This window comes from Triturus cristatus, chromosome 7 (genome assembly GCF_964204655.1).
Source record: "Triturus cristatus chromosome 7, aTriCri1.1, whole genome shotgun sequence".
NCBI lineage: Eukaryota > Metazoa > Chordata > Amphibia > Caudata > Salamandridae > Triturus > Triturus cristatus.
Genome location: NC_140590.1, coordinates 217,107,747 through 217,224,968, shown reverse-complemented (window position 1 = coordinate 217,224,968; position 117,222 = coordinate 217,107,747). Strand labels below are relative to the sequence as shown.

At 44.7% G+C, this 117,222-nt stretch overlaps 1 protein-coding gene across 1 annotated transcript; it reads right to left on the bottom strand.

Moving 5' to 3' along the window:
* Positions 1 to 15,934: 15,934 nt before the first annotated feature.
* On the bottom strand, positions 15,935 to 83,847 carry LOC146809253 (otogelin-like protein). The gene is made up of 4 exons (XM_085616077.1): positions 83,718 to 83,847; positions 58,615 to 58,693; positions 48,032 to 48,067; positions 15,935 to 17,414 (listed from the first exon to the last, which is right to left on the bottom strand). The coding sequence occupies exons 2-4, from the start codon at positions 58,652 to 58,654 to the stop codon at positions 17,038 to 17,040; spliced, it is 453 nt and encodes a 150-aa protein (XP_085472203.1). The 5' UTR covers positions 58,655 to 58,693; positions 83,718 to 83,847; the 3' UTR covers positions 15,935 to 17,037.
* Positions 83,848 to 117,222: the final 33,375 nt, after the last annotated feature.

Here is a 117,222-nt window from a genome sequence, read left to right as displayed (position 1 = left end):
TTGTGTTAATATTCTTAGAGAAAAAACAATGTTGAGAGCAACAGAAATTACCCAAATTCACGTATGCGCACTGGGATTACCTGACAGCAATTTCATTTTTGGTAAATCCAATCAACAAGTACTGTATTTCCCAATAAATGCAAATATGAAACATATGAAAAAATGGAGTTTAAAAAAGGTGGAGGACAAAAAGCAATGAGGGTTGACAGTTCAAGGGTGCTAGTGGCGAGTCGAGGAGGTCATGAGATATATGAAGACAAAAACATGGAAGGAAAATAGTTGAATAGAAGATGGAGGGGATAGTTAACAAATAAATTGGATGCTGGATGGCAAGGAGGAGGGATTCAGAGTGGGCAAAAAAGCAGATGTGTGGATGCAGGATCAAAGACCAAACATTTTGAAAATATTCAAGGAAGACTGGTTTTTAGAGCAAACAAAAAGGCATGCATGTAGTCAAAGGTTGAGGGTGGTTGGAGAAGAAAGTAGATAGAATTCGAAGATGAAAGAGTGTGGGGTGGTTGGGGTGGAGAGCATGAACAATGGTCAAGAACTGACCTGGTTGTTAATTTATTCTTAACAAAGGCAGCATAATAAAAATGCCCACAATGTGCCTTGCCTTTAAAATGGGATTTTCCAGTTTTGGTCATGTTTGGATGAGACTGCACAGTAGAGGTTTGCGTCCTCTTCACCTCATCCACATATTTAACTAAGCTATACGAAACAGTGTAGTGCTGTTGCCTGCCATGTACACAGGTCTTGTCTAGTGTCCTGGTCCTGGCTTTGCCACATGTAGTGGTTGGTTTCATAGCTCTAAAGAAAGCAAACAGCATGAAGCTTTGGATGCAAACCCCGCATTTGCTGCACATGGAGCACCATGGAGTTGGACTCCACTCTGATAGACCATTGTGTGACATGTAGCTCTTTATGCCAAATGCTATTGGACTACAGCGTTTGTTACCTTTACACACACAGTACACTCATTTTATCACTCTTGGGAGGGTGATGGTCTAAGTCTGTCCTGAAGGTATTCAGACCATAGCCTGTAGGTTTAATGCAGTGTTCTACTGATACTTTAACCCACTAAGTTACCCTACAAGAAAAGCAAGGGGCACCTGGCGTTCTGGTTCTGGTGACACCTAATTCCCAATGGAGCCAATGTGTCTGTAGCGTTACAGAAGCAGGCCCCTGGAAGGAAATCACTAAGTGTTACATGACACCACCTAAAACACATGCACAAGTATCGGAACTAGAAAAAATGCATAATTGCAGGGATTTTCAGCTTTAGTGTGAAATGTTTTTCAGAGCACTGCCTCCCAAATTGCTTCAGTCCAGGAGCGATGTTTAACCCAGCGAGTGGTTTGGCAGATGGGAGGAGGAGGTTTGCCATGGTAGAGATTGTATGTGTAATGTAACTGGTGCTCAAAAAGCACTCTATCACTTCGGGTCGAGTTTGCAATATATAAAAACTGCAAAAAGAGGTTGAAAACAAAGCCTTAACATAATGAATGACAAATAGATACTCATTTAGTGGCCGATTTGTACAAAGCGAAACCAGAAAATATTGATAAATCACGGCTACCCCTCTTAAATGGTGTGATCTTAGCCAAATATTTTAGTTTACCAAAACTCAATTTCCTTCTCACGTATGCATGCACTTTTAAATACGTGCGTTCAGAATATCAGTTGTACAAAAGGTGTGGCTAAAAAAGCCAAAATATTATGAAAGTTTTAGCCTCAGGTAGCTACACATAAAATAAATTGCAAATTAAATTATTTAATTTTTTTAAATGAAAGTGGCAAATGCACTGTAGTACATTATGAAAGTCTATTAGTTAATACATTGCAGAGGTCTGTGTGTAACCAGAGAGCCACAGAATTAAATCTTAGTGCAGTGGAGAATAGTTACTTGTGTATTTCTAGTGCCACATGGTCAGTATGTGACAGAAAGCACGAGCTTATGTAATTCACTTTTTTAAACTTGCAGTCCACACAGTAGAAGATATACTGCTACAAAATGCTTAAAATATTAAGATAAAATGGTGTTTCCAAAATATATATTTTAATAATACTGAGATTGTGCGTAGTTATTTTTCCATTTCTATCCCTTCAACACCATGCCAATTAAAAACACTCACTGCACAGCTTACTTGTTAACTCTTTGCACTACCACTCAAAAAGAATGTCTTTGCCATCACAAACCTTTGATCAATTAAAGCCAGTACACCTACTAACTCCCAAGCATCCTTTACTTTTGCAGATGTTTCCCTTTACATTTGCTGATTAACTAGTAGGCCCCATTTGCATTTCTTTCAGGCAGAAGGCACACTGTCTGCCAGGCTTTGGGGTTACAGCACAGGAGACGTGCTCAATAACACTTCAGTTAAAGCACTTAATTTAAACTAGTTGAATGAATCACCCCACTGCTGCTACTCGAGAGGAAAGAGATGGTTAAGAGAGAGAGCGACAGGCCAAGGGCAGTGGGGAAAGGAAGAGAGGAAGGGGTTTAGGGAGGAAAAGTGAAGCAGACACTCGGATAACCCAAGGAGGACTAAAAGCACTCATCCGTCACTAGTAATTATGTTGCCAGGTGTGGGTGTCTCATCAGAACAGTCCGCGGTGCTTCCTTTCATTGAGGCACAGCTGCAAATCCTGAAATCACCCCCCAATTACAGCTCTAAACAGAATACACGAGGCACAGAAGCATGCGCCGTGTAAATGTTTAGAGCACACGACCGATCTGACGTCAGGCCATTTTCCAAATGCTGCAACCCCTCCCTTTCAAAGACGTCACACTGTGACAACTTAGCCTGACGTCTATCGACGCTTTTGATATAATTTAAAATAGGATGGCAATTGCTTTAATAATTACCATCCATATCCATATAGTGCATCATGGCTGCCAAGGTTTCAGATTGCTATGTGTGACATTTTCATAATTTCAGCGGAATTATGAGTGACATTTCAGCAACTATGAGTGACACTTTCCCATGTGAAAAGTCAAGCAATTAGGACAAGTGAAACATATTAATTAAACCAATTTGAGCAATGAGAAACTTTAAGAAGATTTTAAAACTGCTGCAAAGCGCCATAAATAGAGGGGCACTTAGGAAGCAAAGAGTTGGCAAGGGGCATGATGAGTGGGAAAGAAGCACTCATCCTCCCTGGTGGAAAGATTGAGCAGCATGGATAATGCACAACATAGAGTGCCTGCTTCTAAGCACTAACATGATCATCGAACACAAAAAAACAGACCAGATCCTGGGAAGTGTAAGGCGACCGGAAATAGCTGTTTTTAGAGGTATATTTAAAAAATATATATTTATCCAATTGGTGGGACTCGGCTGAGAAGTGCGCAAATGGTAAATTGGTGGTAAATCTGCTGCGCTCGTGTATGAGAATAACACGCATAATTCTAAAATACATTTTGTAAAATTTGTCTCCGGTGTGAATACCCAATTAGGACACACGTTTGCAGTAACAAATTAGGGTTGGCAAATATGTTGCGCTCCGTATTGAAAATCACAAGGAAATACAGCTCTGCCAAGTAGCACGCTTCAGGCTTGATAGTAGTAACGCATTTCAGTGCGGTGGTCCGCCTAACCGCACTGAAATGCGAAGTCACGCATAACAGGCACAGCTCCTGCCTTGCTTCAAGCTGCAGTAGTGCTGGTAATGCTCACTAAAATATAAGATTGGCAGCGCGATGCTACAGACGCTTGGAGGCTGGGTAGTTGCTGCTAATTCACTGGTTGCCACATTGTATTGATAAAAGGAGAAGATTTCCGGAGCGTCGGCGCAGCATTAATTCTGACGTCAGGGGGCAGTGTCTAATAGGCACATACTGCAGGACGCCACTTTTGTGGGAAGCCTGCTTCACTAACAGTGCGGCAAATCATGGCAGCGCCGCACGTGCAATAAATTAATAATGACCCCGTGACCGCCAGGCTCAATCCAACGGGCCCCGCCGGCCACTGGAGCCCACACTGTGCAGCTTAGCTGTTCCTGCTGCTGAGGCACCTAAGTGAGGGAGTCTAAGCCCGGGTGGCAACGCACGTTTGTCGAGGGAGTGACAGGCCAGGACCTTAAGGAGGCAGGCGGCTGGCCTATAAACCCAATTTGCCATGGCTCACAAGTGTCAGTTAGACAGTGTGTGCCAGAGTTTTTGAATGTTAATCTGCAAAAAATGTACTATTTTAAGTGCGTAGGCTAGCGTGAGATCATCAGCGCCTGCCAGTCGGTGTAGTTCTACCCTGGTAACTGATGCTTTTAGCAGGAGGCCGGGCCGGGACTTTTAAATGTGTGCCTCAGCTGTCTGTCAGGTTGTCTTGGCCAAATTCAGTGCTGGGTACGTGCTGTCTGCAGCCTTTAAGTTGCATCGTGGACAATCAGGAGTTGGCACTGAGCTTATTGCTGCCCTTTCACCTCAAGGTAAACTCATGTCCACCTATAATATTTCACATTGTATTTCTACTAGCGGGAGTTACCATTTAAAAATACAAATATTAATAGTATGCGAATTGCGACCTAAAATTACATTTTAACAAAAAAAGTGCAAAATATCGAATTGTGAAAGATCTAACACAGATCTATCCTGTCACTGGAAACGGCCACAAAAACTCCGTAGTTTGCCAGCCAGCAGAATTTGCTGATTCCCCCCACCCCATGCTATCAGGGATTACATCTTGTAATTTACAAGAATCCAAGCTTTCCCACCACACCCACACTCTTTACTTCCCTCTCCACGCCATGGATGTTCTGCAGTGAGCTCCGGGTTCTGCTAAATCGGAACAATGACAGCACTCTCATAATTCCTTTAACTCTGCTCTCCCCTTCTTAGACTCTGGTCTTTCTTTTATGTCTGGTGCTTAATTTCTCGTTGGGTGTAATTTCTTATACATATGTTTCCTCTTATTCATTGCATGATTTTGCTCACAAGAAAGTGTCAGTCATAGTCATTCAAATGTCACTCATAATTACACTGAAAATATGAAAATGTCACACGTTGTAATTTGAAACCTTGGCAGCTATGGAAATAAATAGCACTCTGTAAAATGCAGAGTGCCCTAACTTGCTTCAATGCGGGCCCGGGCAGAGAAGGGCAAAGCATTAACACAACAGCTGCCTAAATCATCTCACCGTCCTGGATGATAGATGCAATGTGAAGGACCTTAGTTTTTTTTAACCGGCAGGTCAATTATCATAATTGTTTAATTGTTTTCCAGTAGGCGCTGAAGTATTTTCAATCCAGCGAGTTGACTTTAGAAAAATACCTAAATGTTCCCCCTTGAGTAACAACGATGTGGATAATTCTAAGCCTCTCAATGACGCCCACATTAAATAATCAGGAGCTCTCGGCCCGATGCCTGAGCACTGTGCTGAGAGGGCCCCCTGGAGCTTGGGGTCCCCCCGTACTGCAGAGGCTGCGGGGGCCTGTGTTACGCCCCTGGTTTGTGTGCGCGCTAAGTGGAACTTGCATCTGTGCATTTGCACATATGTGAGTGTATTTTTGTGTTCGGCTTTATAAGTTATACAAAGCTGGGCCTGCTGCAGCTCAAACTGGATTCGTTGACACTGTTCCCTTACAATTCTACATGCATCAATCGAGTAGCAACTTGTCGCTGTGTAAGAGATGTTGGTATTCGAGATGCATTTTTGAGGATCTCACAGGCGTGTAGGAGAGCGGTAGTAGACCAGCAGTCAGCAGCTGGTGCCTTAGATGCATTTTAATATATCTTGTAAAACAATGTGCAGATGGAAGTCGCTTGGAAAATGTTCGAATGGTGGCACCATATTTACACAGCTTTCCTGACCGTTTCAGTAGTGGAGAACCGCCCAAAAGGCCAGAGCTGAAAAATAAAATGGCAATAAAGTTTATTTATTACCATTTTATTAATCAGCAACTGACCCATCCTGAACTAAGTAGTTGGGGCCTGTCCTGCTTAGTGGCAAAAGGGAGCTGAACCACTGGGTGCGGAGTCTTGGGATGGCCAGCTAGACATGCACATTTTAAAGTTCTCTAACCTAGCTGTCTTAGAGAGAGCTCTATCCAATCCTGGCACTTCTCTCAGGCTTTGAGAGCAGCTCCAGGATTGGTTATTGCAGTTTCCTTGTTCTGTGCTGGAGCTTGCAGGAAGGGAGACAACTGGAGGAGGAGGACGTCGCGTTGTGACTCAAGGTAAGTGTTTTTTTTTTGCGTTGCCCTACCTCCCTCGGTACATGGCAGCCGCCACTGGGTGTCAAAAGAAGAGCATTGAGGACCGCGGGAGGGTGAACAGGCGTTGGATGGCTGTGAGGTGATTGACCACAGTAACAGGTGGAACTACGAGAGATGACTGGAGGCGCTAACGCTCTGAGGAGAAATAATTCATGGCAGTAAGGGGAGGGGAGGGGAGGTTATGTCAGTGCACTCTGAGACTTTATTGTGCAGTATCAATACAATATCACCTGGGTACAGTAATGCTTTCAGTAACCATTGTCACACATTTAGCAATTACTCAATATAACACCCCTAATCAGTGCAGCTATATATCTATCTTGCATCTGAAGAAATCAAGGCTCTGACATACGTAAGAATGACCAATACACCTAGGTCACAGGAGTTACGGGACCTTCACAATTAACAATTTTGTTTTTCATTCCAGATTGTCTGATGCTGAAAGTAGCTTTTACACCATGTGAAAGTTTTGCAGAAAACAAGTAGGAATCAGCCATGGAAACAGACTCCCGCATGTTTTTCCTTTAACCCCTTCAGTGCCCGCCCCTTTCCCCGCCCAGTGCCGGCCGTTGCATTAGCGGGCGGGGTCTATGACGAGCTGGACTCGTCATGGGCACAGCGCCACCGCGGCCCATGACGAGTCCAGCTCGTCATGGGCACTGAAGGGGTTAATACTTACTCATCATTGTTTCTGTTCCCCCAACATCAAAACAGCAATGAAATTGGGCACTTCAGCGCTGTGGTGTCATCGTGTTGGAATCTTAGATCCTGGCCCCTCCATGCAGAGCGGCCGTTTTTGCACATCGCTCCCTGCAGGGAGGTGGAGGTTATCACGGGTCACAACATCATCCACTCCAGAGCTCCAGTGCCTTTCTCAAGCCCCTAGCTCCCAACAGGAACCAGTCCTTGCAGATGTCGCACTCAAAGCGGCTGACATCGTAGGGCTGCCGGTGCATGGCGCACGCGCGCCTGCAACAAATCCCTGCGAGACCGAACTTTATGGACACACTACGGAAATACGGCAAAATGTTGTGGGCATAGAAAAGGGACATTCATTACAGGACTACCAGACAGGCAGCTGTCCTGCATAACAAAATTTACTGAATTGCATTTAGGAGACAGGGGAAGCACCAGAAAACAGACGGTGGCAACATGGAAATAATACTACACCAGCATTGATTAGCAGTACTGGTACCCAAGGAGGCGCAATGCCTGTTATGCGTGATTTTGCATTTCTGTGCGGTGATGCCGATCACCACACTGAAATGCGTTAGTCTTGGCAGGGATGAACTAGTTGGCGTGGATTTGGAAAAGCTGTGCACGCTAAGGCTTTAATGTCATGGGGTATAAAGTGTACGTTTGTATATTCTTCTTTGTAAAAATAATATGGGCTGTATCTTTACCTTCCGGTACATTTCTGAACGGTTTGTTAAGCTAAATTGTATTGTTGCATTGTGTGCACATGCAGGGAAGAACGAGTGTCTGGCAGACATGCAAAAAATCATCCTAGATCTCAGTATTAACTTTCACACTTCTAAACCATAATTCCAACCCTAGAAGGAGTTACCTGTTTGCTTTAAAACGACAGCTAGTAAAACAAGTAAGTGCTTTGCGAGCCAGTATAACTAGCAAAGATTTTAAAGGGACTTGTTTTTGTGCAAGGAATTGCTTTTCCCAGTCCATGGAAGGGATAAAAAAACATCTCCAAATAATAGTAGGGTTGACAGGACGTTGTGATAGCAGAATATTGATACGTGTGGATCTTCACAAGGGTATATCTTTTGCAGAAATTGCAAGTGTAAATAGTGCAGTGATTACTGTACAGCATGTGCAGTTTTAACAGTGTAATTTGGGTCACTATTAGGTATCAAATTCAGAGAATGAAAACTAGGGTTGTCCAATTGCTGCTTGATGACAGAACTCAATGTCCTGGGCTTTACTTTAGTTTAATAAAATAATGCAATAGGGACTTAACTTACAATATACCAATTATACTGATGTCCTATGACTATAAACTTCCAACGCAGAGTGGCACTTGTCCCTTTATAATGACCTGTGTGTGCAACTGTCATAAGGGGACAGATGTAAACTTTGGAACATGGGTAATCTTGGGTCCTTATTTAGATTTCAATTGACAAAATATGCACCATTGACATGGCAGAGTACTTTACTCCCCCCATGGCGAGGGTACTTTTCGGTGTAATAAATTGGGTTATTGGATGAGAAGGGTGAATACTCCACTCAGGCAGCAATCATAATCCTTGTCAGGGTGAAACACAAAACTGATGTTTAGCCAAGCTACCAGAGGTGTAGGCACAGGTTAATTTAGTGAGTTATGTGGTTCTGCCTGGCAAGTATTGTGGCTGTTGCTTGAGAAGGGCTCACCCTCTGCCTCCATTCAACCAACAGCCCACTTTCTCACAGTATATAATAAGGTAACCCAGTGTTAGTCAATGGTAGATATAGACCTTTCAACAGTGAGAAATTACTTTAGGCTTTCCAACAGTGAAAAATGACTTTAGGAATAACTACACGTCCTATGTTTTAAATTCCAGACACACTGCCCTATGAGGCATTACGGCCTACATTAAGGGTGAATTATAAGCATTAAAAAGGAATGTTTAGGCCTGGAAAAAGATTTATTTTCCCAGAAGGAAATAGCAGTTAAAAATTGCACTACAAGCTTCAGTGGTAGGCCTAAGCCATGTTTTAAAAGGATGCATTAGTGGTTAGCACATTGAGTACTGCAGGCCTACTAGTAGAATTTAATTTACATGCTCTAGGTATGGGTAGAATATTTACTAGGAACTTAAAAGTAAATTACATTTTCCAATCAGGGAAAGTCCAATTTTACCATGTTTGAAAGAGCGAGCACATACACTTTAGCACTCGTTAGCAGTGGTAAAATGCACGGAGTCCTCATGACAACAAAAACAAGTTCAGCAAAACAGGAGGGATGAAGGCAATATTTTTGAGGGAGCACCGCGCCAAGGATGTAAGGTTTAACATTAAGTATTCTGAATTGAGGAAGACAAGGACGGGCATTTCAAACTTTCCTTTGTCAGACCATGTTCTTCCACAGAACAGACAAGAGATACTGGTCCACAACTATGGTGGATGAGGTCATACACCGCTGGTATTGTCAAGTCTTTCCTACTGTGGTTATGCAAACATTTTTGCTCTTGACTTTAAGGGTTGTATGGCTGAGCAGACGTAGACTTCTCAAGGAGGTAGTGTGAAGGCATCAAGTCAGAACTCAACAGTCAGTTAGCAAACACATCAAAGTATTACTCAGTCCAGTACTTTAAGCACACGGAAAGACTAAGTTCTACGCATCCCAAAAGTGGTTAACCCTATAGTGCCCACTTCACCCCCCTTTCTCCCTTTCTATGGTAACTCACTCAAATATATCAGCATAGACTAGACACAGGTTCACATCTCTAATATTTGCCCTAATTCTGAGCTGGGAAGGTTTATTGTTAGCAACTATAAAGAGCAGTTTCTCTCTTTTGTTTAGGCCCTTCAGCATTTGAGTTCATTCTGACTCAGTGTCACATTACATTCTCAGTGATATTTGTGAGTCATTGATGTGGACCTGTAAGATCAGCATTTTCACACTCTTGAATGTATGCACTGTGGCAGGAGACCATGGACTGTGGTCTAGCCCCCATAAGATACATTGGTACACAGCAATATTGTCTGTAGGCTAGTCAGGGGTTGCAGCCTTTAATCCAATACAAGCTTCTTTTCACCTTCGGAAGTTATGGGCGGCTGATGCAGGAGGGTGTTTATAATCAGTAATTGTTGACCTGGAGCTCAATGAAGGTGGATGCTTGTCTTCATCGGTTTCAGTCCTGGAGGTTGATGTAGGTATATGTTGGTTTCCAGCAGCTGCAGCGCTGGAGGCAACAGCAGCATCTCATCTCAGGTGGGCATCACGAGTGGCAGGAGCAGCACTAGGCTCTTGGGGGTGAAGAGAAGAACACAAGGCTGCAAGGTGACCACTTGGCCAATATGTTTTTACACAGCCCACAGCTGGAAGTCCAACAGGACCCCAAAGGACTCTACAGACTTCAGGTCAGTAGCAGCTTTGCTTTGTCTCAGCAGTCAGCCACACTCCAGCACCACGCTGAGCTCCTTCTCTTTGATAAAATCTCCTTCTACAAGGTCAGGCACTGTCCTTCACATTCCGAGCATGCAAGACAGCTTCTAGGCACTTATTTAAATCTTCAGCTTCTCCTACAAGTTTCACACTTCAGTTGACGTCTTATCATCCCTGCAAAGCTGGCTGTCGTGCAGGCATTTGCCCTGGTTACACAGCAGTCTCCCCAGTACTCTATTGATTGCTCAGTTCTCCGATATTTAAGGCATAGACAGTGGAGGTTCCTCCATGGGAGTCCTGCCTCCACTGCTGTGCAGAGCGCTGGAAAAATAAAATGTTAATAGAACAATTTTATTACCATTTTATTTTTCTGGCTTTTGATTGGCAGCAATGACGAGTGGACCTTTCAGTGTGAATTGTGCATGTCGTTTTGGCCGCATACCTTGCTCCAGCCAAACCAACATGCGCATTTCACACTGGGTGTGAGAGCAGGCGTAGTCCCCCAGTGCTCTTCAGAGGGCTGAGGCAACCTGCCCTAGTCAATCCAGACACTTCTCTCATGCAGCATGAGCACAGCATCTGGATTGGATAAAGACCTGTGGGAGCTGTGAGACCTCATACTTGAAGGGTTCTGGAGCCAGGGTCTTGAGAACAGCAAGGAGGTGCGCGAGTTCAGGTGAAACTTTTTGTTTCTATATTGAACCCCTTCTTTGCTGTGGATGCAATGGTTACGTCCTCGGCTGTGGTGCTGCTCTGCAAAGGATATAACCATTACGTCCTCAGCACAGCAGTAAGAAATCCCACTGATTTAAAAATCAGAGGCGGGAGCTTCCCACAACGGGCTTGCCAATGTCCCCACTCCAACACAAAAAGGACAGTCTTTCTGCCCCCCAATCTGCCCCCAGGGGGGCAGAAAGCCAACTAGCCACCTGGGATGATTAGTTGTTTTTTACAAAAGAGGAATGGGTGCTGCCCACAATGGGAACGGCAATGCCCCCACCCCAACATAAAAGGGACAGCCTTTTTGCCCCCCTGGGGTGCAGATGGGGGAAGTTGTAAAAATGTAGGGGTGGGGTCTGGCCAAAATAGGCATTATAATGCCACCAACTCTCCCAAAAATTAACACAGTCTTTCTGCCCCCCTGGAGGCAGATGGGGGCAGAAAGCCCACTAGGCACCAGAGAAATGTTGATGGGCATGTTAGTGAGCTGCCCCTTAGGCAAGGGTTTCTCCCTTTTTTGTGAATACATTTGGTTGTGTCTGTCCCCCTTGGGGCAGATCAGCACTATTTTTAGGCACACCTGCTCAGAAGTGGGCAGAAAACCCCTAGCTTCTGTGTGTGTGTGTGAACTAGAGTTCGGCTGACGGTATGTGTTTACTGGTGTTTGGCTGGCTGTGTGTGAACCTGCTTTTAGCTGGAGAAGTGTGTGGACTTGTGCTTAGCTGGCAGTGTTTGTGGACCAGCACTTGGCTCGCAGTGTGTGTGGACTGTCGCTTGGCTAGCATTCTGCGTGGATGGCACATGTCTGGCAGTGTGCATGGACTGGTGCTTGGCTGGTGATGTGCTTGGATGGTGCTTGGCTGTCATGTGCATGGATGACACTTGGCTGGTGGTATGCATGAATAATGCTTGGCTGATGGTATGCATGGATAGTGCTTCTGCTTATGGTGTGGCTTGTGTGGATCCTCCAGTGTTTTATTACCCCAAATCCCCTGCAAACCTCAAATTTAGCTAACAATTCACACTTTTCACACATTGCGGTGTGAAAAAGGTATCGGATCACTGCACCGGCACAAATTTCCCATAACCCATCATTTCCCTCAGTCTCCTGAAAAAAAAAGATACCTGACTTGTATGGGTGGCAAGATTCCCTACAGCACAGAGCTAGTGCTGAGAAGGACTCTCACCTTATTACTCCCAGAGTCTCCTAATCAGAGATTTACCTGCAAATAACATTAGAAGCATCATTTAGGCTGGTGGAGATCCTTCAGTGGTAAAGTGAGGTGCTCGAAACCTATTGCCGTCCAGCCCACTCACCCTTCCTATCCCCAAAGCCAATTGTGATACACATATCTTAATAGGATAATGCAACTACAAGCCACTTGTTATTTTTTCATTCTTAATACAATTTGAAAAATGTGGTCACTTAAAATGTTTTGTTTGACAGAGTTACATGTTAAATTGTACACTTTAAACAAACAATTGTTTCATTTAACCTCAATAAAATTAGAATGAAGACACTTCATTGTTTTATGGATTATAGCACCCAACAATTCTACAATATTAGGGCACATTTGTTAAACACCTTATTATAATAAACAAACTTAGGCAATGGAATCACAGAGGTAAATGGGCAAGGAACAAATCGTTAACCAGCAGTTCATCACCATATAGCAGTACAGAGAGGGACAGTCAAAAAGATATTAGATGTAACATAAAATAATACCATGAAACAACATGGAGAGTCAAAGATCAGGAACTTTGGGCTCTACCTCCGTATTTGACTTTGTCAATGAAAAGTGTGAAATGACGTGCAGTACTGCAGTCAGTGTGTCCTTTTGCATACTGTGTTGTCATATTGACTACTGGTAATTTTCTGCTGAGAATAAAGAACTTCTTTCTCTGACGTGGTTTTAACCGTGTGCACTTATCTAAAGTATTGAACTAAATCACAGCAGTCGAACTAGCAACATGGTGGCTGTTCTTTGATGTTCTCAAAACGAATTTTAAGATCACAGTTCCCCGACTTCTATCTTTAAACAAATTACAGAGTTTATGCATTTACGAGAATCCTTACTTTATGGACTGACGGTTCGTTTCACTTCTATTGAGTGCTTGGGTATCTTTGTCTCAAATATAATCTTTCTGACATGGTTTGTTTTGATACTAATATCTTTTTTTCGTCATAGTTCGAAGTTAGGAGAGAAACTCTTCTTTGGCAGTTATTTTGATATACTTGCACATTTTATATTGCAAAGAGTGACAATATGTTCATATAAATTTGTGTTGTTTAAACTGTAACATACTTTATTTAGCCTTCTTTAACACTCTCCTGCACCAGACAAAGAGTGCAGCCCAAAAATACAAAATCAAATAAATATTAAAGTAAACAATAGTTGGTCTGAAAACGTTGTCTGGCATTTGCCACTCTTTACAAATAGGGTAAGAGTTTTTGCTACTAATTTACTATCTGAACTCTATCAATGTTATCTGTGGTGAACCAGCCTGTGCACCACTTCTCCCAGTGCCCTTGAATTCTATTGTGCCAGGCAAATTAGGCTCATAGGAAAAAGTATTCCAGGACGCTTGCATTCACTGCAATTTGCATTTATCTTGCTTTATTTTAAACTATATGCCCATTGCCTGATGATACAAAGGTCACAGACTTATGTTTAGGGCTGGACTGGCCATAGCTGGCATCGGGCGTTTCCCTGGGAGGCTGTAAGGGTGGGGGCCAGTTTTGATATTAGGGGAAGGTTTTGTAGTAGTGTTGCAAATTTAGCCCCCAGTAACAAAGGCAACAGTGCTTTACACTTGCATGCCCCCCTGTCCGCTCAGGGACTGGTCCGACAAAATTGCCAGGGCAGCTTTGGGTTCCCAGTCCGACCCAGCTTATGCTGGAGCATGTATGTGCCTTTTGATAAACATGTCATCTCCTTAAATAACGTGCAGTCATTATTAGGTTGCAAAACACCACCACACTGGTATTATTATTATTATTATTAGTTCGATTTGTAGCGCGCATGGCTGCCCCAGCAACGGGGCGTCCCAGCCACGAACGCCTACTTCATTGTTGCGATGTCGTGCGTAGCCAATACATAAAGTGGAAAAATATATTTAAGCAAGCAACACAAGTGCAGGGGATAGATGGGCCTAGATTGGGGAGCCAGAGTACCCCTTTGTTCTAACTTGACATGCTGGAACGAAACCCCAGAGGGCTGGCCCACCTGTGGAATGTAATCTTGCAAGGCAGATTAAAGGGTCAAATAAAAGAACATTAAGGAACGGTGAATGTAGGTAAACGCAATTTGTTTGATTTAGATAAATGCCCAGTTTTCAGAGGGTGAGGGTAAATATTTCTTTGAACAGAAAGACCAACATCTCAAAAATACACCACTCTTCTTATCATGGATTGCAAGGTCCTTCCTGCCACAGTCTATTTATTATGTTGATGGTGATTTCAGAGGGGGAATAGAATATGTAAAGCAGTAAGAGGCTGCAAAATTATCCTATAGTAAAAGTGCAACCATAATTTCCACATAAACCATTACTGCTACACTATACCCTTTACAAGAGGTACAGAAAATGTTATATAATAATAACAATAGTACACTAGGCGTTTGATGGCGTTTGATGGCTACCGACTTCCTGCAGCATGTATGAAGGGTGTGTCTGCATGCAAAACCCCCCTTATGATTGGCAGAGTTAACCCTCAGGTCTGAACAGGAATCAAGATAAAGGGGCAGATTTATGTTGCACTTGCGCCACTTTTGCGCCGCCGTTGCATCACTTTTGTGACGCAGCAGCGTCGCAAATCCTGCGCCATGGTGCGGGGTATTTACAACGTGACGCATCTGGGAGATGCGTCACGTTGTAAAGCCCTGCGCCACATGTAGGCGTTCCAGGGCAGGTGGGGGCGTTCTGGCGCAGGAACGCCTCCTAAAAGTGGCTGAGTGAAATCTACAAGATTTCACTCAGTCACTTTTAGGCCCATGCTGCGTCAAAACCCTGCGCCTGCTTGAAGCAGGCGTAAGGATTGACGCAGCATTGTACAGATAGGGCCCCCCAGAACATTGCTGGAGCTGCGTCGTCCTTGCGACGCAACTCCAGCAATGCGGCACTTTTACGGCACAGATGCGTCACGCATCTGTGCCGTTTTTGCCCCATGGTGCGCCGCATTATAAATGCAGCACATCCATGGTGGCGCAGCTGTGGCGCATAATAACTGGCGCATCCCTGCTGATATGCAGGGATGCGCCAGTTATCATAAATCTGCCCCAAAGTACTTAGGGCATGTGATGAGTGGAAAATTAAAATACATACTTCTGAGTGATAATCTCCAGACAAAACGACACAAATTGTCAAACTGCAGCGGTACAAGTGGTGTTGATGTGCTTAGCATTGAAAGGCCAGGAGTCCATGTAGCAGGAAGTTGAACAAGCAGGAGGTGCCTGTGGTTTGGCTGTTGGCTGAGTTATTAATGCACCTTGCATTTTATTTTCACTTACAGGCACTTGTAAAATCTTTGACTGCTTACAGAACCCCCATGGTTCCCCCTCTAGGTTTTAATGCTCACAGCATGGATTTGTCATGTTGACTGTCTGAAACATGTTTGTCAACGTGAACTTTAGAAGCTTCTTGGTGGAAGTAAATGTGATTAAGGTTTAAGATGCAAGTAAAGTTTAGTGAGGGAGAAACGCAGTGCACACCTTCAGTCAGCGATTCAAGGTGCAATCATGCATAGGGCGAATAAAGGTGAGTACAGAAAAATCATTAACCATCAAGTGCAGGAAAGCCCTTTGCAGATAGTAAATGAGGTGATTGCGCAGAGCACTGTGCAGACTGTAAGTCAGCAGAATGAGAGACCTGTGCACCATGTGAGAATGTCAGTGAGGAGAGTTGAGAATAATCACTTCCTTTCGAGGGGTTGTATATAACGCTCTTGATCTAACTAACTCTACAGAAGCTTGCTAAGAAATATTCCTGAGGCTTTTTGGAGCATTTAGCCAGCCAGGAATATGCTAGAGGGTTCTCGAGAATTTAGCCAGAGGGTTTTATGGATGTTTCAGCCAGCTAAGACAATACTGGAGGCGTACATGGTGCATTCAGCCTGGTAGGACAATGCAAGATGCTTATAGGATTAATGTATTTAGCCAGGACAATGGCAGATGCTTATAGGTGAATTCTACCAGTCATGACAATTCGAGGAGTTTTGATGGACCAATCAACCAGCCAAAACCAGGCTGAAGGCTTTTATGGTGAATTCAGCCTGCCAGGTTAATGGCATACACTTGTAAGGAGAATTCAGCCAGCCAGAGGCTTTTATGGAGAATTCAATCAGCCATGCCAATGTCTCAGATGGCAAATCCATCCAGCCAGGCTAATGCAAGGTGAGGTTATGATGAATTACGCAGCCAGGCTAAAGCCTGAGGATTTTCAGAGGATTCAGTCAGCCAGGACATGGTCAAAGGCTTTAATGCAAAAATCAGCCATCCCAGGACAATGCCAGAGACTTTTGTCGTGAGCTCAGACATATATGGTGAATTCAGGCAGTCAGGACAATGCCAGAGGCGTTTATGTTTAGTCGAGGACCCAGGGCAGGGGCTCATTACTAACTGGAACAGCGATTCCATACTGCGGCTCTTAACCAACCAAGCATCTGCAAACTGAATAAATGTACTGCAGAATAATAAAGAACCAGAGAGGTTTTTGTACCAGTTCCTATGGCATTTTGCTGCAAGCCCTCATATCTTCCAATATGCTCACCCTAGCTTTGACTAGAAAAATCATGAAGGTTGTCCTAGAAAAAGGCCTAAAGGTAATGTGTGACCTTGTTACCAATCCCCCGTAGTCTCCATAATCTGTCACACAAATTAGATTTGATCTCAACAGTAATGATCGAAGAGCCAGGTGTGGGAAGAGGAAATGCCTGAGGAAGTGTGAAGGGAATGTGATTTTGTTTGTCATCATGTTGCAGCTCGTCAGCGGTGGGATCATATCTTTAGACAAGATGAGTTTTGTTTCCAACAGGGCACATTTCTCTAGTATAACACTCCCCAGAATGTAAGAAGAAGCCCTGCCTACAAATGCAGCCGGGGAAGCACCGCAGACTCCACCAGCAGGTGTTATAGCCATCACACCTCGGCTGGCAGTTCACCCCACAGCTTCTGTAATCACTGTTCTCAGGGCAGGAATCACATTTGTCTTGTGGGACACAGTATTCTGAGTCTTCATATTCCAGCACCAGGCCCTCGTTGCAGAAACATCCTGCAATGCAAGCATCATCGTGGCACCTCACTTCTTTATTCCAGTTCTTGCAGTTTTTTGGGCATGCGGTGCCACATTCCTCATAGTGTTTGAGCAATCCACAGGAGACTTCTGTTGAAAAGAAAACCAGATACTTTATCAGCAGAGAGACACGTTTTTTTAACCATCCTCAATAAAGAAAATCCCAATAAAGACTGTGTAACTGTGTTGGGTCTGAGAAAAGCAAATTCAAAGTTTGTGGGTCGGCTTTTTAAGTATTAAAGTCTTAAATAAGGACTTAAAAGTGCTATTGGAAAGGGATTTAGAGTTGGATTGACAAGGTAGTCTACCAGTAACCTTGCGGAGTACCCTTTCTGCCAAACTGAGGGTCTGCCCTCTCTATTTAGAGTTGGACAGAAGCATCATGTTTCTACCTGTGGGCTTTCCACTGATTCTGCCAGACAGGGGTCGTCAGTGTAGGTATAAATTATTATCATATATATTTAAATTGGATTATTCTAATGCTCTATATCTGGGAGTAGGGGCAGCCCAGCTTTCCAAACTCCAATTGTTACAAAACACAGCCGTAAGAGTATTACTTAATCTTCCAAAGCATCACTCCACATCTGCCGGGGTAAAGCAACTACACTGGCTTCCAGTCAAACGACGGGTGGATTTTAAGGCTCTGTGTATAGTTCATAAAGCCTTTTACGGAGGAGGGGCGGCTGATCTACAAGCTCTGTTCCATTGCTATAACCCATCGCGCCATCTTAGATCCTCTAATACGGGATTGTTGTTATTTCCTAAGATAAATAGAGTGAGGTAGGGAGGAAAGTGATTTTCATATTTAGCCGCAAAATTGTGGAACTCACTTCCGACACCACTCCGACTTCAACCAAGTTGAATACTTTTTAGGAAGCAAATTTAAACCTGGCTTTACTCTCAATGCTAATCGATCTAGTCGCACTCGCAGGTACCTTATCTTAGCGCCAAGACGCCTCGGAATTAGTGCGCTTTATAAATGTCTCAGTCAGTATATCAGATCGACTGTCTGTAGAGCAGACAGTCAAAAGTACTTTCTTTTCTCTTCTCGACTGGCAGAAAAAGTCTGGTCAAAAATATAAAAAAAAACATTATCTCCACACTTTGGGAGAAAACGTCTATGGTCTCAAGATTATTCACTTTTTTATGGTTTTACCAAAACAAAGACTTTTTTTTTTAGAAAATTTGATTTTGTAAAACTGGCAGTCATCTTCAGCACACAATAGGAAATACGGAGCAGTTGTTTTCTCTTCATGTTCTTGAGCTGTACTACAGCCAGCTTTTGCACTAATTCATAGGTATTCTGACATATTTGGTTATATATGTACTAAAAGCAACCCAGATATCCATGAATATTTTCACATTTGCATAGCACCTGTGCAATAAACATGTTCATGATGTGACCATAGATCTTCCTGTATGATAAGATACTGCAGACTGTCCTTATCTAAACCTAGGGGCAGGAGTGCTGGGTGCATTGTTTTCATTGGAGATGCCACAATGAGCTAAAAAGCTGTGGTTCATAAAGTGGAATATAGAGACGTTAGCCCTTAAAAAAATTAAAAAGACTCAATTCCACTGTGTCATTGACACATGACCCAGGTGAAAGTGTTGTGTGTATGTGTGAATAAATTGGTGACTGAGGAGAGAGACACTCCCCAACCCATGTAAGGTACTGTGGATTTAAATGTATGACATTTGCGGTTCTTTAAACTATACCAACAAAAACTGTTCCAGGTTATTTGATCTGAACAGGTGCATATTAAATAAATTGGGATCTATGTTTTTAATTGTTCCAGCCTGAAACTCATAAACAACGGTATGTCAGAATATTGAGCTAAAATATCATGCGACAAAGGTTTCATGAACAAAATATTAACTACAACAATATTGTATAGGAAAGTATAGTTTTACTATTTACTCCACATCTGCCCAACTTGAAAATATGTTTGTAACATCAAACTGTACATATAGGGAGTTAAGTATAGTAAATATATACTAACCGATATATGCTTCCCATCACTAATTTTGTGGTTGTCAATATTTTGGATACAATACTTTTCAAAAGATATTTTAGATTCGGGATGTATATCATAATAAAAGTCCCCAAAATAATATCATAACAAAAATTGTGGCTGCACCACTGTTACTATGATAAGAATGGATGGATTTACAACTTTTAACTCCATATCTGTTCCATCTGGGGGTCCATTGGTCGTCCGCCTGTTCGTCTGACTGTCTGTCTATCTTTCAATCTAGCTTACACTGCCCTTTTCACCTTCTTTGTTCCTTATTACTATGCATATCACAGCATTAACATACACTTGTACCATCATGGATGACAACCAGGGCCTAGGCGTTGGTGATGATGTAGTCAACAACATTCTGAAGACACAATTCTTATTTGGGGCAGACGGCTGCATACCAACGTGCAGTATTCAAGATGATTGGAATTCCATTACTGCCGTGAAGAAACAACAGGTCAAAAGAGCCATGCTGCCCCGCCATGACCAAGTATCTCAGAGGAAGCACGGCACTAAATGTGTTTACAGGAACTATGACTCTGTGCTTGTTTATGGAGGATATAGTGTTCAGATGGGAATGGAACCAGATAGGGTGGAAGTGCACAAACATTTGGTACATTCTTCATATTAAAATTGCCAAACGCTTGTCTGATGCACTGATCATTAAGATCAATAATGCAGAAAGTGCATTGAAGGCCGGGATCAGTATCTCAGCATTCAAGTCACAGCTATCTGGGCTATCTGAGATCAATGCTTAGATGAACGAACATAAAGCCTATCTTATGCAGCAGAAAATATCCAAGATTCAGAAGGATATCAAAAGGTGCAACAGAGTGAAGGTGTCCCCTTACACAAGGGAAGATTACCAACCACCTTGTGGTGAATTTTCACCAGATGGTAGCTCAATTTCATATCGTAGGACACATTATTCCTCAAGCACCAATTCAATCAATGACAGCTGGGGCAGTAACTACAGCCGTCAGAGACTGGTTCCCCCACCACCCTATAACAGGTATCATATGCCCCATTTTCCAGGACATACGCAGATGTGGCACCTCGGGTTTCAGATGCCCATCAAACACCACAGCCCTTCTTCCAACAACCCCTTCCCACCTTTTTTTAGGTAGAGGCTGGGGCAGGGGCAGAGGAAGAAGAAGAGACGCAACAAACAGGTTCATTGGCAACAACAAGACACCCAGGGACAGAACTGACATAACAGGACTGTAACAGCGTCCTGTTATTTTGATAGTCACCATCCAAAATCTCTATGGGAGAATCTGCCATCTGGACAGTTTCTCTGCCTTCGACGGAGCTGTAGCCATCTAAAGTATTGTGACACACAAATCAAGACACTTATGAGGAACTTATCAACCAGGAACTATCAAACTAGAGTCATCAAACAAGCTGAGAAGAGAGCACAGAACAACAACCGGGGAGCCCTCCTGGATACCAATACAAGACCTACAGAGGATGTCATGAGATGTGTAACTACCTTCAACCCAAACTCTAATACAATCAAACATATCATTATGAAACATTGAGGCATTCTGAACACTGACCCATGCGGGTTCCACGGCTTCAATTTGCCTTTAGGTGAACCAAAAATCTGAAGGATCTCCTGGTGCATAGCAGACTATGCACAAAACAGGCAAACACAGAGAATCGATCAATCAATCAGGGAATTTTTAAGGGCACTACTCACCCATGAGGGTCTCAAGGCACTGGAGGAGGGAGGGAAGCAGCTCCGGTCAGTCGAAGAGCCAGGTCTTGGTCTTTCTGAAGATGTGCAGGGTGGGGGTGCATCTGATGTCTATTGGCAGCTCGTTCCAGGTCTTGGCCCTGATGTGGGAGTAGGTTCTTGGCTTATTCGTGCACTGGGGTTCGGCGAGGTCGGCGGATCCTAGGTTCCTCTATTGTACGTGGAAGGAGATTCTGTCATTGAGATATTGAGGTCCGGTGTTGTGGAGGCATTTGTAGATGTGGGTGAGTATCTTGAAGGTCACTCGCTTCTCAATGGGGAGCCAGTGGAGGTTATGCAGGTGTTGGATAAAGTGTTTGTGTCGAGGGATGCCGAGGACGAGTCTGGCTGCAGTGCTTTGCATGGTCGGGAGTTTGCAGAGCAAGGACTTGTTGATCCCGGCGTAGAGGGCTTTTCCGTAGTCCAGTCTGCTGGTTATGAGTGTGCAAGTGACGGTCTTCTTTGGTTTGGGAGGGATCCATTTGAAGGTCTTGCGCAGGATGCGGAGGGTGTTGAAGCAGGTGGAGGCGATGGCCTTGACCTGTTGGGGCATGGAGTGGGAGGAGTGAAGTACGATGCTCAGGCTTCGGTTGTGGTCCGTGGGAAAGTGGGGCTGCTGAGGGCGGTGGGCCACCAGGTGCTGTCCCATGCAGAGGGGGAGGGTCCAAGGACAAGGACCTTTGTGTTCTCCAAGTTGAGCTTCAAGCAGCTGCTGCTCATCCAGGATACAACGTCTTTCATTCCTTGTTGGAAGTTGAGTCTGGTGGTGATAGGGTCCTTGGTAAGGGAGAGGATGAGCTAGGTGTTGTCAGCGTAGAATATTATCCTGAGTCCATGCTGTCTGACGATGACGTGAGGGGGGCTATGTAGATGTTGAAGAGAGTGGGGCTGAGCGACACTCCTTGGTGTACTCCGCATTTGATTTCCGTGGGTTCAGAGAGGAAGGCCGGCAGTCTGATTCTTTGGGTTCTGCCAGTGAGGAAGGAGCGGATCCAGTTGAAGGTACTTCCCTGAATGCCATTGTCTTGGAGTACGGTGGGAGATGGTGTCGAATGCTGAAGATAGGTCAAGTAGGATCAAGGCCACGGTGTGCCCTTGGACGAGGAGGGTGCGGATGTCATCTGTGGCGGCGAGTAGAGAGGTCTTAGTGCTGTGGTTGCTGCAGAATCCGGATTGGGAGGGATCAAGGATGGAGTTTTCTTCGATGAATTTTGTTAGTTGTGCGTTGACGGGGAGGAGGGAAATGGGCCGGCAGTTCTTGATGTCCGTGGGATCTGCTGATAGCTTATTGAGTAGAGGTCTGACATCTGCGCGTTTCCACTCATCGGGAAAGAGGCCGGTTTTGAAGGTGGCATTGATGGTGCATTGTAGTTCTGGAGCTATGGCGGCTGGGGCTCTGTGGAAGATGTGCATGGGCAGGGGTCCATGGGGGCTCCTGAGTGCATGCCTTTCATAGTTGATGCGATGTCTTTGTGGTGACTGGGGTCAAGTAGGAGATAGTGGAAGTAGATGGAAGCATATGGAAATAGGAGCCAAGCTTGTTGTAGAGGTCCTGGGAGGGTATGTTGTCCGTGGATTCACTGAGGGGTTTGGTGAATTCCTGGATGAAGCTGAAGAGCTCCTTGGAGTTGCTGGAGTTTGTGAGGATCTTGTTTTGGATGAAGGTCCTTTTGGTGGATCTGATGCATTGGTGGTATTCCATCATGGCGATCTTGTAGGCGGTGCAATCTTCTGAGGATTTTCTGTTTCTCCAGTTCTTCTCGAGATGTCTGCAGGTGCGTCTGGATTCTTGGAGGTCGGCGGTGAACCAGGCAGCCTTTCTGGGGCTCTGTCTGTCGGGGTTACGTAGGGGTGCGAGCTCGGCTGCTCAGTTGGTGATCCATCTGTGGAGTCCTTTGGCTGCGTGGTTGGTGTTAGTTGGGGTGGCGGGGGCATCGTGGTTGAGGGTGGAGTTGAGTTGCTCCTCAGTGACTTTGCTCTAGTTTCTTTGTGGAGTGTGGGGTGCAGGTCTGGGCGGCATGGGTTTGCTGACAAGGAAGTGTACGCAGTGGTGGTCTGTCCATGGTGGTTGCGTAGTGTGGCTGAAGCGGATGTTGTTCTCACCTGCGTAGATGGGGTCAAGGGTGTGTCCTGCCTTGTGGGTAGAAGCGGTGATGAGCTGTTTTAAGCCGATGTTGGTGAGGTTGTCCAGGAGAGTAGTGCAGTTGGGGGTTGCTGGGGTTGTCGAGGTTGAAGTTCAGGTCTCCGATGAGCATGTAGTCCATAAAGGCGATAGCGTGGGGTGCGAAGAGGTCAGCGATGGTCGTGGTGAATGAAGCCCTAGGTCCTGGGGGTCTGTATGCAAGGGTGCCACGAAGCGTGGTTCTAGGGCGTGTCTGGATCTGGAAGTGAAGGTGTTCTGTGATGGAGAAGGGGTCGCTCGTGGTGGAGGTAGAGAGTCGGAGGGAGCCCTTGTGTGCGATAGCGAGTCCTCCTCCTGGGCGGTTGGGGCGGTCCTTCCTCTGGATCTTGTATCCATCCGTGGCGATGTCTGGGGCGGAGGAGGCGTTGGTCCAGGTTTCTGTAAAGAAGGCAACGTCTGGGACAGGGTGTCGAGGAGGTCCCAGATTTCTATGGCATGTCTGTACAGGGAGCGCACATTGAGGAGGATGCACTTCAGGGCTTCGGTGGTGTTGGCGTCCAGTGTGGGGGCAGCGGTTGTGATGGTGCAGAGGTTGGTAAAGGTTCAGCAGCAGTGGCGGCAGGAGAACTGGCCATGGGTGTTGGTCGGTGTGGACAGCTGGCAGTTGTTGTTCCTTCTGGGGTTGAGTGCGAGGAGGGCTGCCGAGTCATAGCGGTGGGTGGCCAGAGGACCAGGGTCCCTGGTGCTGGTCACTGTCAGGTAGCGGACAAGCGCAGACAGGGAAGTGCAGCTGGGAGGTGGGATCGGGGACCGTTGAAGGGGATGCCACGGGGGCCACAGCAGTAGGAAAGGGAAAACGGGCAGGATGAAAACTAAGGAAAACTAACAGAGAGACACAAGGCAACAAAAATGAGAAAACAGAGGCACAATCCTGGAAGACAAGAAACAACAGGTACAATGACACAATAGCAAATACAGGGAAAAGCGAATGGAAAACAGGCACAATAGCAAGACAGGAACATGACAGGAAGATAGTCACAATAGATCACAGGCAGTGCTCAAACCCCCACCTGCTCAGAGTACTGCACAGAAAAGCGGCACTAACAGCAGAGCTGCAGGGAGAGAGCAGGTCTGTGACCGGGGGTCAGAGGTCTTGCTTACACTCCCTCGCAGCATCTGCCATTAAAAAGGGAAGGAGAGGGTAGCGCAGCTGGGAGGCGGGAGCGGGGACGGGTAGCGGGGAGGGGCCGCAGGGGCAGCAGTGACGGGAAAGGGTAAACGAGGCGGATGGAAACTAAAGAAAACTAACAGAGAGTGACAAGGCAACAAAACTAAGAAAACAGAGGCACAATCCCAGAAGACAAGAAAAAACAGGTACATGACGCAATAGTAAATACAGAGAAAACTGGATGGAAAATGGGTACACTAGCAAGACAGGAAAATTACAGGAGCATTGGCACAATAGAGCAAAGTCAGCGCTGGAACCCCTACCTGCTCAGTGTACTGCACAGAGCAGCGGCACTAACAGCTGAGCTGCAGGCGAGAGAGCAGGACTCTGTGGGCTCTTCCACCCTTCAAAGGACCCTATCCATGTGGGTCCTGTGGCATGTGTCCATTCATCTAACATTCTAAAGAACTCAGATTGAGCCCTCTTTTCACCTGGGCACAGAAACATCACACTAACTGCAATACAAAAAAACTGCATATAGCTGATCACATGTCCATGCAGCCTCCAGTGACCATGAGGGCAGTGAACACAAGGATCATCCATGTGAACACTGTAGAACAGTCCGCTGTGGACGCAGTGCCACTAAAATGTGCGATAATTTTAACGATCTCAGACAATCTCCTAATGACCTAAGGTGGGCCATGTTGGAAGCTAGCCACATGTGGAGCACTGCGAGTCTCTTTAGGAAAGAGCAACACTGCATTTTCCATCTTTGCACAAACAGCATGGGCCTAAACAATGAGATCCCATGGTGTGAGGCATGACCCCATTACTCAGAATTTCTTGACACAGAGTTGAGTCAACCAGTTGTGTATTCAGAATCTCCGCCCACATGTGAGATCATTTTATACCTTGGCTGCAGTACCCCTTCGGATGACCAACATGTCTTTATTTCTCCCCTAAACACTTAAGGTTTCTCTATATTATTGACAAATGAGACTGCCTACACTTTCTATCTGTACAAGAATCCATTCTCGATCTATGTGTCACCTTTGACTATAACCATAGATAATCCCCTGATTTCACCTCAGGAGCATGTGTTTCTAGTGTATTTACTAGGGAGACTCCTTGCATCTTGTTGAGACCTTACTTCAATATTTGAGGCCTTACTTCAACCTTCGTCTCCCAAGATTTTCAAGTTCTAATATGGTCGGCTCCCTAATGCAATAACTGTACCATACTAACATGCAGTACTGTATTACCATGTGGTACTCTCCTCGAACAACTTTGGAATGTTCTGTTTGAAGTCTCCCACATTGAGCCAGGTCCAAGAATTTTAGAATACTCTCACAGTCTGAAGACATAACACAAAATTACTTCACCAGCTATCAGTAACACTATACATGCCACTTGTTGACAAGCAATATTGATAAATTATCTCCCTGACAAAAATCTGTCTTGGTGCACCACAGATTTTTTCAATTCTATCAGTGGCTTGTAAAACATGACTACTCACCCATAAGGGTCGCAAGTCACAGGGGGCTCCTTTTTCATGCACCACTATGTGTGACTTCTTCACACATTGTATATACGAGGGCCTGTGTAGCATACATGCTCACTCAATGACTACAAAATCAGATGGCTGCTAATTGACGGATTGATTTGAAGTGGATACTGCAGATCATGCTAACCAAGATCTACCTCTGCTCCCATTACCGCATGAGCTTCCCAACCATGATCCGCTCTTAAGGCTGCACCCTCCATGCCTTAGGACAATTTCACTATCAGCCGTCCTTTAAACGCAGCACGCCTCCTCTGCTCTGTCTCAATCCAAGTGAGGAGAGTATGGTAGGTCTCTCATACTTCATGCATAGAAGCCACGTAAGTACGACTACTTCGTATGTGTCTGCAAGGTCAGTTTGATGCCTCTTTTTTACTCCGTTTATCTATTGTTTGAGCCTGACTGCCATTACATTTCCCTTACAGTTAGCAGCTGTGCGGTAAGTAAGTAAGTAAGGAAGCATTTGTAAAGCGCAATGAGTACCGAGACTTATTGGCGCTGGAAGTATCATGTGCATCATCTGTGAAGACAGGGGAAATATTGCAGTTTACTTAGGCGGAAAGAGCCAGGTCTTCATAATTTCCTGAAAGATGCTCTATTTGATTGTAGTCTTATTGCCACCAGCAGCGTATTCCAAAGTTTCGCTGCCCGATCGAAGAGACTTCTCCCACCCCACGTGGCCCTTTTAATCATAGGATGTGCATGTCACGATTCCCTCCCCCAAACAGTGCTTTGTGTACCAAACAGAGTGCCTTAAACATAATCCTTTGCTGCACCAGGACCCAGTGGAGGTCCCTGATACTAATGGAAATGTTAATTACCACCCGAGCTGCGGCATTCTGCAGCAACTGGAGTTTCAATAAGACATTTATCAATGCCCAAAAAAAGGGCATTGCAGTAGTCTATTCTGGAAAAGGATCAAGGTAACAATCACTTTTAAAAAAAAAATTCTTGTGAGATGAAAGGAAGGATCTTTACCAAGATTTTTAGAAGTAAGAAACAAGAAGATGTAACAGAATTAATCTGTTCCGGAAAGCAGACCTGATTATCAAACACTACAACTAGGTTTCTAACTGTGTTGATTGGGTCGGGACAAAGCCCTGCCTCTGCTGGCCAGCATAGGTTATTTCAGAGTGAGGGTCCCTCTCCGAACTCTACCACCTCTATTTTATCTATATTTGGTTTGAGGAAGTTTTGGTGCATCCATCTGATGATGTGTTTAAGACAGTTGTGAAACAGACCTGCCACCACGCCTGTGCATGAGGATATAGATATTACTATCTGTGTGTCATCTGTATAAGACACTATCGTGAAACCATGTGCTTGTATCAGCTTGGCCAAAGGGGTAACATAGATGTTAAACAAAGTAGGAGACAGTGCTGAGCCCTGGGGGATGCCACAGGGAATAGAGAAGACTTCCCCAGCACAGTTTTTGTTCCCTCGACGTTAGGAAGGAGGTAAGCAGGGGTAGTGCTGTCTCCTTTATTCCAACTGACTCCAGCCTCTGGGTTAACACCAGATGCTAAACGGTGTCAAAAGCGTCTGAGAGATCAATCAGGATGAGAACGGCCTTCCCCCTGCTATCTAGCTGTTTGCAAATTTCCTCAGCGGCCATAACTAAGGCTGATTCAGTTGAATGATTTGGTCTGAATCCATGTTGGGTGGTGCTAAGAAGATCATTAGACTTCAGGTAGTTCACCAGATCTTCTTTCATGAATCTTTCCAAGATTTAGCAGGGAGTGGTAGGCAAGATATGGGCCGGTAGTTTTTCACTTCTAACGGATTAAAAGAGTTTAAAAAAAAAAAAGAAATCGGACTGATGCAGGCTTTCTTCCAGGGATTAGGAAATACCCCAGTCCAAAGAACATTATTTAAAAGTGGGGCCAGGTGTAAACTGATCAAATCAGATGCTACTTGTTATATAGACGGAGTACATGGTTCAGTCGGGGAACCAGACTTAATGGATAGTAAAAGATCATTAACTCTCTTTGGGGATAGAGCAGCAAATCTGGACAATTCACTTAGTTGCGTTCCCGGAGTCAGTGAACTCGTTTGACACATCTACGGCCGGGACTGTTACGTGCCCTGCGAGCTCCTTGTAGACTGTTTGGACTTTGGCCTGGAAGAAATTAGCAACTTTGTCATGAAAGGTTTGATCAGGTGAAAATCGATTCCCATGTTGGAACTTGGATAGAGTTGTAACAGTTTTAAAAAGCTCTCTAGTGGAGTATTTACCTGATCCTATTTTCTTTGAGAAGTAGCTGGTCTTCGCTGTTTTGGGAGCCGCTTTGTAATCCTCTAGAGCTAAACTGTAATTATGTTTGACCTGTCCACAGTAATCATGGCGCCAGCCATGTTCTGTACATCTACATTTAGATTGTATGCCTCTAAGTTCCGCAAAGTACTAAGGGGCTGTAGGTTGATTCCTACAATGATTTATCATTTTCTCTGGGGCAAGAGAATTAATGGCCAAACTGACCCACCAATCAAAGTTGTCTGCGGCAATGTTATTATCTAGATCTAGTAATGGTGATTTCTGTGTAGGGCCTCTTTTAAATCAGCTTTGTTAATTTTGTGCCAAATTCGGGTCTTAGTGGCAAGCGATCTGTTATAGGAGGGCATAACTGTCCCTGGAAGTAGGAGTTGAAAGAAAACGGCACAAGAAAATGTAGTCGATCCAGGTAAGTGGAAGTACTTTCTCCAAGATAATATTAGGGTTGTTAGTAAAAATACCATCTATCGTGTGGCCAGCCTTGTGTGAGAGCTCTGTGATAATCTGTTTCAGGACAAAGCATGCCATGCTGGCAACTAAATGGGTAGTGTCCATATTATTATTGCAGTATAGATGGAAATTTATAATCTCCAAGTAAGGTAACAGTGGGGGAATCAACACAATATTCCAGAGTTGGAGCAAATTGTGTAAATGGAGCCCTAGGACCTTGCGGGCAGTATATTAGTAAACCTGGGAAGATGTTCATGCTACTCAATTTAAAATAGAACATCAATGCTTCTATACCTAAGTGCAAAATAGGACGGAAGGGTGCTGTAAAGTTGGTGCGATAGATAGTCGCAATACCAATTTTCCTTCCCTGTCTACGGACACTAATTCATATCCTGCTGGAATAGCCGTGAGCCAGTCAGGGTAGGAAGGTTTAATAGCCCAGATTTCTGTTAGGAAAGCCAGATCGGGCTTAAATGTTTGCATGAAGTTTTCAAACTCATATTTGTGTTTGATCAAAGATCTGGTATTTAGTAAGATAAAGGATAGAATCTTAATTAGGACTTTATGGGGGTTGTTTGCCTTTGGTGAGTATCTTAGAGAAGAAGCTTCTACAATGTTAACCGTTGGAGAGAATTGGACAATATTACAGCTATGAGGAAGATTATCCTTGTCATAACTCCATAAGGGTGTTTCACAGCACTTACCATTGTTAAGTGCTGTCAGATGGTCTCTGGAATATAAGTGTTCGGTAAAAAGACCAGGAGCCCATGAAACATTCCGGGTGTTAACGGGCACAGACAGGCTTGCCTTTGGTGCGCCTTTGGCGCCCCCGCTGAGCACTCGCGTCAGCATGTGATTTTATACCTCCTAGGAGGTGAAACAACTAGAGTGCTGACCCTACAGTGGCGGTCCCACTCTTACTTACGGGTACCGCCGTCAGCATACAGGAGATGCAAAAGCGAGCAGAAAGCTGACCCAAGTTAAAAAAACAGTGAGAAGTAAAGTATACTATATTAGAAAGTCTTAACAAACGAGAGCAGTTCAAACAAAGTTACCCCCAATAATAGACAAAGCACAACGCTGCATGGTCACGTCAGCCTGTAATTTTAAACCTCCTAGGAGGTGAAACAACTAGAGCACTGACGCTACAGTGGCGAACCCGCTCTTACTTACGGGCACCGTCATCAGTGAACAGGAGACGCAAAAACAAGCAGAAAGCTGGCCTCAGTTAAAAAAACAGTGAGCAGTAACGTTTATTGTATTAAAAAGTAATAGCAAACAAGAGCAGTTAAAGCAAACTTGCCCCTGGTGACAGACAAACAACAACACCGTTCCGACTGATGGGAACATTTTGATCACTCCAAAGTATAAGATCCCTTGTTCCCACTTAAGGTCACCAGTCACATGGTGACCCACTATGTGACTCTTGCACAAGTTTTTATTACATGTTATCTGTACCATATCTGTCTATTTAGCCACTGTGTTGTGTGTACTTGTTTGTTTTTCACTTTTTCACTATTTGGCAACAATTTAGTGCTAACCACAACATGCGCATGTCTACCATTGGAGACATAGTGATATTGTATACTGGGAGAGCGTTCCTGATGCCGCATTAAACCAAATATGCAGAGCCTATGCTCATTTTTTAATTGCTATTGTTTTCTTTCCCTTTCTAGGTTTGACAAAAAATGGTTAACATTGAACCAGGTATTTTTTTCAGGGGAACACCTACAGCACCTTTTATTATGTCCTAAAGTAGTGCCATGGATCATGTTTGGACCGTAGGAAGCAAAACATGTCGACTTGATTATAGATTTAAAGCTCCTATGGTACATCACGCCATTACAGTAGCCCGACTCCTTTATGGGTTTTTTAATCCTGCCAGGAGAACCATCACATTGAAACCAACTCCCCCTCCGGCCCAACATCGCCACTGTAATCCCCGACGGCTACAAGTTCCAGAGAAAGGACCGCCCTCACCACCGAGGAGGAGGACTCGCTATCGCCCTCCAACTCTCCACCTCCAGCACAAGTGACCCCCACTCCAACACAGAACACCTCCACTTCCAGATCCAGACCAACCCCAGGACCATGCTACGCAGCCTCCTCTACAAACTGCCGGGACCCCGCACCCAGTCCACTACCACCACCGCCGAGCTCGCCGCACCCCCCGCCATCACCACCACGGACTACATTCTAATCGGACACCTTAACTTCCACCTTGACAACCACAACGACCGCGACTCCATGACTCTCCTCGATAACCTCACCAACCTTGGACTGAAGCAGCTGGTCAACACGCCCACTCACAGAGCTGGACACACACTCGACTCCATCTTCGCCGGAGGAATGAACATCCGCTTCAGCCACATCACCTAGCTCCACTGGACGGACCACCACTGCGTTCTTTTCACCTTCAACACCAACAATGCACCTAAATCTGTCCCACGCCCACCACGAAGGAACTGGAGCCTCAACAGCACTCTCCTCCAAGATCCCCCAAGCGCCACAACCGACACCAACTCCGCAGCCAAAGAATTTCACTGCTGGGTCTCCTGCTGCGCTGACAAGCTTGCACCCCTCCGCCACCCCGCCAAACAACACCCTCTGAAGGACGCCTGGTTCACCCCAGAACTCCAAGAAGCCAGGCGCTCATTAAAATGCGTGGAGAAAACCTGGCGAAACCAGAAAACCACCGAAGCACAGAACAACCACAGGAGTGCCCTGACGGAATACCACCAGGGCATTAGAGACAACAAACGGACCTTCATGAGAGACAAAGTCCAGACCAACGCGGCTAACACCAAGGCACTGTTCAAAGTAATACACTCAGCTCACCAAACCCCCCAGCGAACTGGACTTCTGTGACAAGCTCAGCTCCTACTTCCATCAGAAGATCCAGACCCTCTACGACAACTTCAGCGAACTGACGCCGGACACCACCCCCCTCTCTACCACCGCAGACAAGCCAATCGTCACAACCTGGAAACCCACCACAATCAAACACATCACCGTGACCATGAAGAAAACCCACCCAATGGACCCCTGCCCACCGCACATATTCCACAGAGCCGCCACCGCCATCGCACCCGAACTGGGATGGACCATCAACACCTCCTTCAGATCCGGCATCTTCCCAGATGACTGGAAGCAGGTACGGGTTAAACCCCTTCTCAAGAAGCCAGCAGCCGACCCAACTGACCTGAAAAACTAACGACCCATCTCTCTCTTTCCATTCGCGGCCAAAGTCACTGAGAGACTCGTAAACGCCCAGCTGACCACCTTCATTGAAGAGAACTCCTTCCTTGACGCCTCACAATCTGGATTCCGCAGCAACCACAGCACCGAGACCACCCTCCTCGCTGCCACGTACAACATCCGCATACTACTCGACCATGGACACACCGCGGCCCTCATCCTCCTAGACCTCTCCGCAGCCTTTGACACCATCACTCATCGCACGCTGGCAGCCACACTTCATGACACAGGGATACAAGGAGCCGCCCTCGACTGGATCCATAACAAAGGGGATGATGGACGGAGCATTTGAGCAAATCAAACACTCACCCCCAGTCAACTGATCTGGGTTTAATCCATCCTCATTCTTTAGCTCACTCCACCACCCCAGTTCAGACATGGCCATATGCAAATCAGTCTGACCCTGGGCCTCATGGGAACAGTCCAGCCCGAACTGCCAAGCCATGTCATCCCTGGACCGGAAACAAGCATCCTGGGACCGGTTTCGGGTTCATAACCCTCATCAGCCAGGCTATCTTGAATCCAGTGGCAAAGTGAGCAAGGGACCCACGCCTGGGCATACCCTACCAACTTAGGGCGAACAAAGCGATACCAAAGGGGATGATGGACGGAGCATTTGAGCAAATCACTCACCCCCAGTCAACTGATCTGGGTTTAATCCATCCTCATTCTTTAGCTCACTCTACCACCCCTGTTCAGACATGGCCATATGCAAATCAGTCTGACCCTGTGCCTCATGGAAACAGTCCAGCCCGAACTGCCAAGCCATGTCTTCCCTGGACCGGAAACAAGCATCCTGGGACTGGTTTCGGGTTCATAACCCTCATCAGCCAGGCTATCTTGAATCCAGTAGTAAAGTGAGCAAGGGATCCACTTCTGGGCATGCCCTGCCAACTTAGGGCGAACAAAGCGATACCAAAGGGGATGATGGATGGGGCATTTGAGCAAATCAAACACTCACCCCAGTAAACTGACCTGGGTTTAATCCATCCTCATTCTTTAGCTCACTCCACCACCCCAGTTCAGACATGGCCATATGCAAATCAGTCTGACCCTGTGCCTCATGGGAACAGTCCAGCCCGAACTGCCAAGCCATGTCTTCTCTGGACCGGAAACAAGCATCCTGGGACCGGTTTCGGGTTCATAACCCTCATCAGCCAGGCTATCTTGAATCCAGTGGTAAAGTGAGCTAGGGACCCACGTCTGGGCATACCCTGCCAAATTAGGGCAAACAACCCGATACCAAAGGGGATGATGGACGGAGCATTTGAGCAAATCAAACATTCACCCCCAGTCAACTGACCTGGGTTTAATCCATCCTCATTCTTTAGCTCACTCCACCACCCCATTTCAGACATGGCCATATGCAAATCAGTCTGACCCTGTGCCTCATGGGAGCAGTCCAGGCCGAACTGCCAAGCCATGTCTTCCCTGGACCGGAAACAAGCATCCTGGGACCGGTTTCGAGTTCATAACCCTCATCAGTCAGGCTATCTTGAATCCAGTGGTAAAGTGAGCAAGCGACCCACTTCTGGGCACGTCCTGCCAACTTAGGGCGAACAAAGCGATACCAAAGGGGATGATGGACGGGGCATTTGAGCAAATCAAACACTCACCCCCAGTCAACTGACCTGGGTTTAATCCATCCTCATTCTTTAGCTCACTCCACCACCCCAGTTCAGACATGGCCACATGCAAATCAGTCTGACCCTGTGCCTCATGGGAACAGTCCAGCCTGAACTGCCAAGCCATGTCTTCCCTGGACTGGAAACAAGCATCCTGGGACCGGTTTCGGGTTTATAACCCTCATCAGCCAGGCTATCTTGAATCCAGTGGTAAAGTGAGCAAGGGACCCACTTCTGGGAACTCCCTGCCAACTTAGGGCGAACAAAGTGATACCAAAAGGGATGATGGACGGGGCATTAGAGCAAATCAAACACTCACCCCCAGTCAACCGACCTGGGTTTAATCCATCCTCATTCTTTGGCTCACTCCACCACCCCAGTTCAGACATGGCCATATGCAAAACAGTCTGACCCTGTGCCTCATGGGAACAGTCCAGCCCGAACTGCCAAGCCATGTCTTCCCTGGACCGGAAACAAGCATCCTGGGACCGGTTTCGGGTTCATAACCCTCTTCAGCCAGGCTATCTTGAATCCAGTGGCAAAGTGAGCAAGGGACCCACGTCTGGGCATACCTTGCCAATTTAGGGCAAACAAAGCGATACCAAAGGATCCAATCCTTCCTCTCTGGTACAACCCAGAGAAACAGACTCCCCCCTTCCACTTCGAACCCACCAACATCAACTGCGGAGTACCCCAAGGATCATCGCTGAGCCCGACACTCTTCAACATCTAAATGGCCCCCCTCACCGCCATCATCAGACAGCACGGGTTCAGCATAGTATCCTACGCCAACGACCCCAGCTTGACCTCTTGCTCATGAAGAACTCCGAAGACACCAGACTCTGCTTCCACGATGGAATGAAGGACGTAGCAGCTTGGATGAAAGACAGCTGCTTGAAGCTCAACTCAGAGAAAACCGAGGTCCTCATTCTCGGCCTTTGCACCTCCGCCTGAGACAACACCTGGTGGCCCTCCGCCCTCGGGAAGCCACCCACCCCTACAGACCACGCACGAAACCTCGGCATCATGCTCGACTCCTCCCTCTCCATGAACCGCCAGATCAACGCCGTCGCCTCCACCAGCTTCAACTGCCTGCGCATTCTCCGCAAGACCTTCAAATAGATCCCCCCCGATTGCAGAAGAACTGTCACCCATGCGCTCATAACCAGGAGACTAGACTATGGCAACACTCTATACGCCGGAATCAACAGAACCCTTCTACACAAACTCCAAACCATCCAGAAGGCCGCAGCCAGACTCGTCCTCGGAACACCATGCCATGAACACATGATCAAACACCTACAAGACCTCCACTGGCTCCCCGTCGAGAAGAGGGTCACCTACAAGCTCCTCAGCAACACCTACAAATCCCTCAACAACATCACACCCAAATACCTCAACAAGAGAGTCTCCTTCCACATACCCAAGAGGAACCTCCGCTTTGCCGACCTCGCCCTGACAGAGGTTCCGCACATCAGCAGGAACAGAGCAGGAGGGAGAGCCTTCTCCTACATTGCAGACAAGACCTGGAACGAAGGACCTCAAGACCTGGCTCTTCGACTGATCCGGAGCTGCCCCCCCAGCGCCTTGAGACACTCACGGGAGAGTAGCACGCTTTATAAACCCCCTAATTGATGGATTGATTGATTGATTGAAAAGTTTTCTGGTATCTCCTAGACAGTTTTATCCTATAGTTCCTAACTCCTAAATAAACAATCACTCCACCACACACATTTAGGACACCCTCATACTTGCACCTCATATCCAATGACAAATACAGTAAATCAACTGCTCCCACGTGACCCTCTGTGGGGCCTAAAGGGTATTTCCATGCCAGGCCTACGAGGCGCAGCACCCATTGATGAAACATGACATCCCCAGAGATGTGTGAGGGCACCAAGAAAGAATCCTTAGGGTTCCCCCTCCTTGTTTCGCACACCACCTTGTTTTTCTTTGTGTTTCTGATAGGAGCAGTATCTTACTGGTTGGTTTGATACAATAATCAGGCGTTATCTTTTTACCCATACATTTTCCCACCTCTGTGTTAGTTCACTTTAACTACATTCAGACTTTTGGAGAGCGAGTCGGTCTTGAGACTGGGGGCCTCATGTAGGTGGGCTGGCATTTACCACTTCATAAATACCGAATCATACCGATTCGGTATTTATGAAGTGGTAAATGCAATGTAGGTAATGAGTCGGTAAATATTACCGATTCGGAAAAATTCGGTAATTACCGAATCGGTATTTACCGATTCGGTAATGAGGCATACCTTCCCATTGATGGGAAGGTATGCCTCATTACCGAATCGGTAAATACCGATTCGGTAATGGGGGAGCACATGCAAGGGTGGCAGGGTGTCACATTGACACCCTGTTGCACCCCTGATTCGGCCATGTGTGCACATGTGGCGCACAATGCACATACATGCCCTAAGGGCATGTATGTCAGCCACATTGCACACTTCTAAGCGCTATAAAATGCCTTTACACATCCATTCTTTATTTACCACCAACTATTAGTTGGTTGTAAATACCGACTCCAGACAACACCCACACACGCCCCCTACATCTCATTTCTGTATTCGGAATTTACCGAATCGGTAAAATTACCGATTCGGTAATTTTACCGATTCGGTAAATTACCGAATACAGAAATGATCCCCCTACATGTCAAAAGCCTAAATACCGGTCGGTAACGGTATAATAACCGAAAATCGGCCGTTACCGACCGGTATTCGGCTACGTACATGAGGCCCTGGTTCTCACAGCAATAGCATGTAATTTAATTGCAGACGTGTACCCAGTGGCATGCATTAAAAATTGCCTGCCTCCTTCCCTGCAGACATCATATATTTAATAAACATATGCCTCCTAAATGAAGTAGTCCTCAACTCTTTGAAACAAGCCATTACCTTTCTCCTCCAGAAATACCACCACCAGAGCTAAACATGCTGGAAAATTACTGACCCTTTCTGAACACATTTCAAGCAATGACATGGAGCGGAGTCTCATGCACAATCATTACTTGGCAGCAAAACTTTCTAGAGACACTTTAGTGATAGACAGAGTATATGCCCTAAGCAGATGCTCCATCCTTCATTGTGCAGGCAGCATTCATGTGCACTTCAATGTGTGGACAGATATCCCCTGCAGACTAGTGAAATAAGTGACTACATCAATTTACAGAGGGATGTTGGGGGTCAATGGGGTCTCCTTTCCTACTTCAGGAGGGCTCCCCTCAGGGAAAACAGCTTTTTGGAGCACACAGCCAGTGTTCCCCCTGACAAACTATTTGCATCTATGCCCACATCCATAATACACTGCTTGCACAGAGGCAAAGTGTTTCCCTCAATTGCAAGGTTCCACTTCCCTTTGCAAGTGAGGGAACACCCCCCTAAGATAGTGCTGTATATGTGATGGTGCTATCTGTATTACAGACTGGAAGCACCGAAAGCAGGCCTCCTGGTGAAGTACAGCCCCTCGTGTGACTGGTGGTTGCGAAATAACAATTTCCTATATTTCTTATGTGCTGTACGGAAGATATTGCAGAACATGAGGGTGGTAGTGATGTAGGGTGAAGTTCTGGAGGGCACATTTTGACTGCAAATGAGGTGAGGTTGTATATTCGTAAAGACGTAACAAGATGTTTCCCCTGACTTGAAGATTAGTACTGGCGTAAGGATTTGAACAAGAAGCAGACTGACAAAAGACTTAAGAGGGGAAAATTGAATTCTATCAGAAAACCTTGAGGAGTGGAGTCAGGCAAGATAGTAGCAGACGCAATGCAGAAGGAACAGGAACATTGAAGATTCTAGCTTAGTTACCATGGACTGAATAACTCAGTTTGCCATCTTATAAAGAAAGAGCAGTGAATGACCTATAAGTGTTCATGCAGAATGAGGAAATAAACTTGTCATATTAGACTGGAAAACTCGAATCAAGCTTCACAATGTAACTGCAGCTTCCCATTCTGCAAAATCTGGAATGGAGAATAAGCATGAAAACCAATGCTCTAGAATTGTCCATGCATGCATGCCAGGAAAAATGGGTGAACGCCTGAAAGACGCACATATGCATCCTAAAACAACTTTCCATGAACCTGCTCCCTGCTTTACCGGAAGAGAGGAGACACACTGTCAGAGAAATCAGCTTGGCCCATCAAAGGTGCCTTTGGGCAAAAGAGAGAAAGGACTGAAACTGGCACATGGGAGCAGGCAACAAGCAAAGTGCCGAGCTGGTAAACAAATGCAAAAACAACTATTGATGGACAGAATGCAGAACGATGTCATACATTCACCCCAGTACAGAGATCTGGGCCTAAACCCATAGTTTTTTTGCTCACCATGCCATTCCAGTTTGAACCCAGCCATATGCAAATCAGTCTTGACCCTGTGTCTTATGGGAACAGTCCAGCCCGAACTGCCAAGCCAGGTCCTCCCTGGACTGGAAACAAGCATCCTAGGACCGGTTTCGGGGTTTCACCCCTCTTTAGCCAGGATAGCTTGATTCCAGTGGCATCGAGAGCACGGGACTCACGTCTGAGCATACCCGTCCCACTCGGGGTGACAAATGCAAAAATAACAATTGATGGACAGAATGCAGAACAATGTCATACATTCACCCCAGTACAGAGATCTGGGCCTAAATCCATCGTTTTTTTGCTCACCATGCCATTCCAGTTTGAACCCAGCCATATGCAAATCAGTCTTGACCCTGTGCCTTATGGGAACAGTCCAGCCCGAACTGCCAAGCCAGGTCCTCCCTGGACTGGAAACAAGCATCCTAGGACCGGTTTCGGGGTTTCACCCCTCTTCAGCCAGGATAGCTTGATTCCATTGGCATGGAGAGCACAGGACTCACGTCTGAGCATACCCGTCCCACTCGGGGTGACGAATGCAAAAAAACAATTGATGTACAGAATGCAAAACAATGTCATACATTCACCCCAGTACAGAGATCTGGGCCTAAATCCATCGTTTTTTTGCTCACTATGCCATTCCAGTTTGAACCCAGCCATATGTAAATCAATCTTGACCCTGTGCCTTATGGGAACAGTCCAGCCCGATCTGCCAAGCCAGGTCCTCCCTGGACTGGAAACAAGCATCCTAGGACCGGTTTCGGGGTTTCACCCCTCTTCAGCCATGATAGCTTGATTCCAGTGGCATGGAGAGCACGGGACTCACGTCTGAGCATACCCGTCCCACTCGGTTTGACAAATGCAAAAACAACAATTGATGGACAGAATGCAGAACAATGTCATACATTCACCCGAGTACAGAGATCAGGGCCTAAATCCATCGTTTTTTTGCTCACCATGCCATTCCAGTTTGAACCCAGCCATATGCAAATCAGTCTTGACCCTGTGCCTTTTGGAAACAGTCCATCCCGAAACTACCAAGCCAGGTCCTCCCTGGACTGGAAACAGGCATCCTAGGATCGGTTTCGGTGTTTCACCCCTCTTTAGCCAGGATAGCTTGATTCCAGTGGCATGGAGAGCACGGGACTCACGTCTGAGCATACTCATCCCACTCGGGGTGACAAATGCAAAAACAACAATTGATGGACAGAATGCAGAACAATGTCATACATTCACCCCAGTACAGAGATCAGGGCCTAAATCCATCGTTTTTTTGCTCACCATGCCATTCCAGTTTGAACACAGCCATATGCAAATCAGTCTTGACCCTGTGCCTTATGGGAACAGTCCAGCCCGAACTGCCAAGCCAGGTCCTCCCTGGACTGGAAACAAGCATCCTAGGACCGGTTTCGGGGTTTCACCTCTCTTCAGCCAGGAGCTGGTAAACAAAACGCTGTCAGAAAGGAACAGGAACAATGGTAAAAGCCATCACTAACAAAAATATACCCTCTGGCAAAACAGTAGTTTCTATCATTTGTTCCAAGGTATGCCCACTATAGGGTGTATGAAATTAGGGCAGTCTAGGACTCTAGGAGCTCTATGTTTGTGCAACTGCCAGGGAAACCCCTGTCTGTGATGCTCCTCCTTCTGTGATACCTAAATAAATGCACACATTTATATTCTACCTAAACAACAGAGTATGATTTGTTTGTCTTCCACAGCACCCAAGGTGCACCCAGAACCCATTTCTCTATAAGTCTAGAAGAATATAGTGACTGGAAACAGGTAAACATTCAGAATAATATATTACAGAATGCTGCTGATCAAATACAACATTCCATTGTATATTTCAACCACAACCACCAGAGAAGGCTGCGTGTCTCGATAGAGAAAGTGGCATTCCGACTTGTACCCTCACAACATTTAGTATGTGAGGTAATCCCCTGAGACTGAGAGATTGTGACAGTTTGGGTTCTGACTCTCCAAATAATGGTCCCATGAGAAGAAAAGGATTATATAAGGGTTCTCTGAGTAGAGTTCTCAAGCCGTGGGACCAGCTAACAAGTACATCATCTGGCTGACAAAACACCTGCTAAGCCTGGGTAATTTAGGGAACCTTCCTGTGTGGCAAAAGGGCACTAGAGACTGATGATAGGTCTTTACTTTTACTACTAAGAACTGCATTTTTGCGGAATTACCAATATTTAGCAATTTCATTATTATTTGCCCTGGAGTGGGAGCTCTAAATTTTCCAACTTATGGAGAGGTTAAAAATTGTTATTGTGTGGCAACAATCTCCATACAGAGTTAAGAAAGGAAGGTGTACTTTATAGGGTTATGAACCTGTAGGCCGCTACAATACGTGAGCACTCAGTAGGGTTAACACTAGAATTTGTAAAAGTTGTATTTTGCGGAGCTCGACATTCTTGTGTTGTGAGAATTACTACCGAGCATGCCCACGGTATTCTTTCTAGCGAGCATGCCCACGGTATTCTTACTAGAGAGCATGCCCACAGTGTTCTTTTTAGCGAGGATGCCCACAGTATTCTTTCTAGCGAGCATGCCCACGGTGTTCTTTCTAGCGAGCATGCCCACGGTATTCTTTCTAGCGAGCATGCCCACGGTGTTCTTTCTAGCGAGTATGCCCACAGTGTTCTTTGTAGCGAGGATGCCCACTGTGTTCTTTCTAGCGAGCATGCCCACGGTATTCTTACTAGCGAGCATGCCCACAGTGTTCTTTTTAGCGAGGATGCCCACAGTATTCTTTCTAGCGAGCATGCCCACGGTGTTCTTTCTAGCGAGTATGCCTACGGTGTTCTTTCTAGCGAGCATGCCCACGGTGTTCTTTCTAGGGAGGATGCCCACGGTGTTCTTTGTAGCGAGCATGCCCACAGTGTTCTTTGTAGCGAGGATGCCCACGGTGTTCTTTCTAGCGGGCATGCCCACGGTATTCTTTCTAGCGAGCATGCCCACAGTGTTCTTTCTAGCGAGGATGCCCACAGTGTTCTTTCTAGCGAGGATGCCCACATTGTTCTTTCTAGCGAGCATGCCCACAGTGTTCTTTCTAGCGAGCATGCCCACGGTATTCTTTCTAGGGAGGATTCCCACAGTGTTCTTTCTAGCGAGGATGCCCACAGTGTTCTTTCTAGCGAGGATGCCCACGGTATTCTTACTACCGAGCATGCTTGACCAGTACTGAGGACATAAAGGGTGGGCCGAACATGAAAAATAAGGATCAATGTGAGTGCCGACACTAAGACACTATGCCTTTACTTGTGTCAACCAACAGATTCCAGGTAAATATGATATGTGCATTGGGGAACGCTAATAATATGGAGTGCACATCCACTCATCAGATATTAGAGATGCAAGATTGCCCATTGCTAGATATAAAACTGCATCCAACAAGCATATTAAAGATATAATAACCAGATGAGAGACAAGTGCTATGCCTCAATGGAGGACTTTGGGGACATCAAATGCAATGTTCCCTTGAGCTATAGGGGGTGGGAATGTACACCACCAGTATACATAACCCCATAGCAAAAAGAGGAGGTACGGCTTGCAGGTGAAAGTTCAATGAAATGTTGGGTATTGCATTGCAAGAATGTTGCAGGCTAAACTTTAGATGTAGCTTATAGTCAAATATCATACAAGGGATGATGTCATACTCATTATATGTCCTGAGTGTCTAGTGTAATGCCATTAAATAATTACTACCACTCAGCTCTGCATCATCTGCCACTACATCTGAAACTCCCTGCAGCAACCACCCAAACGGTAGTTTGCCTACCTGCCTCTGTACCTGTATGCTCCAACATGCATCAGGTTCACAATGGTTGAAGACTCCCATGCCGACATATGACTACCACTTCAGTGCCCTAAAGTACGCCTATTACTACCAGGGACCAAAATATTGTCATCACCTCAACTGCTCCTATTCCACACTGCACCTGATGTCATTGTGGAGGAAGGGGAGGATTTGGAGGAAGCAGATGTGCCAATGACAGCTCAATGAGTAACCATAGAAACTAGAGGCCCACATTTTAGGATTAGCCTGGGCACTGTGTTTGCATGGTGCTCATGCATTAACTTTTTGAATAAGTGTAAAATGGAATGTTTGTGTGGCACATGAGTTTAAAGATTGACATTAATGTTTGCATTTTGTGATTAAGTGCTGTCACAATTGTTGGGCCAGGACTATTCTCTTGTAGTAGTTTGCAAAGGTTACCAGCTGCTCTGAGCATGGGGAAGTCATTGGGGGAATGTACTTGTGTCCTTCTTGTGTCAGTAGTTGCAGAGGTTTCTGGGGCTGTTCAGATTCCAGCCAAGAAACCCAGAAAGTAATCCTCATTCTCTAATTGTGTTCTTATATAGATAGGATTATGGTGACAGTTACAAATAAGCTAGCTAGAGTTATATATATGTACTTATTACGTTTCTGTCATTGATTTAGTTGGATGTAGGTGATGGTAGAGTGGTGCTGTATTGAAACAAGATACATAGGAGTAGATTGGGCAGTAGATTGTGTCTGAAAGGGGCATAGATAATTCATATACCAATTTTGGTTCTTAGGTTGTTGCCAATGTTTTAAAAAGAAATACAACTACATTTTGACACATTTCTTAAGAAGGCATTTAAAATATATAGGCTATGTTATGTGAGGTTTGGGTTTATGATTTTCTGACCCAGGAGTCATGTTATAAGGTGTTGATGTTTGTCATGCCAGTGTAGCTGTGTGTGTGATAATCTGAGTAAATTTGACTTGCAAATGTTATTTCTGATTACATTATTTTCATTTATTATTATATATCGCCAGCCCTAAAAATGTGCAATATTTCAGTTGTGTTTCCACCTTTCAGGCAGGGCAGCTTTATCAGTAATGTGTAATGAAACTTTTAAATCAGATCCAGTATCATTTGTAATCAGGCTGAATGGTTTCACCACCCAAACCCATGTGGTAATACTGTGGCAGCACTGTTCTACACAGCTTGCAGTGTGGACAATAGTTTGTCTCTGCCTTTGTGCCCCAAGCTCCTCATGCTGCCTGCCGTTGTTCAACAATCATCTCATGCTGCATGACCATGTGTTGCACTCTTTGTGTCTCCTTTTTTCCCAAGTTTTCTCTTTCCAGATCCAAGTTCAGTCTTCCCTTCATTGGTGGCTCCCTGATTCCTTACATCTGCTTGATGCCTTGCACCTGTCTCTCTCCCCACACTGGTGCTCTTCCCTTGAGCCTCCTGCTATTTATGCCTTGTGATTCCACAGTGCACCAGCTCACAACTGACCTTGCCGCTGAGTCTCCTTGCACTCTGGTGGAACCTGCTATTATATTACAAGCCTGCCTTTTGATTTCTGTTTCCTTTGGGGTTTGATTCCATGTTCCTGTTATGAATAGCTAACTGTATATGTTGCTTGTCTTATGTTCTTCCTGCCTCTGTGTTCCTGTGTTTGTCTTCTTTCTAGATCTGACTGTACATATCCTGACCAGTCTTGTATATTCAGATTCATTGTCTTGTGTTATATGTTTCTATTCTGCCTGCTTTTTCCTATTCTTTCCTAGTTAATGTACAGAATTCCAGTATTTACAGTTCAGTGTATCCCAGTCTTGTCCCTGACCCTCATTCATTGTTAAGAAAGGTCCCAGTCAGACTTAAAGGTTTGTGTCTTTGGCACAGAGAACCACCCGGCTCTCCTTGTCCATATGAGCTGCTGGGCATCTCCCTAAACGCTGTGAAATTAGTCTGCTCCATGTTAAAAAAAAAAAACAGCACTACTACAAATTGTACAAAATTCAATACACAAACTAAATGCAGCGTTTTATGACTCTGCCTTCTCCATATTTATGTTTTTGTGCCTCTCTGCACACTGCAGACTCGGGAAGCCTCACACATTGTTAGTGAATTCCAAGAATGTAATAAACCTACTACCAAGTGTAAGTTTACCTTTGTTGATCAGACCCTGACAGATCACTTCAGAGGAGCAGACAAACTATGATTTATGATAGTTTGTCTTAAACTTCCTGTTGTTTTTACTTGTGTTATTTTCATACTTTACCCATGTTACCTTGCCTTGTTCTGAACTCTACTGTTATCCATGACAGATTACCTTGTCCCGATTTTCGCGTGCGCCCTGACACTTCATTTTAAAGTGTGTCATATTCATTTCTACATGAGTCATATTCATTCCAAATGGATCATATTCATTTCAAAAATAGTCATATTTACTTGTTAATTGTGTCTTGTTCATTTCAAGGTGTATAATATTCTTTTTAACTTGTATTCGTTTCAAAATAAAATATATTTATCATAAGGTGTCATTTAATTTCACTGAAGGTTATATTCATTTAAGCACATTATATCCATTTGACATGTCATATTTGTCTTTACACGTCAATTTCAATGCTAATCATATTCATTTCACTGGTTGCTATATTCTTTTCAGTAAAGAACATGTTTAATTTCATTACAGTTGACATATATTTTAGTTTATGTTTATTCAATTTAGAACATGTGTTATCGATATCATTCACTAAGTAAAGTTATTGGCTTGGGTTTGGTACATAGTATATTGATTCTACCATGTATCACATTACTTTTGAATTATGCAATTTTCATTGTAGTTTGTGTTATATGCGTTCTGCTTTGTGCTGTGTATTTCAGGGGGAGTCTTGCTTGTAGAGCTGTAATTTTGACATGAACATGTAGAAAACTTTTAAGCGTTCAAAAAGGTAAAGTAAAATTATTTTGTATATTGCAAATGTTTGTAGATTAATACAGTCAGTTATTTTACTATTTAATGAGTCCAGCAAGTCAATAAAATAAGAAGAATAAATATAATAAAATGGTCATTTTGCCAGAAAGTGTATTTTTTGATGAGGGGTGATTGAATTTATATTCAACTATGATTAAAAGCAGGGAGAAATATTAAGAATTTTATGAGGAAAGGCAAGGTTATGTGGAACAAAAATCTTTGAAGGGATATTGAGAAAAATGAGCATGCTTTCACGACTTTATTGGTGGGAAATTAAGCTAAAAACATTAGATAAGTCAGACATGGTTCGCATAGAGATTAAGGGTGGGCGGAGCTCGCTGAATTCTACTCCGCCAAACTTCGTGGAGTTGTCTAAAAACTCTGGGAAATTCCACAGATTTTCGCCTGAGGTGAATTTGCAATGCTGAGCAATATAAATCCTTCATCTAGGCTCATTTCGAGGTTTAGCCCTAATTCTGGGCATGTGCATGCCCGGACCCTTTACAAGAAGCTGGTGCAACCCATCCGGCCACATAATAAGTCAATGCATCTACTGCTTGCAGCAGAAAACATATCAGCCATTTACAGTCCATAGCTCCAGGTTCCCAACACCCTCGCGGGTTCAGCCCTTCTCAAAGCCAGGGATCTGCATATTACTCCAATTCTACTCATGCTGCAAGCATTTTTTAACAGTTCTCTGGGGCAGTTGAGATTGGCAGATTGTGCTCTGCCTGTCAAAGCCTAGCATCTGATTACCACAACACCCATCCAACACACTTAGGTCAGTCTTGGGACACACGCAGGAGCTTGGGGATCCAGGGGGCAAAAAGGGACCAGGGTAACTCCATGTGCTTAGGAGACCGATCACAGGGCTAGAGATCACAGGTTGCCAGATGTCAGCACAGATACATATGACACCATATGCCTAGAAAGCAACTCTTACAAACACGATTCCACATGGATCTTGATTTCAATATCATCATTCATACTAGTAATCCATACAATGTACACATATCTGCTTGACACTAAATGAATACGTATTATACAGTGCATTACTCCAAATACTCTGTAATTTAGAGACACAATTCTAGATGAATCCAATCTAACAAAATAACCAAACAAGCATTTTTAAGTAAAAGGACCACTTCATGCTGTCACTTTAAAGTTACCTTAAGTATGATACAGCCACACCGTTTGCACAAAGATTAATCCTTTCTGAGCACAATCTGCGGATGCAGGTGGCTCCTATGATGCTGCAGCTGTTGCCTCTATTATGCTGCAGTGATCCCTCTGAAAGGCTAGCATGCAGCTGCAAACACCAGATACAAGTTTAAAGAAGTATGGATCTTTGAGAACTGAAAGCATAACTGTTCCTGGGTCACGACAAAACCAAAGAGCAAGAACTAGACCTTGTGTGTTCCAAATCAATGCATGAAACAGCAAGGAGCCATCTTGAATGAGATTCCTCAGAACATCTTAGAGGAATCAAACCTGCCTCGTACACATCCTTGAAGGGTGAATAACCAATAGCCATCATGAAGCCCAAGGCTGTGCATCCCCCATGGCGCAGCCTCCAGCACATTACTCAAGGCTGAGTGAGCTGGCCATGCACATTTAATCATTTCCCTGACCCAACCACTTGGGTGGAGGGAGGCTGCCATGAGCACAGAGGGTAAACTCCTGCAGGCTTATCCATGGTGCTTTCCTCATTTCATGAATTTTCTTGGGGTGGGTAGCAAACTCTGCCATATGGTAGATGGTGAAGTTCTTTACCGAACTCCACACTCCAAGCAGAGCATGAGGTGGAAATATTCCGCAAACTCCGCAGGAGGAGCAGAATTTACCTCCCACACTTAGTAGAGACATAAGAAAAATAAAACCTATTTGTGCCATATTCACAGTTTAATGGAAAACATTGCGCACTTAAAACAAAAAACATGTGTCTTACCATATGTGTGATAAAAACTGAGAGGAGTGTTACAATATATGCAGAGAAGTATTCTGTGAACTTTTCCCAATGTCCATGAAAAAACAGCATACAAGAAAAGCTTGCAGGAAGAATGTTTGCACAAACTCACAGTATTAAGTGGGTTTGATTGGAGCGAAATTAATCTTGAAATGCTAAGAAAATCTTTGCATAGGAGTAAGTGAATATAAACCAGAAACGTTTTCAAACTTTGCAAAATATGAACAATGAGAATTTTGCAAACCTTTGGCTGCATAAAAAAATTGCACTCACCTCATATGAAGTGATTTGGTATACCTCTAAATGCACTATATGTATCTTACACCACAAGAAGGCTCCAAATCATAGCTCTTTAAGTCAGAAACTTTACATATTCTTTAATTCAATCAGTGAAAACAGACTTGAAATCCCAACATTAGAAGTAAGACTTGCTGAACTGTAGGACCATCGAATGAGCTAATATTTCAGTTGAGGCTTTGTTCTCTTTCTTACTACAACATAATATTGAGAATGAAGTGGGGAATCACAATAGACACAATTTAACACCATGACCGCAGTGCAAATTCCGCTGTGGTGCTGGTGATTTATTGAGTGGGCGGGGTTCGGACGGCCCCCGGCCGTCCTCCGCACACGCCCACTGTGACGTCGGACAGCATGGAAGGGGTTAACAGAGCTGAATCACTTTGTACAAGAGACAACAGGGACTAGGTCACAAAATGCTTTTGACTGATGCCATTTCATATCTTTGGTGGTAAGATAGACAGTACTTGGTCAGGGCCAATGGAATTATGCATCAGGGGAGGGCCAAATTATGCAGCAGGGATGAGTAAATTATGCAGCAGGAAAAGGCAAGCTATGCAGCACAATGTGGGACATGTCATGACAGTATTATTTAATTGTTTTGTCATTTCTTACACTTGTTACCACTGTCTGGGCATTGGTTGCATGACACTAGGACCAAACTTAACACCCAAATATAGCAATAAGGAACAGAAAAGTGACAGGTTAAGCTTTGCAAAGGTCCTCCTGCCCGTGCACCAACACGTCACTGTGATTTTAGTAACTGTTGAACTGTTTAAGCTAGAAACAAAATTATTTTTGTGGGTGAAACCTGCAGTTTATGAAAAATGCCACACAGTTGCACAATCACATAATTCCAGTGGCCATGTACTTGGTAACAACACATTTTGCGACTATTATGAAAGCAGGTTTCTGACTGTAGCAATGTGTGATAAGAATGTTTGTGCATACTTGTTGCATGACATTTTGTTGTGATGCTGATTGTTCTGTTGTTTTTCTGTCAAAAGATTTTAACATAGTTCAGAACTTATTGCAAAATCAGTACGATAGCTTCTCTACCCACTGTCCTTTCAATCACCCTGTTAGATTTCATGCATAATAGTTTCCTTACCATGTTCTTTTCCGATGACAGACATTAAAGGCAGTACTGTGAAAAACAATCAATACATTTTAATTATGGCACACAGAGATTACAAACATAAACATTATGTCTTGCAATAACATTTATGAGGGAGGTCAAAATAGATATGTAGATATAAATTTACATTATGTGGCGACTTTATGTTCTGTAAAAATTGCCAGCCGAACCCTGTAATATACAGCCTACCAGACATTTCCATGTTGTATTGATTTATTAAGTGACATTATGACATACAAATTTAAGAAATTGAGAAATAATTTGTTTAAGAACAATAAATACAATGCCCCTCGGAACTTGAACTTTAGGAGAGTGATGCAAGCATGGTTGTATTCAGACCAATACTTTATCTGTGGTTCAGATAAAGGTGGCAATTTAGTTATCTGGCCTAAAGATATGTATTTGGCTGAAGCATACATGCAGTTGAGTGATGAGACTTGCTACCGCAAAATAACCAGAAATGATTATGAAAAGCTCAAAGAAAGTTTTTACAGGGCTTTGAATGGGTGGTGAGAGTACAGATGAATATCATTTTTTGAGAATCCTACACCTGAAATTACCAGTCCTGTACCTATTGCCCAAAGTACATAAGAACAAGACCCATCTCCCTGGCAAACCAATAATCTCTGCAATAGGAAGCTGACTGGAGAACGTACTGAAACTTATAGACTTTTTCTACAGTCATTGGTTCTGGAAGTACCCTCATATATCAGGGATTCCACTGAATTCCTGTAGAGCATATTCAACATTCATTGGGAAGAGGACTATCTCATGGCTTGTATGGGTGTGAACTCACTTTATACCAGCGTTAGGCATGAGGATTGGTTAAAGGTAGTAAAGGTAGTGAGACATTTTTTGATGTTGAGACTAATAAGATAACTTTAACACAATGAGATTCTGCTTGATATGATTGTATGCTGCCTTAAGAGTAACATTTTTTTATTGAACAATGTAATCTACCAGAAACTGCAGAGAACTGTGATGGGCACCTGCTTCGCCCTCAATTATGCTAATTTGCTTATGGGCTGGAGGGAGAAGTAGGCGCTCTGCAGTACAGATTTACAGGAATGGTCTCTGCACATTTTAATGTGGACTAGGTACATTGATGACGTTTTCCTCTTATGGAAAGGGGGCCAGAAATCTGATGATGATTCTGTATGGAAACTAAATGTCAATGAACTTAATCTTACATTTGCAAGCCATATTAGTAAAAGCTGCATTGAAGTCCTTGATGTAAGATTACAAGTAGTAGGCACCAGCTTCAACATCAACAGAATTCAGAAAGGAGACATCAGGCACTACTACACTCCATGCTATGAGTTGTCATCTGACAGCACTCAAAAATAGCTTACCCTATGGGGAATTTCTTAGGGTGAAGAGAATCTGTAGTTCACAATTACTCTTTGATTGAGTAGAGGGTGATGTGTCAGGAAGACTGAAGGAGAGGCGGTGCAGTAAAGATGCTCTAAGCAAATCAACGTCTATATTTAAAACACATTCAAGAGCTAAACTACTGTTCAAGAAATCACCGCAGTGGTTGACAGTAAAGTAAGAGTGTACGTTAATAACCACTTGCAGTGAGCATCATAATTCAGTTAGACAGGCTCTATTGAAGCACTTGCATAGTGGTCAACAAGATACAATAGTCGGACAAGATATTAGCTCTAAGCCCTCTTTCACTTACAGAAAGCCTCAAACTATCAGTGATACTTTAGTGAGAAATCAGATTGGCATGGATGGTTGTTGGCTGAAACCTGCGGAAGGCTTCAAGAAAGGCAGCAAATGCAAAGCCTGTTTACATGGAGTGAATATCAGTGAAATCAAAACTGAGAATTCAGAGAAAATAAGTATCCAGAAATCATTTGACTGCAAATCTGATAATGCAATCTATATGTCCTTGTCCTAAACGTTATACAGACAGCACTGAGCATAAGGTCCATAAGCGTATTTTGCTGCATATAAGGGCCTTTCCAGATCCAGACCAGCCCCAGAATGACCCTACATGGCACCCCCACCTATATACCCCCAGAACTTGAACCGGGTTCACCACCACCATCACCGACCTCATCGCACCCCATGCTATCATCTCCATGGACTACGTATTCATCGGAGACCTCAATTTTCACCTCGACAACCTCAGTGACCCCAAATCTGCCAACCTTGGAATGAAACAACTCATCACTGCCCTTACCCACATGGCAGGACGCACCCTCGACCCCATCTTCACAGGAGGTAACAACATCCACTTTAGCCACACCACGCAACCCCTCTGGGCATGTACACACTCTCCCCCAGCAATGGTAGCCAGTCTATTATCTTCTCCTGGACCTCAGTCACCACAGAAGAAACCACATTAACCATGAAAGGCATTCACTCAGGAGCCCCCACAGACCCCAGCCCTCTGTACATCTTCCACAGAGCTGTAACCGCCATTGCACATGAGCTATGACGTACCTTCAAAGCAACCTTCAAAGCTGGCACATTCCCTGACAACTGCAAATGCACAGAAATCAAACCCCTCCTCAAGAAGCCCTCAGCAGACCCTACAGATCTCAAGAACTACCGACCCATCTCTCTCTTGCCTTTCGCTGTCAAAGTAACAGAGAAGATAGTCAACGCACGACTAATGAAATTCATTCAAGTGAACTCCATTCTTGACCCCTCCCAATCCGGATTCTGCAGCAACCACAGCACCAAGACCACCCTACTCGCCACTACAGACAACATCCGCACCCTCCTCGAACAAGGCCAAACCGTGGCCCTGATCCTACTTAACCTATCTGCAGCCTTTGACACCTTCTCCCACCACACTCTCACCACCAGAGTCCACGTTTTCTGGCATTCAGGGAACTGCCCTCGACTGGGTCCGCTCCTTCGTTACCGGCAGAACTCAAAGAGTCAGACTTTACCCCTTCCTCTCTGAACCTACGGCGATGAATTGTGGAGTACTTCAAGGATCGTCGCTCAGCCCCATGCTCTTAACCATCGACATGGGCCTCCTCGCCACTAACATCAGACAGCATGGAATCAGCATAGTATCCTCCGCCGATGACACCCAGGTCATCATCTCACTCACTGAGGACCCCCTCACTTCCAGACTCAGCTTGCAGGAAGTTATAAAGGACGTCGCTTCCTGGATGAGCAGCAGCTGCCAGAGGCTTAACTCAGAGAAAAAAGAAGTCCTTGTCCTCAGACCCTCCCCCACTACATGGGACAACATTTGGTGGCCCACTGCCCTCTGTTGCCCCCTGACCCCACAGACCATGCCCGGAACCTCAGCATATATATATATATATATATATATATATATATATATACACACACACACACACACACACACACCCACGCACACATACACACACACAGTCACTGGATAATGTCATCAGTGATGTCATCATTGATATCATTTGAGATGTCATCAGTGATGTCATCATTGATATCATTTGAGATGTCATCAGTGATATCACTGACCATGTCATGAATGATGTAATATGATGTCATCAGCAGTGCATTGTGGGGGAGTGAGTTATATTTAGCTCAACAGCCACATTTCTTTGGTTTTGTACGAGTGAAATGTCCAACTAACTATAACATCCCTGAAACCTGTGTGTTTTTCAGTGAATTTCTAAGGCTTTCTAAATGCTAATTTCTAACTATAACGTCCTTGAAACCTATGTTTTTTTCAGTGAATTTCCAAGGTTTTTTAAATGCTAATTTCAAACTATAACAACCCTGAAACCTATAGTTTTTCTGTGAATTTCAAAGGTTTTTTAAATGCTAATTTCTAACTATAACGTCCCTGAAACCTAAGTTTTTTTCAGTGAATTTCTAAGGTTATTTTAAATGCTATTTTCTAACTATGCCTCCAGAGGTAGGACATGTGCAGAAAGAGGAAGAAAGGCTCAGAAAGAAGCAAGAGAAATGCAGAAAGAGGCAACAGAAGACCAGAAAGAGGAAGAAAGGTGCAGAAAGAAGCAAGAGATATGCGGAAAGAACCAAAAGAGGTGCAGAAAGAGGTCTTGTTGCAAAGTCGTCCTGTGTCCTGGGCACCCCCTAACATTTTGCTGACAGGCACTGCTGGTAACTGACTATGACTGACCCTGGGCTCTGCTTAATTAGGCCCCGAGCCAGTGCTATGCTGAAAGACACTTAGAATACAGTGAAAACACCTACATGCACTTGGGTACACTGTAGGTTGGGATACCCCTGTGATTGGGATGACCTCCCCTGTAAGGCCCTAGTACATAATAGGGCACAGGGATTGAAACTGCCTCTAAATCCCTAGCATATAATAGGGCATGGCAGTTTTGAGGCCAGCAGCCCTTTTCTGCACTTGCATGTGTGCACTGCTGAGCTTCAGGTGAGTTAAAAAGTAGCCCTGTTTGTGCAGAAAAAGGCAAGAGAGGTGAAGAAAGAGGCAAGAGAGGTACAGAAAGAGGCAAAAGAAGTACAGAAAGAAGCAACAGAGGTGCGGAAACCGACAAGAGGGGTGCAGAAAGAGGCAAGAGAAGTACAGAAAGAAGCAAGAGAGGTGCAGAAAGTGGCAAGAGAAGTTCAGAGAGAGGCAGCAAAGGTACAGAAACAGGCAGAAGAGGTGCAGAGAGAGGGAACAGGGGTGCAGAAAGAGAGAAGAGGGGTGCCAAAAGAGGCAAGAGGGGTGCAGAAATTTGCAAGAGAGGTGTAGAAAGAAGCAAGAGCAGTGCAGTAAGAAACAACAGAGGTGTAGAAGGAGGCAAGGGGGTACAGAAAGAGGCAGAAGAAAAGCAGAAACAAGCAAAAGAGATGCGGAAAGAGGCAAGAAGGGTTGCAGAAAGGAGGGACAGAGGTGCAGAAAGAAGCAAGAGAACTGCAGAAAGAAGCAACAGAGGTACAGAAAGAAGGATGAGGGCTGGAGAAAGAGGCAGGAGAAGTACAGAAAGAAGCAAGAGAAGTGTGAAAAGAAGCAAGAGAGGTGCAGAAAGAAGCAAGACTAGTGCAGCAAGAAACAACAGGTGCAGAAGGAGACAAGAGGGGAACAGAAAGAGGCGAAAGAAGAGCAGAAACAAGCAAAAGAGATGCGGAAAGGGGCAAGAAGGGTACAGAAAGAAGCAAGAGAGGTGCAGAAAGAAACAAAAGAAGTGCAAAAAGAAGGAACAGAGGTTCAAAAAGAGGGATTAGGGAAGGCAGGAAGAAGTACAAGTGGTGCAGAAAGAAGCAAGAAAGGTGCAGAAGGAGGCAAGAGGGTACAGAAAGAGGCAAAAGAAGAGCAGAAATACGCAAAAGAGATGAGGAAAGAGGCAAGACGGGTACAGAAAGAGGGAAGAGAGGTACAGAAAGAGGCAGAAGGGTCGCAGGAAGAAGGGACAGAGGTGCAGAAAGAAGCAAGCGAAGTGCAGAAAGAAGCAACAGAGGTGCAGAACGAGGGAGGTGGGATGGAGCATGAGGCAAGACAAGTACAGAAAGAAGCAACAGAGATGCAAAAGGGGGGAACAGGGGTGGAGAAAGTGGCAAGAGGGGTGCAGAAAGAAGCAAGAGAGGTGCAGAGAGAAACAAAAAAAGGGCAGAAAGAAAGAACAGAGGTGCAGAAAGAAGCAAGGGAGGTGTGAAAAGAAGCAAGAGGCATGCGGAAAGAAGCAACAGAGGTGTAGAAAGAGGCAAGAGGGGTGAAAAAAGAGGGAAAGGGTATGGGAAGTGGCACAAGGGGTACAGAAAGAAGAAACAGACATGCACAAAGAACCACATGAAGTGCAGAAAGAAGAAACAGAGGTGCAGAAAGGGGCAACAATCAGTTAGAATACAGTGAAAACACCTACATACACTAGGGTACACTGTGGGTTGGGATACCCCTGTGATAGGCATGACCTCCCCTGTAAGGCCCTAGAACATAATAGGGCAGAGGGATTAAAACTGCCTCTAAGTCCCTGGCATATAATAGGGCATGGCAGTTTAGAGGTCAGCAGCCCTTTTCTGCACTTGCATGTGTGCACTGCTGAGCCTCAGGTGAGTTTAAAAGTAGCCCTGTGTGTGCAGAAAAAGGCAAGAGAGGTGAAGAAACAGGCAAGAGAGGTGCAGAAAGAGGCAAGAGAGGTGCAGAAAGAGGGAAGAGGGATATGCAAAGAGGCAAGAGAGGTACAGAAAGAGGCAAGAGACGTACAGAAAGAAGCAACAGAGGTACAGAAACAGAAAAGAGGGGTACAGATGGAGGCAAGAGAAGTACAGAATGAAGCAACAGAGGTGCAGAAAGAGGCAAGAAAAGTTCAGAAAGAGGCAGCAGAGGTACAGAAACAGGCAGAAGAGGTGCAGAGAGAGGGAACAGGAATGCAGAAAGAGAGAAGAGGGGTGCTAAAAGAGGCAAGATGGGAACAGAAATTTGCAAGAGAGGTGTAGAAAGAAGCAAGAGCAGTGCAGTAAGAAACAACAGAGGTGTAGAAGGAGGCAAGGGGGTACAGAAAGAGGCAGAAGAAAAGCAGAAACAAGCAAAAGAGATGCGGAAAGAGGCAAGAAGGGTTGCAGAAAGGAGGGACAGAGGTGCAGAAAGAAGCAAGAGAACTGCAGAAAGAAGCAACAGAGGTACAGAAAGAAGGATGAGGGCTGGAGAAAGAGGCAGGAGAAGTACAGAAAGAAGCAAGAGAAGTGTGAAAAGAAGCAAGAGAGGTGCAGAAAGAAGCAAGACCAGTGCAGCAAGAAACAACAGGTGCAGAAGGAGACAAGAGGGGTACAGAAAGAGGCGAAAGAAGAGCAGAAACAAGCAAAAGAGATGCGGAAAGGGGCAAGAAGGGTACAGAAAGAAGCAAGAGAGGTGCAGAAAGAAACAAAAGAAGTGCAGAAAGAAGGAACAGAGGTTCAAAAAGAGGGATTAGGGAAGGCAGGAAGAAGTACAAGTGGTGCAGAAAGAAGCAAGAAAGGTGCAGAAGGAGGCAAGAGGGTACAGAAAGAGGCAAAAGAAGAGCAGAAACACGCAAAAGAGATGAGGAAAGAGGCAAGACGGGTACAGAAAGAGGGAAGAGAGGTACAGAAAGAGGCAGAAGGGTCACAGGAAGAAGGGACAGAGGTGCAGAAAGAAGCAAGCGAAGTGCAGAAAGAAGCAACAGAGGTGCAGAACGAGGGAGGTGGGATGGAGCATGAGGCAAGACAAGTACAGAAAGAAGCAACAGAGATGCAAAAAGGGGGAACAGGGGTGGAGAAAGTGGCAAGAGGGGTGCAGAAAGAAGCAAGAGAGGTGCAGAGAGAAACAAAAAAAGGGCAGAAAGAAAGAACAGAGGTGCAGAAAGAAGCAAGGGAGGTGTGAAAAGAAGCAATAGGCATGCGGAAAGAAGCAACAGAGGTGTAGAAAGAGGCAAGAGGGGTGAAAAAAGAGGGAAGGGGTACGGAAAGTGGCACAAGGGGTACAGAAAGAAGAAACAGACATGCAGAAAGAACCACATGAAGTGCAGAAAGAAGAAACAGAGGTGCAGAAAGGGGCAACAGAGCCAGAGCCAGTGCTATGCTGAAATCAATTAGAATACAGTGAAAACACCTACATACACTAGGGTACACTGTGGGTTGGGATACCCCTGTTATAGGCATGACCTCCCCTGTAAGGCCCTAGAACATAATAGGGCAGAGGGATTAAAACTGCCTCTAAGTCCCTAGCATATAATAGGGCATGGCAGTTTAGAGGTCAGCAGCCCTTTTCTGCACTTGCATGTGTGCACTGCTGAGCCTCAGGTGAGTTTAAAAGTAGCCCTGTGTGTGCAGAAAAAGGCAAGAGAGGTGAAGAAAGAGGCAAGAGAGGTGCAGAAAGAGGCAAGAGAGGTGCATAAAGAGGGAAAAGGGATATGCAAAGAGGCAAGAGAGGTACAGAAAGAGGCAAGAGAAGTACAGAAAGAAGCAACAGAGGTACAGAAACAGAAAAGAGGGGTACAGATGGAGGCAAGAGAAGTACAGAATGAAGCAACAGAGGTGCAGAAAGAGGCAAGAAAAGTTTAGAAAGAGGCAGCAGAGGTACAGAAACAGGCAGAAGAGGTGCAGAGAGAGGGAACAGGAATGCAGAAAGAGAGAAGAGGGGTGCCAAAAGAGGCAAGATGGGAACAGAAATTTCCAAGAGAGATGTAGAAAGAAGCAAGAGCAGTGCAGTAAGAAACAACAGAGGTGTAGCAGGAGGCAAGAGGGGTACAGAAATAGGCAAAAGAAAAGCAGAAACAAGCAAAAGAGATGCGGAAAGAGGCAAGAAGGGTGCAGAAAGAGGGAGGAGAGGTGCAGAAAGAGGCAAAAGTGTTACAGAAAGAAGGGACAGAGGTGCAGAAAGAAGCAAGAGAGGAGCCCTTCCTTGAGCCACTTTTGGCCCCGGGGACCCCATTCCCTGGGGCATGCCCAGCCTTTTTTTTCTATTTTATAGGGGACCCGCTTGGCCCCCCTCCTGAGGCCAATTTGGGCCAGAGGACCCCATCCCTCGGGGCCCGGCCTTCCTCTTTTTATTTTTTTTAAATTAAATTAAATTAAAAAAGGGAGGGGACAGCGTGCGCCTCCTCCAGGGCCATTTTCGACCCTTGGGACCCCTCCCCCGGGGCTTGGCCATTCATTTTGTTTTTTAAATAATAAATTGAGGTGGGGTGAGTGGACCCCTCCTGGGCTAATTTTGGCCTCGGGTAGCCCGGGGCCTGACCTCACGTTGGGGACTGCGAGGGAAGCCCCAATGCCCCCGCAGTCCCTGCCGGCTCCCTGCCTCCTGTGGGAGCCTGCATTGCTTTTGGACAAGGGCAGCTGCTGAATTTCTCACTAACTACTGAACGGATTTGCACCATTTAAAAAAAAACACACTTTATTAACCAAGATCTACCTTTTTGCCAAATTTGGTGCAATTCCATTCAGAGGTTCGGGCTGTAGCTTTGTCTAAAGTTTCTATGGAAATTAACATAGGGAAACGCATTTTGGGACCCCAGTTTTTTCTCGTCCTCCACTTGACGAATCACCCCAAAACTTTTCAAGACAGGAGTTGACCTGAGCAAACTATTAGTTTTGAAAATTTTGCAAAGATTCGTCAAACGGCGCAAAAGATATTGGCAAAAGATGAAAGCTTTTTTAATAGAAACAAGGTCCTAACTATAGCTACCTACTGGTGACTGCCAAAAGGTAATATAGATTTATATAGATATATATAGATATACATATTTAGATATATTTTATATTTTGTTTTTAGACCTGACAGTTAATTGACTGCTCTATATATTGTACATTTGACACTCTGTGGCGACTTTAAGTCCTGTAAGAATTGCCAGCCGAGCCCTGAAATATATATCTTAACAGGCATTTCCATGTTGGATACCAGCGAAATGCAAAAACAAGTGTTTCAACTACACCATGGTAGTAAAGGCCTTACACATGCCACATCTCTTATATGCTCAACCACTCAAGGTCTGATTAATGCATGGACCTCAATAGACTCTCACTCCTCAGACAGTCAGTGTGCAAAGCATTTTATGTTAAAATGATTCCTTGGTTTATTTAAGATGGGACAACCCATTGATAGCAAATGGTACTCAAGAAGGACTAATGATTTTGACAACACTCAAAATCAAGTGCCCCAGAAGAAAAGGGCAACTAGCCATCCTACCTTCTTTTATTTCATGCCTTGTATGAATGACATGTTCTCAACATACACATGTTGTGGGATATTTTCGATTATTATGTATTTTCTACATACTTGATCAGTCCGCATAAACCGCAAAATCTACCTACAACCTCCTATCGCAATACACTGATTTGCTCTCTCTCTCTCGTTGACCTTTTTATCATCTCTTTATTTCATTCTTGTCAGGTTTGTTCTATTCCCATAAGATTCTGCATCTTTTTTGAGATCCCATCAGGTGAATGGCAGCGGCAGTAAGAGTGGATTCATTTTTTTAAGGATATCTAACATGTGTTTAAAGTAATATGGGACTGAGGTGTAGCAATCTTGCCGTGCCCAAACTTCTGTTTGACAGGTCAGTGTGTTAGCAGTGTTTTGGGCTGTTTTTGGGCCTATTTTATGCTGTAGTAGGACATTGTTTTCCTCTGAATTAGAACAAGCATTGCCTGCGAGTAGCACAAATGTACGCAGATGCCCATATCTTGCTAAATGCAGGCATTACTTGTCTTTATAAGTTCAAAACTACACTGATTTACAAATGTTGGCCACCATTTATGCTATCCTGTTCAAAAATGCGGTCTAGAGTTTATTTTCAGTAATGCTTGGTCATGGGGTAGTAGTTATTATGATGCATTGTAGGTTTGGCAGCAGTTTTCTGTTCTTTTATTAGTGTTTGTGATATGCAGGACTAGGGGTGTCTCAGAAAATACTGATGAACGAAATCTAGTTTAGTGTTATTAGCTTTGCCATCTATAAGAAAGGAGCTTGAATCGATATCAAGGTAAATCTGAAAGTTGGGTATTTACTTAAGCTCATGTTACAACTCTGAACTCTCATTTCCTCACTTCTTGATGGGTCTTCGGTTAATTTTTTTCCTTGACTTTGTTTTCTCCCAGGTGGAAGGTTCACATTTTACGTGAACTTCGGGTGTGACAATTTCTCAATGGTTTTATATTTGTTCTGAACTCACCCAGTACTACCAGCAGAGCTGCTGGGCTGCAGAGAACCATGATGGAATCACTGTTGCTTGTAGAATGCAGGCACCAACCCTGAAAGAATATCAACATTTTGAAATGGCGGAAATTTCATAACAGTTTCTGAGTCAGAAAACTGACTCAATCAACTGTTTTATTACATAGGATATCAACATTTTGAAATGGCAGAAATTTCATAACAGTTTCTGAGTCAGAAAACTGACTCAATCAACTGTTTTATTACATAAACTGTTCAATATAATCTCTGGACCAACTCTGAGTTATGGTTAGTATAGATAGTAATTAACTGCTTCTGACCATGAACATTTTTGTGGATACATTGGCAAATCCTCTACAGAAAAGTTTCATATCAATAAGATAAATTCCCAAAATGTATATAACTGCAAATCAAAAATGTTGGCTGTGGTATATAGTCTATATGCGTACATTTTGTGAACACATAACAGAAAAAATCCTCTTAGTTACACACAGGCTCTAAAATAATGGTACGTACTCACAAAAGAGCAAGTCGATCAGTTGGCCTGTTTGTCCACAAAACAAACAAGAATTGCTTCTATTCTAACTGGTAGTAATATATCACCCATTTATAATATTTTCTATAAGTTACACAGAGGCAGAAAGAAAACAGTTGTAAAATACTGTAAGGTACTCATGGAGTGAGCTACTCAAAGTCACCTAGCTCTGTGAATATTCCCCTACGTTTCAGCTGGGCACATTAAAATAGTGTAAAAGACTTTCTGCTGACCATCTATGATTTACAAAATGCTGTTTTGGCAATATTTATTAATGCTTCCTGGGAACAGCAGAGAGTCCAGCAGTCTTGCAGGAAATATTAGAATGATACCTTTCAGCTTTTCACAGGAGTCCTGTTGTATGGGGAACTGATTAAACGAAATTCATGACTTTCAACCCTTATGGCCTCATTGACTTTCAACAGCTGCATTATGATTATGGCTGTCGGAAGTCATACTGGATGGTCATTCCGGCTGGCAACCAACAAGCTAAAGGAGCCTGTTGGGCAGCCAGAAACCACAACATAATCCTTTACGGATGGCGTTTTGGCCGTCCGGATTATGATGTTGGTTTCCAACAGGCTTTTCATGTCTCTTTTCCTCCTGTTGGGGGCCTGGGGAGGCACCTATGGTGACCCTTTGTAAAGCCCTGCACCGCGTGGCAGGCCCAAGAGGTGCCTGCCACTCGGTGCAGGGATTTACAGGAACTCCCATTTCTCTATGTCTGGCTGGCAGTTCATTAGCATTCTCAAGGTGGTGCCTATAAAATAAGTACCGCAATAGGAACATCAAAATGAGTACCTGCACAGCATGGACTGCTACAGTCTATATTGTGCAAGTACTGGGGTGCATGCACACAGGGGGACACAACATATACTCACCTGCATGCACCCCATGAGCCCCCTTTGATTCCTCATCGCCACACTGTTCATGGCTTTGCACTGCCATGAAAAGGGTAGTGTTATGAAATAATATGCCTGGCAGGGCCATAGGACCCACACCAAGCATATTGTGCCCTCAAGACTGATGCGTCACCAACAGGGATTTTGCCTCCCTGCCTGTTATGGTGGTCCTCGAGTGGCCCAGCCGCCTTGGTCATAATAGGGTGGTTGAAGACCGACACTGCTGCCCCCCCACGAGTCTGGTTGTTCATGGACCGCCAAACTCGTAATAAGCCCCTATGCAGCCTTAGTATGCGGATATCTGGTGCTGGCCAAAGGCTTCTGAGTAGAGCTTTGGGCAGTGGTACTTAACCTTCTACAAATTAAACACTGGATGCCTGTCTGTCTTTTCATCAGAATGGAGACAATACCATACTCAACACAGCCACTGAAAGGCATTGTGCCTGCAACTGCTTGGCTACAATGTAAACATTCAGACTGTGGAACACGATCTCTGAAAGGTGGAATAAGAGTATTTGGACAAATATTGAGGTCTTTTATATCATAATACATTAATATTGAATACAAAAATCATATATTGTTTATTTTGTATCTTTTACCTGAATATGGTTGTTAAATATAGTTTTTATTGTAATAATGTATATCTGTTAAAACATACATGTCAGGTGTTAGTATTGTTAGTATAATTGTTATTATTTTTTATACCATAGTTTGTAATATAAAATATTGTATATTTTTTTACTTAATTAGTAATTTATTATGTAGCAGTGGGATGCCGGGTAAGTAAGGAAATATGGGAAGTAAGTTAAATTGTGTGTAATTTAATATTATTGTATTCTATGATCAATAATTATTTAAATGATATTTTTTTTAATTTTATGTTTTCAAGATCAGTTTTTAAAAAATATATATATATCAGTATGAGTATATATATATATATGGCGTTGATATTGTGGTCCGTGCTCCATCTGTTTCAAAAGACGAAAGAAGGTTATGGAGTTCCAGTAAAATATATATATATATATTCCCTGAAAAAACCATAGGTTTCAGGGGCGTTATAGTTAGCTGGACTTTTCACTCGTACAAAACCATTGAAATTCCCCCGTTATAGTTAGTTCAGCTAACTATAACTCGCGCTCCCGCAATGCACTGCTGATGACGTCACATATTACATCACTCATGACATGGTCAGTGACATCACTCATGACATCACTCATGACATCTCAAATGACATCACTGATGACATCATCCAGTGAATGTGTGTATTTCTGAAAATTACATATGTTTTATATTTGTATATCTCAAGGTCGATGGAAGAATAAATGGGTATATAAGTGTCTAAATGGATGATTTGTTTTTTAAAAATGTATGGTATAACTGACTGATTAAGTGTATCTTAGTGAATACATGGCTTAGTGAGTAATGTTTAAAAATGTAAATATCTGTCTCAGTCTCTCACTTTGTGTATAAGTGGCTGCATGGGTTGGTGAGTAGCTACATGAGTGTCTATATAGGTTATTAGTTGGTTTTTTGAGTATCATTATGAGTGTCTGAGTGTCTGCATAGTTCGGTGGGGGGTATTACTTAGTGCATAGGTGCATGAATGAGTGACTCACTGTTTTGTATGTGTTGAAGACAGTATATGTGCAGGACTGTATGGGTGGATGAGTGTGTGCATGGGTGTGTTAGTGAGTGAATGACTGTCTCAATAGTGTCTTTTTGAGTAACTACATATGTTTTAAACTAGTATATGTGACTATTGGTGTATATAAGTGAGTATATGTGAGAGTGAGAGATTGGAAGAATTCCTGTATGAATAAGTATGTGTTTCTATAAGTGATTGTTTAAAAGACTAAGTATGTGTACGTTTCTGTAGAAGTAAGTGTGGTGGTGTGTGTATAACTGTATATGCATATAAATGGATGTTTGATCCTTTATTAGCATGAGTGACTATGTATGTGAGTAACTCTATGGATGAGTGGCATTGTGTAACAGGATGTAGAGGTGTATGAGTACATATGATGAGTGAGTACATGTATGAGTGACTGTATAGGACTGTTGGTGAATGGGTGGATGTTTATGTGGATCTTAGAATTACTGAATAGGTTGTTGTATCTGGTATTGGTATGTCCATTGTTTTGAAAATTTTAGTTTCTATTTTTGAATGTGTGTATCAAAAGTTATATTAGGGGGAGAGGAGGTCTGCCACTCTATCACAAGGATGATGTCATCAGTGATGTCATCAGTGATGTCATTTGAGATGTCATAAATGATGTCACTGACCATGTCATGAGTGATGTAATATGTGACGTCATCAGCAGTGCATTGCGGGTGCGCGAGTTATAGTTAGCTGAACTAACTATAACGGGGGAATTTCAATGGTTTTGTACGAGTGAAAAGTCCAGCTAATTTTAACGCCCCTGAAACCTATGGTTTTTTCAGTGAATTTCTAAGGTTTTTTAAATGCTAATTCCTAGCTATAACGTGCATGAAACCTATGGTTTTTTCAGTGAATTTCAAAGGTTTTTTAAATGCTAATTTCTAACTATGTCTACAGAGATCGGACATGTGAAGAAAGAAGAAAAAACGTACAGAAAGAAAAAAAAGAAATGCAGAAAGAAGCAACAGAAGTCCTCAAAGACGAAGAAAAGTGCAGGAAGAAGGATAACGTGCAGAAAGAACAAACAGAAGAGCAGAAAGAAGCCTTGTTGCAAAATCATCTTGTACCCTCAACTTTTTCAGACGGATACTGGTGGTAACTGAGTCTGACTAACCAGTCCTAGAGCCAGTGCTATGTTAAAAGACACTCAGGATACAGTGAAAACACCTACATACACTATGGAACACTATGCGTTGGGGTCCCCCTGTGATTAGCATGACCTCCTCTGTAAGCCCCTAGTATATAATAGGGCAGGGGCATAAACTTACCTCTTAAAACGCGCCACAGGGCGTGTTTGCACACATCACCTCAGGCCCCGTCCCCTCCCTTCCCCACTGTGTAAACACGCCCTGTGGCCATTTTAAGTTGGGAGATTAAGTCCCCTTGAATCCTGAGGGTCCATAGGGTCCAACTAGACCACTAGGTACCTCCAGTAAGCGCCACAGAGCTGCGTTGCAGAGAGATGTAAAAAGGGGCACGGCCTAGACCACCTCTCTGCAACGCAGCGCAGTGGCGCTTACTGGAAGCACCTGGTGGGCTTGTTGGCCCCCAGGGTCCCTCAGGATTCAAGGGGAATTATTTCCCCGACTTATAACGCGCCACAGGGCGTGTTTGCACATGTTAACTCATGTTAACTCAGGACCCGTCCCCTCCCTTCACCACTGTGTAAACACGCCCTGTGGCCGTTTTTAGTTGGGAGATTAAGTTCATTTGAATCCTGAGAGTCCCAAGGGTCCAACTAGCCCACTAGGTACCTCCAGTAAGCGCCATTGCAGAGAGGTGTAAAAAGGGGCACGGCCTGCACCACCTCTCTGCAACGCAGAGCAGTGGCGCTTACTGGAAGTACCTGGTGAGCTTGTTGGCCCCCAGGGTCCCTCAGGATTGAAAGGGAATTATTTCCCCAACTTAAAGCGCCACAGGGCGTGTTTGCACACGCCACCTCAGGCCCCGTCCCCTCCCTTCACCACTGTGTAAATGCGCCCTGTGGCTGCTCTAAGTTGAGAGATTAAGTCCCCTTGAATCCTAAGGGTCCCTAGGGTCAAACTAGCCCACTAGGTACCTCCAGTAAGCGCCACAGAGCTGTGTTGTATGGAGGTGTAAAAAGGGGCGTGGCCTCAGAACACCTGTGTGCAACGCAGCTCCCTGGCATATACTGGAGATACCTGTTGGGCTAGTTGGCCCTCAGGGACCCTCAGTATTGAAGGGGAATTAATTCCCCAACTTACAACTGGCCAGGGGGTACGTTTGCAGAGTGCTGCAAGGAGGGGATGTGGCCTCCGGCGCGATGCCGGTCTTTCATTTATTTTATTTTTTTAAGAAGGAGGGCTGTGTGGCCCCCCTTTTAATTTATTGGCCCTGGGGACCCCATCCCCCAGGGCCGGCACCCTAATTTTTGTTGTTGAAAGAAATGAATTTGGAAGGGGGCCATGTGGCCCCCCTCCTAAGGCCTTAATCGGCCCCGGGGACCCCAACCCCTGGGCCATGGCCTTTTTTTTTTTTTATTCTTTAGGAGGGGGGCTGCGTTGCCCCCCTCCTAAGGCCACTTATGGCCCCAGGGACCCCATCCCCCGGGGCCGGCCTTTGTTTTTTATTTAAAAAAATAAATATATATGTATAGAAACACCTAGGACATGCTGGACAAACCGTATGTACCTATCTCCATGACGATTTGCGTGATATTCATTAAATGGCGACTATGCATACAATGAATCCACGTGGAATGTATTTACACCGCTAGTGGAGCTCTGACATGTCTGACGCCCTACCGTGCCTAATCCCGGCGCCCCCGCTGGTGGGTACTCTCCAAGTAGACACCCTTGTCGTTTATTTATACAAACATGGATAGCTATTGACGGGCACATTTCATACACACGCACACCAAGCCATTCAAAGGGGATTCGACAAAAATTCGACCAAACTATGCAAGAAACCCCCCTCACAGTTAATAAAACACACATTCACCACCGGATGTGTAATACTTTTTATTTTACTCTCTGGAAAGGAGACAAACCTCACTTGAGAGTCACAGCGTGCTCCTGGCTGAGCCCAATGCTGTGTTACACCCACCAGTGCCCGCAGAGTGCCATACACCTCTGTGTTGTATTCCACCAGCTAGTGCGTATGCTATGACACTCTCTAGCCCATGTGCACTGTAACACCACCCCGTGAATATGTCATGCGACACTTGCCTTGGCATGGGTTATATTGCCCCCTCTAATGTACCTTCCTCGATGCCTATGTTATAACGCACAGCGCTATGCCATACATATTACAATCTGGGATCCATATCTTTGTCACAGTGCATATGCAACATTAAACTCCCCAGCACATATTTTATATTACAACTTTAGAGACTAGTTAGGATACACAACACTGCCCTGTGCATATTACACTCCAAGGCGCATATCGCATAGCACGTGCTAGTGTCTGTGCTATCTCGCGCTCTCCAATGAATCTGTCATTGTGCACAATGTATTGCATATTATATTTCACACCCGGTTCATCTTATATCACACTTTTTGGTGCATAGTTTATACCATATACTATATCTAGTTTTCTAGTTTTCATTTTCAATCTGCCAAGTGAACCCGGAGTCACAATCATAAACGTCCGCTTCTTTCTGAATAAAAGTGAGATTATGCTGCATAATTGTTCATATTTTAAATAGTTCACACAGACACACATTTTAAAAACAATAAAGTTCCTAATACCCACCTTCTCTGAACAGTTAGCTTGCTGCCCCATCCACCTCCTCCCTATCCTCTGTTGTCTGAATCCATGGACTAGCCTCCTCCCTCCTGCCATGCATGGTCTGATGTGCTGCCACTGCCCCTGCATTTAGCATGATGTACCAGTCCACTCCTCCTGCCCTCCATTGCCCAATTCTATGGCCCATCATTGACCTCCTGCTTAGCCTCTGTGCTTAGCTTGCTGCCCCTATTCTCCTTCCCCCTGCTCTCCGATGTCTTTGTGCATGCCCCTGCTCCATCCTTTTTGCCCACCATGTTCCATGGACCTGCCACTCCTATCTACTCTGAGTGTGGTGATGAGCTGCCACTCCCCTCCCACCTGCCTAGCATTGTCAGATGACTGTAACCTGTCCCTGCTACCTCCACCCTGCCTGTCCACATGCCATGCCCCTATCCCCTTCCTCCTTTCCTCCATGGTCCATTTTACTGCCACACTCTTCTGCCCTCCCTGGTCTGTTGTGCTGCAACGGCTCCTCCTGCCTGCCCCGCGCGGTCTGTTGTGAGGCCCCTTCACCTGAACTCTCTTGTCTGTGCCCAGGTCCTGACCCTACCTTCTATCCTCCATGGTCCTTTGTGCATGCCCCTGCACCCTCCTTCTTGCCCATCATAGCCATTGTGCTTCCACTAACCCTCCCACTTGCCATGTTTGGTCTTCTGTGCTGCCATGGCCACTCCCACCTTCCCTGTGTGGTCAGCTAGCAGCCCTGACCCCCTCCCACCTTCCCTCCATGATCTGTGTGCAGGACATCATAGTCTCACTGTTGCTCTCCATGGTGTGTCTTGTTTCTAGTGCCCTTCCTGCATGACCTCCATGGTCATCTTGCTGCTCCTGCCCTGCCCCCTTGCCCCCAGCCCTCTGTTTCCATGTGCAGACCCCTATTCCCTCCCTCCTGGCTTGTCTGTTCTATTGCAATGCCCCTGATCCATTCCTCCTGCCTTTTATGGTCTGTTATGCTGCAGCTTTCTCTCCTGTCTGTCCAATATGGTCAGCTAGCTACCATTTCCTCTTTCCCCTCTGTTCTCTGTTGTCCATGTGCATGGTCCTGTCCCCTCCCTATTGCTTTCTATGGATTGTTGTGCTGCACTCCCGTCCCGCATGCCCTGTGTGGTGTATTGTGCTGCTGCAAACCCTGATGCCTGCCCTGTAGGGTCAGTTTGGTGTACCTCTCCATGTCCCTCCTGTCCTCTGTTATCCGAGTCCATGTCCCTACCCCAATTCCTCCTGCCTACCATGATCCAATGTACCATACTTGCGAACATTTTGAACTTGGTAAGAGGGAGATTTTGAAAAAAAACTGGGGTATTGATTTTCCAATTTGAGTTACATTGAAAAAGAGGAGTTTGTAGACAGGAGACAGATCAAATAAAGCACATTTGAGCTTAAAAACATTGGACGTTTCCTGGCTAAAACGGGTCTGTTGGCATGTTTGGTTGTACTACCACTGCCTCTTCCTTCTGCCCACAATGGTCTATTATATTGCCACAGCCTCTCTTGCCAGTCCTGTATTGTTTGCTTGTTGCCCCTGCCCCCCTTTCCACTGCCCTCCATAGTCTGTTGTGCTGCCACTGCCCTTCCTGCCTGCCCAGTGTGGTCAAATTGTTGCCTCTGCACTCTCCTACCTGCCTTCAATTTTGAGAGTCCGTGCCCCTGGCCTCTGCCTCTCAACAGTATCCCAATGAACATCTAGATTGCTAACATTCTATATTTATTACAAAAGTGTGGAACGCCTGACGTCATCTTGATGTAATCAAAACTGTAATACCTAGAGCATTTCCTTTAGATATTACATATATGAGAGGGTCCTATTTGCATCAAAATGATGGTTAGTGCTCTTAAAAACTAAAATGAAGACATATCGTGGACCAGGGTCAAAACGGACTCGATAATTCTCGCCTCGGTACCTACTCTAACCAGGAACACACTAGGCAACTCTGGGCATTAGCTTGCCTCATCTCCACAACGGCCCCCCACATTCGCCGGGGATGCCTGGTTTCACCTTGGAGATACCCAGGAGGGACCATCTCACAGGGATAGCCAGGACGGGTTCCCCAGCGGTCTACAGCGCCACGACGCCTCAGGGCAGCAGTGCGCTTTACAAGACACATACATTTACATTTACATTTATTTTCTGATTTTTCAAATAGCGACAAAGAACTTTTAAATTATTTGTAATCTTTATGTTTTTTTATCCAGTTGACCACTTGATTGAATGTTGCACTTAGGGGAGAGGATGTGGTGTTACTTCTAGAGCTGCAGACTTTGCAACTGGGGAACCAGGTTGGAGTTTCTGCTTCAGCTCAACATTCTGTGATTCTGGTCAAATCACTTAATATCCCCATGTCTACAACCAAAATGAATTTGATCTTGTGTGATGTAACCAATGCTCATGTAAACCACTCCAATACCTGACAAGTCTGCACTATATAAAACTGCAAATACACAAAAATAAGAGTTTTGCACACTTCTGTCATTGGGCTACATGGGGGTTACATCTGGGTGATATTTGTGCTGCATTTGGGCTCTTTTGTCTCTGGTGGCCATCTTGGGAGATTTATTTGTTATGAAGTTTCCTAATTTCCTCATTTACTGCAGTCTCCTCAGTAGGAAATGCTTTCAGTTTTTTACTTTGATTCCATCAAGAAGGTATTCAGATATGTCACACATTTGCCATAAATTCTGAATGTTAGCACTCTAGTTGCTCATTAGATCAGTGTAGTAAAGCTACTGCTCACCACAGAAGTCTGCTGCTGGTATTAAAAGTGCATGTTTCAGTCTGCATTTCAGAATTTTTAAATGAAATAGAAGAGGATTTGAGAAGTCACTCAAAATGTGCCCTAATTTTTCTTTCTTCAGCACTAATCATAATTTCTATGGCAAAATGAACCCCCTCATTGTGTTCCTTTTTAAATAAAATGTTTTAAGTGTTACCCCTTTATTCCAATCAAGATGGCTTCAGGTGTGCCATACTTTTGTCATATGTAAGACTGTTAGCGCTCTAGTTGTTCGTTAGAACACTCTGGGACATTCTGTCATTGGCCTATACTTGGGCTACATTTGGGTGATATTTGTGCTACATTTGGGCTCTTTTGTCTCTGGTGGCCATTTTGGGAGACTTATTTGTTATGAAGTTTCCTAATTTCCTCATTTACTACAGTCTCTTCAGTAGGAAATACTTTCAGTTTTTTACTTTGATTCCATCAAGAAGGCATTCAGATGTGTCACACATTTGCCATAAATTCAGAATGTTAGCACTCTAGTTGCTTATTAGATCAGTGTAGTAAAGCTACTGCTCAACAGGGAAGTCTGCTGCTGGTATTGAAAGTGCATGTTTCAGTCTACATGTCAGACTTTTTTAATGAAATAGAAGAGGATTTGAGAAGTCACTCAAAATGTGCCCTAATTTTTCTTTCTTCAGCACTAATCATACTTTCTATGGCAAAATGAACCCCCTCATTTTGTTCCATTTTAAATTAAATGTTTTAAGAGTTACCACTTTATTCCAATCAAGATGGCTTCAGGTGTGCAATACGTTTGTCATAAGTAAGACTGTTAGCGCTCTAGTTGTTCTTCAGAACACTCTGGGAAGCTGCAGGAGAACACAAAGGAATCAACTGACAGTCTCTGCCCTTGCTGGATGTACATGTTTTACTGAGAATGTCAGACTTCATTCTCATATGACTGAGAAAGATAATGTGAATTTACAGAAAATATGCTCTCAGTTTAGCTTATAGATCACCTTCCAAACCTCTGTGGGAAAAGCATGAGAAAATAGTTTTCTCTCAAACATGATTCATGATATCACAGCAGAAGACTTTTTCACATGGTAAAATCACCTTAGAACACACACAATTCCTAAAATGAGTATGGTACCATCAACAAATGATTTATAATGTAACTAAAGTCTTAAAACCTTCTATTAACTGCAATGCTTTTTAATGAGGTGCTATCATGTATATTGGTCCCCAGATGGCTGACAACACTTCTTGGATGATGTACTGACAGCCAATCAGATCTCACGATGAGATGTGTGGTTAGGCTCCACCCAGATATATCTATTTTCTTAACTCTAATTTTCTCAGGAACTACTGAACGGATTTACACCATTTAAGCAAAAGGCACGAGTCATAACTGAGGACTACCTCTTTGCCAAATTTGGGGTAATTCCGTTTAGCAGTTCGGGCTGTAGCTGCGTCAAACAGGTCCTATGGGAAAATGCATGGGTAAAATGCGTTTTGGGACCCCCTTTTTTTCTCGGCCCCTGCTTGACGAATCACCGTGAAATTTGCAGGATAGGAGCGGACCGGAGCTGGCCAAAAGTTTGGAAAATTTCACGAAGGTTCGTCAATCGGTGTCAACGTTATTCCAAATAGAATGTTGCGGATTTCCTATGGAAAATAGGTCCTAACTATAACTACCTACTGGCAACTGCCAGTAGGTAATATATATATATATATATATATATATATATATATATATATATATATATATATATATATATATATATATATATATATATATACACATATATATATATATATATATATATTTTTATATATATAGTTTAACTGCCGCTCAATCCATCCCAGGCCTCTTATTCACAGTGTTCTGTGGTCCTGCAGCGAACACCTACACCTCCATCCAAACGCGCACCAATTTCTTTCGAACAAACACATCGCGGCCCAAATTGCATTTCAAGCGTGTTTTTCAATATAGCAAAGGCAACTCCACGCGTTTTGGAGCCCTAAGTTCCTTGTTCACGAGTGGACAAGGAGCCTATTGCCAGATGTATGACCAACAGTTTTGCGATTCCCAATGGGGTCGTAAATTGCGAGGCTCATGAATATTAATGAGCCACTCGCAATTTGCGACCCTATTGGGAATGGCAGGCCCTCCCAGGTATGGTGGCCTGCTTGCCTCAGCAGACCACCATGTCTGCGACTGCTTTTAAATAAAGTGTTTCTTTTGCGGGGAATGCAGCCAATTTTCCTAAAAGGAAAACGTGAAGCATTTTTTAAAAAAATGAAACATTTTCGTTTCATTTTTTAAGGGCAGGTAATGGTCCCTGGGACTATTGCCTGCCCTTACAAAATATTTACAGAGCATGTCACAAAGGGGGAGGGGTCCCCTGGGGACCCCTTTCCATTTGCGACTACATTACGACCTTCTTGGGTGGTAATTTGCGAGTGTTTTGTGACTGCAGTGGCGGTCTAATTTTCCTTATGGCAGTTGCATGTGGAAAAAGCATTTTGGGGTCCTTTTTTTCTCTGTGTCTGCTTAATGATCGTCCCCCATGTAGGGGCTGAGGTAGATAAACTTTTCCCCCCCTAAACATTTTTCAAATGGCGCCAGTTATTAGTGAAACAAAAAACATTATTTTTAGCAAGATACCTTGAGAATGTGAAGCTTCCAGCAGGTGTTGGTCTACTGGGTGGGTGATACTAGTGTCTCCAAAGCCATGCCACTTGAGTCTGTGAATTTGCACCCAAGGGTAGTCTACCAGGCAGGCGGTACTAGTGTCTCCTTTGCATCTATGTAGCTTGTTCGCAGTAGTGGTGATTCTTGTGGTTAGTACTAGCGCATCTACAGCCCGACCCTTCTGTAAGTCTTTTACCTGGTGTTGGTGTACTGGCCAGGCAGTACTAGCATCTACGTAGCCCAACCTTTTGAGTGTTTGAAGCTTCCACCTGCAGCTGAACTCCTTAACTTCATAAACTCAGCTGGCAGTGTACCAGGCGGTTGATACAACTACTCCCAAATCAGGCTCCTTCAGGCTGTGAAGCTTGCATACAGTAATGGTGCACCTGATTCACAGTACTAGACACTCTGCCGCCATGCCCCTTTTGCCCATTAAGTTTGCGGCCGTGGTGATTCATAAGATGGGTGGTGCTAGCCTATCTGCAACTGAGACCCCAGCATATGTGAAGATTACACCCAGTGGGAGTGTACCGGGCAGGAGGTACTAGCCTCTATACAGCCACGCCCCTTGAATCTTTGAAGCTTCCACATGGGTGGTACTTTCACCTGTATTGCCGGAAACCTTCAGACTTTGAAACTTGCACCTGATAATTGTGTAAAAGCCAGGCAGTGCTATACCTTCCGAAACCTTGAGTCAATAATACTTGCATCTTCTGGTGAAATATCGAGCAGGCTGTACTAGCCCCCCCCCCCCATAGCTGGGACCTTGAGTGTGCAAAGTTTGCACCTGATAGTGGTGCACTGTAAGAAAAAGGGTTACTGGTTGATGGGGGTGAACAACTCAAGCAGCAACCACAACACTTGTCAGGGTGAAGTAACAAACAGACTCCAAAAAAGCCTGTGCTTAACCCTCTGTTAGCTTAGCACAAAAGCAATTAGACTTAGCTTAGAGGCAATCTGTAAAGTATTTATGCAACATTTCAAACGTAGAGCACAGAACAAAAAAAATCATACACCACCTTAGAAAAATAGATTTCATCAATAAGACCAAAATGACAACACTCCAGTTGTCCAACCGGAGTTATGAAATTTTAAAGATTTAAGTAAAAATGGCGCCAAAAAGCGCAAAGCACCAACTGCGGTTATCTGGTTGAACTGGACCCGGACAAAGTTACTAGTTCAAGGCCGACTGAAATGAAGCACGGGTAGACTTTTATAGAGTCCTACGTCAAGGATGCATCCTGCAGTAGGGGTTTCTAGGAGCAGTAGTGCTGCAATTCAAGGTCCTGCACAGTCATCAAGAATGCCATTGACGAGGGGGGAGGGGGGACTTGTGATATGAAGTCCTGCGTCAAGATGTGTTGCACACTGGCTGGTTCTGAAAAAACTAAATAGCTTTCAACATGGAGTCCTCCATCACCATCATCGGGAAGGCCATCGACAAGAGACTTGCAATGCAAAGGCTTGCATTAAGGGTGCATCTCGCAGTGGTGATTCCTGGAAGACTGCGAGCAGTGATGCAAGGTTCTGCACCAGGGATTAACCATGCGGAGATCTAGATGCGGAGTTTGGTGAGCTGATACATCATGAAGCAACTCTGATGTGGGGTTTCTAGTCAGTGATATATCATGCAACAGCTCTGATACATCGGTTCTGCAGGGACCACAGCTGGAAAAATAACAGTTGATGGACGGAATGCTGGACAAATCAAACATTCACCCACAGTCACAGATGGGTTAAATCTATTGCTTTTTTGCTTGCCATTCCAGTTTGGACCGAGGCATATGCAAATGAGTATTCTCTATGCTCCCCATGGGGACAGACCAGCCCAAACTGCCAGGCCAGGTGCTTCATGGACCAGAAATAAGCATCCTGGGACCAGTTTCAGAGTATCACCCCTCATCAGCCAGGCTAGCTTGAATCCAGTGGCATAGTAAGCATGGGACCTACATCTGGAAATCCCCCTCCCACTCAGGTTGACAAATGCAAAAAGAACATATTATGCACAGAATGTAGCACAAATCTAATATTCACCCAGTCGCACTATGCCACCCCAGTTTGGACCCGCAAATCATGCAAATCATTCTTGGCCCTGCTCCCCATGGGGGCAGTTGAGCCTAAACTGCCAGGTTCTTTCTTGACCAGACACAAGCACCCTGGGACTTAGTGTCTTTATTGTGTAGGCAACTCTTCGTATAAGCCTTAGTTTGTAGAGATTCAGACTGGGCAATGTTGAACCCTGCTCTGAGAAGCTTGCTAGGGTTGGAATATCAGTGAGTGAGTTGGCAGGCCCAAATGAACGGGACATTTCTCTGTGTACCTCTGCATTAAATAAACTATTGTGGTACATCTACTGCCAGCTCAAGTAGTGCTTCTATATAATGGTGACAAGGATGGGATACAAACACACACATGCAAAGCACAATGGAATGGTCCTGGAATCATGCAAAACATTACACCAACACCTTTATTTTGTTTTTTCCCTTGTGAACCAACTATCAAATAATCAAAGTGGAAAATGTTTTTTTTACATTGCGCCTGTGTTTGTGGTGCATTGCTACAAGCGGAGAAAAAAGCCTCATTGTAGTTGTATAGTTTAGGGCCTGGAGGCTAGGAGGTCATTGAACATTTGCAAGAGCTTGTGGGTAGTAAATCATAGGATTTGAATGACTTTGAAGTGTGTTTGTGCAAGTTTGACAAACATTATCTTCCAAAGTAGAGCATGATATTTGAGCATTACCATTTTGGTAAGAGAGTTCAGAAACCGCAGGAGTCAGTTGAAACATATGTCATGGATCTGCATAAATTAGGGGCAACTTGCAAGTTTGCAGGTGCCCTTGAAGAGTGAATACATTTATGCGTGTGTTAAGTATTGAGAAGATCAAAGATGAGCTTTGGCAGAAAGATGAACCAAAACTTGACGAGGTCTTAGTGGTGGCCAAATGCATCGAGCACTTCCTAGCATGTGTGGAAGTCATAACAAATGATAATGCCACAGTGGTAGGTGAGAAAGTGCAGTCTGTGAACAAAGCAGTTAATAAACACTTTGAGGGTCCTTCTGCAACGTATGTGAATTTTCTTTTCAATGGAAAGTGCTTCAGATGTGCAAGCAGTTCACATCTAGCCAACAAGACTTACCCAGAAAATTCTGTTGAGTGTGGCAGTTGCGGAACGATGGGCCACAATGCTAAATACTGCAAGACCAAACAAAAAACTAAGCAAGTGAAGGAAGTGAACTTGGAGGATGACGAAAGCAATTGTGATTATGATGATTTGCATTGCGGGGAGGTAGTTATCCAGGTAGAATAAAACAAGGATAAGGCCCCATTGACACAGACCTAGTCAATGATGAGTCTATTCAGATGCTTTTTTATTCCGGGCCAAGATTTCGTTAGTTGTAAAGGACTTTTACTGGGCAAAGTTAGAGGGCAAATGTAAACATTTTAAGCTGGATATCAATCCTTCGGCTTAAAATGGCCAACCCATAAAGCTATTAGAGAATTTCTTGGGTGAGTTTGATTATAAAAGTCACTTAGGTGCCGGGAAAATGTATGTCTCATGCAAAGTGGCCAGTATATTAAGCTGATCCCATCAGAAAGATCTCAATGTTCTGCTTGACTCCAATAATGAGCCTAGCTTTATCTTAAAAGAAATGATGCCACGCAAAGAGGTGAAGCTTATTAGGAGACATATTGAGGGGAGCATGTGGTTGATGTGTGCAACCTGAGTAAAGAAGGGTATCATTTGGTAGAATGTTTGCGGAACGATTTCAAGGAAGTCGTTAGTGACAAATTGGGGTATCTCTCTGATTATACTCATAAGATTGTGCGCTTAAGGCCAAAGCCACACCCGAAGCATGCAAAATGAGAGCAGTGCTGTTGGCTCTGAAGGAGCCCAAATTTAGAAAGCAACGAAAAAGAAAATTATTTTGGTGTTAGACATGCCACCTCAATAACTAAGGTGAAGGTGGGGGATACAGTGAAGGTAAATATCCTCAAAAGGGTGGCATCACAAAGTTCTCCTCACCATACAAGGTTGTTAAGTTGTTTCTCAATGCAGTTACATTGGAGGACAACTGCATTTGAATCTAAGCAGGATTGCTTTCATTACCCATGGTTCCTCTAGTCACCACATTCCTCAATGGGAGAATGTGCATTGCCCATATCTAAGGGGAAGTAAAAGATGTTGGTGCATCCTAGTTTTATGAAGGATTATGTTAAGGGATGTATGATATACAACTTATCTGCATATATTCCTTTTCTCTCTATGTTTAGTATTAGGGTTAAGATGCGTGGTCTCGTAGTGTCTCTGCTGTGTAAGTAACTTCTTAGTATAAGCCTTAGTTTGTAGAGACTCAGAATGTAAAATAAAAAATCCTGCTCTGAGAAGGTTGCTAGAGTTGCAATGTCTGTGAGTGGGTTATCAGTTGGCAGCCTTCGTGGGTGGGCCGTCTCTCTGTGTTTCTCTGTATTAAAATAAACTATCGTAGTACATCTACTGATGTCTCTAGTCGTGCTTCTCTTCAAACCCCTCATCAGAAAAGTTAGCTTGAATCTAGTGGCATAGGGGGTGCAGTACCGAAGTCTGGGCATACCTTTCCCACTAAGGGCGCCCATAGCAACACAAAAGGGTGATGGACAGAATGCTGGACATTGTCAAATATTCGCCCCAGTCACAGATCTGGATTAAATCCATCATCTTTCTGCTCACTATGCCACCCCAGTTTGGATTTATGCAAATCAGTCTTGACCCTGTTCCCCACAGTAACAGTCCAGCCTGAAATTCCAGGCCAGGTCCTCCCTGGACCAGAATTCATTTTTTAGTGAACTCCCTGTATGAGTGTGTTACAACATGGGTTTTAAACAGGACCTAACGTTATCAGTGCAGTGCCTGTACATCCTAAAGTAACATATTATTTTAAAAATATAAAAAATACATTAATAAATCAATACTTGAAGTCATTCCTTTGTAAAGGTCAATGGAATTCCACGCATGTGGCAAACCCATTGCAACTCCATATTTTTGGAGATGACCATCATTTGCATGATATTCCCCCAGATTTGTACCCCTTTCTTCTGAACTTTTTTTTGCTGACCATAGGCATCTGTGCCTTCCTCCCCTGATTGTGGTTTTTCATAGTTAAATTGGCATACACCTATTTGGCATATTTAATTTACATATAAGTCCCAACTATATGGTACCACATGTATGTAGGGCCTGTAAACTAAATGCTTCAAGTGGTCAACAACATTCATTGTGCTACTTGCTTTAGTAGCACAGTAAAACACGCCTCTAGGCCTGCGCCTGCAGAATGTGTGCATTTTTTAAACTACCATTTCTACCTGGCAAAATAAACATTTTACCAGACCTTAACCTTACATTTAATACTTTTAAGTCACCTCTGAGGTAGGCCTTGAAAGCAGCTTATGACAGAGTGCACGGCATTTAAAAAGAAGGGCATTTATATTTATTGTATTACATATCCTGGCAGTGAAAAACCTACAAAGTTATTTTGTGACAAGGCTAGCACTCCCATAGGAACACACCGCGTCACATTATAAAAAATACAATGCTTTACTTCACTTTGGGTACTAAAATTACAACAGAAACAACCAATATACCTAGAGAGGATAGGGTATATAATAATAGAGAATCCCACTAGGTTTCATTTTGTAACATACATCAAAAACACTTTTTGATTGGTGGTTGGAACAATCACATATAAATCAATATGGAAATAGACCTGTATCCAGTGCTCAAAATCAATATATTCATATATTTATATATGAATATATGTATATGTGATTTATAAGAAAATGTCAAGAACAGACAGTGTACACATGGATCTGAAAGAACTAACAATGGTGCTCTGTGAAATAAAGTGATCACACAGTGCAAGTGGGTGCAGTGATAAGGAAAACATAAAAGGTGATCATAGAAAGGGTAGTAGATAGTCTAGTGGCGTGTTACAGATTTGATACACCAACTTATTTTCATAACAAATTCGAAAAAAAAAATAGAATGTTTTTATGCTCACAAATATTAAAGGTTTTCAGACCCACTTGCACTGTGTGATCACTTAATTTTACCTTTCTGTAGTAGTTACAGGTCTCTTTCTACATTGATTTATATGTGACTGTGCAAAACGACATTCAAAAACTACAAGTTTCCCTAAACCCATTGAATATGCATGAGGGTATCTTATTTGAGGCCTAAAGATATTTGAGTTTATCACTTTAATCCTGTTGAAACTACATTGGCTCCTCATCCAAGCCCACATCACTGGCTTTCCAGCAAAATCAAAATAAGAAGCTAGACAGGTAGGCTTAATTTCCAGCATCAATCTCATGCAAAAGACATCTCTGGATTTCTCAGAATTCTCCTCAACAGAAAGCAGCATCACTGTATTTACCAGCCTTTATCTGTACAGGAAATAACATCACTGCATTTTAACACATCCTCAACCTTTAAAGGCCTGTCCATCAGGGCATTCTTCACCAGGGCAATCCAAGCTAAGAGCCACTAAGACACAGAGCAGCCTGTAAGGATTTTGTTTGGACCTGAATGTCTTGGGGCTAGAACCACTGTTATAATGATAAGGAAACCATCATCATGTGTTTTTCAAACACATCTATAAACACCAATCTCATTTTTCAGGTCTCACCTAAGCAGTGCTCATGCGCTGCTTTGGAGGAAACCTCTTGAAATCGATTCGGTTTTTCGCCCAAAAACGTGCACCCATTGCATTGCTTTCAATGGTGACGCGTGCACGTTTGGTGAGTCCCTTGCGGAGTGAGCTTTGAAACCATCTGTTTGTAATTAACTTGCAAACAGATGGTGGCAAAGCTCGCTCCCGCAAGGGAAACAGGCGCAGTCCCACTCCTCTCTTCTCTCCCCCCTGCTGCCTCCTCCTCTCCTCCTCTCCTCCTCTCCTTGTCAAACTTGTTTTTTTCTTCCCTCTATCTCTCCATAGCGCTCACTGTGAGCCTCTCGCTCTGCCTCGTCTGTCTTTCAATTCCTTCTGTCTCTCGTTCACTGTATTTGTTATCTAAAGAGTTTTCCTGATGCAATACGCACCCTTGTTGGATTCCTCTGTGGCACCGAGCCTCAGCCTTGCACATAAGGCGTGCCGGCGACTAATTACTAGATTCATTCCCACGCCAGCGTCTTCAAACACATAGAAGTGTCCCCATAATTTCCGCATAAAGACACAGTCACGCCTCGTCCTCTCAAGAGCCCGGCTTGATATTTCTGAGCCTCCCGGGATAACACAGTTCCCTCAGTGACATTGGCTGCGTGCCTCTGACGTCACGTACTTGTGAAGCAAAGACCATGCTTTTCCCCGCCCCTCCCGCTGACGCCCGCGCTTCCCCAAATGTTTACCTTCTTTGCCTGACTGCTGCTTTACACTGAGATCTCAAAACCACAGCGACCCCCAAACAAAGCGCTCTTCACGTGCGTCCGGTGCAGGATTGGGAGCCCGGAATCTGCAATGGGTAATGCAGTCTTTCATCCTCTCGAGTTACATGAAACAACAGCAGCCGTTGTGATCTTGGGCACACACACGGAACAGCTGGGACCCTGTTTCTTATAGGCAAAGACCACATACAGTGCATAAACCTAATGTAATAATGAACATTATAACCGTTTTGCTTCGGGAGTGGTTTTAATGCACAAAGAACACATAGACCTGAACCAAGTGCAAGCATTGCTCATAGTTAATGTACAGAATGAATATTCCAACCAGCCTCTGGTGGAATGTGTTCATCCATCCGAGGGGAACCCCTGTGCGTCTGGGTCCTGCAGGTGTCCCTGTCACCTTTATCCTGATGAGAAGGGACTTGGACACCCCATTCCTTTCAGTGACGGTTGATGCCAGTTTAGCCGCTGAACCGAAGTACATCACTTTCCTGGGGTAAGTGCGCACCCCTCAGCTTCCAAAATATTTGCTTTCAGTGTTTGGTGTACCACCATCATGACGCCTTCTGGCCACTTTAGAGCTTTCGAGACCTCGAGCGCCAGACGAGAACAAGGGGTAACTATAAGACTTCTTCATAATCTGTGTGTAGAGCCAAATACCATATTACCAGACTGATTGTGGATAAACCCACAACACCAGGTGATGCCCACAGCTCCAATTTCTTAGAATGGGCGTGGCTAAAACCGAAAGGATTAAATATGGGTACTGGTACAAAATCTGGAAAACATGCACAAAAAGCATTGGCATAGCCAATAGGTCTTGCCTTTGGGACATTATAAGTGTTTAGCCATGCAACAGTTGATGTTGCACCAGGATATTGTGCTGCATAATCACATACTAACAAGGTCCCAAAGGCGAGACCTATTGGGTATGCCAATGCTTGTTATACTTTGTAGTCCTGATGACATACTCTGTACTTGCACACGTAACTCCTCCAACGTCCACCACCATTTATCTTTACTTCTGCTTAGTACTGCACTAATAATCTTGCCGTCACCTTCCCCATCAGACATGCCACTCCTCCACATAAGGGTAACAGAATGTAACCTTCTGCGCCTTCATGAAAATCCATCTAGCAGAAATCCAAGAAGAACTAATCAGCCTACACAGACACTTCCAGCAGCAACAAATGTTAACACCGTTCTCAACATCTACAAAACCACTCTAAAGAAACACAAAGGTTGTTATTTTCCTTAGAAAATATGAGCTTCCAAGCCTAAGTGCTATACAAAGACTGGAGCACCACCATTCAGCCATCACCTTAGGTAGATCCTCCTGCAACAACATCGCAATCAACTGAGCAATCAACAGGAGTAAGGCACTCTTTAAGGCTGTGAAACAGTGTGCCTACTACACCAGGTGTCTGCAGGGAGAATCTCTCATACTCTTCTCTACTTATTAAATATCTTTCTTATCAATTGACCCTTCCCAGATTGCGTCAAGACCCTTCTGCTGAAACCTGTTCCAGCTCGCCATGACAGCCTATGTCCTATAATCCACCTTCCATTTGCTGAAAAAATCATCACAAAGGCCCATCAGCAAGAATGACTTACATTAAAACTATTAAAGAGGTTCAGATGACACTGCAGTATTGAAAAAGCCACGCTCTAAGTAGTCAACAACACCCTTTTCCTCAAAAACAGAAAATAATCTTGCCTCTAGGTCCTTCTAGATCCTTCTAGATCTTTTCCCGTTGTTTTGGCCATTGATCCACACCCTAAAAACTCAAATGGGCTCCACTGGCACAATTCTACAGTGGTGCACATCCTTCCTCACCAACCATTAGAAACTTGTTCAGCTAGGAATTACCAGATCCTGGATTCTCTCTGTCACCTGCGGAGTGCAGGGGTCAATCCAGTCAACTCTAATGTTCAACCTTTATATGGAACTTTGGGGTTTCATCATTGCAGACAGCAACATCAGGATTCAGCAGCATGGTGAATGGCACCCAACTCCATCTTACAATCTCCTACAGCAACCATATGCAAAGATTCAAAGTCTTTCTCAAATGCATCTAAACCTGGATGCCAACAAACTAACTCATACTAAACCCCACAAAGATTGAATTGCACCAGTTTGCCAACAATGCCAAACATTGTCTGGTTCAGCACTGGTTCAACAACTTAAAACTAACAGGCTTCACTCTCCAACTGCAGACCAGGCTATAACAATTAGATGTACCCTCGACTGTCGCCTCTCACTCGAAGAAAATATTACCAAGAAAACTGATACAGCCTGGTTCCAACTTTTTCTGAAACTATTTCTCTGAGGAGAAGTTTTCAGAAAAACAGTTCAAGGTCACCAATCTAGAAGTAGGCAACACCCTTCCCACTAGCACAAAGAGACCACCCTTTCTGGAAAAACATCCTTTATTTAGCAGCATGGCTCATCTAGAAGGTGAAGAAATCTGACCACATGACCCTCGTAGTAAAGCCTCCATTATGGCTCTTCCCTGCAGGTAAACCTGGTAGTGCATATGACCGGGATTCCGTTGCGGTCAGCTTCAAATCATACCTACGACCCAGTCTGTTGTGACAATTGACTACCATTGCCCCTTTTTACCTTTTTGAGACTTTCTTTTACTGAAATCATGAATAATGTATATCTATGGTTCCTCTTATTGGATTTTTGTTGTTTTGGTGTCATTTTTCTCATTAAACTATTGTCTATTGGTATACCTTTCATTGAGACTTTTTATTGTGCTGTGATGTACTGTATTTGTACGGCTTTGGAACTTATAAACTTTATAGACAAGCATGTCTGCTCTGTGTTCTGTGTATGTAAGTTGTGGTTTGGATGGTTATGAATGAAATGTGTATGTGAATGTGTGCTGTTGTGTGCAGTATGTTTGTGGTTGTTGGTTGAGGGACAGATCAAGACATATGTTAAAAATGGTTTCTATATGATTGTATAATTTCAAAAAATCAACTTTAAGAGATCTGTATTCGATCTAAATTAAATGTATTATATTGAAAAAGAAGTGTGCACTCTACATGGATGAAGAGCATTTTGTATGTACTAAAAGATTTTTTTTATATGACCATATTCTTTTTTCCCAAAACAAAAAAAAAAAGTAACGATGTTTGTTTGTGAATCAGACTTATGTGTAGTAAATTAAGTTTGGGTCAGCCCATGAGAGCTTTACAAGTCAGTATAGAAGAAATACTGGCCAACTGGGTGTCTCTTCCTTCACAAAAACAATCTTCCCCGCAAAGCAGGCACCATTGCAACATGACGCAAGGGTGTCTGCGTTGGCGTACTGTTGCTGTTTGAGCACCGGTACGAGGGAGAAGGACAGGAATATATATCTTGTCTATACAGCACATTCCTGCTCTTTTATTTTGACGCATGGCAGCGCAGCAGGAAGGCTTGCTGTGCTGCCGTGTGTCAAAATATAGTAAATATAGTAAATGAGGCCACCGGTATTTATTTAAAACCGGGGCACAAAAATCAAATTTTCTGGGCCAAGTACCTGCTCTGTCTATTGATGCTAAGTATATGGGCAATTATCCCTGACCATTCACTTAAGCAGCTGATCTCAGCAGTGGGTCCTTCCTTTTGGACTTCTTCAATAAACCTACTTTGGGCTCTCTACTGCCACCTCTCATCGTGGTCTTTCAGCCATACCCCAGGACTACAGGAGGTCACACGGTGGTGTTTCCCTGAAATGTTTGGAAATGCCCTCAAGCCCAAGAGCTTGTGTATATTCTCAACATTTTCCTAAGACCCATTCACATGATGGAAATGATTGGATGTTTACTTCCTAATGGCAGGAGTAAAGTTCTTCCAAGTGTGAGACACCGGACCTTCGTCAAAAGTCTCTACAGTAATGTGCAAGCCTTTTTATATCATCACTTTCGATACAGACTTCGGGGCAGATTTACAAGAAAGTGTCTCAGTGCGGAACGCAAGCCATTTGCCTGTGCCACACTGAGTCACTTTCAAAACACAGGGATGTGACATATTTACAACAATTTGTCGCATCTCTAGGCTTACCCCTGCGCTGGCACACAAACTGCTGCCCTGCGCCGGTGCAGGAACCCTTGCACCCTGGTTCAAGGATGCCTACGTCGTGGGGAGATCATTTTTGTTCAGGAAGGGTTCCCTTCCTGCACAAAAACAATCCGATATGCAGTTTTTCAACTTTTATGTGTGCTGCATTAGCACACATAGAAGTTGAAAAACGTCACAGTTTCAATGATTGTTTATGTGCAGGAAGGGACCCTTCCTGTACATAAACAATCATTAGAGGTGATTTCCTCTTGCACAATGCAGCACGTATAAAAAGAGGAAATGAAAATTAGGAGAAATGAAAACATTCCTCCTCGTTGCACCTGGAGGCGTAGTATTCACATGCATTTCCAGATTTATGATTCATCGTAAATCTGGAAATGTGTCTGGTTCCATGGGTGTTGCATGGGAACACCGACACCCATGAAACAACCCTTTCACTCAAAGTGCTGCGTGCAAAGGGGCCATATTTAAAAGGACAGGAAAAGTCACGCAGGGTGGGGTTTCCAGTCCTTGTAAATATGGAGCAGTAAAATGCGCCACGAAAAAAAGTGGCTTGTAAAACTGCCCCTTCATCTTTTGATTCTTTTTCAGAATACTCTTCTTTGTGGGTGCAGCTAAACTCTGCATTCTTTTAAGCAGAGTGGCCCCACGCCCGTATTTTTATAGGCATAGCTGTTACTTCATTATGGAATATTCTTTCTACACATTTAAAGTCGTACAAATATTAATGCACACTTCCCCTAACAATAAGCTGGATCTACTGGTTTTTACCAGTGCTTATTATCCTCTCATTCACTTCATAGAGGCGTACATTACTGTGAAACTCTTGCCATCCATGCAGCTGGCCAGCGCCCCCCACTTCTCCCCTGTCCAGGGATATAAAGATGTTTACCTACCCACAGCTCGCGTTCACAGCTGCAAATAATGTATTGGGTACAAATTGACCGATCACAAAAACCTGTTTTAGAATTCCAGCATGCCTTGTTACCTGTCGCTGTTTTTTACCCTGGGCACTGATGAAAGAAGTATCTAACACATGCTCCGAGGCCATTGTAAACGAGTTCATTTCTTCAATCTGCTCCAAGTTGTGCCTTTTTATATTGCAAGCATTTGCAAAAACCTCATTTCTACACCATATTGGTGTTTGGAATGTGTAAAACATTATGTTGGTGTCAGGAATTTTCAGAATTATTAGACTACCCGCGGTACCTGTATTGTTAATACATATTTACATCACACATATTTAGACTACACCATTACACCAATCATGCAAGAGAAGGAAACATCAGGGGCAAAGAGATGCAGGTGGTGTGTGCGAGAATTACTAAATATACCGACAACCTACCTGTCTATGAAACTTCCAAAATCCGGCTTCCAGATAATGTGACTGCTGTTCGTTCGGTCTGTGAAGCTGTGCAGAAGTGTTTCAGGGACTGATTCAGGGAGGGGCTGCAATAATGCACTTTGCAGTGCCAGGCAACGCGTGGGGGGTTCTAACAGCGAGATTGTTTGCTCACAATGCAAAACAGAACACCCGCAGACTTCAGAGAATGACAAATAGAGGTCCTAGTAGTGCTGGGTGCACTGTTTGTTCTACAAGGGAGGGGAACACACGCTTTTTGTGGAACTTAGATAACATCAGAACAGCATTAATGTTTGCCCCAGGACATTTTTTCCTGAATACACAGCAGTCAAATGATTAGTTAAAAGGTTATTTCGTTTTAAACAATGCACAAGACACACAGTGTAGGGGGAGAAAGACGTATAGAAGATTTGGCATGTGAGAATTTATTTGGGATTCTGGTAAGGATCACAAACATTTCTACCACCCAGGGATCCCACACTTCTCTGAGTTAAAATAGCACTCCACTTCTCTCACTATGTCTAACACCAGCCACAGGAAAGCTTGAGACATTACATTTAGTCATCTAAAGTGACCATTTCGGCATTGTTGCTAGCTGCAGTATTGGGCCTGCCCTCTGTTGCCACCCAGGGAAACTTACTAAACCTAGCAACTTCAAAGAAATATACACACTTTGAGGGAGCTTTACCAAATCTCCATGCAACGCAACGCAGCCCCATGCGGCTGCGCTGCGCGACAGGGAGGGAGCAGGAGGGCGCCATATTTTCAAAGATATGGCTCTCTCCACCCCTTTCCCTTGCACTGGCGCTGATTACAGTTGTGGTGCGCTACCCACACACCTTAGCCTCAGCATAGGTTTTGTACAGGATTCCTGTGCAAAATACTATGCCTAGACACAAGGAAAAGCTTTTCCCACTTTGTATGTGTGCTGTACAGTGCAGCACGCATGTAAAGTCAGAAAAGGAAGGAGAAAATAAATAATTTCTCCTTCCTTGCGCCTAGTTCAAAAGGGCGCATTTTTCTCACGCTAAACCCAATCTACTGTATTTGGTCAATTTTGCTTGGAGTGAGAAACCTTGGGCTGTTGCATGGGAACACTCATGCACCACTCTTGACATGCCCCCATGGCGCAAAGTAATGCGAAGCAGCGCCATGCGCTGCTTCACATTAGTTCTACGTTATTTCCAGCGCTAAACAAGTTTGGAAAAACACATTTTCCCCCGTTTTGCGCCACTTTTGCGATGCAAAAATGGCGCAAAATCTTAGTAAATCTCCCCCAAAATGCTCTAAAACGCACCGTGGAGACATCAAATCTCCACTACCAAAATGTTAATGTGGCCCCATGGCAGCTGAAACCCAAGGAAACCTACTCACCTCAGATACTTCTGAAAACCAGATAAACAGGAAATTCAGGATGAGCGACTTGCATGCATCCCACAAGATTTTCTTACCCAGAGGCCATGTACACCTAAAACTTTGGCTCAAATAAAACACTATCCTCATATTTCTGTAAGGGGACATTTCAGAATCTACAGGAATCCACAAACTTCCAATCACTTAGTGTTCTTACATTTCTCCAGATAAAAGTGTGCCCCACTTGCTTGCTGAGCCTATACCCCATGATAAGAAAAGAACCACATCATGTTTTTTTAGAAATCACTGGCATCCAGTAGGCTTTGCCAGTGGGAAAATCCTTCAATCCTCTAATCGCCCCTGGGAAGGGGGGCGTGCAGAGAGACTGTGAGGCTATAGGGGTGGGGGTTCGGCCGAATGGAGGGCCAGGCCAACCTCACACCTTCTGTATTTTTTACCCTGGTGCCTAACAGAGTTTAAACCCCTACCCCAGGGAGAGCACCGAAATTGGATGAGAAACTCTACAAAACGATGTTGTGCACTGTTCGATCAGGCTTTTCCTGCGTGTTAATTGCGATTCTCCTATTAACATGACCAGAGATTCTGGATTTCATTAAAGACACGGAGGCTAACATTATGCTTACACTTTTAATTGCGTCACCAAGCAGCCGCATACAACATAAAGGAAGTATTCCAAATAGAACATTAACAACAATAAAATGCATGAGCCCACAGTATTCTGCCTCTTTTAAATTGCGAGAGAAAAACAAGATAAGTTCATTAAAATCCTTGTAATTGAAGAAAACGTCTTGTTGAAACGTAGGACGTCGTAGAAGGAAGGACAACGAAGATGGAGAAGAAGAAAAACTCTAATCCAATCTGCAAAAGAGAGAGAATAAGTGCAAGTAAAACAAGAGCAAGAGACTGATGTCAAAGAACAATGTATAAAAAGCATGAAATATGTCGAGTCAACAATATCATAAAGAAATGAATAATAAACATTAGAATAATTTCAATAGAAGCATAACAACCTCCAAAGGGAAAGAGGAGGGGGGGATAATGTTAGCCTCCGTGTCTTTAATGAAATCCAGATTCTCTGGTCATGTTAATAGGAGAATCGCAATTTCATTACAAGACCGGAGGCTACCATTATGCTTATTGGTAGCTTTGTAATACTACATCAGACACATGCGGAATAGGTTTACAGTAATGGTGAGCAAAGGTCTGAGCATTAGACCAATCAGCAGCCTTGAGGATATCATCCAACTTACCTCCAGACCAGAAAGACTTACTGGCCATAGCGCCTCTGATAGAGTGTGGTTTAAAAATATTAAGGTCGATACCTGCTATGTTTAACACAATTTTAACCCATCTAGAGATAGAACTGGAAGAAACAGGTTTGTGTGGTTTTACGAAGGAAATGAGCAACTGTGTCGCATTAAGAGGTCGAAGAGAATTCATTCTAGAGTCGTATTCTTTCATACAATCAACCACACAGAAATTGGGATAATCATCAAAACGAGGATAAAAGATAGAATTGGACATGGTCTTTGTTCTTCTGAAGAGTTCAAAGTTAACTCCAAACATGGTATAGGATCTATTAGATATCTCCAGAGCTTTGACATCGGAGACTCTACGACAGGAAATTAAGCAAAGTAAGGTAGCCAGTTTAATAGAAAGTTTTTTATTGTCTAAGAGTGAATTAATAGGCCAATTAGAAAAAAGGTCAAGGATCAAGTTCACATCCCAGAGGGATTGATATCTGGGTTTAGGAGGTCTTCTGAGTCTTATACTTTTAAGAACCCTGCAAATAATTGCGTTTTTACCAATAGTCTTACCGTTGATGAGGGAGTGACCAGCGGAGATGGCAGATCTATAACAATTGATAGATCTATAACTAAGGCCTCTTTCAAATTGTTCCACTAGAAAATTGACTATGTCAACGATAGGTGCCTGAACGGAATCCAGATTCCTTTCCAAGCACCAACGAAACCAAGATTTCCAAATGTTGTTGTATCGGTAGTGTGTGCCAGGGGCCCAAGATTCGCCGAGGAGAGTTGAAGCTGTTGACGAAAGTCCTGAGAGATCATTGGATCTCCTGACACTCTCCAGGCAAGAAGGTTCAGTTTCCCTGATTGAACCATGGGGTGAAGATGACCGTCTATGTCTGTAAGAAGGTCCGCAAGGAAGGGAATTAGGAATGGGAAGTCGTAGCTCATCTCTAGGGCAGTTGGGAACCAGGCTTGAGAGGGCCAGAAGGGAGTGATTAACACGATTGAGCATTGGTGGTGTCTGACTTTCTGAAGCACTCTTTGAATCATGGAAAAGGGGGGAAATGCGTAGTTGTTTCTGCCCTGCCAAGGTTGGAGGAAGACATTCACTGCCAGAGCACCCGGGTCTGGCATCCAGCTGTAATAATTCACGATTTGGAAGGTTAGTCTGCTGGCAAAGAGATCTAAATCTAGAGGACCCCAGGAAATGTTGAGGGAATTGAAGACGGAGACATTGAGTTTCCAATCGCTGAAGTCTAGGAGGAATCTTGAGTTCCAGTCTGCCGATACATTGGATTTCCCTGGGAGATATTCGGCTCTTAAGGCGATTTTGTGTTCTAAGCAGAACATCCAAAGTTTCTTTGCAAGATTGGAGAGGTCGGCAGATTTTGTTCCACCTAGCCGATTTATGTAGGCGACGGCGGAGATATTGTCCATTTTTAGGATGATAGACCTGCCCTGAATGAATTGTTTGAAACTCATCAAGGCGTAAAGACCTGCTGTCAATTCCAGAAAATGTATATGATGTAAGGATTCTTCCAGAGACCAAATTCCACCAGTGTTCTGGCCTTGGAAGCATGCTCCCCAGCCCTGAAGGCTGGCATCTGATTCTAAAACGAATTCTGGAGTTGAGCCAAAAATTGCTTTCCCATTCCATGCCTCTAGGTTGTCTAACCACCAGGTCAGTTCCACTCTGGCCTCCTGGTCTAGTGAGATAAGGTCTCCGTACCAAAGGCCCGATTGAAGGGCCCTTGCTTTCAATCTCTGAAGTGCACGGTAATTCAGAGGACCTGGGAAGATGGCTTGTATCGAGGAAGAAAGGAGGCCCAGTAATCTGGCTAGTTCCCTTAGGGGAAAACTCTGAAGTTTTAGGATATGTCTTATTTCTTTTTTTATTTTGGATATCTTTTTTGGAGGAAGGAGTAGTAGACAACTTGTGGTATCTACTGAAAAACCAAGGAATTCTAGTTTTTTTGAAGGTAAAAGGATGGATTTTTCTCTGTTTATAATAAAGCCCAGATTTTCCAAAAGGTCCATCACAGTCTTCGGATCTTTGAGAATTTGACAATGGTCCTGAGAAAGGATGAGGATATCGTCTAGATAAAGTATCATGCGAATACCTTTTTCTCTTAAGCATGAATCGATTGATCTCATTACCTTGGTGAAACACCAGGGGGCTGATGAAAGTCCGAAGGGGAGGGCTTTGAATTGGAAAAGATGGTTTTTCCAAAGAAATTGAAGGAAGGGTTGGTGAACTTTGGCCATAGGAATCGTGAAGTAGGCGTCTTTTAGGTCTAACTTTACAAGCCAGTCTTCTTTTAGAAGTAAATCCCTGAGAAGGTGAATGCCTTCCATTTTGAAATGTCTGTAGACAAGGAATTTGTTGAGGTCTCTTAAATTTATGACGGGTCTCCACCCTTTGTCTTTCTTCTTGACAAGGAAAAGGGTGCTGATGAATTTTAGCATCTCTAAGGGTACTTCTACTATAGCACCCTTCTGAAGCATGAAAGAGATCTCTTCTATAATCATTTCCTGATCTAGGGAAAGAGGCATTTCTTTTGGGAAAGAAGATTGGTAAGGGGTTTGTGTAAAGTCTATCATGAATCCCCTGCCAATATTTAAAACCCATGGGTCCTGTGTTATCAACTTCCAGTTGTTGAAAAGAGTTTGAGTCTCCCACCCACTTTGGGGAAAAGGGGGGAAGGAGAAGAAATTGAAATTGTACTCACTTTGTTTGTTGTTGTCGGTAGATGCTCCGCGGGATCTGAAGCTTCTAGAGCGAAACCCTCTTCCTCTTAGCAGAAAGAATTGGGGAGTGTTGGGGTTGAAGAAGCCCCTTTCGCCATATCCTCTTCCTCTAGGATATGGCCTTCTGTTGAATCGGCCGGAAGACTGGCCCCGTCTACCGGCCCTTCCGAAAAGGTTATTAGAGTTAAACACTCTCTTCATATTCTGATGTGCTTTATCTAGGGCTGTGAATGTAGAAACGTATTTCCCTAGAGTCTTAATTAGGTCTTCCCCGAAAAGCAAGCCCTTAGGGTTGGCAGATGGCTCTTTGTCTGCTAGATCACTGAGCTTGGGGCTAATTTTGGTGAGGACCACTCTTCTCCTCTCTGAATTTAGACTGGCATTTGCGTTACCTAAAAGAATGAGGGCTCTTTGACTAAGACCTCTAATGAGTTCTGAAATATCAATGATTCTTGCCAGGGGGCCCAGGATGTCCAGGACCCTATCTTGGCAGCCTATTATCGATCTCTCAATACCCTTCATAGGGTCTCTTCCCAGCTTGAAAAGGTACTTTCTAAGTTCTGGGTCGAGGTTTGGGGTTTGAGAAGCTTTATCTCCGATGTTGGGTCGGCAACATTCCGCTCTTAGCAGGTTTCTAGCGTCCCTGTCAAGCGGGTTTCTCAGCCATTTAATGATGAATTTACTCACATGGTTGTGAGGGATCCATTCTGAGCTCCTCGGATGTTTGATGTTAAGAGGAGAGAACATCTCTTGCCCTAGAGGGTCAAGGATGGCATCTTTGGAAGAGAGAGTGAGGTCGTCGTCAAGAGAACTAAACTCTAAATCATCATGGTCTAAGTCTAGGACATATTCGTCAGGTGAATTAGAGGCATCATCAAAGTAAAGATCATCATCATCATTATTGGTATCAGAGAGGTCATTTTGAGCACTTAGATATTTTGTGCCGCGGTGGACACCTTGATATTGTGTGCCGCTTGGGACACCTTTATGCGTTGTGCCGCTGGGGACACCTTTATATGTTGTGCCGCTGGGGACACCCATGGAAAAAGAGGTATGGTGGCCTCTTGTAAAAGTAGAGGTACTAGGACCTCCAGTGCTCTTCGGGAAAAACTCTATGTTATTACATTTTTTTGTTTTTTTCCCTTTATATTAGTGAGATCTTCGTTAGTATGTTGGTCTGTAGTATTGTCCTCATCGGATAGGAAAGATCTTTTAGCAGTGATAACTTTGGACAAGGTTTCCAACATACAGGATCTCATCTCCTCATGGATGATGTCTTTAAAAGTCTCATTATTAAAATTGGGGGTAGGAGCGCTAGCCTCAGCTTCGTCTGAGTCAAAGTCAGACATGGTAAAAGTAAATTATTATTCACCTTTTTTTTTTATATATATAGGTTAATAAATAAATCTAATTTCACTCTCTCCTCCTTTTTTTTTTATATTGGGATAAAGCTATAAGGTAAAGGTATAAAGTTGAAATAATAATTTGGTAAATGAGGAATAATTATTCCTATGCTTATAACAGCCTTTCTGCTAGAGGCAGGCAAGAAAACATAAAGAAACTGTGCCAGTGGTCAACCGTCCTCCTACGGTGATTGAAATGCACTCGAGCGCAATCACCGAAGGTTATTTCCTTGTTGGTTGCCATGGAGCTTAGACGCGTAGGAGGCTGAAGCAGGGACAGCCGGAGGATTCGAGGAATGTTCCCTGGCAACGCGACGACGCTAGCGTCGCGTTGCCAAGGTTCATTCCTTAGATTTCAATGCGACGGTACGGTCGGCAAAGTGAGTTAAAAAACGCACTTAGATTGTGTCGAAATTTAACTAAACCAAATCGGGTAGGGAACGATCGGAAGGATGCGTGATCATCATCCCACCTCCATAAATTGGAGGAAGGGAGACCGAAACGAAGGGAAGGGAAATGGGGGTAAGTCCCAAAAACGGAGTTTATGTAAAAGGAGAACGTACGCAGTGCGTGCTAAAATGGTGAATAAAACCAGAACAATCTCAGTAATAATATGAGAAATATGTTAGGATAAACTATGTAAAAGAGTCGTAATACAACAGGCTATGTAAAAGATCAGATACATAGAACAAGAACAAATAGGTATAAAATATCAATACAATATCAGTAAAATATCAGTAAAATACAGTTAAAATGTAGTAAGAGAAGGAATGTAAAGGATAACTTATCTGCCTGGAGCCGCATTTAAAAGAGGCAGAATACTGTAGGCTCATGCCTTTTATTGTTGTTAATGTTCTATTTGGAATACTTCCTTTATGTTGTATGCGGCTGCTTGGTGACGCAATTAAAAGTGTAAGCATAATGGTAGCCTCCGGTCTTGTAATGAAATCCCCAGACTTTTTGCTTTTGAGCCTCCTGTTTTTGGCCCTGTTTCTGTTGGTTTTAGGACTCTGTGCACTTTACCACTGCTAATCATTGCCATATGCTCTCCCTGTAAATTGTGAATATGGATTGGTGTTTCCATTTTTGGCTTTTTTGGCTTGTTTGACTTACTATATATAGTCCTTAGCACAGTGCACTGTGTGTGCAAAGGGAATGTCAGTCAAATGCTGCTAGAGGGCCTGCAGCACTGATTGTGCCACCCACACAAGCAGGCTCTCAAAGGAGTCTTTGACCTGCCACTGCAAGTACTACTGCCATGCTGGCCTTGCAAGTGCACCCCCTTGCCAGGCCCTACCTAACCTTCCCTTTTATTATATGTGAGTCACCCCTAAGGTAGGCCAAAAATACTCCTGTGGGCAGGGTGCAGTGTATGTGAAAGGTAGGACATGTACTGATGTGTGTGTGACATGTCCTGACAGTGAAGTACATCCTATTTCATTATTCACTATTGATAGGCTTTCTGTCCTATAGCTTACAATGGGAGTTTACTTATAACATCTTATAAGTATAACTTCCCATTGGGAAAAGATAGAGAGATATAGTTTATTGTGCCTGAACTCAGAATATCAAAATGCATCTTTTAGGAAAGATGATTTTTATATTTTGTGTTTGAAAATACCACTTTTAGAAAATTGGTATTTTCTTGCTTGGCCATCCTGAGGTTCCGTAAGAATCGGAACAGCATTTTGAGTATGTTCGAATATGGACGAGTTTGGTATCTACGAACCGCAAATGACGAGTTTAGTGGGTGTACGCGTTTTCGCTACGCTACTATGTATGGTTCGTCTCATTCCTGGGCATGTCCATCTGAGCCCTTGGGTTCCATTTTAGATACGGCGCCCATTTTGTCTCTTGCCCTCAAGTAGCCAGCGAACAGACACTGTCCGCTTCGTGACCCTGGGACTCCTCCGCTTTCGTGAAGGACACCTGTTCCTTTGAAGGCCTTTTTATGATGAAGGGGATGACACGGCAAGGGCAGATGGCTCCGCTCGAGGCTCATCTTGCTGTGCTAGTTTATTGTTTCAGTCGTGCATACATTAGGCACGAGTTCTTTGATCCTGCAATCAAGTTTCCGATATTGCTCTCTACACTGTTTTCTAAACTGTTATGCATCCTTGTCTTTTCCTTTGCATCTGTTTCTGTCCCTTCCTCTAATTCGTTACGGTCAGAATGGAATGTGCTTAATGTGCTTTTACAGTTGGGAACCGGCAATGCTGCTGTAATTATGTTTCGGGTTTCTGAAAACATGAATGCAACCTTTCTGAAGTTTACTATGGGAACTGAGTTGTAATCTTTTGTTCGCCATACTGATCAATGACGAAAATGTGTATAAAAGGAGCGATCCACTTGTGCAATTTGAAGCAGTCTCTCAGAACCTACACGCTGTGTACTTCTTGCGATTTCTGTATCCCTGCAGTAAATAAATGCTGATCTTTGACGCCGCAGGAAGTGTCCCGTGTCTCTGTGTTTTGTACACCGGAGCAGGTAACCCCTGAAGGTTTCAGGTGTTGTCCCCTGGCACCGCTGGGCCTTAGAATAGCCCAGTCCTTCAGTTGGCGCCCAATGTGGGGTGACATCAGCGGTACCGGTCCAAAGCCCGACGATCGTGAGGAACTTCGTGTGAAATCTCCGAGGGAAGGTGCACCCCGCTTCATCGATGCAGTTGTCGAAATAAGTGGCCCGAAGACTTTTCCCGCGAAGATTCCCGCCTCCTGACGGCTGCGACGGACTGATGCCCTGACTGTCGACCTGTTTTGGCGCCTGGCGTAGTCCTTTGTACGGCGAGACGATAGACGGGCCTTCCTGGTGACGCCATTGCTCTTTCAGTTAAGTATTTGTGGGTCGCTCCCAGAGTAGACTTGGTTGTTTGCATGGTTCCATTGCATTTGTGGTTCTTAGTCGTTGGGTTTTATTTGACAATTGCAATTGCCAAAAACCGAGGGTCTTGCATTTTTTGCGAGGACATCGTAATTCGATAGCCCTTGAAGTTGGTAAACTCGGTTAGTGTGCACGATGCCTGGCCGTAGTACTTTGTTGGGTTTCCTTACATGTTGCAGCACGGATTCCCGACTGGAGGATTCATGTCCGATACCTCCTGTTGGAACTCCAATTTATGAACTCTATAGTCGCCATGGAGTAGGTCCTATCGTATATAATGAATGTTGGATTCGATATACTAAAAAAGATGGTGTTCTTAGTTGACCACCTCATGGTAGTTTCGAAACTGCAATATTGAATAATCTTGAAACTAAATTGTTTAAAAAGAAGGCTAGGCCGGCCATGTTTGATTCCTTTCGGTTATGGCGTAAAGAGGCCAGGCAGAAGGAAATTAAACAGTCTAAGAAAAATAAGAGAGAAGGTGTTATTGCGGTAATGCGAAATGCTGAACAGTATCAGCGAGACAAGGATGAGAAGGAGCAGGAAGTTTCTGCTAGATTGCATCATATGGCGGTGTATAAATGTTATCCGGTTCTACCGTCTAGTTCTGATAAGATGGGAGAAGAAACGGTCGAGGATCCCTTATTGTCTTATCTATTGAAATCACCACCTCCCTATGCACCAGATACTGTGGGTCCTGTGATTCCTCCTGCTCCCCAACCTGCTGTCTTGGCGGCTGCTGGACAGCCTGTTGTTCCTCCTGTTCTTCCGAATCCCCTTGTGCCGCAAACTGTTCATCCTCCGCTACCCGCTGTTTTCCCTATTGCTCCTTTGCCTGTACCTTTTCAGCCTATTGTTGCCACTACTCCTGCTGTCTCGACTACTTCTACTATTTCTACGGTTACCCCTAATGTAGTTACTCCTGTACTTCCTCCTTCTTCCCCTTCTGTTCGTAGTCGTATATTTAGTGCTGTCGCTAATCTCTATTCTCCGCTTTTTGGGCCGATACTTGGGTCCGATCTTTCTGATGTCTCTCAGAGGCGTAGTCAAATTCCTGATGGTAGAGAACGTGAGTCGTTAGTGAAACTGGCGCGTAAATGGATTAGTTATCCTGCGAAGTACACTTCGCGTATAGTTTTCGAGACGTTTTCTCAGTTTAATGAGCCCACACAAAGATTTGTGTACGAGGAAATGTGTAAATCTTTGAGAGGAGAGTTGGATAATGATGCGGTAGACAATGTACCGCCCGAGATTACTGAACTTCAGAATCAATTTTCGAGTGGTATGATTGTGGGTGCTAATGTTCGACATGCTTTAGAGCGTCTGTTATCTACGGTATCACCTCGAGCATTGTTTAAGGGTGAAGCTGAGGAGCGGATGGCACAACCTGGTCAGTACCCTATGCGGGAAGTTCCCCCAGTGTGGATGCCAGGTGATGCTGCTGCTAACCCTGCTATTCCACCACACTTTCAGAGAGTTTGGATACACCTCCCATGGAAGCGATCGGAAGTTTTGCAAGTGAAGCAAACTTTGCCTGACCCCCGCAAAAATCCGGCAGGTTATTATAAGGAGTTATCCCAATTAGTGGATGCTACTATTATGAACCTTGCCGACATCGACATGTTGTTCGGTAATGTAGTACCTCAACCGATTTGGGCGAAAATCCGCCAAGAGAATCACGTAGCCGAGTTAGGCGGTGATTGGGCTGCTCTTGCTGCGGCTGACGCACGGCAAGTTGGTGGGGCTAAACCTGAGCAGCTCATTGAGAATCTGCCCCAGAGGATAATTACACTTATGAAGACGCTTATGCCAGCAATAAGAGTTAACTGGGACAAACTGTCCGCGTGCAAACAAAAGAAGGACGAGAGTGTCTCCGATTTCTTTACGAGATTTGAGGAGGCATTAATCGATCACAGTGGTCAGAATATGAGCACTGAGGGAGGTCAGCGACTGTTTGTTGATAAATTTGTATCGAATCTGCTGCCTGAACTAAGCAACAAATTGAAGAACTCTGAAAGTTCGTGGGCTGTTTCTACCACTGCTCAAATATTAGCTACGGCCCAATACTACGAAAATAGAGAGAAAGAGGAAAGCGAACGTGCAGATAAGAAAACGAAAGATCTTAAAACTAAGGTCTTATTGCAGCAAGCGTATCCCCCGCGCTCAAATCAAAATGACTTGCAACAGCAAAATCGATTACAGCAACAGTTTACTAGGTCGCAGCCGCGTATTGCCTCCTCTACACCACGAACTATGTTGGGGTATAATCAATGTGCATATTGTAGGGGTGAGGGCCATCTGAAGTTTAATTGTCCAGTCTTGCGTGACCGAAACAATGGCGTTTCGGCTCGAGGAGGTCGTAGTGGTCCTCAACAAGCATCACGTGGTAGAGGTCGCGGTGTTACTCAGAATCAGGATGAGCGTTTTGTCACTTCAGCAGACTCTCAAAAATGCTTTGTTCGACGCGATTTATCGGCTGGTAGATCTGCACAGTATCATGTGGATGACTATTATGTCGAGCATGATGTTACTACTGACGGTAATTATTAGGACAGCCATAGACAAAGAAAGGGAGTGGTATCAGTTCCGGTTGATCAGAGAGGGCCTTACGTCACAGTTGCCACAATGGGCGTAGTTGAACCTTTTCTGTTGGATACTGATGCAGCGAAAAGCTCCATCATGCATTCGAAACTCCCTGGCGCGCCTTTGTCTGGCTTAACGAATGTTTCCGTTGGATTCTCTGGCGCCCCCGTTAGCAATCCAGTTTCTTGTCCGTTGCCCCTTACGATTGGGTCTCGTGAGTTAGAAGCTCCTTTGCTTTTGACTACTGGTTGTGGTGAGAATCTTTTGGGCCTGGATTTGTTGAAGCGGTTATACGCGACTTTGTACTGTTCTCCTGCGGGAGTGGAGTTTACGTTGGGTCAGAAAGTGATCTCGCCTATGTATTTGTCGACTGATAAGCTCCCACCGGAATTGAGTTCTCTTCCTAAGTCTTTGTGGGCGACGGGTCCCAACGACGTGGGCCTGTTGGATATACCGCCTTATGTTGTTCAATTGAAATCAAATGTGCGACTACCACGCATTCCCCAGTATCGTATCTCTCTTGATGGAGAGCGAGCACTATTAGCGATCATTTACGATTTTATCGATAAGGATGTCATCGAAGAAACTCGGGGTAACGTGTGTAATAGTCCTGTGTTACCTATTTTGAAACGAACTGATCCATCCAAGCCTCCTGTGTATCGTTCTGTTATTGATTTGAGGGAGGTAAATAAAATTGTGATTCCACAGTTTCCCGTGGTGCCTGACATTACGGCTTTGCTGACTCTGATTCCAGCTTCTGCATCTTGGTTCTCGGTAATTGATTTGAAGAATGCCATCTTTAGCATTCCGATTGCTGAGGAAAGCAGAGATCTATTTGGTTTCTCATTAGGTGGTCGCAGCTTCAGGTTTAAACGCGCACCTCAGGGCTACTGTGAGAGTCCATCGATCTACAGCCAAGCTCTTAAGAGTCAACTTGATGCGTTTGTGTTACCGGCTGGTGCGGCCTTGATTCAGTACGTTGATGATCTGTTGGTAGCTGCTGACACTGAACAGATTTGCAAAACTGCTACAGTATCACTGTTACAGCATCTATGCGACTAAAATGCAATATTGTTGTCAAGAAGTAACCTATCTAGGTCACTTATTGTCAAAGGAGGGAAGAAGGTTGACCCCAGAAAGAATTGCAGCGATCGCTCGAATGGCTGTGCCAACAACTCAGAGAGATGTGCGTGCCTTTCTAGGTATCACGTCATACTGCAGACAGTGGATCCCAAACTTTTCACTGTTAGCGAAGCCATTGATAGCTCTTACGTGCAAGGATGTTTCGACTCCTTTGCCATGGACGGAAGAATGTCAGAAAAGTTTTTCTGAACTGCGTGATGTGTTGTGTTCGGCTCCTGTGTTAGGTACTCCTGATTACAGTAAGACATTTACACTATACGTTCACGAGAGAGAAAGTTGTGCGTTGAGTGTTTTGACGCAACAATTTGGTGGTAAGCAGCGTCCATGTGCATATTTTTCCTCGACCTTAGACCCGGTAGCTAGAGCGTTGCTGAGTTGCTTGAGAGCGACAGCGGCAGCTGCGGTGTCTATTCGACAATCCGCAGGTCTGGTTATGGATAATATGCTCACAGTGATGGTTCCGCATGCGGTTGACACTCTCCTGAATCATACAAAAACTCAACATCTGACGAGTGCAAGGTTGTCCGGTTACGAGTTAACACTTTTGGCAAGTCATATACAGATCAAGCGTTGTAATGTGCTGAATCCGGCGACATTGTTGCCGACTAATGTGGAATCAAATGATGTACCACCACATGATTGTTATTTGTGAACTGAAGAAGAAACGAAGGGTCGTGTGGACCTGAAAAACACTCCATTGATAGACCCTGATGGCACTTTGTATGTTGATGGTTCATGTTTTAAGTTGCCGAATGGTGATGTGACGACTGCGTATGCTGTAGTGACGTTGAGTACGGTTGTGGAAACTGCGAGATTGAGTCAGAGTTCAGCGCAAGCGGCAGAGTTGATTGCGTTGACGAGAACGTGTGTCTTGTCTAAGGGAAAGCGAGTGAATGTATTTACCGACAGTCAGTATGCGTTTGGTGTTGCACATAGCTTTGGCCGATTGTGGAAAGAGAGAGGATTTATGACATCGCATGGTACGAAGATCCAACACGGACAGCTTGTGAATGATCTTTTGGATGCACTTACATTGCCTAAACAGGTGGCAATCATTAAATGTAGTGCGCATCGGAAGGTTACGGATGATGTTGGTCGTGGTAATGCATTTGCGGATGAGATTGCTAAGGAAACGGCTAAGAATCTTGCATCCCGAATGTATGTTACGAGTTCAGTGAGATGGGCGACGGAGACTGGTATATGTGAAGACACTGTTGAGAGCGTGAAAGCAATTCAGAATGAGGCCACTAAAACTGAAAAGACCAAGTGGAAAGAAAGTACGGGAAAGTTAGACACCCATGGATGTTGGGTTGACTTGTCGGAATGTCAGAGGTGGATGTTACCAGATGCATATGTGCTAGCCGTTGTGACTATGGCTCACGGTTTGTCACATATTAGCGCGAACGGTATATGTAAGTTATTATCTCCTGTATGGAAGAATGATGGTATCGCTAAATGTGCTGAGAGGGTGGTTAAGAATTGTATGGTGTGTTTGATGTACAATCCTGGCAAGGGCACTCCCACTCCACCTGGCCATTTTGCCCCTCCTACATGTCCCTTTGAGGTTATCCAGCTGGACTTCATCCATATGGAGAGATGCAATAACCTGAAGTACATTTTAGTTGTGGTTTGTGCGTTCTCCAGATGGATAGAGGCTTATCCTCTTAAGGATAATACTGCCCTGTCCACAGCGAAAGTCCTACTGAAGGAATACTTTCCTCGGTATGGAATGCCACGGATTGTGTGGTCAGATAACGAAAGTGAGTTTGTGGGAAGTGTGATGCAGAGTGTGTGTAAGGGCCTTGGAATTCGACAGAAATTCCATAGCGCCAATCATCCTCAGGCAGCGGGTTTGGTTGAAGGGTACAATGGTACTCTGAAACTGAAACTTGCAAAGATACAAGCTACGACTGGTTTGTCATGGCCTGATGCCTTGCCTCTGGCTCTCTTATCGACCAGGGCGACTGTGCACTCTCGAGTAGGGCTCAGCCCATATGAGATTGTGTTCGGCCGCCCTGCGAACATTTGGGGAGTCCCGAGGCCCAAGGCCTTTGATAGCCTTGAGTATCCAATGTTAATTGATTATCTTCATGATCTGACTGCTAAACTGAGGTTAATTCATCAACAGGTCTTTGAAGCTTTACCGGCACAGACAGAGGGTCCTGGACATCGGCTCCAACCGGGTGACTGGGTTGTTACCCGCAATTTTGGCAGAAAACGCAATCTGGAGCCAAGATTTGTGGGCCCCTTTCAAGTGTTGTTAGCTACAAGGACTGCAGTTCGGTTGGAAGGCAGAAAGAACTGGGTGCATGCCACCCATACCAAAAAGGTTTCGATCCCTTCACCAGCAGATAATTGGGTGAGAACTGGTATTGCGACAGCGGAAACCGAGACTCCTCTACGTTACGTGCTGTTTAGCGATGCTCAACCTGTGGTAGACAATTCATTGCAGCCGGACACATCTGTTGAGTCGTCAGTTTTGGAGACCTCAAGGTTTGAATTGTCATCTGATCGATTGAACACTGTTTCACCAGATGAACAATTATTTGAAGAACAGACTCGACCTGGAAGAAGTCGATATTTTCTTCGTTCACACGACAAAGACTAATAAAATTTTTCTGTATTTTCCTTTACTGTTGCCACGAACATTAAGCCCGATTACATCCTTTGCTGATTGTTGCATTTCTTTTTATGTGTACTTTTTACAGCTAAGAGATTTTTATTAAGTTGAATGTTTGTTTAAGAAAACCTATCATCCGGGTTAACCGTAGGGCCGTGCGGGTACTTCCTTCTGTTTAGCAGGTTCCTGACACTAGGTCAGTTACCCTTTGTCGATTCCTGGGAATTCCTGGGAATTGATAATCGCTACTCAGAACGAAGTGCGTCAAGTACGTCACGGACGGTTTTTAGAGGATGGCATTCTCTAAGCTGTTGGAAGTAGAAGGGATGTCGGCGCAAAGATCAAAATTGCATAAGATTGTGCGAACAAAATGTTTTTTGTTTCAGGTATTTCTACTGTTTCTGACTGTTTCTATGCTATTGGTGGGCGGAGTGTATTTTGGGATACAGTCGTTATTGCCTTCCATTTCGCTTACTTCTCCTCCTAAACTGAGTACTATTGCTACTGTTTCCCCATATTCCTTTCATCCTCTGCCCCAACATGAACAGGTTAGACGTGCGGAATTCATGAATAACTCCTTTGTTCAACTCCTACATCAGCATCAGTTGGTGATGAATACTACCAACTGTTGGGTGTGTGAGTTAATGCCACATACCATGGATAGGGGCATTCCGTATTTGGTTCTTCCTTACAGTTCCCAAGGGTCAGCGCGAGCATTCCAAACTATGTTTCGTAGTGCACTAGTTTCCTACCCCAGTCGAGAGCCACGTTCCGCAAACTTTGGTCCTGGTTCGTACCACAAGCCTTTGGCGATGGCGATTGCTGATTTAGATCAAGATATTTTCGATGCATCGCTTATTCCAGATGAAGAGGTACGAGCATATCAAGATCTGAGTGAGACTGAGTATAGTATGTCAGTGGGTGATAGACAGCTCAAGAGCTCGTCTCCAATATGGATCGTACCCCACCTCGGTAATTTCTGCTTGAAAGGTCTTGGTCGAAATCCGAGAGCCCAGCTTGGGGAGAGTGCTTGTACTGACACGTACGTTCTAACGATGCTCTCTTCCCCTGTTTTCCTGACTGCCAAGGGTACCTATTTCGTGTGTTATGAGCGTGCATATACATGGTTGCCTCGTGACTTCTCGGGAACCTGTTATATTGCGAATCTTTTGCCACCGACTTTTACGGTTGCCTCAGACTATCACAAAACTAGAGTTGTGAGAGGCGTTGTCAGCAAAGAGGACACTGCGGGTCAAGAAGCAGGAGACTTCTTTAAGGGTTTCTTGCCGTTTTGGGGACCTATGGCTAATAGTAGGAACCTGAGACAATTGACCCGCGTGGTAGAATTGACTGCTAACATAACTGCGAGTGCTCTTGGTAATCTGACAGCGGAACTTCAGGCGAATAGACTTATGACGTTGCAGAACCGTATGGTTCTAGATGTTGTTCTTGCAGACAGAGGTGGTGTGTGCAAAGTGATTCATTCGAGCTGTTGCATTTTTATTCCTGACAACGCTCCAACCGTTTACCAAGCCATCTCGAAGTTGCATAAAATTTCCGAGTCCATACACGTGGACGAGGGTAATTGGACGCTTCTAGGATGGTTTTGGGGCTTGATATCAACTTGGGGGTTGGAAGATTCTGATGATCGTAGGGGTTGTTGTAACGTTTCTGTTCACGTGTTGTCTCTGTGTGCAGTGTGGTCCGGCCTTATGTGGCCTCTGTGCTACAACGTGTATAAGATGGCCATCAGTTACCAAAGAGACGTTGATGGATAGAATGATGTTCCAGCAACAACTGAACGATTTGATGAATATCGAAATCGATTCTGATTTTGACTAGTGCTTGCCTACATGAGGGCAAAAGTAGCATCTGAGGGTCCGTAAGAATCGGAACGGCATTTTGAGTATGTTCGAATATGGAAGAGTTTGGTATCTACGAACTGCAAATGACGAGTTTAGTGGGTGTACGCGTTTTCGCTACGCTACTATGTATGGTTCGTCTCATTCCTGGGCATGTCCATCTGAGCCCTTGGGTTCCATTTTAGATACGGCGCCCATTTTGTCTCTTGCCCTCAAGTAGCCAGCGAACGGACACTGTCCGCTTCGTGACCCTGGGACTCCTCCGCTTTCGTGAAGGACACCTGTTCCTTTGAAGGCCTTTTTATGATGAAGGGGATGACACGGCAAGGGCAGATGGCTCCGCTCGAGGCTCATCTTGCTGTGCTAGTTTATTGTTTCAGTCGTGCATACATTAGGCACGAGTTCTTTGATCCTGCAATCAAGTTTCCGATATTGCTCTCTACACTGTTTTCTAAACTGTTATGCATCCTTGTCTTTTCCTTTGCATCTGTTTCTGTCCCTTCCTCTAATTCGTTACGGTCAGAATGGAATGTGCTTAATGTGCTTTTACAGTTGGGAACCGGCAATGCTGCTGTAATTATGTTTCGGGTTTCTGAAAACATGAATGCAACCTTTCTGAAGTTTACTATGGGAACTGAGTTGTAATCTTTTGTTCGCCATACTGATCAATGACGAAAATGTGTATAAGAGGAGCGATCCACTTGTGCAATTTGAAACAGTCTCTCAGAACCTACACGCTGTGTACTTCTTGCGATTTCTGTATCCCTGCAGGAAATAAATGCTGATCTTTGACGCCGCAGGAAGTGTCCCGTGTCTCTGTGTTTTGTACGCCGGAGCAGGTAACCCACGAAGGTTTCAGGTGTTGTCCCCTGGCACCGCTGGGCCTTAGAATAGCCCAGTCCTTCAATCCTGTGTGCCTCTGCTGGTTTGTGGAGTGGCTGTCTGGCTTTGGAGTGACAGGGACTGGGGATGGGCATTCACTGTAGGCAGCCACTGGGGTGGTTGAGGTGTGTCCTGCCTTTCATGGATGAGTCAGGACTGGGCTGAATAGACATGGGCTGCATTGGGAGTAGAGGGAGAAGATTTCCTTTCACCTGAATGGGCCTGGTCTTCCTTGCACAATTTATTTATTTATTTTTGAAGCTTGTAAAGCGCACAGCTACCTCCGGCGGAGGTGTCCCGGCGCTAAGATTACATAATTGTCCCCATAAAGAGTAACCAGAGTCATATCCCACAGAGGGACTAGGAGAATGCGAGAGTCTGACAATGCCAGGCCCTAACGCTTAGTGAACAACCAGGTCTTGAGTTTGCGTCGAAAGGCTGGCTCAGATTCGCAAAACCTGAGATCAAGGGGGAGGCTGTTCCAGAGCTTGGCGGCAGTGACGGTGAAAGATCTGCCGCCACTCCGAGAAAGCTTGAATCTTGGTACCCTCAGAAGACGAAGGTTGTTGGATCTTAGATGCCTAACTGAAACAGAGATTTTGAGACGCTTTCTCAGATAAAGCGGGCCAATTCCATGAATAGCCCGAAATGTCAGAGTCAGGATTTTGAAATCGATGCGACGTGAAATGGGAAGCCAGTGAAGCTCTTCTCGATAGGCTCTGACTGAAGTACGGGCAGGGATATTACCAATGAGCCGGGCTGCTACGTTTTGAACTATTTGCAGGCGGTCGATAAGGTATAGAGGGGCACCTGCATATAGACTGTTAGCATAGTCTAGATGGGTGGTGATAAGAGCCTGGACCACAGTTTTGCGTGAAGATTGAGGGAGGAAGGGGAAGATTTTCCTGATCATACGTAATTTGGAGAAACAGGCCCCTACCACTTTGTTGACTTGTACACTTCCAGACAAAGAATTGTCAAAAGTGAAGCCAAGGTTACGAGCTGCCTGAACGGGGGTGGGAGGAGGATTCAAGATGGTAGGCCACCAAAGGATTGCAGGGGGGGGGGGATTTCTTGCTGAAAAAAAGAACCTCCGTTTTGTCGGTGTTAAGGGCAAGATGATTGGCTGACATCCAGGTGCAAATGTTGCCAAGGCAGTTTCTAAAGTTGGAAAAAAGGGAGTCAGAATGGTCTCGAAAGGAAAAAATAAGCTGAGTATCGTCAGCATAGGAGACCACCTTGACACCCCAGGACTCAACTACCTTGGCCAGAGGAGCCACATAAGCATTAAACAGTAGAGGGCTCAAAGCAGAGCCCTGGGGCACTCCGCACAAGAGGGGTTTGTCCTCGGATTCAAATGGGTGCATCGTAACCCTTTGAGAACGAGTAGACAAGAAAGAAGTGATCCAGGCCAGCACTGTCCCACCAACCCCTAGCTGTTGTAAGCGGGTGGTAAGTATTTTATGGGAAACAGTATCAAAAGCAGCGGATAGGTCGAGGAGGACCAACATGGCCTCCTCGCCCCTATCCACTGATTCCCTGATGATTTCTGAGACTTCAAGCAGCGCTGTCTCAGTGCTATAGCCGGTTCTAAAGCCGGACTGGGAGTCGTGTAGTAGCTGGTTTGACTCAAGGTACAGTGCCAACTGTTTCTGTACCACCTTCTCAAGAATCTTGGCAGGTTTAGGCAGAAGCGAAATAGGTCGATAGTTGCTAAAGAGTAAAGGGTCGGCACCGGGTTTTTTCAGTATGGGGACAAGCCTGGCCTGTTTCCAAACTGAGGGGAATTGGCCACGCGACAAAGAGGCATTCCAGATGGAAAGAAACGGGTTCACTAGAATGGGGGCGAGAATGCTCATAACTTTGGCCGGGACTGGATCCAGGGGGGAACCAGACTTGATGTTGTGTAGCAAGACTAACGCAGGGTCTGGAGTTAGCTCGCAAAAAGAATTGAAAGAACAAGAGAGGGGGCAAAGGCGATCTTCAGGGTGGTCAGGAGTCGTCGCTGCAAAGGAGGAAGAAAGTTTAACTATCTTCTCTTGAAAGAAATCAGACAATCCATTGCAGAGATCTTGAGTGGGGGTACAGAGGGATTTTGAAGCAGGGGGGTTTACGAAATCTTTCACAATGGAGAAAAGGGTTTTAGAGGAATTCTGCGCCTGTTGAATAAGATTGGAAAAGTAAGCTCTCATTGAAGAGCGTTTAAGTTTGTGGAATTGATTTAGGGCAGATTTGTAAGCCGATTTGGCTAAAGGATCATAGTTTAGTCTCCATTTGCGTTCCAGCTGCTTACACTTGCTCTTTTCCTCATGCAGCAGAGGGGAAAACCAAGGGGCAGAGGGGCGAGATCTGAAGGAAGTAAGAGGAGCAAGAGGGGAAACAGAGTCAAGCGCATCGGAGAGAGACAAATTAAATCTCAAAGTTTCAGAATTGAGGTCTTTTTGCTGGTTGAAATGAAAATGAAGATGAGCTTCCAAGGAGTCACAGGTAACTTTGGCCCATTTACGTCCTTTAACTCGATTAAGGGGGATAGGGGGAGGAGGGGTGGGGGCCGTAAAAGAAAAAGGAATGAGAAAGTGATCGGTCCACATCAAAGGAGTGGGGGGGAGGGTGGAGAGGGTAGGATGATTCAAAAAAATGAGGTCAAGTGTATGGCCTGCTATATGAGTCGGGTCTGTCACAAATTGGGACAGGGTGAGTCCTTGTAAAGTTTCTAACAAAGAGGAGGCTAGAGTACAGGAAGGATTATCAATATGTAAATTAAAATCTCCTAATACAGTGAAATGGGGGTGTTTAAGAGAAAAATCAGCGATAGAATGCATCAAAGTAGTAAGGGAGGAAGAGGTAACGGCAGGGGGGTTATAGACCAATATGCCAGCACAGATGGTCCTGGCAGTGTCCATAATTGTAAAGTAAGCGGCTTCAATGGGACCTAGATTGGGAATTTTTGTGAGGTTTAATTTGAGATGGGATTTAGCAATAATCGCAAGACCCCCTCCGGTCTTGGAGTTGTCTCGATTAATGCCTGTGAAACAATAACCAGGGGGAGTAGCTAGAGTGATATCCGGTTTGGAAGAGTCTTTTATCCAAGTTTCAGTAAGAAACAATAAATCCCAATTGTGGGTGTCAAGAGATAACCAGATATCATGGGCGTGGGCTGGAAGAGATCTGCAATTAACTAATGCGGCCTTTAAGGTGGTGGGTGGTTGATCATTGACAATTGAGGATAGTAGCGGAGCTTTAAGTACCACAGGAAGAGAGAAGTTGCAGTGAGGGCAGGAATATGCAGTAGATTCAAGGCTAAACGTATTACAGCAGCTAACGGGGGCGCAAGTGGCAGGACGGAGGTGTAGCAATTGATCTGAGGACCAGCGGATTTTAGGGGCGAGTGGAACAGGGGTGCTGGCGCTAGGCGCGAGTCCGGCGCGGACGGGCGCAGACGGGCTTGCCTTAGGCGTGCCTTCGGCGCGCCATCGGCGCGCCCGCTGCGCCCGCCCGCTGCGCGGATGGGAAAGCCCTTTCCTTTTATCCATAACTTGCTGTGGGGTGGGAGGAGGGTGGGAGGCGTCCAGGAGCTGGAGCGCTACCCTGCCTCCCCCCAAGATGGCGGTTCCGTTTTACCCAGCCGGCGAGAGCGCTGTGCTCGGCTGCACCGGTAGAGGAAAGAAGATCGGGACCCCTGTGACGACTAGATCGCATCAAAACATGCAGGCGGTCAGTGTCTGATAATTAAAATACAGCTTTTTAACAATGCTGTCTCCACCTCCTGCCAGAGACACACCTAAAGAAGCATGACACATTCGCACCGGTTTCTGACGCATCGCTGCCTTGCCACTGAAGAAACCGACACAGCGCCTGCCCACGGCTGGAGAAATCGCCGTACGGCGAATCCTGTGCACGAATCTCTGAAGTCTGAGATCACCGCACCAATTCCAACAAAGGCCCTGCTGTTCAACTACAGGAACCAACACATCATGGGACCGCGGCTGCAAAGATCAATGCAGTGCTGTTGTCGTCACCTCTGCATTGAGAGCGATGCATCCCAAATCCCCACACATCGCACTGGGACGCAAAGTCTACATCAACGCAGAGGCAGCAGTAAGCAACCGACGCATCACCTCCCCACACAGTAAGAAACTGACACATCACCTCCTCTTCAGTAATGAACCAATGCATCATCTCCTGTGCATGGCAGTAAGGAACCAGCGCATCACCGCCCCTGGAGAACGGAACTGACGCATCACCTTCCGTGGGCGTAAGAAACCGAAGCATCACCTTCCCTGCAGCTACTTTTGTTTCTGGTTATGACGCATCCAAGGTACTTTGTGTTGAAAGTATTGCATCTATAGTTTGCTATGGACAGAACTGTTTTTACCTTCTAAAAGTCACAATTTAATTATTGTATATTGAATTTTTGTCATTTTTGTCTTGTTTGGTTTATTATTCTAAACTGATGTGGTGTCCATTTGTAGTGTTTTCACTGTATTACTGTATGTGTGCACAAATGCTTTACACACTGCCTCTTCGATAAGCCTTTCTTCTCATGTCAAGCTACCAAGGGGATGAGCAGGGGTTATTTTATAAGTGTATCCCCATTTCCCTGACTAGGAAGAAGGGTCCCAACTTGGACAAAGGTGCAAATCCTTGCCAACGAGAGACCGCCAGTGCTAACATGCACACACCTCCATTGAGTTTGACTTCTGCGGCTTGTTCACATGTTCCAGTCTATGAGGCTATGCTGGGGCCAAATTTCAGCTTCGGGTCCGGTATTTTCAAGGTTGGTTAACAAAGATCGTCAACTTTCTCTGTTTGTGATATCTCATTCACCCCATAAGAATATTCTCCGGAAAACCCTGTGCTATACTGGGCCAGAGCATTCTATCAGTGGTTCAGAAAATGTAACACTGTGAGCACCTTCACAAGTTAGAATATAGCTCTAAGTATGAATATATTAAGTTTTTGCTCTTCGACTGCAAGGGGCAAGATGCACATAATGCTGGACGTATCACATATGTGCACTCTTTGTATATGTGCAGCACCAGAAGGCTTGCAGCAGTTATTGTGGTCTCTCCAATTTCTGCTGCCTAGCGTGGATGAGTAATAACAGTATTCATGCAAAAGAAAAAATTGTGCTTGATCAACATCCTCAGTGAATGATATTTTCTTAATCACAGTCACTTCAGTAGTTCTTTTAGTTTAGGGTGGGTACTCGGCTTGCCATATTTAGAGAGGTCCTGCTGCCAGGGCACCGCATGGCACACTTTCATTTTCTTTTTTTTCTTTTTTAAAACAAACTCCAAAAGTGGCAAGAGGAGTGTTCTCCCATGGCGTGGGGGTAACTGAAAACATTTTACTCTTACATACTGCCATGTTTTAGGTGGCCTTTTGTAAAAGTAAAAACTGACTATGTGTCTGCTTTCTCTAAATCAGGTGAGCTAACACAATGCCAGAACTCCAACAGCCCTAACTCTGTCGTGGCATCCGAGGAGTATGTAGGCAGTGGAGACAAAATCTCTGCATCCTAGATATTGAAGTCTGCCCATATGTAAATTAGATGGCAGACCTTCAGGTTGATCGAAAGGCTAATCCTTCACTGTTGCAACAGAGTACCCCTTCCAACAGCATCTAAATCAGGCCCTTAGCCTTCTGGACATCTACAATTCAGCTCTGCATAAATAATTTCCACTAAAGCTAAACTTCCAAATAAAAATGGCGCACCTATTTACCATTCGTGTACAAAGTGAAATTGCAAGGAAACATTCTGCATTCATTGTCTATCTTGAATGTGCTTATTAGAGTGAAAAATATCTCACTATGCACTTATAAAACTTAGAATGACCAAAGCAATAGACGAACTGAGCAACAATTCAAAGGATAAAAAGTCTGCAAAACGTCACTGGCATAATAAAAATATATTATCTACAAACACCTACCATCTATGTCAGAAACCCATTTAGGGGGCAGCAGGGCAAGCAGGACCAAATTGGCATAACCATGGGTGGTTTAGGCCTTTTTAGGTCGAGGACCGTCCGGTCTGCCAAAGGCAGAACCGGAAGTCGGAGAATTAATGTTTTGGAGAAGAGGGGCTTGCACCCGCCCCTCTTCTCCCCTCTTCTCCATTGGCTGGCCTCTTGAATGCTGGCCAGCCATTGGAGAAGAGCTTCGTCACTCCGAACAGGCCCCGTCCTTTTCGGATTCGGGGGCGTGTTTTTTGCTACTTTTCTCATTTTCTCCTCCAGCCAATGGCAAGAGGAGAGAAAAGAAAAACACGCCCCCGAATCTGAAAATGCCGCTGCCTTTCTCCGAGGCATTTCTGCTTCGCCTCGGAGAAAGGCGGTGGTGTCTTCCGGTGCCCTCGGCTTGTTTTACACTAGCTACCTGCGGCTAAGAGACTACTCTGCTTTCAAGTGCACACAAGGGACGAGAAGATGGGAGGGGCGAATTCTCGCGTGAAAAGGTCACCGGCACTGAAGTCCGCGTACACAAATGAAAGCCTCCAGCATACAGAGGCCGGAGCCAGCGAGGGATGCGAATCTTGGGGCAAAACAAAAAAAACAACAAAAAAAAAACAACGGAAGGCCTTGGAAAGGTTGTAAATAAACGCCTCTCAAACACGGGCTGCCTCTTGGACGGCTGACAACGCGGACGCGAGGCTCCGCTCGAGCCTGTGATGGCGACTGTTCATTTATCTCATTACCTCAGTACACCGGGAGACCGCAGCAGAGGAATCCCCTGGAGACAAGCCCCTGAGAGAGGGCCCCATGTTCGCCCTGCCCTGAACCTGCTTTTGTTCTGAATGCACTCCTTCGGTCACCCAAGCCCCTGCAGCCAGTGGGTATCTGTTCCCCCTCCACCCAGCACAATCTGCCAGGGCGGCCTGGCCTGACAGCCATCCATCACGCGGCAACGTGTGGACCACAAGACGCGCTGGGAAGCGATTTTCAGGTCAAATTCAGTAGTTAGCATAAATAGAGCAGTGCCCCGGTTTATCATTCCGCAGCTGCCCCTATAGAATCCGCCTGAACGAAAAGTGAAAAAAAAAAAACGAAAGCTAGCGGCCGGGCAGAAGCGCGTCCTTCTATGAGTCAGAACCAGTGTGACGTCGAGAGCAGATCCTGTCAGGCGGCCATTAGCAGGCCCCCACCCGCACCCCTAGGGAGAGAAGCAACCAGGAACAAGATTATCAACTATTAGGATGCACACAGGGAGCAGGCATCGGATCTGACGAGCCTTACCATGTTTTAACAATGGGTTCATACACATTAAAATGGTAAAATTAAATCAAGTCACAACTATTCGACAGCTCCTTAACCAGGCGGCTGTGCCTGCATTAAAGGCCTACACACTGATAACTTATCAGCCATGGTACGTTGTACCTGTGTTTGGTAAAGCCAGCGCTTTAAAACATACAAGTGCAAGGGCCCAAGGTGTCTTAGGAGGCTTTCGAATGTCACGGCGTCTGTACCAAAACTGCTTAGTCTTGATTCTACCACAGGCTGCCCCCTAGTGATGGCGCTAGAACTGCCCTTCCGCATGAATAGGCCTGTTCATTAGAACAGCTGTTGGTCAGCAGCACCTATCAGCGGTGCAACACTCGCTAGTGCAGCAGGTGCAGTGGCGCCAGTGCCCGCGGGTGTGAATGTCCAGCTGCATCCCGTTCGTGACTGCCCTTTATGACCCACCAAGAGGCGAAAGGACATATTTAGTTGCATTAAAGCCCACGGCATCCTTGCTGAGCCAGCGGCCGCCAATCGCAACGGTGCCCGAACGGATCCATTCCATGAAAGGTCCGCGTGCCTCAGTCCGGACCGCTTCAGATGGAATACCTCAGTCACGACTTGAACCCAGTCTCACGGACTGGACCAGAGGCCTCTCGAGAGACCCGCCCGGACTGGGCTAACCCCGATACGGAAACAGGATGAGTTAACACCCCAAGAAAGATGCTCGGATTCAACCGGCCTGCACGGAGAGCCGCTCGCCGTCTTCCCAGGCCGGACGAGTCACGGGATTGAATGTCCTCACGTTTCATCAGACTGACTGATGCATTTATTAATCCTGGAGACCTCACCGAGGTGCTGGGGGTTGAGGATGGCGAAACACATGTGCATGGCCCCTCTCTCAAGGATTGAGTCATGTCACTTGGAATGAATCATGCCCAGGATTACGCGGGGGCGGGGTGATTATGTAGTAGTGTTCAGTAAATGATGTGAAATATGAAGGGAAAATTGTTCAACAAGGCAAACGGCAAACTACGAGTCATGTTGTTTGATGTAATGCAAACATGTGGCGTATTATGTGATATTAATAGCTATTTACCATACATCTATACATTGGCAAGACGAGGCATATCCAAAATACACAGACGTTTAAAAAATAAAACTATGAACGTTCACCAGACCCTATTCAAAACTGCATTCACAAACAATTTATAATGTAAGCAGTAGTAGCAACCTTGAGTAATATCAGCATCGTTTGTTTGCACCACTTAGAATCCTCAGAAGTCTGGCGCGAAGCGTATGTAAGAAGTAATATAAAAAACCAATGCCTCACTGTGAGCACTGGACTGAGGAGCGTTTTGTGTGGGCGCTGCTTAATTAATCTAACGTTTGATTAAAGTGAACCTCAGTAAACTAAAATTGAAACATTGCGGTGGTTAGCAACCAATTGCATCCATTAACTCTCGATGCAGTCAAGTGTTTTAATTGTATTTCAGATTCAGTTTAATTACATTTGGCTACCAGCCCTTTCCGAGAAGTCAGTGTGCCCTTTATTGTATCTTTACATATAGCTCCACCCAGGGCTCGAGTCGGGGTACCACTATCACGCGGGTGGACGGCGTCCCCCCACTTAATTTACCGGGAGCTCGATAACTGGAGCAAATGGAGCCACACATTCACTCTTTGGCCTCTCTGGGGCGAGATCGGAGCTCATTCAGAACGCTGCTCACACGCTGGCTTCTCTGATGCCATTGCATCTAACGGGGTGAGCGAGGGGAAGCAATGAAACTGATAGTGCAAGCCACCTTTCGTGACGTCACTTCCCTAATGTCATGAGCAATGCCAATAGCTCTAACTTTAACAATGCCGAGACCGTTGCATTGTAAATGCTTGTTCTCCTAATATTACAGGGCCTGACATACCAGTGTCATAGCTAGACCTTTGGCTGCCCAGGGCAGTCCCTGCTTTGCCTTCCAGCGGCGGCAGCATTGAACAGCCGGCTGGGGGTTGATAGTGAGTGCCCTGCCCCCCCTTGCTACGTTGCTACTCCACTGAGACCTACTATGGATCCTGAGCAACTGGGCAATGTGCTCCTTCAGCACTTGACTCTCAGTGGTGATGCAGGTAGGCAACAAGGCTTCTTGATGGGTGAGTAGTCACAGGGGGGGTGAATGCAGGCTCACAACTCAAAATACGTTCAGCAGTAGCAATACATGACTGACCAGAAATCAAAGTGAGATACTTCAATTAACTAGGGCTTGGCAGTGGACTCTGCCCTGCCAGCGGAGTTCGCAGAGTCTTGCTACTCCATGCTCTAATTGGAGTGCAGATTTTGGCAAAAAACTCTGCCGAACCCTGGTGGAGAGGAGTTTGATGGTGCGCTGCCGCTCACCGCTACCATTTACCATTCCATGTTTGGGTTTTGGTGAGATGTATATTTTCTGTGCCTTTAAATTGGCTCTTTTAAAGTGTGCTCAAATGAGTCTCACCTTGCATCTTTTGCCTGGCAGACCTGCATGATTTTACAGAAGCAGAAGAGGCAACAGTCAAAGCAGAGAAACCGTTAGATTATTTGTGTCAGGCAGTGACCTTTTTGGCATCATTCCAAGTGAGTGAACACTGCAGGGTCAGGGCTGTGCACAAACCTGCAGCACTGTGCTCTTTTCCAAGAATCAGCTCTGTGGCATCGTGCCCTTTTATGTCATTAAAGAAATTCCCACTAGGAACAAACAAATAATAAATGCCAAACTTACAGATGCACTGGAAGAGATTGCCTGTGGCACAGAAAATGTTTGCCCAGTCGCCTTGAGCTGGTATTAGAAGTTGTGCCACACAGTTGTCTGTTGTGTGGATAGATTCACACAACTGTGGAGCATGGGACTGGCAGTGCCACATCATATCATATTACTCACTGTTTTCCAAGTGACGTAACTCTCGCCTTAGGTTAGGACGTATGATAAGCCAAAGATTGCGCTGGTGAACGGAAATAAGGTGGAAGACCAAACCACAAAAGATGCAGGAATGTCTGAATGAGGACTTCATTTATAGGTCTGAGGGCTGTCTGGAAGGTACCAGAGGGAGGCTCTTCACTGATAGAGCTTCTGTAACCCTTCTCCTACAATGGTTCTATCATCCTGCTGTGATGTGTAAGGCACTCCACCGGCCGCCTGGGTGGGTCGGCACTATAGAATTTTTTTAAATAAAATAATACAAAAGAGGTGGTAATCTTGTGCTCAGTTTCATCTCCTGGTATATTTACTCGTAGAAACACTTGGTTGAATCTATCTTATTTGGTGCAAACCTAATTAGAAAGTAAACACAAGGAGATGATGGATGGAGCGCTGAAACTTTTCAGACACTCACCCCCAGTCACTGATCTGGGTTGAATCCATCATGGTCCTTTAGCTCATTTCGTCAAGCCAGTTCAGACTCAGGCATATGCAAATCAGTCTTGACCCTGTGCCTCATGGTGATGCAGCAGAGTTTTCCAGCTCTACACACACACATACACACAATTCTCACTTTGGGCCCATATACATTCATGCATTCAGTGAGCTAGCAAATATCCGCTGTTCATCAATTTTGATTTACCTTAGAGACCTGTTACACCAGTATCATTATCCTTCCCTGTCTCCTTATGTAAATGTACTTTTGTCAATAGATCTAGTAGTAGATTAGAATAGGGAGGAAATATTAAAACATCTAACCTTTATTTAAAGAGCCACAGACTCAATAGGAGTTTTAAAAATGTATCGGAATTAATAATTTTGTGAGTCAAGTCAGAATACACGTAGATACACCAAAAGTCTCTATCAGGAAAATAGTACAGTTAGCTTAGAATAAATTCACATTAATTAAATTCTTGTAATGACAGTATCTGAGGATAGAAAAACAGAGCAAATAAGGAGCATTACCCCACAGAATTATAATTACCTAGAATGGTGTGAGGACCAGGACATCAGAGTATCAAAGATTCAGGATAGGTTCAGGACCGGGAAGGTGACCTCTTCTAGTGTAACGCCAGCGTTACAACCCTCTCTGGTGCTACTCTCTCCAGCTCGGGCTCGTCCGGACCCCTTCCTAGATGTGCCTCATCGGTTATTCCGCGATTCTTCCCTAGTGTTGGATTCTTCAGTCAGATTGCAGCAAAATCAAGCAGCATCTCAGCATAGAATCACCATCTCGGCATCAAGTGTGTCTAACTAACTAAAACTTACCTATACCAATTCGAGTGTATGATCCACCCCCAAATGTTTCAATTCTATGTACACCCCTCAATTTGTTTGGGCCAGGCAGTGGGGTGAGGACATCACACCATACTAAGTGCAATAATCTTCTTTAGTTCTATTGTCTAATTCCCCGCCCCTAAATTTTAATACCCACGAGCTTTATTCCCACAAGCACTTAATATGTGGATCGATAAATCTGTAGTACAATGTTTCGGCTTCTTCCTTTCGTAAGTTCAAGAGTTGAACTCCCAGCTTGTGCCTGTGACCTTGCATACTGCGCTGCAATTTTCCCGAATTTGCTCGAAATTGAATATATCCACTGCTCGCAACTGAATTGATTTTTAATCTTCCCTGTTTTGAGCTGAGTTTATTTTCTACTTTGTTTGGTTATTCCCTGATTTTATCCTCACATACTTGCACCATAAAAAACGTTACTTGCTCACCGCGATTTTCGCGGGTCCTCTGCCCTTTAGACTGGACACCCAGGGCCATCTTGGGGGTAGATAGTGACGGATAGCGGGCGCCATGTTGGGTTGCGCTCTAGCTGCTAGGACGTCGTGTCAGACGTTTACTTAAGGCAACACGACAGTCGGGGGAGCCTCTACACGGTAACCCAGCTTGTGCCTGTGACCTTGCATACTGCGCTGCAATTTTCCCGAATTTGCTCGAAATTGAATATATCCACTGCTCGCAACTGAATTGATTTTTAATCTTCCCTTTTTTGAGCTGAGTTTATTTTCTACTTTGTTTGGTTATTCCCTGATTTTATCCTCACATACTTGCACCATAAAAAACATTACTTGCTCACTGCGATTTTCGCGGGTCCTCTGCCCTTTAGACTGGAAACCCAGGGCCATCTTGGGGGTAGATAGTGACGGATAGCGGGCGCCATCTTGGGTTGCGCTCTAGCTGCTAGGACGTTGCGTCAGACGATTACTTAAGGTGACACGACAGTCGGGGGAGCCTCTACACGGTAACCCAGCTTGTGCCTGTGACCTTGCATACTGTGCTGCAATTTTCCCGAATTTGCTCGAAATTGAATATATCCACTGCTCGCAACTGAATTGATTTTTAATCTTCCCTGTTTTGAGCTGAGTTTATTTTCTTCTTTGTTTGGTTATTCCCTGATTTTATCCTCACATACTTGCACCATAAAAAACGTTACTTGCTCACCGCGATTTTCGCGGGTCCTCTGCCCTTTAGACTGGACACCCAGGGCCATCTTGGGGGTAGATAGTGACGGATAGCGGGCGCCATCTTGGGTTGCGCTCTAGCTGCTAGGACGTCGCGTCAGACCTCTACTTAAGGCAATGACGTCTGCGCGCAGCGTTGGCACGCAGCGGGCGCGCCCTACGCACGCCGGAGTCGCGCCAGAGTCCAGCCCGTCTGCGCTCGTCCGCGCCAAGTACGTGCCGGAGGACGGATCTGCCGGTAAATCGCCCTCCCTCTGTAAAGCCAACTACGTATGTCATTCTTATACGTATAAAGACTTAGCTGGCCTCAGACCCCCCCGCTCATGTTGTCATCACTCCTTTTCTCCGGATGCACTTTTGAACTCCCCGGGCTGTGAGTGTTACTCGCCATTGCGCCCCTTACCGCACTTGGCCGGCCCCTTTGCTAAGTCCATTACCACGTTTGAAGCACCTTCTAGAACCATAATTGAGAGGGGTTTCCTTATTAATGTCAGATCATTATTCAAAAATAACATAGCCTTCAGCGAGTTTGTGCCGGGTGGAAAACCCTCTTGGGTGTTTTTAACGGAAACTTGGGCCTCTGACTCCTCCGGTCCGGATCTTATAGACGCCATCCCCGAAGGCTATGCTCTTGTAAGACTGGATCGTGTGGGGCGTAGAGGAGGTGGGCTGGGGATCTTACATCAAATCTCCCATTCCTGTTGCACCACCCCGTTATCTGCTCCTTCAGATTCTTTTCAGGCCCTACATTTTGTAATTACTTCTGCTCTCTCCGCTCCCTTTGCGGGCATTTTGAGCTACAGACCTCCTGGACCCAGAATTGCCTTTAGTCAGAATTTACTCAATATTTTAGAACCTTATTTTGGTTGTGATCATCTGACGATCCTGGGGGACTTGAATTTTCATTTGGATAACCTTGATTCCAGGGATTCCCTCTCCCTTCTGGATTCTATGTCCGCTTGTGGCCTTAATCAATTGGTCAAATTTCCCACTCATCGGGCTGGTCACATCCTGGATGGGGCCTTTTCGAATGACTCTAGGATTTCGACGGGCCGGCCTATTCCTCTGGTCTGGTCCGACCATCTGGCCATTCCTCTGGAGCTTCAGGGCCCCCCTGCTATTTAAGTCTTATAGTCATAGTAGAAGAGAACCTAAGCGAAATTACAAAGCGATCTCAAATAAGACCCTGGCTCCTTTGATTCCCAATAGCAAGAACATTAAAGTCGGAGATGTCAGCCTGGCGGCCTGTGAATTTGATTCCTCCCTGTCTAGGGCGGTTGATATTTTGGCCCCCGTCGCTTTACGTTACTCGGCTAGGAAGAGTCCATCGGCCCCCTTGTTTACTGACTCTTTGAGACGCCTTAGGCAGGGCTGTAGGAAACAGGAGAGGCTGTGGAGGCTGTGGAGGGCGAGTTGGGACTCAAACAAAAGCAGGATTACTTCGCCAAGTTAACTACTACTCTTTCGTCCCCAGAGATCTTTTCCGAATTGTCGACTCTCTGTGTATCTTGCAAACTCCCAATCCTACTGTCAGTTCTCAAGATCTCTGCGATAGTTCTTTCACTCCAAAATAGCTGATATTTATTCTGCCCTGGAATTGTAAAGGGCTTCTCTGCCCCCCCCCCCCCTTCCACTCTTGTGGATTTGAAAATCAGACCGTTAAGGCGAGTCTGTCTAGCTTTCCTCCGCTTGCCCTAATCCAACTGGATATGTTGCTGAGCAAGACCAGGTCGGGCTCGCCTTTGGACCCATGCCCTCTCAAAGTCTTTAAGGATTGCAGGGAAGCCTTATTGCCCCCCCTTCTGGACATTATGAATAGTGCAATATATGAGGGTGTGTATTCGGCCGTGTGGAAGAGGGCGGTGGTTAGGCCTCTCTTAAAAAAGCCTAGCCTAGATCCTGAAATCCTAAAGAACTTCCGACCCATCTCATTGCTTCCGGCACCTGCCAAAATGCTTGAGACCCATCTAAACGAACATCTGATGGCTTTTCTGGATGCCTATGGGCTACTTGATCAGGCCCAGCATGGTTTTCAGAGGTCTCATAGTACGGAGTCTGCCCTTACAGTCGTGCTAAACAACATTCGCAAGGAGGTGGATCAGG

Bases quoted from the DNA above. Each gene is read 5' to 3' on its own strand.
- LOC146809253 (XM_085616077.1), bottom strand. From the start codon at position 58,654: ATGGTTCTCTGCAGCCCAGCAGCTCTGCTGGTAGTACTGG. The intron at 48,068-58,614 runs GTGAGTTCAGAA...TGTTTTTCACAG, and splicing joins AGCTCTGCTGGTAGTACTGG to TACTGCCTTTAATGTCTGTC. The intron at 17,415-48,031 runs GTAAGGAAACTA...TCTTTTCAACAG, and splicing joins TGTCATCGGAAAAGAACATG to AAGTCTCCTGTGGATTGCTC.